This window comes from Anabas testudineus, chromosome 15 (assembly GCF_900324465.2).
Source record: "Anabas testudineus chromosome 15, fAnaTes1.2, whole genome shotgun sequence".
Taxonomy (NCBI): Eukaryota; Metazoa; Chordata; class Actinopteri; order Anabantiformes; family Anabantidae; genus Anabas; species Anabas testudineus.
Window position 1 is genome coordinate 20,000,323 of NC_046624.1, and position 131,972 is coordinate 20,132,294.

Genomic DNA, 131,972 nt, shown 5'->3' on the forward strand with positions numbered 1-131,972 from the left:
CATGTCCAGCACAACACACACGCCCTGGTTTTTTCGGCCCTTCCAGTACTGGCTTTCCCCGTGTATACCTGCATATTCCAAGCTCCTGGTGTCACATGCTGCCCAGATCTTTATTCCATATTTCCCTGGTTTGCTTGGACACCTTGAAGGAACAATGACCTCTGAAAGAAACCAGGCACTCATCATGAAACTATTGTAAAGACATAATATAGGCCGGCCAGACTCTGTATCCCACAGACTTTTTGTAGCCTCATTGTTTGAGCGATATACTCCTGCTCAAATCAACAGACCTATGTAGGCTTTGAGGTCTACCAGGTCCATTTCCCTCCAGATGTCCCCAAACACATGCTTCCCCTCCAGGTTTGTCATCTCCAGTATATGTCCCTCAATGGACAGTGGGAAAAAGTGTTGGAAGCTGGACTTGATGTCATCCACACGAGATGTCTCATACCGTGTTGGCCCTGGCATCATCTGTATGTTTTCCACTCTTGCTTTACTTCCTCTGTCCTGGGGGGACGAAGACCATTTCAAGTGTCCACTCTTGGACTGGAATTTCTCCTGTTCTTCAGGTGCCTCTCCCTCTCCATCTGTTGACTGGCCAGTCTCCTCAAAGTCTGGTTTAAAATCTGTGTTGTCTTCCACTTCCGAGACATCCTGCTCTATCTCTGGTTCAATTTCAGTGCCCTCTTCATCATGTCCAAAACCTGGACCAGAACCACTTAGACAGAGAACCCCCTGGTCAATTGCCTACTTATTGGGCTCAGATTGAAAGAAGTTCAAGGCAAACATGAAGCTATATATATGGGGTCTGTGTGAAGACGATGACTAACATTGATTAGTCTGAAAGATGTGGTTCACGTGGGGGATAGGCACATAAGCGCGGGAAAGAGACAGGTTCACATAACAGACACCTGTCCAGTCTGTGTGAAGATATGATACGTTGTTTCTTCATGAAGTTGGTTCACGTGGGAGGATCGGCACATAAGCGCGGGAAAGAGATGTGTACCCGCAAAAGACATTGTTCAGTCTGATGTGTGTGTTTGTGTGTGTGTGTGTGTGTGTGTGTTTGTTTGTGTAAGTGAGTTAGTAAGTTAGTGAGTGAGTTGGGGTGGTGTGTATGGGGATATTTTCTGTCTGATAAAGGAATATAATCTGGAAACCCATTCATTTCCTATGGCGGTCACTTTTGACCGGGAACACCACAGATGTAACAAGGTGGATTAAAACACTCAAAATTCAACGAAAGAGGTGATCATCAATTTTATATGTTATCTGAGTGACTCTGACTTTCTGTCGTGGTTAATAAAGATTTTCTTTATTTGAAGACTCAAGATTCTTTGTTGAACTTTGAAACATCTTCTCTTTCTTGTCTGTTTTACATTTAACTCTCAGCACAGTGTCTCCCAGTTACCTCCTGTATCTGACACCATCTGCCTGTTGTCAGCTTGTGCCCTGTGAGCAGAAATTAGAGGAGCAGAACAATAGAGGGCGCTCCAACTCCATCCCCTGTACCAGCTCTGGCTACAGCCTGCTTCCTACACCTGTTCTATTATTATTGGTTGTCTTTAAATAAACCTCTTAAAACGTTCTTCCTTTGGTGTCTGACAATAATTATGTCCAACTATTTACAAACCTGTTACACTGATTTTTATTAGAACTTGCTCTGCTGTCTTATAATTTTTTGTTCCTGAATGTTTTGTTGCAGCAGTTGTTGTGTTGCTGTGTGATTTTAGCCCATTTCAGTTTTGTAAAACATGGTTTCTCAGGCCTGAAGGTCACATTCAAAAATAGTTTCTGCCCTTGCCCTTCACACAGTTATTTCCCTGAAGTCCTATTTTAAAAATTTGTCCTGTGTGCTGTAGATGTTGAAAGAACATAATTCTTTCCAATCTTGTTTATTTTTTTAACTGACTTCTCTCATAAAGTGGAGGGTTCTCTGTGCTTTTTGTGTTATTTAATCTTTAGATCCTCACCTGTTACCAATAACTGTTAACTTTGGAATTATCCAGAATGATGTTGCTTAAATATTCTTAGAAGTCTTATTTTGTTGTTTATTCCAAAATTCTTCATAAAACCTCTGTGGTCCAATCTAAGTTAGCAAAACATGATGTCAAATATTGTGTTAACAGTGTTTTTAACAACTATTGGCTCATGTTCACTGTGTCTTTGTGCTAATTTGAACTGAACTGTTGGTCACATTAAGAGGGATCTGGAAGTTGTAGTTGTTTCCTCTTTAAACTTTGAAAATATTGATACAGGTAATGTTAAATTGTCATGCTATTACAATGTAATTTTATAAATGATTTTATAAATTACATATGGAATTGTCGTTAGATTAATAAGAGTAAAGCTGTAAAAACTCACAGTGAATGCTGGATGACCACAGTCTAAATGTTCTTCCTGTTCCTGTCTACAGCATTTATCTCTGCAAAGACACCTAACAGTAAAGAGGCAAGGAAGCAGGGAGGGGAAGTGTGGTTGTTCACACTTTATCGTTCATTCTAATAACTACTGAAGTAAAGACTGTAGTTGTGCAGATGACTTTTACATTTAGGTTAAATTCACTGAAGCTTTAAAAACATTGGCTCTATATAAAATGATATGAGGTTGAGTGATGCATGTTTATGTAGTTTTCAATATCTTATTAGCATCTTACACTTTCCTTAAAATTAATGACCAGGTCAAATAGAACTAATGTAAGCATTTGATTCATCTACATAATTTGCAGAACACTGAACTGAAATAAACTAAAGAATGAGGCTTAAACCGACCTCTCAGCCAGTTTGAGTTTATTATGTATCTGTAAGTTTAGAGCTGTGGTTAATAAAGACAAAATTTACAGGGTGAGAGGACATGGTGCGAACTTTTAGTACAAAACAGGAAGTACAGTTCTTTTTTATTTTATTTGCACATACATTTCTCATCACCCCTAAATCATCTGTTTGAACTCACAGTTTAATTCTACTGTATTAAAATCTCCACTAAAATACACACTAGACTAAAGTACTAAGAAAGTATTCTTTATTCTTTTACAATTATTATCACTGCTATTTCAGTTCACCATGAACTGGGTGGCTACGGCTCAATAGGTAGAGCAGTTGTCTACCTGGCTCCTTCTGTCACATGTCGAAGTGTCTTTGGGCAAGATACTGAACCCCAAGTTTCCCCAGGCGAGTCAGATTAGCTTAGCAGCTCTGCTCAGGTTTCCCTCAAATTTTAAAAACACGGTCAGCATGAAACAGACTGTGATGTGAGAGTCCTGAGGTTAAAACTGAGATTAAGTGATGTGCTGTGCACTTAATGTGATGTTATGCTACTTAAAACAGTGTTGGAACTGCTGAGAAGGGCTGTTGGTTCTTTTTCAGTGCAGCTTTTTCCATTAACAAAACTTTTTATTCAATGCCAATAGAACTGTCAACTGTTAGAAAACATGAGAGAATCAGAATGCATCAGTCACTTACAGTTAGAAGAGGGGAGGGCAAAAACGGAAGGTAAAAGACAAAATGTGGGCAGCTACACAGGTAAAGAGACGAGGGGCTGAATGAATGACTGAGGAAACAGGTGAATCCAATCAGGAAGTGATCACTGCAGAATGAACCAGGACTGAACCAAAACAGAGAGGAGTCAGGAACCAAAATGAAAAGATGATCATCATCCATCCATCCATTTTCTTAACCTCTTGTCCTCTGAAGGGTCGTGGGAATGCTGGAGCCTATCCCAGCTGTCATTGGACGAGAGGCCGGGTACACCCTGCAAGGGTCACCAGTCCATTGCAGGATGATAATTAGTTCCAAACCATAACCAGATCATGACAGAAACAGTTTATATGAACTTATGAAGTTTTCCTACAGGACGAAGGAGAAATTCTTCTGACATTCCTGCTTCACCCTCGACCATGGTGCATGGATGAGACGACACAAACTGAAAATCTAATCTCCAGAAACAGCTGCAGATTATCAAACAACTTTTATTAAACCAGCTTGTTTCATGAAGGTCAGTTAAAGAACCTAACTAAGAACAGTTAAATAGAATGGGAGTTAAAAATAAAACAAAGTCATATAGAGACACATGAACCAGTAAGGAGACCGGGCGGGCTGATGTGTCATCGTGTGGTTTTTAACCACCAAGCTTCTGAAACTAAAAGAGGAGGAAAAAAGTGTGTCTGGTGATTGACAGTATTCAAACCATTTATGGTCAACTTACACGTTGTGAGCTATTTGGGGAGGACAGACAGGTTTATTAAGGCTCTGTCTGTTGGAGTCTCAGCAAGAGTTGGTAAGAGGTGGTGAAGACTAAAACAAAACCCTTCCTCTGAGCTCTACATGACGTTTTAGAGAGACATGAAGCAAATGTCTGATTCCTAAACGGTACTGAAAATAAGCATATGACACACACACATTCAGTATGAATTAATAATCAAATACATTTCTACATATTTATTTAATGTTTAGTATTTTCAACAATGAAATCTACAAACTTTGAGATAAAATTTAAAGAAATAAAGAAAAAAGTTTTACAGCCAGGAAGTTCTTTAAGTTTGGATCCAGAGAAGTCAAAATGTAAGAAAATAAAGTTGACATGTCAAGAATAAAGAGAGAAGAATAAGGTGAAAAGTTTGAGAATGAGTTTTCATGCACGTTGCTTTCTGACTTCCTGCAGTGGTGAGAGTGCCACCATAAAAGAGAAAAGAACCACAGCTGCTCTACAGCACAAAGGGAATAAGTTGTTTCAATTTCTACGGTGAAGTCTTATTCCCTCATCTCGTTCACATTCTTACCCTGCATCTATCCTGTTGATCCTCACACTCTGGCTACCCGGTTCCTGTAATCAGACTCCTACCCATACATTCATAATCTATAATAAAGAGCTTCTTCAACCACAAATTCTGGTACTGGCATTTTAATTGGGTTCAACATCCCTCGCGGCGGGTGGTCTCACTCGCCGCTGACACACATATCTACAAGAATCAAAGACCACTAATTAATTATGATTCCATGAATAAATAATGTCTGTCGGGCGTCAGGTGACAAATAAATGAACGTCAGATATCAGACATCATGGATCAACATTTATTTCCTTGTTTCTCAGTCCACAGCTCCGTAGCGGAGCTACAGCTGTCACGTGACAAATGAACGAAAGAACGATCCATAATGATCCGTATGAACAACTCAATAAAGAACTGTAGTGCTGCTGACACAGAGCCTGAGCGGCCTGGCTGTCACATGACAAAAGAACGAGGACCTGAGTACAGACGCACAGTTGAGTGAGTCGTGAACGAATAATTTCTGCGTCCTGCAGTGGGTGAGACTCGTGGTCCAGCATGGATGTCAGTTTTGCCAGGATCCTTCACTCAGCCACCTCTCACACTGAGTCCAAGGGACAGCCCAGGACAGAGCTGGACTTCTTTATTACTTTGTCCACCTTCTTCCTCTCCCTCTCTGTGATGCTGCTATATATGTGTGTATGTATGTATATATATTCAATTCAATTCAATTCAATTCAATTCAATTCAATTTTATTTGTAGAGCACTTTTTACGATTGACATTGTCACAAAGCAGCTTTACACAACCAAAGAACAGTACATGAACAGTGAATGTGTATGAATCATGAAATCAGATTGTCCCTGATGAGCAAGCCGAGGGCGACGGTGGCAAGGAAAAACTCCCTGAGAAGGCAACAGGAAGAAACCTTGAGAGGAACCAGACTCAACAGGGAACCCATCCTCATATGGGTGATTACATGCTGTGTAGGCAGCAGTCCAGTATAACAGTTAATGTCTTTAAGTTAATGTGGAGTCCAGTTAGTTAATTGCAGGCAGATTTGTTCCATTCCTGGAGCGTTGAGTCGAGACCTCCGAGAAACAGCTGCCGGCATCCGCCGAGGCCAAGACCGACTTCATAGTAGTGTGTGACCAACTCCAGTCTCCAAACGCATCCCATAGGGCAAACGGTGGATCCGAGCGACGAGATCTCCAGCCAGAAGTTGGGCATCAGGACGAGTCAGACAGGTCCAGAGGGCAGAGGGTGGAATGACGTGTAGCTCGACAGAGAGACAGGAAGAGGGAAATAGAGAGGTAGAGAAAGAGAGAGATTGCAGTTAGAGGGAGAGGGAAAGAGAGAGAAGAGGAGAGATGGCAGTTAGTTGTATTCACAGTCAGATAAAGTTTGAGGTGAATGTATATTTAGTGTAGTGCAGCAGGGACTCCGGCAGGACTAACTACAGCCAGCATCCTCTGATCGAAGTAGGCATGGTGGATCATAAGACACTAACAGTTCACTTAGATACTGTGGCGCAAGACCATTTAATGCTTTAAATGTCAAAAGTATTATTTTAAAATCATTGGGATTTCACGGGGAGCCAATGAAGTGTAGATAAGATAGGTGTGATGTGCTCATATCTTCTGGTTCTAGTGAGGACTCTCGCTGCTGCATTCTGAACTAACTGAAGCTTGTTAATGCACCTGGTTGAACAGCCAGACAGTAAGGCATTACAGTAGTCCAACCTAGAAGTGATGAAAGCATGGACTAATTTTTCTGCATCATTTAGTGACAAAATATTCCTTATCTTGGCAATATTTCTGAGGTGAAAGAAAGCTGTCCTGGTGATATTATCTACATGAGCTTCAAATGAAAGACTGGAATCTAGAATCACACCAAGGTCTTTTACTGTTGCACTAGATGTAAGAGAAAGGTCATCTAGAGTTACGGCGTGATCTAAAATCTTGCTTCTAGCTGCAGGTGATCCTATAACTAGTACTTCTGTCTTATCAGGATTAAGCAGAAGGAAGTTAATTAGCATCCAGTCTTGTATATCCTTTACACATTGCTCAACTTTATTAAGCTGTTTGATCTAATCTGGTTTTGATGAAACATATAAATGTGTGTCATCAGCATAACATTGAAAGTTAATACCATGTTTACGGATAATGTTGCCCAGAGGAAACATGTAGAGGGAATAAAGCAGTGGGCCTAAAACTGAACCCTGTGGAACATCAAACTCCACTGGAGAGCATGTGGAGTAATCGCCATTTAGATCTACATACTGATAACGATCAGTCAAATAGGACCTAAGCCAGGAGAGGGCCGTTCCCTTAATTCCAACAACATTTTCTAGTCTGTGAAGGAGAATACTATGGTCAATGGTGTCAAAAGCTGCACTGAGGTCGAGTAGCACAAGCATAGAGACACTACCCTGATCAGAGGCCAATAGGAGGTCATTTACTACTTTAACAAGTGCCGTCTCTGTGCTGTGATGAGGCCTAAATCCTGACTGAGAGAGTTCATGTATGTTATTTCTATGAAGATACGAGGATAGCTGCCCAGCTACTATCTTTTCGAGAATCTTAGAGATAAAGGGGAGGTTTGATATCGGCCTGTAATTGGACAGCTGACAGGGGTCGAGATCAGGTTTCTTTTAAAACACTTTGGGACATACCCACAGCTGAGTGAGAAATTTATGATTGTCAGCAGGGGTTCTATTATTTCTGGCACTATCTGTTTTAGAAAGTGTGTCGGTATAGGGTCTAATGTACAGGTTGAAGATTTTGCAGAAGAGATGAGTGAAATTAGTTCATTCTCTTCAAGAGGAGTAAAGTAATCTAGGTACTGATCTGCTGAGGTTAGCTCGTCACCTGCGTCAACTAAATTGTCTGGTTTTAAAGCTTGAATTTTCTGCCTTATATTTACAATTTTGTTATTGAAAAAGTTCATGAAGTCCTCTCTACTGCACAACGTTGTTGTGGAGATATCTGCAGTAGGTCTTCTTTCAAGTATAAAGATGGCGGCGCGGCAGTAGCTCGCAGCGGCCTCTCCGGAGACCAACAATGGTGCTTTTCGTGGTTTTCCGCGTTTTTAGCACGACCACACACAATCATGAACACCAACAACAGTTGTGTTCGGGTTTACGATCGCCAGACGCTGCTTCGACTCAGGTATAATGCACCGACCAAGCTGCATGATGATCTGCAGGACGACCTCCGCGACCTCGGGTTACGACCTCGGCCACGAACACCAGGCCCCCAGTCTCCGGCACATCGGAAGCGGTGCTCGAGGAAGCGGAAACGCGGCAAACGGGCGGGTGTCCGGGCTAGGCTAAGTGCTAACCCTAGCCGGCCGGCTTTACCGTCCATGTTTTTAGCTAATGTCTGCTCCCTGGACAATAAACTGGACTACATCCGACTACAGCGAACTACGCGGCGTGAGTACAGAGACTGCTGCGTCTTTGTCTTCACAGAGACGTGGCTCAGCGAGAGAGTCCCGGACGCCGCCATCAAGCTACACGGCATATCCGCGTTTCGAGCCGACAGGAACCCAGCTCTGTGCGGTAAGAGTCGCGGCGGTGGTGTGTGTGTTTTTATTAACATGGACTGGTGTAAGGACTCTGTACTGGTTTCCAACTACTGTTCACCACTTGTGGAGTTTGTGACTGTTCGGTGCAGACCTTTTTATTTACCGAGGGAATTCACCACTGTTTTCATCTTTGGAGTTCACATCCCTCCTGGCGTTAATGCCAAAGAGGCGTTGGGTGAACTACATGGAGCTATCAGCGACCTGCAGAACGCCCAACCTGACGGCCTGGTCATCATTGCCGGAGATTTCAACCATGTAAATCTCAAGTTAGTGCTCCCTAAACTCCATCAGCATGTGGACTTTGCGACGAGGGGGGAGAACGCGCTGGATCGTGTTTACACTAACATCCCCGGGGCGTACCGAGCGGAGCCCCGCCCCCACCTCGGATACTCAGACCACATCTCTGTTATGCTAATTCCAGCATACAGACCACTTGTTCGACGCTCCCAACCGGTTCTGAAGCAGGTAAAGACCTGGCCAGTAGGAGCCATCTCTGCTCTTCAGGACTGCTTTGAGTGCACCGACTGGGACATGTTCAGGGAAGCTGCAACCACCGGTGATTACGTCAACTTGGAGGAGTACACATCATCAGTGACCAGCTACATCAGCAAGTGTGTTGATGATGTGACCATCTCCAAGACCGTCACTACACGCTCCAACCAGAAACCGTGGATGACTGCTAGGGTGCGTGCGCTGCTGAAGTCGAGGGACTCCGCCTTCAGAGCAGGAGACATGACGGCCTTAAGAACAGCAAGGGCTGAACTGTCCCGAGCCTATCATGAGAGGCGAAGCGCGCGCACGCCAGGAGGATCCACGGCCACTTTGAGGACAGCGGAGACAGCCGGCGCATGTGGCAGGGCATCCAGGCGATCACTAACTACAAGACAACTCCACCCGTCTGTGATAGCGATGCCTCCCTCCCAGATGTGCTGAACGACTTCTACGCCCGATTTGAGGTACAGGTAAAGAATAACACGGTAGCTAGGAAATCCACCCTTCCCTCAAATGATCAGGTACTCTGTCTCTCCACAGCCGACGTGAGGAAGACTCTACGCAGAATCAACCCACGGAAGGCTGCTGGTCCTGACAACGTTCCTGGCAGGGTCCTCAGGGAATGCGCAGATCAGCTCGTGGATGTCTTCACTGACATCTTCAACATCTCCCTGAGCAGCGCCGTTGTTCCTACATGCCTCAAGTCAACGACCATCGTGCCGGTGCCGAAGACGTCTACTGTCTCCTGCCTCAACGACTACCGCCCTGTTGCACTCACACCCATCATCATGAAGTGCTTCGAGAGGCTGGTCATGAGGCACATCAAGTCCCAGCTTCCACCCTCACTGGACCCTCTGCAGTTTGCATATCGTCCAAAACGTTCCACGGACGATGCCATCACCACTACTCTCCACCTGGCCCTCAGCCATCTGGACAACAAAGACACATATGTTCGAATGCTGTTCATAGACTTCAGCTCAGCATTCAACACCATCATTCCCCAGCAGCTGATTGGGAAGCTGAGCCGACTGGGTCTGAACACCTCCCTCTGCAACTGGATCCTGGACTTCCTGACTGGGAGAGCCCAGTCAGTCCGGATCGGGAACAGCATCTCCAGCACCACCATGCTGAGCACTGGGGCCCCACAGGGCTGTGCGCTCAGTCCACTGCTGTTCACTTTTCTGACTCACGACTGTGTAGCGATGCACAGCTCGAATCAGATCATCAAGTTCGTTGATGACACGACTGTGGTGGGTCTCATCAGCAAGAACGACGAGTCAGCGTACAGAGAGGAGGTACATCAGCTCTCAGCCTGGTGCAAGGCCAACAACCTGTCTCTGAACGTTGGGAAAACTAAAGAGATGGTTGTTGACTTTAGAAGAGCAAAGAGTGACCACTCTCCACTGAACATCGATGGAGCATCAGTGGAGATCGTCAAGAGCACCAAATTTCTTGGTGTCCATCTGGAGGAGAACCTCACCTGGTCACTCAACACCTGCTCCATCAGCAAAAAGGCCCAGCAGCGTCTCTACTTCCTGAGGAAGCTGAGGAAAGCCCGTCTGCCGCCCCCCATCTTGACTACATTTTACAGGGGAACCATTGAGAGCATCCTGAGCGGCTGCATCACTGCCTGGTTTGGGAACGGCACCGTTTCGGATCGCAAGGCCCTACAACGGATAGTGAGGACAGCTGAAAATATCATTGGAGTCTCTCTCCCCTCCATCACGGACATTTACACCACACGCTGCATCCGCAAGGCTACCTGCATTGTGGACGACCCCACCCACCCCTTACACCCAATCTTCACACTTCTGCCATCAGGGAAGAGGTTCCGGAGCATTCGGGCCCTCACAACCAGACTTTTGAACAGTTTCTTCCCCCAAGCCATCAGGCTCCTCAACACACACACACAACAAACTGAACCGAGCACACACACACTCGCTAGATTTGTCAGGTTTCCATCTTCAGTTGTAAATTGTATTCATTTCAGCTACTGGTCGCTGCTGTTTTGTGTTTTGTGTTCTGTTTTTGCACTGTCTTCTGACGTCTGTCTGCACTTTTTCTTTGTGTTCTTGCACTGTTTGCACTAGGTTGCACAGGATGCACTTTATGTGTTTTGCTAGGACAACTTAGCAGTCCTCAGCCCCATGTTTGTCTTGTTGCCGTTTTATGTAGCACCATGGTTCTGGAGAAACGTTGTCTCATTTCACTATGTACTGCTTCAGCTATATGTGGTTGGAATGACAATAAAGCTTCTTGACTTGACTTGACTTGACTGTTATCTCTCCTCTTCTCTCTCTTTCCCTATTCCTGTCTCTCTGTCGAGCCACATGTCGTTCCACCCTTTGCCCTCTGGACCTGTCTGACTTGTCCTGGTGCCCAACTTCTGGTCGGAGATCTCGTCGCTGGATCCCACGTGTGGTCTCTATTGGATGACTGGGGTTGGTTCCACTCTACTATGAAGTTGGTCTTGGCCTCGGCTGACATCAGCAGCTGTTTCTCTGAGGTCTCGTCTCAACGCTTGATAGTCCAGGACTGGAATTTCCTACAGTTCTTCCAGAGCCACCAATAACTAATTGGACTCCATATTAACTTATAGACCTTAACTGTTATACTGAACTGCCTGCTGCCTAACACAGCATGTAATCACCCATATGAGGATGGGTTCCCTGTTAAGCCTGGTTCCTCTCAGCGTTTCTTTCTGTTGCCTTCTCAGGGAGTTTTTCTTGCCACCGTCGCCCTCGGTTTGCTCATCAGGGACAATCTGATTATTATGATTCATACAGATTCACTGTTCATGTAAACTTCCATAGTTTCTTTGGTTGTATAAAGCTGCTTTGTGAAAATGACAGTTGTTAAAAACTTTATACAAATAAAATTTTTAAATTATATGGCTTTTTTGAAAACAAAAGCCATATAATATACACTATTATATCTATATTACAACTAAATGAACCACTGGTTAAGACTAAGAAAGTCGTTTTTTTTCTTTTACTATTATTATCACTGTTATTTCAGTTACTTATGAACTAATTGTTAACCAGTGGTTCATTATTACAGTGTCTCCAGGTGTGTTCTCACTGTGTGTCACTCAATCAGTTCACACTTGAGTCAGGGTCCAGGACGACAGATTTCTTTTACCAGTAAAGAAAAAATATCTGTGCTGATCATACGATATAAGGTGTCGTTGTCATTATCCACTTCCGGTTGTATTTTGAAACATTTCTCCACTTCTGGTCTGGTTCCTACCTTAATCCCACCCCTTTCCTGTCACTATTAATATCTAATCAGACTGATTGATTTCACCTATTCACCTTTCCACATTGTCTGCTCTCTTACCAGAAGAGAGTTAAAGCTCAACAAATGACTGACTCAGTAAATATACCTATGGTTAGTGGCCCCACCTCCACTAAGCAGCAGTTCACAGCTGCTTCCTGAAAGTGTGCAACTGATGTGATGCTACTTAAAATAGTGTTGGAACTGCTTTGAAGGGCTGTTGTTTCTTTTTCAGTGCAGCTTTTTCCATTAACACAGCAGAACAGCAGAAGGTTAAAGACAATTTGTGGGCAGCTACACAGGTAATAATGAATAAATAAGTGAGGAAACAGTTGAATCCAATCAGGAAGTGATCACTGCAGAATGAACCAAGACTGAACCAAAACAGAGAGGAGTCAGGAACCAAAATCAAAAGTTTTCCTATAGGTCAAAGCAGAAATTCCTGCTTCATTTTCGATGACACAAACAAAAAATCTTAACTCCAGCAACAGCTGCAGATTATCAAACAACTTTACTAAAAGGTTTCACTCATTGATTTCATGAAGGTCAGTTAAAGAACCTAACAAAGAACAATTAAAAAGAATGGGAGTTAAAATAATATGAAGTCATATAGAGACACATACACATGAACCAGTAAGGAGAACTTGTCTGAGTGGACTGATGTGTCATCGTGTGGTTTTTAACCAGTGAGAGGAAAGAAGTGTGTCTGATGATTGACAGTATTCAAATCATTTGTGGTCAACTTGCACGCTGTGAGCTATTTGGGGAGGACAGACAGGTTTATTAAGTTTACAGCCAGGAAGAAGTTTTTTAAGTTTGGATCCAGAGAAGTCAAAATGTAGAAAATAAAGTCAAGTATAAAAAGAGAAGACGTTCATGCACGCTGCTTTCTGACTTCCTGCAGTGGTCAGAGCGCAGGAGGAGAGAGATAAAGAGTCACAGCTGCTCTACAGAGCAAAGTGAATAAAAGAAGCTTATTTCAATTTCTACGGTTTTTCAATTTTCTGACTTTAGGACTTTAATTTAAAACATATTTAAAATATATATAACACATTTAAAAAAAAAAAAAAAAAAAAAAATATATATATATATATATATATACAGTACAGACCAAAAGTTTGGACACACCTTCTCATTCAAAGAGTTTCCTTTGTTTTCATGACTATGAAAATTGTTGATTCACACTGAAGGCATCAAAACTATGAATTAACACGTGGAATTGTATACATAACAAAAAAGTGTGAAACAACTGAAAAAATATGTCATATTCTAGGTTCTTCAAAGTACCCACCTTTTGCTCTGATTACTGCTTTGCACACTCTTGGCATTCTTTTTCTTTTTTTTTTCTTTTTTTTTTGTTTGTTTTTTTGCTTTGCCTCTGTAATAAGAATTAGAAAAATTATATATAAACAATTGTCTCAACATTGAAAAAGCACTCGTTTTATATATGTTTGCTGAAGCCATAATATGAACTTAGAGAACGTGCAGACAAACATTTTCAGCCTCCAGTATAATAATTCTCACACTTCCGGCCTCTGTCTCATCTGTCTTTATAATTTTCCTCTTCTCTTCCTACACAGAACTTTCTGCGTGCATGTTGTCGTCATCATTCACTGCTGATGAGCTCATATCATTACGTTCTTTTTTGCTACAACACAAAAAGTTTAAAGGTTTATCTACAGCCTCTTTTCTAAGGAAAAAATACAGGAGTGTGTCTGCAAGTGGACAGAGCATGGTTATATATATGTTAAACACATAAATGTAATGGTGATATCTCAGTTCATTTCCCAGTAAGAAAATAATAGTGGGCAACAAAAGCAGTGAGTAAATAAGCAGCACCAGAACCACACTTGCCACAATTCTGCATTTTTCACGAGGAGGGACACTGCTGGCTGTACACAGGGCTCTAAATGTTCCACACAGTAGGAAAATGAGCAGAGGATAGGGAAGTAGGAGAGAGATGGCAAAGATAAACATGCCTTGAAAATCATTGAGAGGATAGATGCGGATGACAATGCACAGAGGAACAAACCAGACCACAAAACAGACCACTCCAGAGATTTGAATTGTTTGTCTGATGCAGGAACACCGCAGACGGGTGATGACCAGATACCTGTGAAACAAGATCAGCACATATTGGAGAGTGTGAGACTTGTACAGCACACAGACACTGAAGGAGCTGCACTGATGTGTGTTTACAGACAACTACCTGTCCAAGGTGATGCACACCATGAAGCCAACACTGACCATCACACCAAAGATGTAGATAAATATGAATATTTCCCCGAACATTAACAGAGCAGTTAAGGAGTAAAGCTGAATGAGGTCAGATATGAGAAGGTTGATGAAGTAGATTCGAGCAGTATTATCCTTTGGCACCTGTAGGAAAACATTAGTAAAGATGAATACAGCAGCTGTTAACATGTTCAGAATGTTCTTTCACTTACATATATAATCAGATCCTTAATTCAGTACTTTGTAGATGTTCTTTTTACATTAATTACAGCTTCAGATCATCTTGGTTACGTCTTTACAAACTCAGTTAAGCAGTTTTTCCTTTTATTTACCCAGATAGATACCATAGAAGTTAGCTTCTTTTTCAAGGTACAGACAAACTTACAGGTTTATATATATATGTATATATACATATATACAAGCATGGAAATTATAACCACCATCTGGCAACAGGAGAAAACAACAGAAGCAGGAGAGTGGTGAGCACTCGAATAGATAACATGATGAAATGCAAAAACAATAAATAAATATTACTGAGCTGTAAAGCTACTCTAGCACAGTGAGAATGTGCCATTGAAAGAATGCTAAAGGGATGCTAACCATTCCACCACCACGCCCACTCCCCTTTACCCTTCACTAAACTTTATGTACACACCTGAGAACAGGTAGCATAGATGGCTGCTCCATTCAAAGGCAGAATGATACTGATGATTAACTGTGTCACCATGTTAAAAATGAATTCAGGCCTGTAAGGGTAGGATATGCGATGGGACTCATAGTGAACGCTGTTGATGTAATCAAAATTGTAGTCCATTGTCATGTTGTAACGGTCAAAATCTTCCATTCTTCAGCATAAAATCTGTTTTTTGAGAGATCAGATAAAAAAAAAAAATAAATCAAATAAAAGAGCTTTCTGTTCAGCTTTGTCTTTCCTTAATATGAGTTTCAGTATCTACTGGGAAATAAATAAATAATAAAATAAATAAATAAAAACATGATGGATGTTCCACGCATGTTGATTTAAGTGGTGCGCTTACATTTTGTGACAGAGATCTAAAAAAGGGTTAACACCTTTCACACTGTTACCAACCATCCCTCTTTTCCACAGCGAGGCCTGGTTTGATCTTGTTTGTAGTTTTACTTCACTTTTATTTTGACAGTTCTCTGTTCTGTGTCATGCTGCTTCTTGTCTATTGGCAGTTTTTGAATTCCAATAATCTGGTAAGTGAGAACAGCTGAGGTGACCCTTTAAGAGACCTGGTTAATCTCTTGGCCCTGTAAGTCCTCGATCTATGACCTCTGTTTGGCTCTGGACCTGTTATCTGAGTGACTCTGACTTTCTGTTGTGGTTAATAAAGATTTCCTTATTCAAAGACACAAGATTCTTTGTTGAACTTTAAAACATCTTCTCTTTCTTGTCTGTTTTACATTTAACTCTCAGCAGAAAGTTTGTGTACTAACCTGAAACCTGTGGACTCTGGTGAAGCTCAAGCACCAACTCACCCTCTGACCTGCCCCCTAATACTCACCTGCAGCCTCCAGCCCTCCAGTCAACATATCTAATACTGGAAATAAAGAAAGATAATCATACTTACCTGTTACCTGCTTAACCCTAAATACTCCTAAATACCTGGTTAGTTGGATGCTGTCTGTTCCACTGACCCATAGAGGGGGCACCAATTCTATCCCCAGTACCAGCTCTGGGTACAGCCTGCTTCCTGCACCTGTTCTATTATTATTATTGGTTGTCTTTTAAATAACCCTTATAAAACGTTCTTTTCTGACAATAATTATGTCCAACTATTTACAAACCTGTTACACAGATTTTTATGAAAACTTGCTCTGCTGTCTTATAATTTTTAGTCCCAGGATGTTTTGTTGCAGCAGTTGTTGTGCTGTTGTGTGATTTTAGGCCATTTCAGTTTTGTAAAACATGGTTTCTCAGGTTGAAGGTCACATTCAAAAATGGTTTCTGCCCTCAGCCTTTACACACTGTTATTTCCCTGAAGTCCTATTTTAAAATGTTCCTGTGTGCTGTAGATGTTGAAAGAACAAAATTCTTTCCAATCTTGTTTTTTGTTTACTGACTCACAATTCTCTCTAGAGGTTTGGCATAAAGTGGAGGGTTCTCTGTGCTTTTTGTGTTATTTAATCTTTAGATCCTCACCTGTTACCAATAACTGTTAAGTTTGGAATTATCCAGAATGATGTTGCTTAAATATTAAAAGTCTTATTTTAACTGATAATGTGTTGCAGGCATCAAACTTTAAATTTACACAATACAATTACTTTGGTCAATAAAAATGTAAAATTCTTCATATTGTGGTCCAATCGAAGTTAGTAAAATATGATGTAAAATCTTGTGTTAACAGTGTTTTTAACAACTATTGGCTCATGTTCACTGTGTCTTTGTGCTAATTTGAACTGAACTGTTTGTCACACTAAGAGGGATCTGGAAGTTGTAGTAGTTTCCTCTTTAAACTTTAAGAAAATATTAATACATATAATGTTAAAAGTTAGTTTGTTTTTTCTTTGTGTAACAATAAAATTTGTTTGATCTGAATCAAATTCTTTATCACAGCACTTAAAGATCCTCACTCACTGTCTCCCTTACACATTTACTGTCATGTTCACGCTATTCGAATGTCACAGGGCGCCAATGTAAAGTTAATTAAAGATGTGGTTAACTATTATTTACAGTTTCAGGTGTAAAATGGTCTCCATCCACTCAGTTGCACATTTTCAGGTCAATTGTTTCTTTTGTAAAATTTACTATATTAAATTAAATTCAACTGCTTGGACTAGAGCTTTTCACAGATTCTATAGTATTAAGTTATGTCTCAGTACATTTCAAGTTTTAATTGATTAATAATAATAATAATAACATACAGAATTGTCCTTTAGCTGTAAAAACTCACCGTGAATACTGGATGACCACAGTCTGAATGTTCTTCCTGTACCACAGTCTACAGCATTTATCTCTGCAAAGAGAACTAACAGTAAAGAGGCAAGGAAGCAGGGAGGGGGAAGTGTGGTTGTTCACACTTTACCATTCATTCTAATAACTATTAAAGTAAAGACTGTAGTTGTGCAGATGACTTTTACATTTAGGTTAAATTCACATAAGCTTTAAAAATGTTTACATAAACTTTCCTTAAAATTAATGACCAGGTCAAATAGAACTAATGTAAGCATTTGACTCATCTACATACTTTGTTTTCCTGGTCTTATTCTCTTTGACTATATTGCACCCATCATTCAGAACACTGAACTGAAATAAACTAAAGAATGAGGCTTAAACCGACCTGTCTCAGCCAGTCTAGGTTTATTATATATCTGTAAGTTTAGAGCTGTGGTTAATGAAGATAAGCTTTAAAGGGTGAGAGGACATGGTGCAAACTTTTAGTACAAAACAGGAAGTACAGTTCTTATTTTCACATACATTTCTCATCACTCCTATATCATCGGTTTAAACAGTCACATCTGTTTGAACTCACTTTAATTCTACTGTATCAAAGTGTCCACTAAAATACACACTAAATAAGATGTTATTGAGATTTATAAGGATCAAGTGTGCAAAACATCTCACACTCTTTCAGTGAGTCACGCCAACATTTTACAAAGCATGATCATATTAAACATACTGTAAACACTTTTAGGAATCCTCTTCTTCTATAAACAGGCTGCACAATGATATAATCTTTCTGTGTATCTTAAAGTAAAGTGGACCATTTCTCTGGTTTTGTACCAAGTAATCCCATGTTAATTACTCATTATCTTATCATTGCTTAATAATTGTACTCAGAGACAGCAGGAGTTTCATATTTCTTTCAGTCACCACATTTTGAGCACACACACAAAGGATTCACACACAAAGACCATATAAAATACACTTAAACCAAGGCAGATTAATAACTATATTAGAATTAAAGTACTAAGAAAGTATTCTTTATTCTTTTACTTTTATTATCACTGCTATTTCAGTTACTTATGAACTGGGTGGCTGTGGCTGAATAGGTAGAGCAGTTGTCTGGCTGACTCTTTATGTCACATGCATAAGTGTCTTTGGGAAAGGTACTGAACCCCAAGTTGCCCGATGCGAGTCATATCAGCTTAGCAGCTGTGCTCAGGTTTCCCTCAAATGTTAAAAACACGGTCAGCATGAAACAGACTGTGATGTGAGAGTCCTGAGGTTAAAACTGAGATTAAGTACTGTGCACTTAATGTGATGTTATGCTACTTAAAACAGTGTTGGAACTGCTGAGAAGGGCTGTTGGTTCTTTTTCAGTGCAGCTTTTTCCATTAACAAAACTTTTTATTCAATGCCAATAAAACTTTTCAAAAATCAGTCAACTATCAGAAAACAGGGGAGAATCAGAATGCATCAGTAAGTTACTGACAGTAACTTGACTGGACACTGACTCTCTGTCAGGGAATCAGGGAATGTTGAAACAATGACTTCCTGTACCTTTCCTTGTCTCTGACTGAAACTGCTCTGCTGTTTGACATGTAAGCTGTGGAGAGGATGTGCAGCATCCTCCTCTCCACCACCTGCTCTATAGGTTCCAGAGAAGCCCCCAGCACAGAGCCAGCCTGGAGAACCAAAACCTGAGTGACTCTGCTTTCACGGTCTGCAGTAATGTGACAAGTAGTGAAACACAGGAGCTCAAGATGCTTCTGACGAAGAGACGAAGTGGTTCAAAAGGTGACTGCAAAGAGGCGATTGGATAAATGTATTTGACCGTGTCACAAAAACATAAAAAGAAAAGTCACAAAAGCTATTTAGTTATTCCTGCTACATTCTGTTGATTTTTACTTCTATGTTTTAATACTTTGAATTAGACTAAAACTACTTTCTGTTGTTTTTCTGGTGTTTTATTTTTAGTTCGAGACAACCATACTGCCTAAGTGCTTCCATCACTGGCTGCAGACTGGTTCCTTTTTCTTAAAGATATTTTGCGCAATGTACTGAAACACAACTTCCTGTTTTTTCTGTGTTACTGTGTTTTTTTTGTTTTTCTTTTATTGTTGCATTTTTGTTGTCTCCAGTGCTACATATCAGAAATCTGGATGATATCTGAGTTGACTACAACTTCCCAGATTAATCTCTCTTTTTGTTCATATTTTACTGGAAATAAATCATTAAATCTGATGCTGCATATCTTTACCCCTTTTATATCAATCATTATATTGTCACACACAAAAGCAAAACACACTTACCAACCATAATCACAAACCATAAACGTATAAATTGATTAACAACAAGATTATTTAATGGAACAGTGTGAGAGGTACAATGTCACTGCTCTGACTACTACAGTTTACATATTTAGTTATATTTAGTACATAATTTAGTTACATTCCTAGTTAAGTAATACATTTAATGTTTTTATAAAATAGATCATCAATAGAACAACAGAAATAAACAAGTCTCACCTTTAAAACCTGGAGGAACTCAACCTACTGCGTTGTTCTGATCTCTGTTTCCAACTCAGCAAACACACAATCTGCAGTAATGGGACAAGTACTGACATCTTGTGTAACTGTAATATTTAAGATTAACCAATGATTAAGTTAATCAAACACAAAGTTGAATGCCACCATTGCATGTTATTAACTTTGTGTTTTCTCCTCCTCTCTGTTTCACTCTCCCTGTACTTTTCTGCAGGAAACAAAAATAAGGGGAAACATTTGTGAACTAAGTAATAAATTAAATTTTTCACAACATAATCACGACATTAAAATAATGTGAGAAGAATCGTGTGTGAGTGAAGTTGTGCTGCACAGATATCTGCCTTTACATTGCACATGTGAATGTTTTGTATGTGTGGATCCTCTTAGAAGCACGACAAGGTGGAGAAGGAACGACGCAGCAGAATGAAACCAAATCGTATCTTGATGACAGAAATCAGGGAATCTGAGTTTCAGTGCTTCTGTCATTATTATCTTAAAATATCTCTCAGGCTGTGACAGTTCTCCTCCTCCACCTGCTTAACCAGGAATTTTCCTTTTAGATTATTTCTCTGTGGAACAGAGAGCGGGGCATAATCCTGGTGTTTAATCTAATTTCTGAGCAAAGCATTGTGTTTAAGTTTTACCTGCGTCCAGCCAGGAGGATGGAATTGATCCTATACTCAGAAGGACATTAAGTCATTTACAGTATATTTGTGCTTGGCTGCCGTGCTTCTTAGAAAGAGAAGTGGTTTTCTGCACAGTTTGAGAATGTTAACCATGAAATGCTAAGTGTCATCATGCCTACAAGTGATGTCGGAAAGTTGTAGCAGAGTGGTCCAGAGGAAGAGCTTTCTAGATTCTTTCTTCCACACAGACTTAAAACTTAAAAGTTTTAATTTACTTCTTATGTTAAAATGTAAATGAGAAATTGTGTCTTCTTGTCTCACGCATATTTTATTCTCAGCTCTTTAAATGTTCCATATTTTTCTCTTTAGATGATTAAAAAGTCAGATTTTAAAATTTTAGTAGATTTAAATACTCAGAGTCACATCTCTATAAAAGCAATACTGTACTATACTGTATCAATTACGTTCAATACTTTCACTATGTCTCCTGAAAATAGCATTCCTGTGCTCCTCAAGTTTCTGTAACCTTATCATTACATTGTGATGAAACACATTTTTAATATATGAAGTTCTACATTTACTGAGGAAAAGAGAGTTGCAATGTTTTGTTTTTTCAGACTGAAACACGTCTCTATGAGAAATTAGATATACTGCTGCAAATATGAGACAAAATTCAACAAAAGACAAAAACAAAAATGGCTCAAACTATCAGCTCTCAGTACATTAACTGTTTAATGTGCCTCGTCTCTACTGGACACCAATGGCTGCTGCCTCATGCTTCAGCAGCAGATTTTTTATACAAGATACTAAACCATAACTTCCTCTTTTTTTGATGTTGTTGCACTTTAATCTTGCAGCTTTCCTAAAACAAATTGAGAACAGAAGTTTACAGTGTTTTCTAAGAAGAATGTTTTCCTTTAAGATTTTACATGGTAGTGTTTCCTAATCAACCTATGCTGACAAAATGCCATTGAATCCAACAGAGGTCAGCTGTAGTTGTTTTTCTTCCTCCTTTTACTGCCCTCAGTATTTTAAAGATGCAGATGTATTTTAACCTCTTAGGACCTGGCGTACACATACGTGTACAACACATTTTGGGTTCTTGTGTGTGCAAGCTGATCACAACTGTAAAGTAGTTTTTAATGCAAAATGTTGTTATATGTGTGTTATGTGTATATAAAAAAATGTGTTATAATTAGGTTAAAATGTAAGCATATGATGCCTTTTCTGAAAATGTTTGTGAAAGGTGATGCTTAGTTTTTATACTTATCGGGTTCCAATAAGCCCAAGGAGTAAAAAGAATTTAAATGCATATCAAATTAGAGCTCGGGTCTTAAGAGGTTAGAAGATTTACAACTGACACAAATTATCAGCATATCTGTTTTTCTTTTGCTCAGGATGTTATTTTAATTTGAAATTCACTGTTTATAATTGTAGGCTTTTGTTAACTCCACCAGCTGATGGTTAAATGATCTGAGTTAAGTTACATTTATGAATCAATCAAATATTGTCACAAGGGGGCGACTGTGGATCAGCTGCCACACACTGATATTTTTTACATTTATTTACATTTACATTTATTTATGTTATTATTTATTTTATGATCGTGTTTTTAGATTGAATCTTTTAGGAAGGTGATGATTCCAGTTTACATGTTTTGGCCACAAACAGTATTTACATAAACGTGGGAGGAAAAACATTAGATAAAATGTAAGATGAATTAAAATAAGTCATTTGTAATTAATAATTAAAAAATATTATAATATAACATATTTAATATATAATTAAATATGAGAAACTTCATTATATCAGCCAGTCCAGGACCAAGTCCTAACAGGTAAAAATCTGTGTCATCAGTGGACAGTACTGATATCAAATACTTCAAATAATGCAGTATTTATATCAGACAGTTTGTATTTTCATGAGATCTTATTTGCTTAATTATAAGAATTTAAAAAGTACATTAGGAGGCTGCTGTTGATGTTCAATGATCAACATTAATATAGAAACACCATTTAAATGAATTTCACTACTATGACATTTACTGTAGAGCCTCTATAACAGAGATCAGGGAATTGGAGCAGTGTCATAGTCCGTTATCTTAAAATCTCTCAGAAACATCCACATTTCTCCTTCTTCACTTCTACTCAACCTGGAATTTCACTTCCAAATTATTTCTACATGTAATAAGGTGAGTCATACTGTCATTAACTGTACTGGGAAATGATGTGATGCTTGGCTGCAGTGACTACATGAAGTTGAGAAATAACCATACTGACATCTACTGTAGGTCGACAGTCTTCACACACGCACTGTTACTCAACAGTTTTAATTTCATTATGACACAATGTTCTAGTTCCAGCCAGTGGTACAACGACACTTTATGAAACTGATGACGCTGTGAAAGGAAAGTATGTGAATAAAGATGGGTCAAAGATATTAGTGGGAATAAAGTAAGGTATAAAATCTTAATCTTAAAAATATTTCACATTTAATTTAATACTTATTTTCTTGCTATTCAAATTACAATAATTAATTAAAATTACATTTGTTCTAAATAGGATTACAACAATTATTAGTATTACAGATTTATTAGTAACAACACAATGGCTTCAGGGACTTTTATGAACCACCAGATGTCACAGCCTCAACGTTTATGCCCCCCCCCAAAAAAACAAACAAACAAACAAACAAAAAAAAAAAAAAAGGAAAACATATACATATTAAATATTTGTATGATCACTGTGAGTGTTTTCTGCACAGTTTTCTTTGCCTTATTTAATCTCAGATAAATCTTTCTTATCAGAAAATGTCTGGTGTAAAGTGATTTGTTATTTGTGGTAGGTGGTTGTGAACAGTAGTACAATGTCAACATTTCTCATCTATAGACGACTCAGTAGCAACTACAGTGGCCTCGTAGCTTTATTTGGGCTGCTAGAGGTAGAGAAACTGAGTTTAAGAGCTGCTGTCTCTATATAACGTCAGGGTTACTAACCCTAACCCTAACCCAAGAGCACAAATTAAACAGTCTGTGTGTAAAAAGTTCTTCATCTGTGTTCTCAAAATAGTAACATACAGCATATGGGCATACTTGTGTGTGTGTGTCTGTGTTTGTGACCACTTATCTCTCTTAACCTTATATTCTAAGGTTTGAGAATCTGGAAAGAAGGACGGTGTTCTCGTCCCTTCATGTATTTATAAAATGTATTAATGTACATAAATGTATTTTAAAAACAGAAAGAGACACAGTAAAATCTAATCAAACATATTCCCTAAAACAAAACAAACACACTGATATAAACAACACTTTAGTATTTGTAGATTAATTTATTTTATATTTTGAAAATATATTGTAGATACAAATCTATAGCTGCATTTAGAATAGGCACATTCAGCTGTCTCCTCTTTTCTTTCTTTCATTCTCTTCGCTGACTAGTTCTGTCCTTTCTGCAACAACACAGACAGGACAGAAACTTGTTTACAGCCCCTTTCCTCAGGAAAATATACAGAAATAAATCAGCCAAAGGACTGAGCTTAAATAAAGTAAAAGACACAGTACAAAGTTTAGCACTATAAACATTTTTTACCAACACCCGAATGATGCCAGGCAGGAATAACAGAGTGTAAATAAGCAGCACCAGAACCAGAAGTCCCACAATTTGACGTTTTTCATCAGCACGGACACTGATGGCAGCAGACAAGGCTTCAATGGTCCCAACCAGGAAGAATATAAGCAGGGGAAACGGAAGGAGGAAGAAGACACCAATGGCTCTGTATGAAAAAGAAATAAGATCAATTGAGATACAGAACAGGAGGATACCAACAAGAGGAGTAAATCAGGCCACAACACAGACCACCACAGAGATCTTGAGATCGTCTGTGACTGTACCACATAAGAGAGACACATACAGCAGATGATGGTCTTTGAGGTTTCTGCCGGTGATAAATGATCAGACACAGAAGGAGCTACACACACTCTAGGTATACAGACAGTTACCTTTCCAGGGAGATGCACACCATGAAGCAAACACTGGCCATCAAACCATGGTGGTATATTATCATAGATAATCCATGTTGGTCCATTATGTTAACAATCATGCAGCAGAGCTGAATGAGGTCAGAAATGAGAAGGTTGATGATGTAGATTGGAGCAACATGACTCGCTCGCACCTGCAGAAAATTTTTGTTTTGTTATTTCACATTGAGAAAGTAACAGGAGTAGTTTCATGAGGTTTATAAATTTCCTGTGTATAAATAATTTACTCACCATGGAAAACAAAGCATAGATGGCCACTAATGTCAGAGGAAGGCTGATTGCAATGATTGTGCCCGGTACCACATACCTGATGATGTAATATGTCTCTTCATTGCTGTAAATGATGCTGCAGAATAAGGTGCTGTAGTAGCTGGTGTTGTAGTTCATGTGGATGTAATCATTAGTGCTGTAGTCACTGTTGCTGTAGGTTTCATTCTGTGATGAGTTGTTCACATAGACATGTTTCATTCTTCAGAATTAAATCTGGAAAAAGAGACTGATTTAAAATGTTTATATATCTAGGTAACATTGTTCAATGAGTTAATTAAAGCTCTTTACACAATCACAGAACTCTACAGTAGAGTGAAAACATTTCTAATAGAAATACATGAAACAAATACATGGTAGAACATTCAGCATGTCTAACAGAACTAGAACATAAATTAAACACAAATATTCTCATTTTAATACATTATCACCACACACACTATGAGAAAAATATTCTTTTACATTTACCTTTAAAAGTTGAACGAGTTCCCAGCTTCAATTCAGATGTTTGATCATCTGTGTCCAGTCCAGATATGATAAGATATGATATGATAAGTTCCTCTAAACCTGCTCACAAGGAAGAAACACAAAATGTAAACATACATGAATATGTAAAATAAAAGAACATGAGTCACTATTAACAGGATTCTTTTGCATAGTACAGTTCAACTGTGTACTCACTGTGGAACCTTTAATCTTTCTGACTTCCCCAGAATGGAGGCAATTACATGGGTTATGAAGCAGTTGATGATGTACTGTTGCATATAAATATCTTTCTAAGGTACTGTATCAGTACTCCTGTTGTAATAATACACAAACCTGTTTTCACGTTTCAGCTGTCACTGGTTGAACTGTACTATATCATCAGACCACATCACAGTTTGCATATGTATTTGCATTTTTTTATTCCTTAATTTTTCTCAAATTTGTACATTTCGTGTTTGATGTATTAAATTATCCACTGAATTATGACATAAATACATTTGAAAGCTGGTGAACTATAATTTACTGGGTCATTATGAAACTTGTGAATGAGGTGACATTTGATAATTTCCTGTGACACTGAATTAATTTAAAGGATCTTTTGCATCACATATAGTCTTTATTTTGTTGACAAACAAAATGAAATGTCAAAAACACAAAAACACATATTTTTTTTATTATTTTTTGCTTTGCTTTTGTAATTAGAATTAGAAAAATAATATATAAAAATTTGTCTCAACATTGAAAAAGCACTTGTTCTATATATGTTTGCTGAAGCCATAATGTGAAACTAAAAAAAAGGTGCAGACAAACATTTCCAGTCTCTGGTATAATAATTTCCACATTTTTGTGAAGCACTTTGTAACATATGTTTAGAAAAGTGCTCTATAAATAAATTTATTATTATTATTATTAATTATCTTTTTCTTAATCATGTTACTGACAGCCTCTGTCTCATCTGTCTTTATAATTTTCCTCTTCTCTTCCTACACAGAACTTTCTGCGTGCATGTTGTCGTCATCATTCACTGCTGATGAGCTCATATCATTACGTTCTTTTTTGCAACAACACAAAAAGTTTAAAGGTTTATCTACAGCTTCTTTTCTAAGGAAAAAATACAGGAGTGTGTCTGCAAGTGGACTGAGCACAGGTATAATGTTAAAAACATGAATGTAATGGTGATATCTCAGACCATTTCCCAGTAAGAAAATAATATTGGGCAACAAAAGCAGTGAGTAAATAAGCAGCACCAGTACCACACTTGCGAGTTCCAGTATCTACTGGGAATTTATAAAAAAAACTAAACAAAAAAACAAACAAACAAACAAACAAATAAACAAACAAAACAATAAAACTGTTATGATGGATGTTCCATGCATGCTGCTTTAAGGGGTGCACCGCAATATTGTGATGGAGCTCTTAAAAAAGGGTTAACACCTTTCACACCAACCATCCCTCTTTTCCACAGCGAGACCTGGTTTGATCTTGTTTGTAGTTTTACTTATTTACTTTTATTTTGACCTCTGACCTGCCCACTCATACTCACCTGCAGCCTCCAGCCCTCCAGTCAACTTATCTAATACTGGAAATAAACAGATAATCATCTGATAATCATACTTACCTGTTACCTGCTTCATCCTAAATACTCACCTGGTTACTTAAATGATGTCTGTTCCACTGACCAATAGAGGGCGCTCCATCTCCATCCCCTGTACCAGCTCTGGCCTCAGCCTGCTTCCTACACCTGTTCTATTATTATTATTGGTTGTCTTTAAATAAACCTCTTTAAACGTTCATCCTTTGGTGTCTGACAATAATTATGTCCAACTATTTACAAACCTGTTACACTGATTTTTATTATTACTTGCTCTGCTGTCTTATAATTTTTAGTCCCAGGATGTTTTGTTGCAGCCGTTGTTGTGCTGTTGTGTGATTTTAGGCCATTTCAGTTTTGTAAAACATGGTTTCTCAGTTTGAAGGTCACATTCAAAAATGGTTTCCACCCTCGGCCTTTAAACACTGTTATTTCCCTAAAGTCCTATTTTAAAATGTTCCTGTGTGCTGTAGATGTTGAAAGAACAAATTTCTTTCCAATCTTGTTTTTTGTTTACTGACTCACAATTGTCTCTAGAGGTTTGGCATGAAGTGGAGGGTTATCTGTGCTTTTTGTGCTATTTAATCTTTAGATCCTCACCTGTTACCAATAAATGTTAAGTTTGGAATTATCCAGAATGATGTTGCTCAAATATTAAATGTCTTATTTTAACTGATAATGTGTTGCAGGCATCAACCTTTAAATTTACACAATACAATTACTTTGGTCAATAAAAATGTAAAATTCTTCATATTGTGGTCCAATCAAAGTTAGTAAAATATGATGTAAAATCTTGTGTTAACAGTGTTTTTAACAACTATTGGCTCATGTTCACTGTGTCTTTGTGCTGATTTGAACTGAACTGTTGGTCACACTAAGAGGGATCTGGAAGTTGTAGTAGTTTCCTCTTTAAACTTTAAGAAAATATTGATACATATAATGTTAAAAGTTAGTGTGTTTTTTCTTTGTGTAACATAGAAATTACTTTGATCTGAATCAGATTCTTTATCACAGCACTTTATAAAGATCCTCACTCACTGTCTCCCTTTCACATTTACTGTTATTTACTGTTCACGCTATTCGAATGTCACAGGGCACCAACGCAAAGTTAATTAAAGATGTGGCCTTATTTTTACAGCTGCATGTGTAAAATGGTCTCCATCCACTCAGTTGCACATTTTCAGGTCAATGGTTTCTTTTGTAAAATTTACTATATTAAATTAAATTCAACTGCTTGGACTAGAGATTTTCACAGATTCTATAGTATTAAGTTATGCGTCAGTACATTCCAAGTTTTTAATTAATGAATAATTTAGAGAATAAAGAATTGTCCTTAGAATAACAAGAGTAAACCTGTGAAAACTCACCTTGAATGCTGGATGACCACAGTCTGATTGTTCTTCCTGTACCACAGTCTACAGCATTTATCTCTACAAAGACAACTAACAGTAAAGAGGCAAGGAAAGCAGGAAGGGGACGTGTGGTTCTTCACACTTTATTAAGATAAGATAAGATAAGATAAGATATTCTTTATTGATCCCACATTGGGGAAATTCAATTGCTACAGCAGGTCAGTGCAAAAAGAACAACAGTAATGTGCAAAAAGAATGAAAGGGTGTGCAAGTACTCATTCTGTTAATTATAGTTTATTTTTGGAATAAACTGACCTGTCTCAGCCAGTTTATGTTTATGTCTTTAAGTTTAGAGCAGTAGTTAATGAAGATAAACTATACAAGGTGAGAGGACATGGTGCAAACCTTTAGCACAAAAGAGGAAGTACAGTTCTTAATTTTATTTTCACAGAATTTTCTCATCACCCCTAAATCACCGGTTTAAATACTCATATCTGAAAATTACTTTTGATGAGCTAATCTTCTTCTTCTTCTCTTTCAGCTTTTCCCATCAGGGGTCGCCACAGCGGTTCATCCTTTTCCACCTCACTCTATTATGAACATCTTCTACCCTAACACTAGCCAACCTCATGTCCTCTGTTATTCTGTCTAACCTGGTCACTCCTAAGGAGAACCTCAACATCTTCATCTCTGCTACCTCCATCTCAGCCTCTTGTCTCTTTCTCACTGCTACCGTCTCTAACCCATAGAGCAGAGCTGGTCTCACCACTGTCTTGTACACCTTTCCTTTGAGTCTTGCTGACACTCTTTTGTCACACAACACTCCTGACACTTTCCTCCACCCACTCCAACCTGCCTGCACTCTCCTCTTCACCTCTTTTCCACACTCCCCTTCACACTGAACTGTTGACCCCAAGTACTTAAACTCCTGCACCTTCTTCACCTCAGCCCCCTGTAACCTAACATTTCTACCTTGATCCCTCTCGTTCAGACACATGTATTCTGTCTTACTACGACTGACCTTCATGCCTCTTCTTTCCAGAGCAAACCTCCACCTCTCCAGCTGTTCCTCTACCTGCTCTCTACTCTCACTGCAAATCACAATGTCATCTGCAAACATCATTGTCCAGGGAGATTCCTGTCTGACCTCATCTGTCAGCCTGTCCATCAACATAGCAAACAAGAAGGGACTCAAAGCTGATCCTTGGTGTCGTCCCACTTCCACCTCCACCTTGAACTCCTCTGTCTGACCTACAGCACATCTCACCACCGTCATACTTCTCTCATACATGTCCTGAACTAGTCTGACGTACTTCTCTGCCACTCCCGACGACCTCATACAGTACCACAGCTCCTCCCTCGGCACCCTGTCATACGCCTTCTCTAAATCTACAAAGACACAATGCAGCTCCTTCTGACCATCTCTGTACTTTTCCATCAACATTCTCAAAGCAAAAATGGCGTCAGTGGTGCTCTTACGGGGCATGAAACCATACTGCTGCTCACAAATCTCCACCTTCTTCCTAAGCCTGGCTTCCACTACTCTTTCCCACAGCTTCATTGTGTGGCTCATCAACTTTATTCCTCTATAGTTGCTGCAGTTCTGCGTGTCACCCTTGTTCTTAAAGATCGGAACCAGAACGCTTCTCCTCCATTCCTCAGGCATCTTCTCACTCTCTAGAATCCTATTGAACAAACTGGTTAGAAACTCCACTGCTGTCTCTCCTAAGCACTTCCACACCTCCACAGGTACGTCATCAGGACCAACAGCCTTTCCACTCTTCATCCTTTTCAGAGCCTTCCTAACCTCATCCTTTCCAATCTCTGCTATTTCCTGCTCCACAACATCCACATCTTCCTCCCTTCTTTCCCTGTCATTTTCCTCATTCATCAGCTCCTCAAAATACTCCTTCCATCTTTTCTGCACACTCTCCTGGGTTGTTAGTACCTTTCCATCTCTGTCCTTAATCACCCTTACCTGTTGCACATCCTTCCCATCTCTATCTCTCTGTCTGGCTAGCCTGTACAAGTCCTTCTCTCCTTCCTTTGTGTCTAACCTGTCATACAGCTCATCGTAAGCTTTCTGTTTGGCCTTTGCCACCTCCCTCTTCACTCTACACTGCACTTCCTTGTACTCCTGTCTACTTTCCTCAGTCCTTTCTACATCCCACTTCCTTCTAGCTAACCTCTTCCTCTGGATGCATTCCTGTACTTCCTCATTCCACCACCAAGTGTCTTTACCTTCTTTCCTCTTCCCAGATGACACACCTAGCACCTTCCTACCTGTTTCCCTCATAACTTCTGCTGTAGTTTCCCAGTCATCCGGAAGCTCATCCTGACCACCCAGAACCTGTCTCAACTTCTGTCTGAATTCCTCACAAGTTTCTTCATTCTTTAGCTTCCACCACTTGGTCTTCTTTTCTGTCTTCCCTCTCTTCTTCTTCCTGACCTCCAGAGTCATCTTACACACCACCATGCGGTGCTGTCTGGCTACACTCTCTCCTACCACCACTATGCAGTCACTAACCTCTCTCAAATGACCTCGTCTACATATGATGTAGTCCACCTGCGTACTCCTACTTCCACTCTATGTTCCTCTCTCTTCTGGAAGTAGGTGTTGACTACAGTCATTTCCATCCTCTTAGCAAAGTCCACCACCATCTGTCCTTCCAGATTCCTTTCCTTCACACCAAACCTGCCCATCACCTCCTCATCACCTCTGTTGCCCTCACCAACATGCCTGTTGAAGTCTGCTCCAACAACAACTCTCTCTCCTCTGGGGATACTCTCTATGACCTCATCCAACTCACTCCAGAATCTCTCCTTCTCTTCTAACTCACAGCCAACCTGTGGCGCATACCCACTGACTACATTCACCATCACCCCTTCAATTTCTAGCTTTATGCTCATCACCCTGTCTGAGACTCTTTTCACCTCTAGAACATTGTTTACAAACTCCCCCTTCAGGATCACTCCTACCCCGTTTCTCTTCCTATCCACACCATGGTAGAACAGTTTGTATCCTCCTTCGATACTACGTGCCTTGCTTCCCTTCCACCTTGTCTCCTGCACACACAGAACATCTACCTTTCTTCTCTCCATCATGTCTGCCAGCTCTCTGCCTTTCCCTGTCATCGTGCCAACGTTAAGAGTCCCTATTCTCAAACCTATGCTCCTGCCTTTTCCCTTCTCTCTCTGACGACGAACCCTTCTGCCTCCCCTCTTTCTTCGACCAACAGTAGTCAAATTTCCACCGGCACCCTGTAGGTTAACAGCACCGGTGGCGGTCGTTGTTAACCCGGGCCTCGACCGATCCGGTATGAAAGTGTTATTGATGATTCGCATGGTTATTTTGGCAATTTTTACGCCGGATGCCCTTCCTGACGCAACCCTGTCTATTTATCCGGGCTTGGGACCGGCACAGAAGTAACTGGCTTGCAACCCCTGTGGCTAGATTTGATGAGCTAATAAACACTTTAATTCTACTGTATGACAATCTCCACTAAAATACACACATAATAAGACATGTTATTGACCTTTTTACAGATCATGTGTGCAAAACATCTTACTCTCCTTTAGTGAGTTAGGTTATGAATCACTGGAACATTTTACAAAGCATGATCATAGTAAACATTTTGCGAACACTTGGCTATTAGGAAACCTCTTCTGGTGTTGAATACAGGATAAACAGGCTGCATAATGTAAAGCAACATAATGAAATTAAATATTTCTGTGTACCTTGAAGTAAAGTAGAACATCTCTCTGATTATGTACCAAGTAGCTCCTCGCTAGTTATTATTTGTACTCAGAGACAGCAGCAGTCTCATATTTCTTTAAGTTATCACATTGTCTGAAACCAGACAGTTTAATTGATGCAGATGATAAACTGACCATATCAGATCAGAACCTAGAATACTTTACTTCACTAATTTCATTTATCTCTTCTGCAAATTCATCAACCTGTACATTAGATCCTCTCAAACAGAAATAACAGAACCTCTGTTTAAAACTACAGCTGGGGGCAGAGCTTTTTCTTACAAAGCCCCAAAGTTATGGAATAGCCTTCAAAATAGCGTTCGGGGCTCAGACACAGTCTCAGTATTTAAGTCGAGGCTAAAAACCTATTTATTTAGTCGAGCAGTTCTGTAATAGATTAGCCTTAGGGAAGGACTCGTGGACGTAGAGCATTATGATGAACTGGTATGTTTAGATGCTGTCTTCCCACTCTCACTGATCACTCAGGTTTTGTTGACGGTGAAGTGATTGGTTTCTTTAAAACCCAGAGAGCCCTCATGTCTGTGTTTCCTTCTGTCTCTCCTTTTTAATTAGGCTGTCATAGTTAGTCCCGCTGGAGTCCCTGCTGCACTCTACACTAAATATACATTCACCTCATACATTATCTGACTGTGATCATAACTAACTGTTATCTCTCATCTTCTCTCTTTTCCCTCTTCCTGTCTCTCTGTCGAGCTACACACGCTGTTCCACCCTTCCTTGGCTGATGTTGACAGCTGTTTCTCTGAGGTCTCGTCGTATCTGTGCTGATCATACGATATAAGGTGTCATTGTCATTATCCACTTACGGTTTTATTTTGAAACATTTCTCTACTTCTGGTCTGGTTCCTACCTTAATTCCACCCCTTTCCTGTCACTATTAGTATCTAATCAGACTGATTGATTTCACCTATTCACCTTTCCACATTGTCTGCCCTCTTACCAGAAGAGAGTTAAAGCTCAACAAATTACTGACTCAGTAAATATACCTATGGTTAGTTGTCCCACCTCCACTAAGCAGCAGTTCACAGTTGCTTCCTGAAAGTGTGCAACTGATGTGATGCTCTCTACAGCTCGACACGAGCCAACCTGAAGAGAGGCATCAGGAAGGCTAAACTGGATTACAAGAGGAAAATTGAAGGCTGCCTGGACAGCAAAAACAGGAGGGAGGTGTGGCAGGGAGTCCAGCATCTGACCAACTACAGGACGACCCTCTGTGCCGCCGAAGGCGACTCCTCGTTGGCGGAGGAGCTGAACCTTTTCTTCACTCGCTTCGAGATAGAGCAACCAGACGCACCCACACAACCACATCCTGCAGCCCACAGTAGCCTCAGCCTCACAGTGAAGGAGCACGAGGTGAGGGGAGTACTGAGGTCCGTCAACTCGAGGAAGGCTGCTGGTCCGGATGGTGTCTCTGGACGAGTACTGAAGGACTGTGCGGACCAGCTGGCTGGAGTGTTCACCAGGATTTTCAATCTGTCCCTGGCCCGGTCTACTGTCCCACCGCGCCTGAAGTCCTCCACCATAGTCCCCCTGCCCAAGAAAATGCACATCACCAGCCTCAATGACTACCGGCCAGTTGCACTCACCCCAGTGGTGATGAAGTGCTTCGAAAAACTGGTAAGGGGTCACATCACTTCACTACTCCCACCTTCCTTCGACCCACACCAGTTTGCGTACAGGGCGAATAGATCCACAGAGGATGCCATAGCCACTGCCCTCCACACGGCACTGTCCCACCTGGAGCAGCAGGGGAGCTACGTGCGGATGCGCTTTGTGGGTTATAGCTCTGCATTTAACACAATTCTTCCCCACAAACTAGTAAACAAACTGCTCCTTAACACCTCCAAGACAAAAGAGGTTGTCATTGACTTCTGGAGGACAAAAACTGAGGTCCCTCCACTGTACATTGGTGGGGACTGTGTTAAGAGGGTGTCAGACTTCCGCTTCTTGGGGGTCCACATAGAGGAGGATTTAACCTGGGGAGTACATACCTCTGAGCTGATAAGAAAGGCCCAGCAGAGACTGCACTTCCTAAGGGTACTTAGGAAGAACAACATCTCCCAGAGACTGCTGGTGTCCTTTTATCGATGCTCTATTGAAAGCATCCTTACATACTGTGTGTCTGTTTGGTTCAGCAGATGTACAGTGGCTCAGAGGAAAGCTCTCCAGAGAGTGATCAAAACAGCACAGAGGATCACCGGTTCCCCTCTCCTCCCTCTAGAAGAACTTCACAGTTCCCGCTGCCTCAAAAAAGCTCAAACCATTCTCAGGGACACTACACACCCTGGACACTCTCTCTTTGAACTGTTGCCATCAGGGAGAAGGTTCAGGTCCATCAAAACTAGGACTGACAGATTTAAGAAAAGCTTTTATCCAGTAGCAATAACTACATTAAACACTGTAAAGAACGGATTATAGAAACTAGTACTGTAATTGTGACAGTACGCTCACTTGTGGGAGTGAGAGCTGGTCCGGAGCACAATGTGATGTGATCTTCTTTGATTACATGAAGGGTTGTTTGTGTCTTATTTTGTCTTTTTTGTTTGTTTTTTTATTCCTTTCATTCTATACATATATATATGGCACAGACTGGTTGGCACCTTAATCTCGTTGTACGATGTTGCAATGACAATAAAGTTTATCTTTATCTTGAAATTAGTCTTGGAGCTGCTGTGAAGGGCTGTTGTTTCTTTTTCCTGCACTTATTATATTAACAAAACTTTTTATTCAATGTCAACTGTTAGAAAACAGGAGAGAATCAGAATGCATCAGTCACTTACAGTTAGATGAGGGGAGGGCAACAGTAGAAGGTTGAAGACAAAATGTGGGCAGCTACACAGGTAAAGAAACGAGGGGCTGAATAAATAAGTGAGGAAACAGGTGAATTTAATCAGGAAGTGATCACTGCAGAAGGAACCAGGACTGAACCAAAACAGAGAGGAGTCAGGAACCAAATTCAAAAGTTTTCCTACAGGTTAAAGCAGAAATTCCTGCTTCACCTTCGACCATGGATGAGACGACACAAATTAAAAATCTAAACTCCAGCAACAGCTGCAGATTATCAAACAACTTTATTAAAAGGTTTCACTCACTGACTTCATGAAGGTCAGTTAAAGAACCTAACAAAGAACAATTAAATAGAATGGGAGTTAAAATAAAATGAAGTCATATAGAGACACATACACATGAACCAGTAAAGAGAACTTGTATGTCTGAGTGGACTGATGTGTCATCGTGTGGTTTTTAACCAGTGAGAGGAAAGAAGTGTGTCTGGTGATTGACAGTATTCAAATCATTTATGGTCAACTTACACGCTGTGAGCTATTTGGGGAGGACAGACAGGTTTATTAAGGCTCTGTCTGTTGGAGTCTCAGTAAGTGATGAAGACTAGAACATGAAGCAAACGTCTGATTCCTAGACTGAACTGAAAATAAACATGTAACACACATTCAGTATAAATTAATGAACAAATACATTTCTACATATTTATTTAATGTATTGTAGTAGTTTAGTAGTAGTATTGTAGTAGTATTTGTAAAAAAAAAACACAAAGATGAAAATGTTTTACAGCCAGGAATAAATTTTTTAAGTTTGGATCCAGAGAAGTCAAAATGTAGAAAATAAAGTCAAGTATAAAGACAGAAGACTAAGGAGAAACATTTGAGAATGAGTTTTCATGCACGCTGCTTTCTGAATTCCTGCAGTGGTCAGAGCGCAGGAGGAGAGAGATAAAGAGTCACAGCTGCTCCACAGAGCAAAGTGAATAAAAGAAGCTTGTCTCGATTTCTACGGTGAACTCTTGGGTTTGTTTCATTGTCAGTCTGACTTTAGGACTTTAATTTAAAACCAACAATTACTATGAGATGAACTCATGAGCAGACTGCAGCAGCAGGAGACGGACACAAGACGCTGCAGTGAAGAAGTAAGAAGTAATACAACATAAACCTTATATCTTACAGCTGGAGGACCACAGACTGTGTTTCATCTGAGTCTGCATCCTGACAGTCTACAGTAATGAGACAGAGCTTTCATCGTCTTACTTTGTTTCTTATTGTGTTTTCTCCTCTTTTCTCTTTTGACTATAAAGAGGTGACTGTGTACGTGTTTCCATCATTCACACTGCTGTACGTCTGACTAGTTCTGTCCTTTCTGCAACAACATAGACAGGACAGAAACTTGTTTACAGCCCCTTTCCTCAGGAAAATATATAGAAATAAATCAGCCAGAGGACTGAGCTTAAAAAAAGTGAAAGACACAAAACCCAAGTCACGACTTCTGGCATTTTTGTCTGCCAGGAACCAGATGATGCCAGGCAGGAATAACAGAGTGTAAATGAGCAGCACCAGAACCAGAAGTCCCACAATTCGACGTTTTTCTTCAGCACGGACACTGATGGCAGCAGACAAGGCTTTAATGGTCCCAACCAGGAAGAATATAAGCAGGGGAAAGGGAAGGAGGAAGAAGACACCAAAGACAGTTTGAGTACTCTCCTTCTTGAAATAGAACAAGGGGAAACAGACAAGAGAAAAGGCCCACACCACAACACAGACGACCACAGAGATCTTGATTGTTCGTCTGTGACGGTACCACAGTGGCCAGGCGATGACTAAATACCTGCAACACAGACAGACACATACAGCAGATGATGGTCTTTGGGCAGAATTAGAATTATCCAAAAAATGCATCAGACACATTCTGGATTTACAGATAGTTACCTTTCCAGGGCGATGCACACCATGAAGCCAACACTGGCCATAAGACCAAAGAAGTAAATACAACGATTGATGAACCAAGCAGTTCCTGTCTCCCGAATGATCATACAGCAGAGCTGAATGAGGTCAGAAATGAGAAGGTTGATGACGTAGATCGGAGCAACATGATTCTTTCGCAACTGCAGGTAAAGGTCGGAATAAAAAAAAAATAAAGTAAATGTTAATATGCAGAATATTATTTTGCTCTGACAACAGTTTGTGAGTAATCACTGAGGGAGTTGTTTGACCTCCTGTCTTAATGCATTTCAGGAAGGACTGAGCTCATGTAGAATTAATTTAGAGTGTACAGGTGTAGCTAAAAAGACTAAACAGTCCCTTTAGAATCTTGAATCCTTTACACTGGTGAAAACCTACTCCTACTCAAATTCAAACTCAAAGATCCACCATTTTAAGACATTATCCCATTTCAAATTAGCATGTGGTGAAACACAGAACTTATATAATAAAACTGTGCTGAGCTTTTGAAATTTTAAATCTGAAACATACCAGAGAATGAACAGCAAAGATGGCCACTAGGGTCAAAGGAATTCCGACAGAAATAATGATCCATGTCACCACATGCCGAATTTCTTTAAACTGGTCAGTTCTGGTGTTGTTGGTAATTTCCTGTGATGTGTTGTTAACGTAGTTCTGTGTCATTCTGCAGGGTGAAACCTGGAAAGGGAGAAATTTGTTTTTCATCATCTAAAATTTTCCAGTTTGAAACAAAAAACTGTGAGCATCATTTTACTTATTTTTATTTGATGAATTTCTTTTACTGTGAAGGGAGGGATTGAAAATGAAAATCTCATGGTACGATTTAACTGTTTTAACTCAAACAGAAGCAAACATTATGTTAGCTGCAGTACCATGGTTTCCGAGGAAATAGAGGGTGTGTAAACCATTAAACTATAGAGTATTGTAAATATTTAATCCAAAAAGATTGACATCTGCACAAAAGGTTGTTCAAATTAAGATTTCAAAAGACAACCAAACTTGTTCAATGAACTAAGTTTACATAGCAGATAATATTAAGTCAAGATAACATTTAGTTATATTAGAAAAACAAATTGCATTTTAGAAACAAGTACATTTTTCCGGTGTAGTTCTCCCTCAAGAACACTTCACACTTTGTGTCTGCTTGTTTCTTATGGTATCTGTGAACTACATTTCTACAACTCCCCAACATGTAAGGGTCTAGATGGATGAACGTGTGCAAACCAAAGAAATCAATAGTGCCAGTGCAACGTAAATATACAAGAAAAGAAACAAGCAGCTTGTTTCATACAAGAGTATTTACCAATTAACCTCATGAGTAAATGCTAAATTTATTACACATCTATTTTTTTTCCACTTTTTCATGTTTACATCTTTTTTTGTGATGTTCATGTGCAGAATAGCTTCATACACATCATTCAACCTAACAGAAGGAATTTTTCTGCTATCTACTTTTCTACCATTGTTCAGTTTAGAGAATGTTCAAGAAAAACAATGAGGGACCATACAGAGAGTGAACTATTATGTTTCAGTAGCACTGAGAGCTGAATGGTCTATGTCAACCACAGAAGTCCCATTTCTGGTGTTTTTTAGTCAGCTACTATAGTATATTTAAGAAGGTAATATCTTCTTACTCCAGTGTGTCTAAAGATTTCTTATCTACAAGACAGAACAACATAAGTAATACAACACAAATCTTACCTTTAAAACCTGGAGGACCACAACCTGAGGGACTCTGCTTTCACAGTCTGCAGTAATGTGACAAGTAGTGAAACGCAGGAGCTCAAGATGCTTCAAGTGGTTCAAAAGGAGACTGTAAGGAGGTGGTTGGATAATTGTAGGCGACTGTGTCACAATAATATAAACAGAAAAATAAAAAAGTTATTTAGTCACATACCGCTACTTTCTCATGAATTTTATTTTTATGTTTTCTATGTTTTAATACTTTGAATTAGACTAAAACTAGTTTCTGTTGTTTTTTTGGCCTTTTATTACAAATTTGAGACAACTGTACTAAGTGCTTCCATCACTGGCTGAAGGCTGGTTCCTGCTTCTTAAAGATATTTTGCGCAATGTACTAAAACATAACTTCCTGTTTTTTGTGCGTGTATGTGTTTTTTTTTTTTTTTTTTTTTTTTTTTTTGATGTTGTTGCATTTTCGTTGTCTTCAGTGCTACATTTCATTAACTCTGCAATTAACAGGTAAATACATTCACATTACCATTGCAGCAATCTGGATGATATCTGAGTTGACTACAAATTCCCAGATGAATCTCTCTTTTTGTTCATATTGTAATGGAAATAAATCATTAAATCTGATGCTGCATATCTTTATTTCTTTTATATCAATCATTATACTGTGACACACAAAAGTAAAACACACTTAACTATAATCTAAAATCATAAACTCATAAATTGATTAATGGATTATTTAATGGAACAGTGTGAGAGAAACTGAAAGTAAATGTCACTGCTTTGACTACAGTCTATTAGTTCAACCACAGTCCTGAGCTGTCAGCTGCTCACAGTTTACATATTCAGTTACATTCCTAGTTGAATTCAGTAATACATTTAACGTTAATAGAAATATATTTACCAATTTTATAAATTAGATCATCCATAGAACAACAGAAATAAACAAGTCTCCCCTTTAAAACCTGGAGGAACTCAACCTACTGCGTTGTTCTGATCTCTGCTTTCACCTCAACAAACACACAGACCGCAGTAATGGGACAACATGCAGGAGACAAAGTGGTTCTATGGGTGACTGCCTTCCTCAGAAGGAACTCATGTAACTAAAGTGGAATTTATGAAGTTCTGCACTGAGCTGTCTGTTTAGTATTTGCACAACAGATGAGAACAACAGATCAGATTCAACAGAACTAATGAACAAATGACTTATGGATTGAACTATATGAAAAAGCTTGATTTGAGTCTATGAGGCACTAAATACTTGACATGACATCTTGTGTAACTGTTGTTACATTTAAGATTAACCGATGATTAAGTTAATCAAACACAAAGTTGAATGCCACCATTGCATGTTATTAACTTTGTGTTTTCTCCTCCTCTCTGTACTTTTCTGCAGGAAACTCTTGACTGAACAAAAATAAGAGAAACAAAACAAGTAATAAATACATAATCAAAACATTAAAAATATGTGAGAAGAATCGAGTGGGTGACTGAAGTCGTGCTGCACAGATATCACATTGCAGATGTTTCCTTTTTCAAAATTTTATTGTATTTTATTGCCTGATTGCTTTGTATGTGTGGATCCTCTTAGAAGCACGACAAGGTGGAGAAAGAACGACACAGCAGAATGAAACCGAATCGTATCTTGATGACAGAAATCAGGGAATCTGAGTTTTCAGTGCTTCTGTCTTTGTTACTCATCTTTAAAGGCTGTGACAGTTCTCCTCCTCCACCTGCTTAACCAGGAATTTTCTCTGTGGAACAGAGAGCGGGGCATAATCCTGATGTTTAATCTAATTTCTGAGCATAATATTGTGTTTAAATTTTACCTGCGTCCAGCCAGGAGGATGGAATTGATCCTATACTCAGAAGGACATTAAGTCATTTACAGTATATTTGTGCTTGGCTGCCGTGCTTCTTAGAAAGAGAAGTGGTTTTCTGCACAGTTTGAGAATGTTAACCATGAAATGCTAAGTTTCATCATGCCTACAAGTGATGTCAGGAAAGTTGTAGCAGAGTGGTCCAGAGGAGGAGCTTTCTAGATTCTTTCTTCCAGACAGACTTAAAACTTAAAAGTTTAAATTTATTTCTTATGTTAAAATGTAACTTGTGAGAAATTGTGTCTTCTTGTCTCACACTAATTTTATTCTCAGCTCTTTAAATGTTCCATATTTTTCTCTTGAGATGATTCAAAAGGCAGCTTTTAAACCTTTTAGTAGATTCAATTACTCTGAGTCAAATCTCTATTAAAACACAAAACACTCAGTAATATTCTTAATTTATTACTGTATACTGTGTAAATTACGTTCAATACTTTCACTATGTCTCCTGAAAATAGCATTCCTGTGTTCCTAAAGTGCAAACATGACTTTGTTTCTGTAACCTTATGATTACGTTGTGATGAAACACATTTACTGAGGGAAAGAGAGTTGTAATGTTTTGTTTTTTCAGACTGAAACAAGTTTCTATGAGGAATTAGAGATTCTATTGCAAATTCCAGACAAAATTCAAACAAAAACAAAAATGTCTCAAACCATCAGCTCACATTAACTGTTTAATGTGTCTCCGTCTCTACTGGACACCAACAGCTGCTGCCTCATGCTTCAGCAGCAGATTTTTTATACAAGATACTAAACCATAACTTCCTCTTTTTTTGTTGTTGTTGCACTTTAATCTTGCAGCTTTCCTAAAACAAATTAAGGACAGAAGTTTACAATGTTTTCTAAGAAGAAAGTTTTCCTTTAAGATTTTACATGGTAGTGCTTCTTAATCAACCTATGCTGACAAAATGCCAGTGAATCAAACAAAGGTCAGCTGTAGTTGTTTTTCTTTCTCCCTTTATTGCCTCAAAATGTCTGTTTTTATTTTGCTCAGGATATTATTTGAATTTGAAATTCACTGAAGTGAAGTGCATTTATGAATCAGTCATAACATTGTCACAGAGGGGGCAACTGTGGAACTGTGATAGTGTTTTTTAGGTTGAATCTTTTAGGAAGGTGATGATTCCACTACATGTTCATATTTGAAGTCAGAGTGCGGTGGAGTTGTATTTATATTCAGACGTGTCGACTGTTTTGGCCCCATATTACATAAATGTGTGAGGAAAAACATCAGACAAACTGTAAGATGAATAAAAATACAACATTAATATAGAATCACCATTTAAATGTTATGTGGAACTGAATTTCACAACTATGAAATTTACTGTAGAGCCTCTCAAACAGAGATCTGGGAATTGGAGCAGTGTCATAGTCTGTTATCTTAAAATCTCTCCTAAACATCCACATTTCTCCTTCTTCACTTCTACTCAACCTGGAATTTCACTTCCAAATAATTTCTACATGAAATAAAGTGAGTCATACTGTCATTGACTGTACTGGGAAATGATGTGATGCTTGGCTGCAGTGACTACATGAAGTTGAGAAATAACCATACTGACATCTACTGTAGGTCGACAGTCTTCACACACACTGTTACTCAACAGTTTTAATTTCATTATGACACATTGTTCTAGTTCCAGCCAGTGGTACAACGACACTTTATGAAACTTATGAAGCTGTGAAAGGAAAGTATGTGAATAAAGATGGGTCAACGATATTAGTGGGAGTTCTAAATGAATAAGGTATAAAACTTTAATCTTAAAAATATTTTTCATTGATTGTCATACAAATTACAATAATCAATTAAAATTACATTTGTTCTAAATAGTACAACAACTTAAAATGCTACAGACAATAATGATTTAACAATTTCTTTCATATACTGCAACACATAACCATGTATCAAACAACATCCCAACACTGAACACAGTTCTGTTTTTCTCAGCCCATAAAACACTGTCTCAAGCCTCACGACTTCACAGGATCATCAGTATACTGTAGATAAGAGATGGACGTGGCTGAGTACTTGTTTCACCACTTGCAGTTAAGGGTGTGAAGGTCTATGTATTGTTCTGGAGGGTTTCCGTACAGGTGCAGCTCAGCTGTGTCCCACATACAGTGTAAAATGTTTTTCCTCACACAAACAGGTTGTATTTAGTGACAGACCAGAGCACAGGAGCTCTGGAAGGAAATTCCTTCTCGTCCACGTCCCAGCGAGCAAATAAAAGATGCTGTTGTCCACGCCTTGTCCAAAGCATCTCCAAAACGAGGACATCCAGAGCTGCTTAACAGTGAGTAGACGTTACATCATGAGTGGACAAATGAAAAACTGAAACTGCTGATGTTTAGAAACATACAGCATGAAAAGCAACTAAAACCAACTGCCTGAAGAGTAAAAAGCTAAGCTAGTCAAAAAGGTCATCCTGTGGATCTACTGGTATCAGTGCTGACCATTCTGCAACAACACAGAGAGGCCAAGAGATTGTCCACAGCTCCTTTCCTGAGGAACACGTACATAAACAAATCTGCAAGAGGACTGAACTTAATAGTAACCAAAGACAGATAAGCTAATGTATTTCTAACTGTTCCGTGTAAGCACCAAATAGCAGTGGGAAGAAAAAGCACAGTGTAAATAAGAAGCACTAAGACCAAAAGGGCCACGATACGTCGTTTTTCTTCAGTGGAGACACTGCTGGTTACAGACAGAGCTTTCATGGTCCCACCCAGGGAGAACAGGAGCAGGGGATAAGGAAGAAGGACAAAGACGGCAAAGGTTGTTTCTGTGACCATTGGACCTCCCCAGTAAATGTCAGCGATGATAATGATAAGAGGAAGGGCCCACACCGTGACACAGACCACCAGAGAGATCTTGATTGTTCTTCTGAAGCGGTACCACAGAGGGCAGGCAAGGACACAATATCTGTATACAAGAGAGAAACACAGATGATTTTAAATGACATCAGAATGATAGTTTACAACTGTAAAGTGATCAGATGCAAGAACAGACAATAACTTTCAATAATAAAACTAATGTGATTACAGTGACATTTCAAAATGAATGTTTCCCGTTTGTGTCTTTAATCTTGACAAAAGATTAAAAAAAGATTGCACAAAAAGGTTTTAGAGGACTGTTGGGTAAGAAGGGGCATGAGTAAGGAGAGTTTTGAAAGAATGGGAGATGAAACAACAAGAGACATGAACGTCTTGAAGAGGGTTTTTGTCTGACTGTCATTTGGTCTATGATTCCACTAGAGAGGTTGAAGAGTCCAGTTGTAGGTTTGGGAGTACAGAGGAGTAAGAATGAAAAGGAAATTAGGGATTTAAAGAGTGGGTTTAATGAGGAGATACCCTGAATTTACTCATGTCTGTACAGGAGGATTTAGGATCCAAGATCTGACAGAACTTGTGCTGTAGTTACAGTGTCGAGTCATAAAACGGACATATTCAAAGAACATCAGATGATTTGAGTGTATATTCAGTGGAAATGCACTCAAATCAACTTTCCCACTTCTGTGTCTGTGGGGTGAATCTGGCCTGATCCTCTCTCCTGGTGTCCTCTCTCCTGTCCCTCCTTTCTGCACTGCATTTCTCTCAGGGGGTTCTACTCTCCATCATCGTCTCCTCCTCCGATTCGCTCCTTCAACTTCTTCTACCGTCGCTTCCTGGTCCAAGGTCAACTCATCGGGTCCAGTATGGTCAGTTAGAGAGATACAGAGAGAACCAGAGCTCACTCTGCTCCGGTCCTTAAATCTCCAAATACCTGTTCACTCTTCACACTATTGGTCGTTAATTATCCTCAGGTGTGTTCACTTTACTGAAGGAAGGAAGGAAGGAAGGAAGGAGGAGTTAATGCAGGTGAACAGGTCAAATCAATAAAACCACATGCACAACAGAAATAAACACAATAAGAGATGAAAACAGCTGATTCACTGCAGGATTCTGTCCACACAGGTTGTTCATTCATTTCTGTAACTGTGTGCAGGTGATTTATACTTTAGAACAATTACCACGAATGAAACATGCAACAGGTTCCTGATTCTTCTGAGGAAGAGAGACAACATTTAATCAGGGAGAGTCTCAGTCAGAAGGAACGACAGCTGATCTGAAGTTTCATTTATTTGGAGTTGGTCTGTGTTTTTTATTCTCTAAATCTTGTTTTTAATCTCAGTGAAGTCTTCGACTGAGCTTCATCTCAGCCACATGTGAAAATATATGTTTGTAATAAGGCTGCACATTTGTTCTATAAGGGTGTTTTACATTGTACAGAAAACATTTACTGAACAGACCTCTGTTTAAGGATCCACTCTCCTGATGACCTCTGCACAAGGTCACATAGATTCTGCATCATTCAGTTGTTACTTGATGATTTTCTTGATGATCATCAATACTTCTGTTACCACAGTACATGAAACTTATTTTCTTGTTGTCACTCTGAGGAAATATTATAAAAAAATCTACTATGATCCAGTTTTTCTGTTTGTTTCTATTCCTCCTCCTGTCTTTTTACATGTTTTTATATAAATTAGTCAGATACTTTATTTGTTTGAGTACTATTTGTATTTAAGGGAAAAGATAGAAAAACAGAAACCCAAGTTAGACTAGTTGAACTGTATTAAAATGTTACAGATGATCACAGTTTGCATATTATTTACGTTCTTTCCCCGTGGGTATTTACGGTATTAATATTCTACATTTACATTTTGATGTATTAAACAAACCTTACATTTAAAAGCTGGAGGAACCAGTGAATGATTTGACATTTGCTCATTTTCTGTGACACTGAATCAGTTTAAAGGAACTTTTAAGGGTGTTGCATGTATGTTATTGCTTTTATTTGTGGTGCATCATATAGTCCATTGCTTTAATATTTATTTCCAATATTTTGAATCCTAGGGACACATAATTAATATGACTGATATTTACAGTCCAGATAAAACCGATGTGTTTCCTTAAACAAACCAACTTTATTTTAACCTTTAAATATGTTACTATCACAAATCGCACAGGATTACATCAATTATTAGTATTACAGATTTATTGGTGACAACACAAAGGCTTCAGGGACTTTTATCACACATGATAATGAATCAAAGTCAGTGTCAGTAAAGTTCAGTCTTTTCAAGCTGCTTTAACTTTTATGAACCACAAGATGTTGCTGTATCTGCTTTGTTTGAAGCCTCAAAGTTTCAATGATGAATGAGGAAAATGACAGGGAAAGAAGGGAGGAAGATGTGGATGTTATGGAGCAGGAAATAGCAGAGATTGGAAAGGATGAGGTTAGGAAGGGTCTGAAAAGGATGAAGAGTGGAAAGGCTGTTGGTCGGTGTTTGCGGATGACATTGTGATTTGCAGTGATAGTAGAGAGCAGGTGGAGGAACAGCTGGAGAGGTTTGCTCTGGAAAGAAGAGGCATGAAGGTCAGTCGTAGTAAGACAGAATACATGTGTCTGAACGAGAGGGATCAAGGTAGAAGCGTTAGGTTACAGGGGGCTGAGGTGAAGAAGGTGCAGGAGTTTAAGTACTTGGGGTCAACAGTTCAGTGTGATGGAGAGTGTGGAAAAGAGGTGAAGAGGTGAATTATATTGGTAGAAGGATGTTGGAGATGGAGCTGCCAGGCAGGAGGACAAGAGGACGACCAAAGAGGAGATATATGGATGTTATAACAGAGGACATGAGGTTGGCTAGTGTTAGGGTAGAAGATGTTCATGATAGAGTGAGGTGAAAAAGGATGAACCGCTGTGGCGACCCCTGATGGGAAAAGCTGAAAGAGAATTAGTAGACTTAACTAGTAGACTTACTATTCCATTAAATATCCAGGTTAATGTATACTATTTACCACTGACCGAAAGAGTGGAGCTGATATATGTATTTGTATTCCTGGTTCCTATGGTGCAGCATGCATCAATACCTTAACATCTATTATTATTACTATCAAGATTGTCCTTAAAATGATGGACGTAATGCGACACCTTACCTTTAAAAGCTGGAGGATCACAATCTGAATGTTCATCCTGTCCAGAATCTTCTGCTTTTATAGCTGCAAAGCCTCAGTAACGTGAAACGTCAGCAGGAGAGGGAAGTTGTTTCTTTATAGTGTGAGTGGTATTCATGCAGTTAACTATGCAAGAGCAGGAGTTGTTCATGACTACTGAAGTTCTTCATCTGGGATTTTAATGAAAGTGCACATTACATTAATTTAACTTTGTGTTAAGAGAAAACTGTGAAACAGCTAATCATATTGTCACACTCTGTACTCATGCTATCATTGTTTTGGTTTATACACAGCCTTCACCCATAACACATAACTGACGGACCCCAGGACCGGAATAGCCCGGTTCACACACACACAGACATACACACACACACATCATCACACCCACTCACACTGTGTACATTCTTATATCACATGACCAAAAATAAAAGACCAAGGAACTCCCTCGGTGTACTCTCTCAGGGTGTTACACTGAGAAGGGTGCCCTTTGTACAAAGACTACGCTGTCTGTGTCTCATCTGTCTGATTGCAGGGTTTCTTAGCAAGGAGTGAAATCATCATAGGTGACAAACTCATCATAGGTGACAATCTCCTGACATTTCTCTGGTCCTTCGAGCCGGATCCGTGACTGTTTTGGCGACACTGAAGTTCTACACCGAAGTCTGTCGACAGCCAATCCACCTTAGAGGGGGTTGAAAGACCTGAGGCGTAAATTCGCCTCTGGCCGGTGGGTAGCGGATCGGAAGTGCCGCCACTACAGTGCATCGGATTCGGACCCGTGTTTGGGTGAACCTGGATCAGAAGGTGAGATACTACACGTAAAGACCGGTGTGAATGTGTTAAGAAAAAAGGTACCAGTGAAACGGCCAGTCAGAGCCGGTCTAAGGGATCAGTCAGAATCCCAGGAGGGCCAGTCAGAGTCCTATTGGATCCACAGAGGTGTGAATGTTATATGTGTGCGTGGAGTGATCAGGCCAGCATTTTGAAACCTTTAGGAGAGGTTTGCGCCCTGATTCGATTGTTATTTTACCTGTGAGAGACGAAGTACTGACGCTCAAAAGCATCAAGGTCGGACTCAGTCCATAAAAATAACACCGCACCATATTAGTTGGTGTAGAAGGGCGTGTTATTGTCCTGCTGGAGAGCTTGAATGTCAGAGAACTCTCTCACCGGACCCAGTAGTGGTAAATATTATCATACATCGTAAAATACAAAGATACCGGTGGAAAATACGTGAAATAAGTATTTCTCCAGATAAAATGAAAATAAATTAATAATATTTTTAAAAAATAAATTAAGTGAATAAGTACAGTAAAGTATAAATAAATAACAAGACTTGCATTAGTACGTAAAAGAGCGACATTTCTTATCACGAGTGCGACACCCAGACTAGAAATGGGGAAAACACAGAGCAAGGGAAAAGCTGTGTCCACATTGGAAGGTGATGAAAAGTACATGGAGACTCGATGTGTGGGGGCAGGACGAGTGAGTCAGAAGAAATGGAGGAAGAGACACGGTTTCAGTGGGAAGTTAAAAGTGGAAGATGTGTTGGAATTACAGTCAAAGTTGAAGTTGGAGATGATGAAAGTGAATGAAGAAAAGAGAAAGAAAAAACGAGCTGAGTATAAATTGTCAGACAAATGGTTAGAACAGAGCAAGGCGAGAGAAGTGAAAAGAAGAGAAAAGGAAAAGACGAAGAAAGAAAAAATGAGGCAAGCCCATATGGTGCAGGAGGAAGATGAAACACAAGTACGACACGAAGCAAAAACTCCAGTCCCCGGAAAGGCCGCCGGTGCAGAGACAGCGGAAGGAGGAGTAGAGAAGCCTAAAACGAAAAGCACAACAAAGACGAAAATGACCAGAGCAGGCAGCCGAAGAACTCCCCCTCGTCATCAACCTGACAGAAAAGCTAAAGTATCCCGTCAAAAAGAGTTGTACCCACAGACAATGGAATGAGATGTGTCCCAGTGACTGACGAGGCGGTTCTGCATGGGCCAGGCGAGCCACATTACTATTGGACACTAGACGTCGAGTGTGGGGGGGGCGACCCAGTTGCTGAAATTGATAACTCAATATCTATACTGATAGTCAGTATGCATTTGGAGCAGTACACCACTTTGCTAAAATATGGAAAAACAGAGGCTTAAAACCTCAGCAGGCAAGCTGCTGACACATGCACATATTTTAGAAGAATTGTTAGAAGCCGTTCAACTTCCAAACCAACTGGCACTGTGTAAGTGTGCAGCTCACCAGACTGATAACTCAGACATAACACATGGGAACAATTTCGCAGATAGCGCCGCCAAGTTGCGGCAAGGAAGGACATGCCAGCACAACAACAACTCCTGTACACAGCTGCGAACACTGTTGACATACTGAGAGAAGAACAACAAGCAGCAACTCTGGCAGAAGTCAAAACTTGGATAAAAACGGGGGGCAATGTTGAAAGACAATGTGTACATGATTAATAACAAACTGGTACTACCGAAATCCCTACACAGTGCAGCAGCATTAGTGAGCCATGGGTTGACCCATGTCTCAACAGGAGGGATGGTAACAGTAACATACCCATTTCTACACTACAAATTAAAATTAAAATTCTAAGAGGACACACAGTGAAAAGTCTAGGATACCCTTTGGGGCAGTCCACCGTCCTGTAGAGGTCATTAGGGCCCTACAGTGGGGACAACAGGAGGGACCTCCTGGCACCAAGGGCTAGTGAAGAAAACAACGTGGATAGGTTCAACAACCTAAAGACCCACCCTGTACGTACTCTGTAGGAGTCTGGCATCATGAGAACCGTCTGGACTGTTCTCTCTGTTGAGGTCAGGAAAGCGATTCCGCTCCCTAAGGCCAACACAGAGAGGCTGAGGAGGAGCTTCTTCCCACAAGCGATACGGACTCTCAACCAGCACACCACATTGCACTGACCCACTTCACTTCACACACTCATGTATCATGCTTCTTGCACTAGACATTTGGGACAATCATCGACCCTAGTGGTCACTGCACACCTTTCTTACTTACTATTTTTCCATTATGCACAAGCCACTTTAAGTATGAGCACTTTACAGCATACTTGCACACCCCCTGGACATTTCTAATTCTATTTATATTTATTATATTTATACTACACTCCTTCCCACACAAAACTCCAAATTCTATATTTTTATACATTGTTCACCTAGGTATACCCAAGTTTTATTATGTATTATTTTCTTATATTGTCTTCTCTATTCTATTTTTCTCATACTTTTCTGATATTGTACATTTGTACTGTAGAGTTATTGTTTTTATTCTTGTACAGATATTTTCTTAGTTAAAACTACCTCAACTTGTATTCTTGTACAGATATTTTGTTGTTTATTCTTAATCAGTTAAATCTACTTCTATTTCTTTAGTATATTTATCTCCTATAAACAGCCTTAAATGGTCTTATTTTTTTAAGGTCACGTGCAGTCGCCTAAGCATTTCACTGCATATCGTACTGTGTATGACTGTGTATGTGACAACTAAAATTTGAGTTTGAATGGTGAATAGAATGATAGCAATGCCTGTGCATACATACATGGCCTTGATGCAACAAGACCCAGAAGCAGAAGAGGACCAGGACCAGGAAAGAACCAGATGCTGAGGATCTGTGTTCCAACAGGGGTCATGTGCTAGTAACCTCTGACCCCATGACAAACTGAACTGGACTGCGATACTTTAATGAACACTCTGACGAATGACGATGTAATTGAAAATCTCATGAAGTGATTGCATTCTGATGATATAACAGAGTATGACAAACAGGAGGGAATGTTAAGAGAAAACTGTGAAACAGCTAATCATATTGTCACACTCTGTACTCATGCTATCATTGTTTTGGTTTATACACAGCCTTCACCCATAACACATAACTGACGGACCCCAGGACCGGAATAGCCCGGTTCACACACACACACAGACATACACACACACACATCATCACACCCACTCACACTGTGTACATTCTTATATCACATGACTATAAATAAAAGACCAAGGAACTCCCTCGGTGTACTCTCTCAGGGTGTTACACTGAGGAGGGTGCCCTTTGTACAAAGACTATGTTGTCTGTGTCTCATCTGCATGATGCTTTTTTGCAGCACCACTACTAATATTTTGCAGGTTTATAGATGACTGCTCCACCAACTGAGCTACATGCTATCAAAGATACTAAAATGATGGTACTACAACAAGAACTATTTATTTGGCTAGTATTGAAAGTAATTACCCAAGGAACAGGTACCTTAAACACAGAGGGATTCCTTGTTAAAATAGATCAATATTGTTGATTTGGGGCATCAAAACAAACTGTCTGCAACAATGTGGTAAAGAAGTAAAGAGGAAGAGGTAGTGTGGCAGTCATGCTATGAACCAATAGTGCACACTGTTTGTGTGGTTTCTGCATTTATGGCTTTTTCAGAATCATCAAACTAAATGTAGCTGCATGTAAATGTAAGTCTTCCATGGTGTAAAATACAGCCTGAAGGAAGACAACGAGTACATTCATGGGTCAGCTTCAAACAGAAAAAAAGAGGATGGAGCTTTCCATTAATTTCCATGTGGAGGAGAATAATAACAACAAAGACAAATAAATAAACAGTGTGTTACAGTAATGAAGGTGAGATGACATAAAGGCAAGAACAGTTTCCAGGTGTAAGGTGGACTGGAATGTCTTAATCTTTCAGATTGTTTAAGTTACTGGAAACAGGAGTTTATTTGACCAGTGAGTCTGAAGCTGCTTTAGAATAAAACAGAGAGACTTCTAAACTGCTGGGTGATGTGGTGGAATGATAACCTGGTGATATCATGCGCTCTAAAACCAAACTGAAGCCATTGAAATAAAACTTTTACTGCTGTTAATGAACTGTTCACACACTGTCTCAACCAGCAGGAATAAGGACATAAAACAGAGCAACAAGCAAACACATATCTAAATGTACAATCTTCTATCACACTTTTTCTCTGTATCTCTGTGTCAACACATCACTATTACACAACTGACTCTTATCACAGCAAACTCTGTTCACTTCATAGAAATACCTAAAAAAACAAACCAAAGTAATTCAACATTAACTCATTAACTTTAAAAAACCCAGTCTCCTTAACATTATAATAATCAGTCAGTGTGAAATCAATTCCACCTGTCGCAGGATGTTTAACATGTGGGTCAAGGTTGACAACTGCTCACTTACTTGTTAGTTCAGGTGAATCTGGTATGAATTGTGTTTTATAGTGATTGAATGGTCTTGCATAAATATGTTACATCATTTTAATTATCATATATTAAAAGGTTGATATATTGTTTAAGTTGCCTGTTTTTATTTTAAGAAAGAAAAATGACTCATGTAGTTGTAAAGACAGTTTAAATTAAGTCTGCGACAAATGCAACATGTGCTCCACGTGAGCTAAAGCCACAATAATACCCCCACAGTCAAGACACTCCTGAAACAAACTAATGTTCCTGTTTGTTGTGTCTGCTACTTGTACTATTGACATAAAAAAAAGCTAGTAGGGTTAAAATCCTCTATGTGAATAATTAACAAATGACTTAAGTGAACAACCTGCAAAGGGGGAGCACATCTCTAGAAGAGGAAGAGGAAGGAGGAGTGGTGCTACAGTCACACACTGGTGATAAGTAATATCTGATTAAGATAGAGTCAAATAGTCATGATCAACTTCTGACTAAAAGGTTAAACAAAATGATCTTTTATGAAGCAAAGATAAAACTTTACCTGGACAAACAAACTCAACAATGTAATTAAACTAATACTTCCTGTTATCTATTTTCGATCAGACAGTAGCTTGTCTCTGTCTTTTCTGACTGTTCTGTCTTCTCCTCTTTTCTCTTCTGACTACACTGAGGTGACTGTGTGAGTGTTTCCATCATTCTCACTGCTGGACGTCTGACTAGTTCTGTCCTTACTGAAACAACACAGACAGGAAAAAAAATTGTTTCCTCAGGAAAATATACATAAATAAATCAGCAAGAGGACTGAACCTAAAAGAAATGAAAGTCACACAACCCAACATAAGAACAATTTCATGTTCAATTAGGAACCAGATGATGCCAGGCAGGAATAGCACCATATAAATGAGCAGCACCAGAACCAGAAGTCCCACAATTTGACATTTTTCATTAGTGTGGATACTGATGGCAGCAGACAAGGCTTTAATGGTCCCAACCAGGAAGAATATAAGCAGGGGAAACGGAAGGAGGAGGAAGACACCAAAGACAGTAAGAGTAACCTTCCTTCTGAAAGAGAACAGGAGGAAACAGACAAGAGGAAAGGTCCAGGCCAGAACACAAACCACCAGAGAGGTGTTTATTGTATGTCTTTTATGGTACCACAGTGGACAAGCGATGACTAAATACCTGTAACACAGACAGACACATACAGAAGACGATGGTATTAGGGTCGCAACAGAGTTATCTAATAATAACATCATCAGACACAGAAGGAGCTCCACACAGTCTAGGTATACAGACAGTTACCTTTCCAGGGAGATGCACACCATGAAGCAAACACTGGCCATCAGACTATAGTAGTATATTATCATTGAGGATTCAGGGTGAGCCACCATTTGAACAATCATGCAGCAGAGCTGAATGAGGTCAGCAATGAGAAGGTTGATGACGTAGATCGGAGCAACATGATTCTTTTGTACCTGCAGGAAAATCATTGGTCAAAGTGAAGAAAGCAGTTGTAGACATGCTGTAATCTCCAAATCCTCCTAAATGTATCATCCTGTTCTGTTCAGCAAGTGTCTCAGAATGTGTCAAAAACTCCAACTTTAGAGTAGGAAATGAAAGTTATTGATGAAGTCTCTGCAGACCACAGAGGACCAGGTCCATCCATCCAGAAATGTGTCCCTCCCAGATAGAATCAGTGTTTTTATTCATATTATTGTCATTTATTTATCTGGTTGTTCTTTGTTACTAACATTAGGCTCATATTGTTAATAATAATATCGGCTTTACTTACTTTAATGTAGTATTTATTATTTTATTTCACATTGAGAATGTAACAAGTGCAGGTTCATAAGGTTTATACATTTCTTTCTATAAATCTCAGTGATAATTTACTCACCAGAGAAAACAAAGCATAGATGGCCATTAAGGTCAGAGGAAGGCAGACTGAGATGATTATGCTCGGTACCACATAGTTGATGAAGTGATATGTCTCTTTATTTTTGTAAATGATAAAGCAGAAGATGTTGTAGATCCTGTAGTCGCTGGTGTTGTAGTCGCTGGTGTTGTAGTCGTTGGTGCTGTACGTTTCATTTTGTGATGAGTTGTTACTATGGACATCTGCCATTCTTTAGAGTGAAATCTGGAAAGGGAGCATTATTTAAAATTTGTATATATCTAGGTAACATTGTGCAGTGAGATCATTACAGCTCTTTACACAATCACAGAACTCTACAGTAAAGTGTAAATTAATAGTTTAGTACATGAATCACACACATGGTAGAACATTCAGCATGTCTAACAGAACTAGAACATAAATTAAACACAAAGATTCTCATTTTAATACATTATCACCACACAGATTATGAGAAAAACATTCTTTTACATTTACCTTTAAAAGTTGAACGAGTTCCCAGCTTCAATTCAGATGTTTGATCGTCTGTGTCCAGTCCAGATATGATAAGATATGATATGATAAGTTCCTCTAAACCTGCTCACAAGGAAACAACACAAAATGTAAACATACATGAATATGTAAAATAGAAGAACATGAGTCACTATTAACAGGAAAGACGTGGTTTCTTTTGCATAGTACAGTTCAACTGTGTACTCACTGTGGAACCTTTAAACTTTCTGACTTCCCCAGAATGGAGGCAATTACATGGGTTATGAAGTAGTTGATTATACTGTATCAGTACCTTTTCACAGTTTACATATGTATTTGCATTTCTTTATTCCTTACTTTTTTCACATTTGTACATTTAGTGTTTGATGTATTAAATTATCCACTGAATTATAAAACAAATACATTTAAAAGCAGGTGAACTATAATTTATTGATTCATTATGAAGGTGACATTTGCTCATTTTCTGTGACACTGAATTAATTTAAAGGATCTTTTGCATCACATATAGTCTTTTTATTTTGTTGACTCTGTGTTTTTACACTGTAATAAATTGCTGGAAGACAACGGTCAAATTCACATACGGTTTCTCAGGACCTGAACCAGCTGAGTAGCTTCATCTAAAGATTAAAGGACAATGATGTTCACATATTGGAGATGTGAGGGAAGCTTTGCATGTATATTGAAGACAACAGTACAGGTTAAACAACTTCACAGAGATTTTGTACATTAGTCAGGGATGATTCAGAAATTGAGATGTCTTCATTTACATTTAGTCATTTGGCAGATGCTTTTATCCAAAGTGACGTACAAATGAGGAACAAGCAAAAATCTAAGTCAAGGAGAATTCATTCTTCATTTTGTTTATAAATACATTTTAAAAAGGATTTCCATGCAATGAACACACTCATAGAGAAATAAAATAAACATGAATAAAAACTTTGTCCAGTGCATATTTTTGAACAAACAAAAAAATGTAATCTACAGACACTGGTTATGACAAAGGGGGAAGTGACACAAAACAAAATGACATGACAAATTAAAACACACAACCAGTAAGTTTATTTGTTTTGCTTTTGTGAGAAAGTGCAGACAAACATTTCCAGCCTCCAGTATAATTCACACTTCATTTTAATCATCTTTTCAGAAATCATGTTACTGACGGCCTCTGTCTCATCTGTCTTTATAATTTTCCTCTTCTCTTCCTACACAGAACTTTCTGCGTGCATGTTGTCGTCATCATTCACTGCTGATGAGCTCATATCATTACGTTCTTTTTTGCAACAACACAAAAACTTTAAAGGTTTATCTGCAGCCCCTTTTCTAAAGAAAAAACACAGGAGTGTGTCTGCAAGTGGACTAAGCATAGGTACATTTTTAAATGCGCATAAATAACGGGGATATCTCAGATCATTTCCCAGTAAGAAAATAATAGTGGGCAACAAAAGCAGTGAGTAAATAAGCAGCACCAGTACCACACTTGCCGCAATGCTGCGTTTTTCACGAGGAGGGACACTGCTGGCTGTACACAGGGCTCTAAATGTTCCACACAGTAGGAAAATGAGCAGGGGATAGGGAAGTAGGAGGAAGATGGCAATAAGAGTTATGGCTGGGCCTGGAAAATCAATGACAGGATAGACGCGGGTGACAATGCACAGAGGAACAAACCAGACCACAAAACAGACCACTCCAGAAATTTGAATTGCTTTTCTGATGCAGGAACACCGCAGACAGGTGGGGACCAGATACCTGTGAAACAAGATCAGCACATATTGGAGAGTGTGAGACTTGTACAGCACACAGACACTGAAGGAGCTGCACTGATGTGTGTTTACAGACAACTACCTGTCCAAGGTGATGCACACCATGAAGCCAATACTGACCATCCCACCAAAGATGTAGATAAATATGAATATTCTACCGAACCTCTGGAACATTAACAGAGCAGTTAAGGAGTAAAGCTGAATGAGGTCAGATATGAGAAGGTTGATGAAGTAGATTCGAGCAGTATTATCCTTTGGCACCTGTAGGAAAACATTCGTAAAGATGAATACAGCAGCTGTTAACATGTTCAGAATGTTCTTTCACTTACATATATAATCAGATCCTTAATTCAGTACTTTGTAGATGTTCTTTTTACATTAATTACAGCTTCAGATCATCTTGGTTACGTCTCTACATACGTCCCACACTTTTAGCAGTTTCCAGGAAGTTACCATTCATTTTAGATTCATATCACAACAATTTAAGTTCAAGAGCTCATTTTCACCACTTTTAGTGCCTTTTATTTACCCAGACAGATCCCATAGATGTTAGCTTCTTTTTCCAGGTACAGACAACCTTACAGGTTTACTCAGTACAGTTACCAAATGTGCACAGTATACAACACTAACAGTAACACTAGCATTAAGTTGTATATGTGTATGAAGAATAGGGGGTTTGCAGAAGAGCAGCAGCAGTGTCAACAAGGCTGAGAAACATTTAACACATAGACAAGCAGAAAATAACATTAACAGGTGTGATAGTGTGGCCAAACTAAAATCCAAAGTTACTGATTTATTCGTTAAGGCTTCAGGCCCAAATACAAACACTAGTGAGGTACGTCAAAAGATTTAATACAAAAACAACAGAAAGAACACGAGAATAAAGGAGCAACATAAAAATGGATAAATAAATAAATAAAGTTATCAGGACAATGGAGCGTGAGGCACAGTTCAAACTAAACAGCAGACAATGATGATCTGAAGCATGGAAATTACAAACACCATCTAACAACTGGAGAGTGAAATTGAGGTGTTTATATGCAGCAGGAGAGTGCTGAGCACTCAAATAGACAACATGGAGAGAAAGGAAGAGCAGGAAAAAAATAATATTACTGAGCTGTAAAGCTACTCTAGCACAGTGAGAATGTGCCATTGAAAGAATGCTAAAGGGATGCTAACCATTCCACCACCACGCCCACTCCCCTTTACCCTTCACTAAACTTTATGTACACACCTGAGAACAGGTAGCATAGATGGCTGCTCCATTCAAAGGCAGGCTGATACTGATGATTAACTGTGTCACCCAATTCATCACAATGGATTCAAACCTTTCACAGTAGGAAACGTCCAAATCTTCCATTCTTCAGCATAAAACCTGTTTTTTGAGAGATCAGTTGCTAAAAATAGAAAATAATTAACATTGATCAGTTAAATCGCTGTAATACAGTGTAATCAAATAAAAGAGCTTTCCTTTTTAGCTTTGTCATTCCTGAATATGAGTTCCAGTATCTACTGGGAGTTTATACGTTTTCTATGTTGATTTAAGTGGCGCGCCCAAGTTTTTGTGATGGAGCTCTTAAAAAAGAGTTAACACCTTTCTCACTGTTGTCAACCATCCCTCTTTTCCACAGCGAGACCTGGTTTGATCTTGTTTGTAGTTTTACTTCACTTTTATTTTGACAGTTCTCTGTTCTGTGTCATGCTGCTTCTTGTCTATTGGCAGTTTTTGAATTCCAATAATCTGGTAAGTGAGAACAGCTGAGGTGACCCTTTAAGAGACCTGGTTAATCTCTTGGCTCTGTAAGTCCTCGATCTATGACCTCTGTTTGGCTCTGGACCTGTTATCTGAGTGACTCTGATAGGATTGTGGATTTAGATTTGTTGTTGAAACTCCAGATTGGGAAAAAGGAATCAAGAGAGACTTTTTGTTGTGGTTAATAAAGATTTCCTTATTCGAAGACTCAAGATTCTTTGTTGAACTTTGAAACATCTTCTCTTTCTTGTCTGTTTTACATTTACCTCTCAGCACAGTGTCTCCCAGTTACCTCTTGTATCTGACACCACCTGCCTGTTGTCAGCTTGTGCCCTGTGAGCAGAAAGTTTGTGTACTAACCTGAAACCTGTGGATTCTGGTGAAGCTCATTTACATTTACATTTACATTTAGTCATTTAGCAGACACTTTTATGCGGAAGAGTTCTGTTTTCAGCAGTGTTTTAAAGATTGCAAGTGAGTTGGCTGCATTTTGGATCATCTGGAGGGGTTTGGTCGTGGATGCCGGTAAACCCATCAGTAGTGCATTACAGTAGTCAAGACAAGATAAGATCAACACCTGTACAATGAGTTGGGTTGTGTACTCCGTCAGGTAGGGTCTCATCTTTCTGATATTGTGGAGGGCATTTCTACACGACCTAGAGACTGTGGCGATATGTTCTGTTAAGGTCAGCTGGTCATCAATGATGACCCCCAGGTTTCTGGCTGACTTAGTAGGGACAATCACCGCAGATCTAATGTTAATGCTAATGTTGAGTTGAGTTGAAGGTCTGGCAGGGAAGACTAGAAGTTCAGTTTTGGGAATGTTAAGTTGAAGGTGTCTTTTTCTCATCCAGGCAGAGATGCGAGACGAGACAGTTGAGTCATCCGGCGGAAAGGACAGGAAGAGCTGTGTGTCATCCGCATAGCAGTGATAAGAAAAGCCATGAGAATGGATGATAGAGCCTAGAGAAGAAGTATAGATTGAAAAAAGAAGAGGACCGAGGACTGAGCCCTGCGGTACACCGCTGGAGAGGTTATGAGGGTCTGAAACACGCCCCTGCCAGGATACCTTAAAGGTTCATTCGGACAAGTATGACCGAAGCCAGGCTAGAGCTAATCCAGAGATGCCCAAGTCTAAGAGTGCAGTCATGAGAATCTGATGGTTCACAGTGTCAAAGGCTGCAGATAGATCTAATAGAATAAGGATAGAAGAGTTACCTGCAGCTTTAGCCACCCGTAGGGATTCCACAACAGTCAGAAGTGCTGTTTCTGTGAAGTGACCACTCTTGAAGCCAGAAGCTCAAGCTCCACCTCACCCTCCGACCTGCTCACCAATACTCACCTGCAGCCTCCAGCCCTCCAGTCAACTTATCTAATACTGGAAATAAAGAAAGACAATCACACTTACCTGTTACCATCTTCCTCTTAAATACTCACCTGGTTACTTGAATGATATCAGTTCCACTGACCAATAGAGGGCGCTCCAACTCCATCCCCTGTACCAGCTCTGGCTATAGCCTGCTGCCTACACCTGTTCTATTATTATTATTGGTTGGCTTTTAATAAACCTCTTAAAACTTTCTTTCCTTGCTGTCTGAAAATAATTATGTCCAACTATTTACAAACCTGTTACACTGATTTTTATGAGAACTTGCACAGCTGTCTTGTAATTTTTAGATTGGAAAGTTTCAGGATGTTTTGTTGCAGCAGTTGTTGTGCTGTTGTGTGATTTTAGGCCATTTCAGTTTTGTAAAACATGGTTTCTCAGGTTTGAAGGTCACATTCAAAAGTGGTTTCCACCCTCGGCCTTTAAACACTGTTATTTCCCTGAAGTCCTATTTTAAAATGTTCCTGTGTGCTGTAGATGTTGAAAGAACAAATTTCTTTCCAAACTTGTTGCTTTTTTTTTAACTGACTCACAAGTCTCTCTAGAGGTTTGACATAAAGTGGAGGGTTATCTGTGCTTTTTGTGCTATTTAATCTTTAGATCCTCACCTGTTACCAATAACTGTTAACTTTGGAATTATCCAGAATGATGTTACTCAAATATTAAAAGTCTTATTTTGACTGATAATGTGTTGCAGGGATCAAACTTTAAATTTACAGTTTTACATTTTAAGTTGGTCAATAAAAATGGGAAATTGAAAATACTTCATAAAACCTCTGTGGTGCAATGTAAGTTAGCAAAATCTGATGTCAAATCTTGCGTTAACAGTGTTTTTAACAACTATTGGCTCATGTTCTCTGTGTCTCTGTGCTAATTTGAACTGAACTGTTGGTCACACTAAGAAGGATCTGGAAGTTGTAGTAGTTTCCTCTTTAAACTTTAAGAAAATATGGATACATATAATGTTAAAAGTCACACTATTAAAATGACATTTTATAAATGATTTCATAAATTTCATATAGAATTGTCCTTAGAATAATAAGAGTAAGTGGTAAAAACTCACCGTGAAAGCTGGATTAACACAGTCTGAATGTTCTTCCTGTACCACAGTCTATAGCATTTTTCTCTGCAAAGACACCTTACAGTAAAGAGGCAAGAAAGCAGGGAGGGGAAGTGTGGTTGTTCACACTTTATCATTCATTCTATTAACTATTGAAGTAAAGACTGTAGTTTTGCAGATGACTTTTACATTTAGGTCAATTTCACTGAAGCTTTAAAAACATTTACTCTACATAAAATGATATGAGGATGAGTGATGCATGTTTATGTAGTTTTCAACAACATGTTCTCATCATCTTACACTTTCCTTAAAATTAATGACCAGGTCAAATAGAACTAATGTAAGCATTTGATTCATCTACATACTTTGTTTTCCTAGTCTCATTCTCTTTGACTATACTACACCCATCATTCAGAACACTGAACTGAAATAAACTAAAGAATGAGGCTTAAACCGACCTGTCTCAGCCAGTTTGAGTTTATTATATATCTGTAAGTTTAGAGCTGTGGTTAATGAAGATAAGCTTTACAGGGTGAGAGGAGATGGTGCGAACTTTTAGTACAAAACAGGAAGTACAGTTCTTAATTTTATTTGCACACAAATTTCTCATCACCCCTAAATCATCAGTTTAAACAGTCACATGTGAACTTCTGATGAGCTTATAGACACTTTAATTCTACTGTATGAAAATCTCCACTAAAACACACACTAGACTAGACATGTTATTGACCTTTTTAAAGATCAAGTGTTCAAAACATCTCACACTCCTTCAGTGAGTCACTGGAACATTTTACAAAGCATGATCATATTAAACATATTACAAACACCTAGCTATTAGAAAACCTCTTCTGGTGTTAAATACAGTATAAACAGGCTGCATCTTTCTGTGTATCTCAAAGTAAAGTGGACCATTTCTCTGATTATGTACCAAGTAATCCCATGTTAATTACTCATTATCTTATCATTGCTTAATAATTGTACTCAGAGACAGCAGGAGTTTCATATTTCTTTCAGTCACCACATTTTGAGCACACACACAAAGAATTCACTCACAAAGACCATATAAAATACACTTAAACCAAGGCAGATTAATAACTATATTAGAATTAAAGTACTAAGAAAGTAGTCTTTATTCCTATACAATTATTATCACTGTTATTTCAGTTACTTATTAACTGGGTGGCTGTAGCTCAATAGGTAGAGCAGTTGTCTGGCTGACTCTTTATGTCACATGCATAAGTGTCTTTGGGAAAGGTACTGAACCCCAAGTTGCCCGATGCGAGTCATATCAGCTTAGCAGCTGTGCTCAGGTTTCCCTCAAATGTTAAAAACACGGTCAGCATGAAACAGACTGTGATGTGAGAGTCGTGAGGTTAAAACTGAGATTAAGTGATGTGCTGTGCACTTGATGTGATGTGATGTTACTTAAAATAGTGTTGGAACTGCTGTGAAGGGCTGTTGGTTCTTTTTCAGTGCAGCTTTTTCCATTAACAAAACTTTTTATTCAATGCCAATAGAACTGTCAACTGTTAGAAAACATGAGAGAATCAAAATGCATCAGTCACTTACAGTTAGAAGAGGGGAGGGCAAAAACGGAAGGTTAAAGACAAAATGTGGGCAGCTACACAGGTAAAGAGACGAGGGGCTGAATGAATGACTGAGGAAACAGGTGAATCCAATCAGGAAGTGATCACTGCAGAATATCTGAACCAAAAACAGAGAGGAGTCAGGAACCAAAATCAAAAGATGATCATCATCCATCCATTTTTTTAACCTCTTGTCCTCTGAAGGGTCGTGGGAACGCTGGAGCCTATCCCAGCTTACAAGAGGCGGGGTACACCCTGGACAGGTCGCCAGTCCATTGCAGGATGATAATCAGTTCCAAACCATAACCAGATGATGACAGAAACAGTTTATATGAACCTATGAAGTTTTCCTACAGGACGAAGCAGAAATTCGTGTTTTACCTTCGACCATGAATGAGATGACACAAACTGAAAAATCTACAACTTTATTAAAAGGTTTCACTCACTGACTTCATGAAGGTCAGTTAAAGAACCTAACAAAGAACAGTTAAATAGAATGGGATTTAAAAATAAAATGTCATATAGAGACACATACACATGAACCATTAAGGAGGACTTGTATGTATGAGTGGACTGATGTTTCAACGTGTGGTTTTTAACCAGTGAGCTTCTGAAACTGACAAAGAGGAAAGAAGTGTGTCTGATGATTGACAGTATTCAAATCATTTATGGTCAACTTGCACACTGTGAGCTATTTGGGGAGGACAGACAGTTTTATTAAGGCTCTGTCTGTTGGAGTCTCAGTAAGTGATGAAGACTAGAACATACTCCTTCCTCTGAACTTTACATGAGGTTTTAGAGAGGCATGAAGGAAATGTCTGATTCCTAGACTGTACTGAAAATAAGCATATGACACACACACATTCAGTATAAATTAATACATAAATACATTTCTACATATTTATTTAATGTACGCTGCTTCCTGACTTCCTGCAGTGGCGAGAGCGCAGGAGGAGAGAGAAAAAGAACCACACCTGCTCTACAGCACAAAGTGAATAAAGCTTATTTCAATTTCTACGCTACACTCCTGGCTGTGTTTCATTGTCAGCTTGACTTTAGGACTTTAATTTAAAACCGAGGCATCATTACTATGAGATGAACTCATGAGCAGACTGCAGCAGCAGGAGGCGGAAACAAGACACTACGGTGAAGAAGTAAGAAGTAAAACAACATAAACCTTATATCTTAGAGCTGGAGGACCACAGTTTCATATGAGTCTGCATCGTGACAGTCTACAGTAATGAGACAGAGCTTCCAAATAAACTACACTTCTTAAAAAGAGACACATGGTTCTTGTAGAATTAGCGTAGGTATTGATCGCCCGGACTGTTCTTCCCAGTCAGCTGAGTAGAGGAGGTGGCTGATGGTTGTGGCATTTCGTAGTCGGTATCCGTAGCCAGTCTTGGTGATGATCTGGCTGAGGGGGTTCAGGCCTATGCAGAACAGCAGTGGGGACAGAGCATCTCCTTGGCATATGCCGCACTTGATGTTGACTTGGGCAATCGGTTTGAACTTGGCCTCTAGGGTTGTTTTCCACTTTACCATTGAGTTCTGGATGAAGGTTCTTGGAGTCCTGTTGATCTTGTACATTGAGTCATAGGCTTTCTTAGGGAGTTGTGTTAGAAGAACAAGTAAATTTTACAGTGTAGTTCTCCCTCAAGACCACTTCACACTTCGTGTGTCTACTTGTTTCTTATGGTATCTGTGAAATACATTTCTACAACTCCCCAACATGTAAGGGTCTAGATGGATGAACATGTGCAAACCAAAGAACTCAAATCCACTTTTTTATGTTCACATCTTGTTTTGTGATGTTCATGTGTAGAATAGCTTCATACACATCATTCACCCCAACAGAAGGAATTTTTCTGCTATCTACTTTTCTACCATTGTTCAGTGTAGAGAATGTTCAAGAAAAACAATGAGGGACCATACAGAGAGTGAACTATTATGTTTCAGTAGCGCTGAGAGCTGAATGGTCTATGTCAACCACAGAAGTCCCATTTTTGGTGTTTTTTAGTCAGCTACTATAGTATATTTAAGAAGGTAATATCTTCTTACTCCAGTGTTTCTAAAGATTTCTTATCTACAAGACAGAACAACATAAGTAATACAACACAAATCTTACCTTTAAAACCTGGAGGACCACAACCTGAGGGACTCTGCTTTCACAGTCTGCAGTAATGTGACAAGTAGTGAAACGCAGGAGCTCAAGATGCTTCTGACGAAGAGGCGAAGTGGTTCAAAAGGAGACTGTAAGGAGGTGGTTGGATAAATGTAGGCGACTGTGTCACAAAAATATAAATAGAAAAATAAAAAAGTTATTTAGTCACATACCGCTACTTTCTCATGAATTTTATTTTTATGTTTTCATATTTTGAATTAGACTAAAACTAGTTTCTGTTGTTTTTCCTGGTGTTTTATTACAAATTTGAGACAACTGTTCTGCCTAAGTGCTTCCACCACTGGCTGCAGACTGGTTCCTGCTTCTTAAAGATGTTTTGCGCAATGTACTAAAACACAACTTCCTGTTTTTTGTGTGTGTATGTGTTTTTTTTTTTTTTTTTTTTTGTGGTTTATCTTTTATTTTTTTGCTGTTGTTGCATTTTTGTTGTCTTCAGTGCTACATTTCATCAACTCTGCAATTAACAGGTAAATACACTCACATTACCATTGCAGCAATCTGGATGATATCTAAGTTGACTACAAATTCCCAGATGAATCTCTCTTTTTGTTCATATTGTACTGGAAATAAATCATTAAATCTGATGCTGCATATCTTTATTTCTTTTATATCAATGAAACAGTGTGAGAGAAACTGAAAGTAAATGTCACTGCTCTGACCACAGTCTATTAGTTCAACCACAGTCCTGAGCTGTCAGCTGCTCACAGTTTACATATTCAGTTACATTCCTAGTTAAATTCAGTAATACATTTACCAATTTTATAAATTAGATCATCCATAGAACAACAGAAATAAACAAGTCTTACCTTTAAAGCCTGGAGGAACTCAACCTACTGCGTTGTTCTGATCTCTGCTTTCACCTCAACAAACACACAGACCGCAGTAATGGGACAACATGCAGGAGACAAAGTGGTTCTATGGGTGACTGCCTTCCTCAGAAGGAACTCGTGTAACTCAAGTGGAATTTATGGAGCTCTACACTATTTAGTATTTGCACAACCACAGATATCAGAAACCATATTACAAACTAATGAACTACTGACTTATAGATTGAACTATATGAAAAAGCTTGATTTAAGTTTATAAGCCACTAAATACTTGACATCTTGTGTAACTGTTGTTACATTTAAGATTAATCGATGATTTCGACCATTGCATGTAATTAACTTTGTGTTTTCTCCTCCTCTCTGTACTTTTCTGCAGGAAACTCTTGACTGGAACAAAAATAAGAGAAACAAAACAAGTAATAAATACATAATCAAAACATTAAAAATATGTGAGAAGAATCGAGTGGGTGACTGACGTCGTGCTGCACAGATATTACATTGCAGATGTTTCCTTTTTCAAAATGCTCAATTTTATTTTATTTTATTGCCTGAATGTTTTGTATGTGTGGATCCTCTTAGAAGCACGACAAGGTGGAGAAAGAACGACGCAGCAGAATGAAACCGAATCGTATCTTGATGACAGAAATCAGGGAATCTGAGTTTTCAGTGCTTTTGTCATTATTATCTTAAAATATCTCTCAGGCTGTGACAGTTCTCCTCCTCCACCTGCTTAACCAGGAATTTTCGTTTTAGATTATTTCTCTGTGGAACAGAGAGCGGGGCATAATCCTGATGTTTAATCTAATTTCTGAGCATAACATTGTGTTTAAGTTTTACCTGCGTCCAGCCAGGAGGATGGAATTGATCCTATACTCAGAAGGACATTAAGTCATTTACAGTATATTTGTGCTTGGCTGCCGTGCTTCTTAGAAAGAGAAGTGGTTTTCTGCACAGTTTGAGAATGTTAACCATGAAATGCTAAGTGTCATCATGCCTACAGGTGATGTCGGAAAGTTGTAGCAGAGTGGTCCAGAGGAGGAGCTTTCTAGATTCTTTCTCCCTCAAGGACAAGTTTTAATTTATTTCTTATGTTAAAATGTAACTTGTGAGAAATTGCATCTTCTTCTCTCACAAATTTTATTCTCAGCTCTTTAAATGTTCCATATTTTTCTCTTGAGATGATTCAAAATTCATCTTTTAAACTTTTAGTAGATTCATATACTTTAAGAGCCACATCTTTATTAAAAACACTGTTTACTGTATCAATTACACTTTTTACAACCATGTCTCCTGAAAATAGCATTCCTGTGCACCTAAAGTGCAAACATGATTATGTTTCTGTAACAAGCTTCATCATTATATTGTGATGAAACACATTTTTAGTGAATGAAGTTCTACATTTACTCAGGGAAAGTGCAATGTTTTGTTTTTACAGACTGAAAAAAGTTTTTATGACAAATTAGAGATTATATTGCAAATTTGAGACAAATTACAAACAAAAACAAAAATGGCTCACACCATCAACTCTCAGCACATTAACTGTTTAATGTGTCTCCCTCTCTACTGGACACCAACAGCTGCTGCTTCCTGTTTCAGCAGCGGATTTTTTGCACAAGGTGCTAAACCATAACTTCCGCTTTTTTTGATGTTGTTGCATTTTAATCTAGTAACTTTCCTTTACGGTTTTTTATGGTAGTGCTTCCTAATCAACCTATGCTGACAAAATACCAGTGAAACAAACAGACGTCAGCTGTAGTTGTTTTTCTCCCTTTACTGCCTTCAGTATTTTAAAGATGCACAGATGTGTTTTTGAAAGCTGCAAACATCAGAATGACACAGCTGACACAAATGATCAAAATGTCTGTTTTTCTTTTGCTCAGAATATTATTTTATTTTGAAATTCACTGTTTATCATTGTAGGCTTTTGTTGACGCCACCAGCTGATGGTTAAATGATCTGAGTTGAGTTGCATTTATGAATCAATCAAATATTGTCACAAGGGGGCGACTGTGGATCAGCTGCCAGAACAACCGCACACTGAATCTTTTAGGAAGGTGATGATTCCAGTATATGTTCATTATTGAGGTCAAAGAGTGCGGTGGAGTTGTATTTATATTTAGACATGTCGACTGTTTTGGCCACATATTTACATAAATGTGGGAGAAAAAACATCAGACAAACTGTAAGATGAATTAAAATAAGTCATTTGTAAATAACTTGTGCAATTAAGTATGAGAAACTTGATTATATGAGTCAGTCCAGGACCAAGTCCTAACACGTAAAAATCTGTTTCATCAGTGGACAGTACTGATATGAAATACTTAAAATAATGCAGTATTTATATCATGAAAGTTGTAATTTACAAGTGCAGACACTTTGTATTTTCATGAGATCTTATTTTCTTAATTATAATAATTTAAAACGTACATCAGGCGGCTGTTGTTGATGTCTAAAGATCATCATTAATATAGAATCACCATTTAAATGTTATGTGGAACTGAATTTCACAACTATGAAATATCTTACACTTATCTCTCATAAACATCCACATTTCTCCTTCTTCACTTCTACTCAACCTGGAATTTCACTTCCAAATTATTTCTACATGAAATAAAGTGAGTCATAATGTCATTGACTGTGCTGGGAAATGATTTGATGCTTGGCTGCAATGATTACATGAAATTGAGAAATAACCACACTGACATCTACTGTAGGTCGACAGTCTTTACACACACTGTTACTCAACAGTTTGAATTTCATTATGACACAATGTTCTAGTTCCAGCCAGTGGTACAACGACACTTTATGAAACTGATGACGCTGTGAAAGGAAAGTATGTGAATAAAGATGGGTCAACGATATTAATGGGAATTCTACATGAATTAGGTATAAAACCTTAATCTTAAAAATATTTTACATCTAATTAAATACTTATTTTGTCATTTAAATTACAAAAATGAATTAAAATTAAATTTGTTCTAAATAGTACAACAACTTAAAATGCCACAGACAATGATTTAATAATTTCTTTCATATACTGCAACACATAACCATGTATCAAACAACATCCCAACACTGAACACAGTTCTGTTTTTCTGAGCCCATAAAACACTGACTCAAGCCTCACGACTTCACAGGATCATCAGTATACTGTAGATAAGAGATGGACGTGGCTGAGTACTTGTTTCACCACTTGCAGTTAAGGGTGTGAAGGTCTATGTATTGTTGGGGAGGGTTTCAGTACAGGCGCAGCCCAGCTGTGTCCCACATACAGTGTAAAATGTTTTTCCTCACACAAACAGGTTGTATTTAGTGACAGACCAGAGCACAGGAGCTCTGGAAGGAAATTCCTTCTCGTCCACGTCCCAGCGAGCAAATAAAAGATGCTGTTGTCCACGCCTTGTCCAAAGCATCTCCAAAACGAGGACATCCAGAGCTGCTTAACAATGTGAGTAGACGTCACATCATGAGTGGACAAATGAAAACTGCTGATGTTTAGAAACATACAGTATGAAAAGCAACTAAAACCATCTTTTTACTCTTCCATCTGGAAGAGTAAAAAGCTAAGCTAGTCAAAAAGGTCATTCTATGGATCTACTGGTATCAGTGCGGACCATTCTGCAACAACACAGAGAGGCCAAGAGATTGTCCACAGCTCCTTTCCTGAGGAACACGTACATAAACAAATCTGCAAGAGGACTGAACTTAATAAGAAAAAGCACAGTGTAAATAAGAAGCACTAAGACCAAAAGGGCCACGATACGTCGTTTTTCTTCAGTGGAGACACTGCTGGTTACAGACAGAGCTTTCATGGTCCCACCCAGGGAGAACAGGAGCAGGGGATAAGGAAGAAGGACAAAGACGGCAAAGGTTGTTTCTGTGACCATTGGACCTCCCCAGTAAATGTCAGCGATGATAATGACAAGAGGAAGGGCACACACCGTGACACAGACCACCAGAGAGATCTTGATTGTTCTTCTGAAGCGGTACCACAGAGGGCAGGCAAGGACACAATATCAGGTTAAAGGTAAAGGCTTTAAAACCATGGGACTGTAGACAACCTCTTTGGATGTAGCCACAATAGATCCCACTGAGATACAGTTATGTTCAGAATAATAGCAGCACAATGTGACGAACCAGAATAATCCAGGTTTTTAGATTATTTTTTATTGCTACATGACAAGTTATCAGTAGGTGCAGTAGATTCTCAGAAAACAAATAAGACCCAGCATTCATGATATGCAGCTCTTAAGGCTGTGAAACCCAAAACAATGGGTAATAGCACAACACAATAAAAAATAAATATAATTTCAAAAACACAAGTAACAAGCTGGTTGTAGAAAGGTCCCCCAGCAAATCCAACTGTTCCACCAGTTCACTGTTTATAATGAAACATCACCAACATGTACGACTGCAGTTACAGAGAACTATGAATCTGTGTCATAATGTACTCACCAGAGAATAAACAGCATAGATGGACGTCAGGGTCAATGGAAGGCCAATAGAAATGATTACACACTGCAACACATAAAGGACCCGTACTGACTGATCTACATCTTCACTGGTGGTGTTGTTGTCCTGTTCAGTGGTATTAAAGAAATCTTCCATTCCTCAGAGTAAAACCTGAAAAGAGACAAGCTTCTGAACATCTGTATGACTTTGTGAGTGATATCAGTAAAACACAAATACAAACAGTATAAATCTTAGAGAAAATCTATGTTTTTACATCCAGTGTTAGAGAAAGTTAGAAATCAGTGTGTGGGCGTGATTCCAAACAGACGTGTGTTAAATTGACAGCATGTCTCCAAAATATAAATAAACCACAACATTCACGTCTCATGAATGGAAGATTTAGAAAACATTCAGGTGGAACTCCTGATTGTTCTCTGCACATTTCCTCAACCTGTTAGTCATATTTAGGATTAGAGACCATTATTAAACATGGACTGAGGAGAAAACAATCTGATTCAAAAATAAGAGACATTTACATTAAAAGTCATTAATTCACTGAATAATCTGTCAGAATTAATTTTCATTCAAGTAAAATTGATGCATGCGATTAATTTAGCTTAATAAATCATAGAGCATGCACTTGAATAGATCAATAATTTGAATTGCTAAACTGCCCTGACTGAAAGTAGTTTAATTGTTTGACTGTACTGTAGTAGTTCACCCACAGTCTGAAGCTAATTTCTGTTTGACTCATTGTATGTATAAATATAATCATCATGTTTTAATGGATTACCATCAGATTATCCATTAAATGAAATTATTAATGTAACACCTTACCTTTGCTGAAGGTGATTCACAATTTGAATGTTCCTCCTGTAACACAACCTCTTGCTTTTGTCTCTGCAGAGACGCAGCCTTCAATAATGTGTCAAGTAGACAGGAAGAGGAAAGGGAAGACTTCAGTTCTTTGATTTGCATTGATGCAATTATGGGGATTGGATCACTGCTATTTTTGATTATTGCATAAAAATATTATAGAATTGTAGTCATTGGAAATTCACAAAGGATAACAGGATAAGTAAAGGAAGATAACTACGCCAGCGGACTGTGCACAGGTGCAACTAAGACGTCCCCTGTAATTAGTGTGCTGGTGGAAATATAGGAAATGCCATTGTAAGGGACCAAGCAGCCAGGCAAGAGGAAATAAAGGTGGATTGTCAAAAAAAAAAAAAAAAAAAAAAAAAAAGGTTTACTTTATTTTAGGTTTATTTATCCCAAAAATGTGAAAGGAAAATTACACAAAATATTTAAGAACTCTTAGGGCCCATAAAAGAGGTCAACAAAAGAAACCACATATAACAAAGTAGACTAGACAAACATAACTTCAACTGACTAAACCAACTAACAAAAATCAACTGACCTCCCTAAAGGAACACACAAGGGGACATATATAATGGCTGATCAGACCATTCGACACACACACAGGGGGCAACTATAAACAAATGGTAACAAAACCCCAAACCCACTAAACATAACAGTAAGTCTTTTCAGTTGTACATAATTAAACAATTAATCAAAGTAACTCCCTCAACAAAAGACTAATATTAACATTGACCAACAAAGTACACAACATGCCAACCTAAATCCCCCTCCCAGGTGGTAGGCTATGTGTCAGTCCAATCAGCGTCTTCCTGTATAAAACAGGTCTGTACTCACTCAGGGCTGCGCCCTTTGCCCTCGGCCTGAGAAGAATTGTGAAACACAAGTAGGACAGTATAGAAGATAACTAAATGTGCGCGGTACAAATAGAAACTAATGTACTGGCAACAAAACTAAATAATGTATATTAAATAATCTTTGACTGTTGTCTTTATTTACCTGCTAACTGAATATGGTGGTTAAAGTATATAAATCTAAACCAATACCTGAAGTTACCCACAGTTCACTTGTGTGGCAGCCAGTGCGGCCATCACAGCCATTGTGCCTATGGAGAAAGCAGCTCTTAGTCAATAAGTTGCAAGGGCTATAGAGGTGACCATCCCACAGAAAAAAAGGTTTTAGAGGACTGTTGGGTAAGAAGGGGCATAAGTAAGAAGAGTTTTTAAAAAAGCCATGACGGCAGTAGACTCCTGCTGCGCCGCAGGAAGCCGGGTCCTCGAGTCCCGAGAGACGCGTCACAACCTCGGAACAGGAATATCTTCACAAGACGTTCATGAGAAATCAACTTTCCCACTTCTGTGTGGGGTGAATCTGGCCTGATCCTCCCTCCTGGTGTCCTCTCTCCTGTCCCTCCTTTCTGCACTGCATATCTCTCGGGGGGTTCCACCGTCCATCACCGTCTCTTCCTCCGAATCGCTCCTTCAACTTCTTCTACCGTCGCTTCCTGGTCCAAGGTCGACTCATCGGGTCCAGTATGGTCAGTTAGAGAGATACAGAGAGAACCAGAGCTCACTCTGCTCCGGTCCTTAAATCTCCAAATACCTGTTCACTCTTCACACTATTGGTCGTTCATTATCCTCAGGTGTGTTCACTTTACTGAAGGAAGGAAGGAAGGAAGGAAGGAAGGAGAGTTAATGCAGGTGAACAGGTCAAATCAATAAAACCACATGCACAACAGAAATAAACACAATAAGAGATAAGACATAAAAACAGCTGATTCACTGCAGGATTGTGTCCACACAGGTTGTTCATTCATTGCATCTTTAGAACACATAATAATTAACATGACTGATATTTACAGTCCAGATAAAACTGATGTGTTTCCTTCAACAACCCAACTTTATTTAAACCTTTAAATATGTTACTATCACAAATTGCCCAGGATTACAACAATTATTAGTATTACAGATTTATTGGTAACAACACAAAGTCTTCAGGGACTTTTATCACACATGATAATGAATTAAAGTCAGTGTCAGTAAAGTTCAGTCTTTTTAAGCTGCTTTGACTTTCATGAACCACCAGATGTCGCTGTATCTGCTTTGGTTGAAACCTCAAAGTTTTAAACTAATTAATTTTTGTGGCAAAAAAGAAACAAATTTGGCAAATATCTATAATTGCCTATATCCAGTGCTTTAACCTAACAAAGTACTCAAAGCTCTAAAATTTTATATGTATTTGTACATATTAAATTTTTGTATGATCACTGAGTGTTTTCTCCACAACAACTGTTTTTTTTTGCCTTATTTCATCCCAGATAAATCTTTCTTATCAGAAAATGTCTGTTTAAAATGATTTGTTATTTGTGGAAGGTGGTTGTGAGCAGAGATACTGAAGCACTCCTATGTCAAACTCTGTGTTTCTGATCACCTCAACATGTTCTCATCAACGTTTCTCGCCTACAGACTCCTCAGTAGCGACCTACTGTGGCCTCGTAGCTTTATTTGGGCTGCTAGGTGGAGAAACTGAGTTTAAGAGCTGCTGTCACTAAATCAAGAGCACAAATTAAGCAGTCTGTGTGCAAAAAGTTCTTCATCTGTGTTCTCAAAATAATAACATACAGCATATGGGCATACATTTGTGTGTGTGTGTGTGTCTGTGTTTGTGACCACTTATCTCTCTTAACCTTAAATTCTAAGGTTTGAGAATCTGGAAAGAAGGACGGTGTTCTCGTCCCTTCATGTATTTATAAAATGTATGGATGTACATAAATGTATTTTAAAAACCAAAAGAGACACAGTCAAATCAAATCAAACATATTCACTTCTTGTTAAAGGGAAAAACAAACACAGAGACATCGAACACACTGATATAAACGACACTTTAGTATTTAAAAACATCATTTTTACATTTATTTATTTTATATTTTAAAATCTTTTTTAGATACAAATCTATAGCTGCATTTAGAATTTGTACATTTAGAAATGTGTGTGTTGGTGTGTGTGCACTTTTCTACATGAATACATGACATTTGAGGGATATTGTACAAAACCAAGAGGGACTAAGTCCGGACTTTAGCCTCAACTTGCTCATACTAAAGCTGGTTAAATTACACTCAGTCTACGTCTCATGGAGATTTATTATGTGCAGACAAACTGGGACGTTCCAGTTATTCCAGCTGAATTTAGTCCTCAGTTATTTTAATAATATGTTAAATTGAGATGAATTTATTTATTATCAGATTAATTCTCTGCAGCTTGTCGTCTCTACAGCAGGCTAACAAACATGCTAAGATCAAACATAGTTATATAACTTTTAGTTCAGCTGCTGATCCTGATAAAAGTTCATGTGTTTTACAGTCATTCTCTGGTCATCTGTAAATATGTTGCATCACTTTAAATACTCTGCATTAAATACAGATACGTTGTCATTGATTAATTTTCCTGCTGTTATTTTATTAGTATGTTACATAGTTGGTGTTTATGAAGACGACTGTTCATGTTGCTGCCAAAGGTTTGATGAATGAACAACATGTGAAACAAACTAATCTCAGTTTGTACACATGTAAACAACAAACAGCATAAACCATTAGCATGCTCCACTTCTGACTCAAAGATTAAACAACAAAACTATAACTATATTACACTAAAACAAATCTTTACCTGGAAAAATCTATTTCCTAGCAACCTGTACTTTAACAACATTATCAACTACTTCCTGTTATCTGGTATTTGGATCAGACAACTTGTCTCTATTTTTTCTTACAACTTTCCTCATTCAGCTTTCTCCTCTTTTCTTTCTTTCATACACTTTGCTGACTAGTTCTGTCCTTCCTGCAACAACACAGCCAGGACAAAACCTTGTTTACAGCCCCTTTCCTGAGGAAAATGTACAGAAATATATCAGCCAGAGGACTGAACTTAAATAAAGTGAAAGACAAAAAACCCAAGTTACGACCTCTGGTATTTTTGTCTGCCAGGAACAAAATGATGCCAGGCAGGAATAACAGAGTGTAAATGAGCAGCACCAGAACCAGAAGTCCCACAATTCGACGTTTTTCATCAGCATGGACACTGGTGGCAGCAGACAAGGCTTTAATGGTCCCAACCAGGGAGAATATGAGCAGGGGAAATGGAAGGAGGAAGAAGACACCAAGGGCTCTGTATGAAAAAGAAATAAGATCAATTGAGAAATAGAATGGGAGGACACAAACAAGAGGAAAGGTCCAGACCACAACACAAACCACCACAGAGATCTTGACTGTATGTCTGCGATGGTACCACAGCGGCCAGGCGATGACCAAATACCTGCAACACAGACAGACACATACAGCAGATGATGGTCTTTGAGTTATCTGCCGGTAAATGATCAGACACAGAAGGAGCTACACACACTCTAGGTATACAGACAGTTACCTTTCCAGTGCGATGCACACCATGAAGCAAACACTGGCCATCAAACCATGGTGGTATATTATCATAGATAATCCACGTTGGTCCATCATGTCAACAATCATGAATGAGGTCAGAAATGAGAAGGTTGATGATGTAGATTGGAGCAACATGATCATTTCACACCTGCAGGAACATTTTTTTTTTTGTTATTTCACATTGAGAAAGTAACAAGTGTAGGTTCATGAGGTTTATAAATTTCCCGGTGTATAAATCTCAGTGATAATTTACTCACCATAGAAAACAAAGCATAGATGGCCACTAATGTCAGAGGAAGGCTGATGTATTCTGTTGTGAATTAACACCCTCAAATTTAAGGTGATAATATAGTTTTACTTTTTCTTGTTATTGCATCATTTCATCGCTCGTCTAATCTGCATTTTCTTTCATATCTAAACTGTTGAATTACAGTGGATGAGTTTGATCTTTGAGTGAGCATCATTTTATTCAAACCTGAAAACTAAAGTTCACATTTCTGACATTAAAACTGATTCTGTTGTGCTGCGTTACTTTTCTTACATCAATAATTCCATCTCAAATTTCAGATGTCATCACTTCAACAGGGTCGTTATCATTATCTCCACTATTCTTATTTTACATTATTTAAATATTGTGTTTTGCATGATTTTGCCTACCATCAAGTTATTTAAATGACATTGTTTGTCAGACACTTTTGTTCCTCATGCGTTAAAGTGTCGTAGAGAGTGGGAGGAGAAAACAGAAACTACATGTAACTGGTTGGCCTGTCGGATATTGTTCGTCCACTGTTTTATGTGCTCAGCTTGTCACAGTTTGTAAATTCATTTCCATTCCCAGTTCATTTGTTATTTACCCTATTGGCCATAAGTAATGCAACATAAACTTTATATGTTAGAGCTGGAAATGTCATGGATGGATGTCAATGGATCCAACTCCATTGCCAGAGATCACACAGGACAAGAGAAATGAGATAAGGAAGGGTTTATTGACAATAATAATGCAGTGGATGAAAGTCGGGAGCCTGCGGCCTAACAGAGCTGTCGTCAGGTGAGTCTGGTGGTCTTGGAGAGGAAACAGTTAAATTCTGGTTGGATCTTGGGTAATGTTAATCTTGGAGTACTCACTGAATTCCTGATGAGCTGTGGCTGAGAAACAGGGAGAAGTGAACCAGAGAGAAGACTGTGAGGAGTTGTAGATTCCAGAATATGGCGGAGATTCCAAAATGGCCGACAGTAGAATGAAGCATATGTTGACTGGGAGCAGAGGAAGAATGATATGGTGTGCAGAACAGGCCAAGTGGCAGAAGCACAATGGGTTAGTGAACACAAAAACAGTTGACAGGTTTGTGCAGAGTAAGAGACGAATCCAGGGTCATACACAAAAAGCTGTCCAAGCTCTAATGTCCATAAGGCAAGATCCGAGGTCCAAACAACTATCCAGGTCAATACTGAGAGGTAATATTGAAAACAGAGATCCCAAAAGACTGATAACGATGTCAGGGGACGGTCCAGGTCATACACAAGGGAATCCAATTCAGGGACAGAACAGGGACGGAGGCAGAGGGAAGCAGGAACAGGTCAGGCAGAAAACACTCACGTTACCGAAGAGCAGAGCAGAAGCAGGTCAGAACAGAAGGCAGGTCCGGTTAGGGGGGAGTCAGGCAGAGACAGGTTTCAGGTCAGGCAGGGTTCGTATCCAATAAGCAGTCCGAAGATAATACTGGATAGTACTGTTCTCAGCTCATAAAACTATCTGGCAAAGAGGAGACTGACAGACCTGCTAATAAAGGGACAGGGGAAGCACAGGTGCAGACAATTGGTAATTAGCAGGTCACCTGACAGAGGAGGGAGAAAACAAGAAAATCAGGGACAGACAGGCAGGAGGAGCTGGAATCCAACCACAGTATTTCAGAATGAATGATGTCTCCATGATCAGACACAAACTGTTCCCCCAAGAACTTGTTGACTAGTGACATTACTAATGTTTGATTCCTACACTAATGTAAGTCGCTTTTATTCACTTACAAGGTACAAGGCAAAGGTTAAGTGCAAGGAGTTCTTGCCTGAGGACCCCTACTGGAGGTAGCACACAATGTCACCACTACACTATGTGACCTGAGGATACTATGACGCAACTTCCAGATAAATTCAATAAATTATCTCCGTCAGATACTTTATTTGTTTGAGTACTATTTGTATTTAAGGAAAAAAACAGAAACCCAAGTTTAACAGGTTAAACTATATAAAATGTTACAGATGATCACAGTTTGCATATTCACTAGCATTTCTTTCCCCGTGGGTATTTACAGTGTTAATATTCTACATTTACATTTTTATGTATTAGAGAAGCTGTAGAAGTGACACTGAATCAGTTTAAAGGAACTTTTAAGGGTGTTGTATGTATATATGTATATTTTTTTTTATTTGTGGTGTATCATATATTCCTTTGCTTTAATATTTCTTCCCATATTTTGAATCTGTAGGAAACATAATAATTAATATGACTGATATTTACAGTCCAGTTAAAACTGATGTGTTTACTGTAACAACCCAACTTTATTTAAATCTTTAAATATGTTACTATCACAAAAATTGCACAGGATTACAACAATTATTAGTATTACAGATTTATTGGTGACAACACAAAGGCTTCAGGGGCTTTTATCACACATGGTAATGAATTAAAGTCAGTGTCAGTAAAGTTTAGTCTTTAAATTTAAAGTCTATAAATTTCCATTGTTATGCAGATGATACCCAGCTATACCTATCTATGAAACCAGGAGAAACTAATCAATTAGTCAAACGTCAAGCATGCTTAAAAGACATCAAGGCCTGGATGTCCTCCAATTTTCTTCTCCTAAATCCAGACAAGACAGAGGTTATACTGTTTGGGCCTAAAAATCTCAGAGACACTATGTCTAATCACATTCTCACCATTGATGACTTAGTATTGGCCTCAAGTAATACTGTAAGAAATCTCTGAGTTATCTTTGATCAGGATATCTCCTTCACTTCATACATCAAAGATATCTCTAGAACTGCCTTTTTTCACCTGAGAAACATTAAAGTTAAAATTAGGAGCATCCTGTCCCAAGGTGATGCTCAAAAACTAGTCCATGCATTTGTTACTTCCGGACTGGACTATTGTAATTCATTATTAATAGTTTGTCCCAATAACTCATTAAAAAGCCTCCAGTTAATCTAAAATGCTGCAGCCAGAGTTCTGACTGGAATTAGCAAGAGAGATCATATTTCTCCTACGTTAGCTTCTCTCCATTGGCTCCCTGTAAAATCCAGGAATTAATTTAAAATTCTTCTCCTCACTTTTAAATCCCTTAATAATCAGGTTCCATCTTATCTTAAAGACCTCATAGTTCCATATCTTCCCAGCAGAACTCTCCGTTCTCAGACTGCAGGTTTACTTGTGGTTCCTAGAGTTTCTAAATGTAGAATGGGAGGCAGAGCCTTTAGCTACCAAGCCCCTCTCCTGTGGAACCAGCTCCCAGTCCAGGTTCTGGAGGCAGACACCCTCTCCACATTTAAGGCTAGACTTAAAACTTCCCTTTTATATAAAGCTTATAGTTAGAGATGGATCAGGTGGTACTTTAATGTAGGATTTGTCTTTTTATTTTACACTGAGCATGAAACAAGTTCAAATGGTTTAAAAATCTCAGTGATAATTTACTTACCAGAGAAAACAAATCATAGATGGTCACTAAGGTCAGAGGAAGGCTGACTGAGATGATTATGCCCAATACCACATATATGATGAAGGGAGATGTTGCTTCATTGTTGGATTAAATGTTGTTGTAGTTGATGTAGCTGTAGGCTTCATTCTGTGATGAGTTGTTTATATAGACATGTGCCATTCTTGAATCTCCACTGAAATCTGGAAAGAGAACATGTAAAAAAAACATCAGCATGTCTAACAGAACTAGAACATAACTTAAAACACAAATGTTCTCATTTTAATACATTATCACCACACACACTATGAGAAAGACATTATCTTACATTTACCTTTAAAAGTTGTTCCCAGGTTCAATTCAGATGCTTGATCATCTGTGTCCAGTCCAGATATGATAAGATATGATATGATAAGTTCCTCTAAACCTGCTCACAAGGAAGAAACACAAAATGTAAACATACATGAATTTAAAGAAACTTTTTGCATCACATGTAGTCTTTTTATTTTGTTTACTTTGTGTATATACACTGTAATAAATTGCTGGAAGACAACGGTCGCATTCAAATACAGTTTCTCAGGACCTGAACCAGCTGAGTAGCTTCATCTAAAGGCTAAAGGACAATGATGTTCACATATTGGAGTTGTGAGGGAAACTTTGCATGTATATTGAAGACAACAGTACAGGTTTAACAACAGATTTTGTACATTAGTCAGGGATGATTCAGAGATTGAGATGTCTTCATTTACATTTAGTCATTTGGCAGATGCTTTTATCCAAAGCGACTTACAAGTGGGGAACAAGCAAAAATCTAAGTCAAGGAGAATTCGTTCAATGCATTTTGAAAAGGATTTTCATGTAATGAACACATTTATGGAGAAATAAAATAAACATAAATAAAAAACTTTTTCCAGTACATATTTTTGAAGAAACTATCTAAAAATACTATTTTAAATCTACAATCACTGGTTATGACAAAGGGGGGAGTGACACAAAATAAAATGACATGTCAACGAATAAAAACACACAACCAGTTTATTTAAAGTTTTTTTATTTTTATTTTGTGATTAAAGAATTATGATACACATGAATTAGAAAAATAATATATATAAACACTCAAGACTGACTGTTTGCTGAAGCCATAATAATAAACTGGAGAAAGTTCAGACAAACATTTTCAGCCTCCAGTATAATAATTCTCACACTTCCTTTTTTCCACAGTTAATCATCTTTTCAGAAATCATGTTAGTGACAGCCTCTGTCTCATCTGTCTTTTTATATTTCCTCTTTTTATATTTCCTCTTCTCTTCCTACACAGAACTTTCTGCGTGCATGTTGTCATCATCATTCACTGCTGATGAGCTCATATCATTACGTTCTTTTTTGCAACAACACAAAAAGTTTAAAGGTTTTCTAAGGAAAAAATACAGGAGTGTGTCTGCAAGTGGACTGAGGACAGGTAAAATTATAAACACAAAAATGTGATGGTGATATCTCAGACCATTTGCCAGTAAGAGAATAATATTGGGCAACAAAAGCAGTGAGTAAATAAGCAGCACCAGTACCACACATGCTACAATTCTGAATTTTTCACGAGGAGGGACACTGCTGGCTGTACACAGGGCTCTAAATGTTCCACACAGTAGGAAAATGAGCAGGGGATAGGGAAGTAAGAGAGAGATGGCAATAAGAGGCATATCTGGGCTTGCAAAATCAATGAGAAGATAGGCAGGGATGATAATGCATAGAGGAACAAACCAGACCACAAAACAGACCACTCCAGAGATTTGAATTGCTTTGTCTGATGCAGGAACACCGCAGACGGGTGATGACCAGATACCTGTGAAACAAGATCAGCACATATTGGAGAGTATGAGACTTGTATAGCACACAGACACTGAAGGAGCTGCACTGATGTGTGTTTACAGATAACTACCTGTCCAAGGTGATGCACACCATGAAGCCAACACTGACCATCACACCAAAGATGTAGATAAATATGAATATTATCCCAAACCTCTGGAACATTAACAGAGCAGTCATGGAGTAAAGCTGAATGAGGTCAGATATGAGAAGGTTGATGAAGTAGATTCGAGCAGTATTATCCTTTGGCACCTGTAGGAAAACATTAGTAAAGATGAATACAGCAGCTGTTAATTATTACTTTTTAGATTATCTTTTTACATTAATTACAGCTTCAGATCGTCTTTGTTACGTGTCTACAAACTTCCCACTTTAGCAGTTTCTTCCAAAGTAAGTTACCAGTCATTTTAGATTTATATCATGAATATATAACAATTTAAATTCAAGAGCTTATTTTCACCACTATTAGTGTCTTTTATTTACCCAGACAGATCCCATAGATGTTAGCTTCTTTTTCCAGGTACAGACAAACTTACAGGTTTACTCAGTACAGTCAGTAATCAAATGTGCACAGTATACAACATTAACAGTAACACTAGCATTAAGTTGTATATGTGTATAAAGAATAGGGGGTTTGCAGAAGAACAGCATCAGTGTCAACAAGGCTGAGAAACATTTAACAGGCGTGTTAGTGTGGCCAAACTGAGATCCAAAGTTACTGATTCATTCATTAAGACTTCAGGTCCAAATACAAACACTAATGAGGTACATCAAAAGATTTAATACAAAAACAATAGAAAGAATACGAGAATAAAGGAGCAATATAAAAACGGATAAATAAATAAGGTCATCAGGACAATGGAGTGTGAAGCACAGTCCAAACTAAACAGCAGACAATGATGATCTGAAGCATGGAAATTACAAACACAATCTAACAACTGGAGAGTGCTGAGCACTCAAATAGACAACATGGAGAGAAAGGAAATGCAGGAACTAATAATATTACTGAGCTGTAAAGCTGCTCTAGCACAGTGAGAATGTGCCATTGAAAGAATGCTAAAGGGATGCTAACCATTCCACCACCCCGCCCACTCCCCTTTACCCTTTACTAAACTTTATGTACACACCTGAGAACAGGTAGCATAGATGGCTGCTCCATTAAAAGCCAGGCTGATACTGATGATTAACTCTGTCACTATTGTAAAAATGTATTCAGTCCTGTCAGGGTAGGGGAAGCTATGGGACTCATAGTAACTGCCGTGGTCGTAGTTAGAAAAGTTGTCCATTGTCATGTTGTGATGGTTGAAATCTTCCATTCTTTAGCTTGATACCTGTTTTTTTAGAGATGAGTTGATGAAAAGTGAAAATAATTAACATTGATTAGTTAATAATAATAATACATTGCAGTTTACAATAATACAGTGAAAACAAATAAAAGAGCTTTCTTTTTACATTTCATTACATTTAGCAGACGTCTCGTGTTCTCGTCCAGGGTGTTGAAACTCTAAACTAAACACGGAGCTAACCAGACGTCAAATGAAGAGGATTCACTTCGTCAAAGTGCCGTTTATTTTTCTTCTCTTCACTTTAAAGTGCGTGAGTTTATATGGTCATTTGGTAAAAACTGTAAAAACACAATACAAAAGGAAACATTCAGTCTTTGAATGCTAGCACCGAAACTTATACAATCTCCATATATATCAAATTCAACATCGTATGCTTAATCGTTTTAACACAATACATATGCAAATACAACGTTTATAGTATGAACCATCAAAAATACAAACTTACGGCATTGCGTCTGTGGTATTTCTTAGCAGATGGAAACAGATTCACGACGGTCACACGTGTCTAGTTTCTCCCGAGTGTAAACAGGAAATTACCAACGTGATCCTCCGCAAAACCGGAAGTCACGTCACAGATATCGCGAGATTATATAAACTTCTCCAATTAGAGAAAGAAAACTTGAGAAAATATCTATAAATCATTAGAATAGGCACATTTAGAAAATTCTTTCTATATGAAAAGCTGACGTTTTCATGAAAACAAGATAAGGGATGAGGTCAGTATTTTCCAGTTATCCTGGCTTTAAATGCAAATATGTTAAATAATTTCAATCACTATTTATGAAGACTAATGTTCATGTTGCTGCCAGATGTTTGATAAATTAACTTTTTAATTCTACTTTTATGTAATAGCCCCATGATCAACAACATGTGAAATTAGCTCATTTCAATGTGTGATATATTCATGTAAACAACAAACAACATAAGCTATTTGCTCAAAAGGCAAATATAATACTTCCTGTTAGCCATTTAGATCAGACAAGCTAGCTTGTCTCTGACTTTTCTGACTGTTCCGTTTTCCTCCTCTTTTCTCTTCTGACTACATGGAGGTGACTGTGTGAGTGTTTCCATCATTCACACTGCTGGACGTCTGACTAGTTCTGTCCTTCCTGCAACAACACAGACAGGACAAACCCTTGTTTACAGCCCCTTTCCTCAGGAAAATATACATAAATAAATCAGCAGGAGGACTGAGCTTAAAAAGAGATAAAACCAAAGATAAGAACTTCGATGCCAGGCAGGAAAAGAAGCACATATATAAGCAGCACCAGAACCAGAAGTCTCACAATTCAATGTTTTTCATCAGCACGGACACTGATGGCAGGAGACAAGGCTTTAATGGTCCCAACCAGGAAGAATATAAGCAGGGAGATGAGAAAGGGAAACAAATTACTTGTTAATAAACAAAGCAGTTGTAGACATGCTGTAATCTCCAAATCCTCCTAAATGTATCATCCTGTTCTGTTCAGCAAGTGTCTCAGAATGTGTCAAAACTCCAACATTAGAGTAGGAAATCAAAGTTATTAATGAAGTCTCTGCAGATCACAGAGGACCAGGTCCATCCATCCAGAAATGTGTCCCTCCCAGATAGAATCAGTGTTATTATTCATATTACTGTCTTTTATTTATCTGGTTGTTCTTTGTTACTAACATTAGGCTCATATTGTTAATAATAATATCTGCTTTACTTACTTTAATGTAGTATTTATTATTTTATTTCACATTGAGAATGTAACAAGTGCAGGTTCATAAGGTTTATACATTTCTTTCTATAAATCTCAGTGATAATTTACTCACCAGAGAAAACAAAGCATAGATGGCCACTATAGTCAGAGGAAGGCAGACTGAGATGATTATGCCCAATACCACATAGTTGATGAAGTAATATGTCTCTTCATTGTTGTCATGAAAGTTGCTGCAGTTGATGTAGCTGTGGGTTTCATTTTGTGATGAGTTGTTACTATGGACATCTGCCATTCTTTAGAGTGAAATCTGGAAAGGGAGCATGATTTAAAATGTTTATATATCTAGGTAACATTGTTCAGTGAGATCATTAAAGCTCTTTACACAATCACAGAACTCTACAGTAAACTGTAAATTAATAGTTTAGCATGAAAACATTAATAATAAAAATACATGAAATAAATACATGGTAGAACATTCAGCATGTCTAACAGAACTAGAACATAACTTAAAACACAAATATTCTCATTTTAATACATTATCACCACACACACTTTGAGAAAAATATTATCTTACATTTACCTTTAAAAGTTGAATGAGTTCCCAGCATCAATTCAGATGTTTGATCATCTGTGTCCAGTCCAGATATGATAAGATATGATATGATAAGTTCCTCTAAACCTGCTCACAAGGAAACAACACAAAATGTAAACATACATGAATATGTAAAATAGAAGAACATGAGTCACTATTAACAGGAAAGACGTGGTTTCTTTTGCATAGTACAGTTCAACTGTGTACTCACTGTGTAACCTTTAATCTTTCTGACTTCCCCAGAATGGAGGAAATTACATGGATTATATAGTAGTTGATTATGTACTGTTGCATATAAATATCTTTTTAAAGTACTGTATCAGTACTCCTGCTGTAATAATACACAAAACCTGTTTTCACGTTTCAGCTTTCACTGGTTGAACTGTACTATATCATCAGACCACATCACAGTTTGCATATGTATTTGCATTTCTTTATTCCTTAATTTTTCTCACATTTGTACATTTAGAGTTTGATGTATTAAATTATCCACAGAATTATAACATAAATACATTTGAAAGCTGGTGAACTATAATTTTCTGGTCCATTAAGAAGCTTGTGGACGAGGTGACATTTGCTAATTTTAACTTTAATTAATTAGCTTATCATCTTTTTTTAAGTCAACTGTCAGGAAACAGGAGAGACTCAGAATGCAGTGTCAGTAAATTACAGTGAGACGAGGGGAGGGCAACAGCAGAAGGTTGAAGACAAAATGTGGGCAGCTACACAGGCAAAGAGACGAGGGGCTGAATAAATAAGTGAGGAAACAGGTGAATCCAATCAGGAAGTGATCACTGCAGAAGGAACCAGGACTGAACCAAAACAGAGAGGAGTCAGGAACCAAAATGAAAAGATGATCATCATCCATCCATTTTCTTAACCTCTTGTCCTCTGAAGGGTCGTGGGAATGCTGGAGCCTATCCCAGCTGTCATTGGACGAGAGGCGGGGTACACCCTGGACAGGTCGCCAGTCCATGGTAGGATAATAATCAGTTCCAAACCATAACCAGATCATGAAAGAAACAGTTTATATGAACTTGTGAAGTTTTCCTACAGGACGAAGGAGAAATTCCTTCTTCAGCTTCGACCATGGATGAGACGACACATAATCTCCAACGACAACTGCAGATTATCAAACAACTTTATTAAAAGTTTTCACTCATTGACTTCATGAAGGTCAGTTAAAGAACCTAACAAAGAACAATTAAATAGAATGGGATTTAAAAATAAAATGTCATATAGAGACACATACACATGAACCAGTAGAGAGAACTCGTTCAACGTGTGGTTTTTAACCTGTGAGCTTCTGAAACTGACAAAGAGGAAAGAAGTGTGTCTGGTGATTGACAGTATTCAAACCATTTATGGTCAACTTACACACTGTGAGCTATTTGGGGAGGACAGACGGGTTTATTAAGGCTCTGTCTGTTGGAGTCTTAGTGAAGACTAGAACAAACTCCTTCCTCTGAGCTTTATATAAGGTAGATGAGGTTATTGATCTTATTTTCTGAACTTATGCTAACACCTGACTCCAATTAGCTTTTCTGAGGTCATTATTCAAAGCGTTCACTTACTTTTTCTTACCACTGTATCTCAACTATCTACTCTATAATTCTGATATTAATAAATTACATCATTATTATAACATGCTGTCATCATTCACACTGTTGATCTACTGGTGTTTTTACTTTCCAACTTGTAAAAGCACAAAAAGGCCAAAAGCTTGTCTGCAGCCCCTTTCCTCAGGAAAACATACAGAAATGAGTCAGCAAGAGGACTGAACTTAATAAGAGTGAAAGACAGATCAGAAAAGGACGTGTTAATACCACTGTCTTGTGCCAGGGACCAAATAGCAGTTGGCAGAAATATCAGTGTGTAAATTAGCAGCACCAGGACCAACACGGCCACAATTCGACGTTTTTCTTCAGGGGGGACACTGACGGAAGGACGCAAAGCTTTGAGAGTCCCACCAAGGAAGAATACAAGCAGTGGATAGGGAAGGAGGAAGAAGACAGCCAAGATGGTTTCTACCACCTGAGGATCAGCACCGAAGGAAAGAGGGAGGATGTAGACAAGAGGAAGTGTCCACACCACGGCAGAGACCATCAAATAGATCTTGACTGTTCGTCTGAAGCGGTACCACACTGGCCAGGCAATAACCAAATACCTGTAACATAAGATATACACACACCGTAGACGATGGTCACTGAGCAGCATCCAAGTGATGTACAAATAAAATGGTCATTGAAGTAGAATCACTGGAGTGACAGATGGCTACCTTTCCATAGCAACACACACCATGAAGCCAACGCCGGATATCACACCAAAGTAGTAGATATGAAAAAAGACTGCAGACGGCAAACAAGGTGTCAGTTGAGCGATCATGCTGCTGAGCTGGACGAGGTCAGAAATGAGAACGTTGATAACGTAGATCTGAGTAACATGATCCTTTTGGACCTGCAGGAAGACATTGGTAAAGGTAAAGAAAGCAGATGTAAATAGAGTCTGAACTCCTCTCCTCCTCAAGGTGACCTCTGCCAAATTACAGTGTGTCACCTCGCTCTGCAGAGCAACTGTAGTCAGAGCCGAGTGTCAGTCAGAATAATCCAATGTGACATGTTGGCGTGTCGTGTTTCAAATAATAGTTTTATTACTTATTAATATTTCACATAACATGGTGTACTGTGTTTAGAGGGTGCCTCTCTTCTCATTGTACAAATAATAGAAGGGAACACATCAACAATGTAAATCAGGCTTCATTTAGTGAAGTAACTAATAGAAGGAGCCGATGTTCAGAAGCTGAAGACCAAATAAATGTGTAGCTATTCAATATTACAGATTAAACTGTAAATCTCAGTGATCAAATACACACCAGAGAACAGACAGAGTAGGCAGCCACTAGATTCAAGAGAAGGCTGAGGCCAACGATGATGCAGGTCACTATGAAGAGGAGGTTGATTGATGATTCAGTGTAACTGTTGGTGATGTTGCTGCTTTGTGAAGTATTGAATTCCTCCATTCTTCAGATTGAAACCTAAAAAAGAGAATTCTTAACATGTAAAAATAACTTGGTTCACTAATATCACTGAGCGAGGCACAAATACAAACACAGGTGGGAACATTCACTACGTCAAACACAATGTTGAGTGTTTATATATATATGATTTTTCTAATTCATGTGTATCATAATTCTTTAATCACAAAAGCAAAGCAAAAAAACGTATAAATAAGTTTACTGGTTGTTTTTATTCGTTGACATTTCATTTTATTTTGTGTCACTCATCATTTGTCATAACCAGTGATTGTAGAAATTTAAAAAAATAGTTTGTACAAAAATATGCACTGGATTAAGTTTTAATTCATGTTTATTTTAATTCTTTATAAATGTGTTCATTACATGAAAATCTCATTGAAAAGTTATTTCTAGCCAAAATGAAGAATGAATTGTCATTGACTTAGATTTTTCCTTGTTCCTCATCATCTCCTCCTCATCTTGTAAGTCACTTTGGATTAAAGTGTCTGTTAAATAACTAAATGTAAATGAAGACATCTCAATCTCTGAATCATTCCTGACTATTGTACAACAAAATCTCTGTAAAGTTGTTAAACCTGTACTGTTGTCTTCAATATACATGCAAAGCTTCCCTCACATCTCCAATATGTAAACATCATTGTCCTTTAGAAATGAAGGAATGAATCTGTGTTTTTCAGTTAACTGAAAAACACAGATTCATTCCTTCATTTCTTTCAACTTACCACGACTTAATGAACTCTGTTAACTCTGAATATTAAGTGTCGAACAGCTCTGTCTATGAGCTCTAATTCAAACATAAATATTTGGTTCAACTGTCTGAACCCGTCGACACAGTTTGCACATTTAAACATGAGTAAAAAGTTGTATCACCAATTTTACCTTTGAGGCCACAGCTGGTTGAGATCATACACCAGGTTTGATGTTGGATCCTCTGCATCCAGTCAGCAAGCGTCTAAATATCATAAATGACACAGCTCCTGAAAATATATACTTTCCTTTGCATTTGTTTAAAGGTTGAGAGGGAAAACGAAGTCATGCATGAATATGTAAAACACAGAAGAAGAACCGTCACAGTCAGCAGAGAAGACATGTCCATCTGTTTAGAGACAAACACACTGTCCTGACAAATCTGCAACAACTGTTTTTCTTTAATGTTGTTTTGTTGCTTCACATATTTCAACAGCTTTCATTAAGTTTGAGTTGTTGTTAGACTGTAGTTTAATCAGTCCCCAGGTTTGGCTGAACATTTCTTTTTATGCTTCTTGATATTTCTCCACTACATTTACTCAGATGTTTTCTGTTGTGAATTAACACCCTCAAATTTAAGGTGATAATATAGTTTTACGTTTTCTTTTATTGCATCATTTCATCACTCGTCTAATTTGGATTTTCTTTCATCTCTAAACTGCTGAATTACAGTGGATGAGGTTGATCTTTGATCTTTGATCATTTTATTCAAACCTGAAAAGTAAAGTTCACATTTCTGACATTAAAACTGATTCTGTTGTGCTGCGTTACTTTTCTTACATCAATAATTCCATCTCAAATTTCAGATGTCATCACTTCAACAGGGTCGTTATCATTATCTCCACTATTCTTTTTTTACATTATTTAAATATTGTGTTTTGCATGATTTTGCCTACCATCAAGTTATTTATATTACATTTGTTTGTCAGACACTTTTGTTCCTCATGCGTTAAAGTGTAGTAGAGAGTGGGAGGAGAAAACAGAAACTACACCTGTAACAGCAGGTGTATGGATCCAACTAAAAAGTAAATCCAACCACAGTATTTCAGAATGAATGATGTCTCCATGATCAGACACAAACTGTTCCTCCAAGAAGTTGTTGACTAGTGACATTACTAATGTTTGATTCCTACACTAATGTAAGTCGCTTTTATCCACTTACAAGGTACAAGGCAAAGGTGGGTTAAGTGTAAGGAGTTCTTGCCTAAGGACCCCTACTAGAGGTAGGACACAATCTGTCTCCCACATGGAGGGAAACAATGTCCTCACTACACGATGTGACCTGATGATCCAGATACCATGAATCAACTTCCAGATAAATTCAACTAATGACTGAGAATCTTCACCGACATCAAGGAGAAAGATCCTGTTTTTTTTCACATTTTTATATAAATTATCTCTATCGTCAGATACTTTATTTTTCTGAGTATCATTTGTATTTAAGGGAAAAAACAGAAATCCAGGTTAAACAGGTTAAATTATATTAAATGTTACAGATGATCACAGTTTGCATATTAATTTACAAATTTTCCCCGTGGGTATTTACAGTATTAATAATCTTCATTTACATTTTGATGTATCAGAGAAACTTTATATTTAAAATCTGGAGGAACCAGTGAATGATTTGACATTTGCTCATTTTCTGTGACACTGAATCAGTTTAAAGGAACTTTTAAGGGTGTTACATGTTTGTTATTGGGTTTATTTGTGGTGCATCATATAGTCCATTGCTTTAACATTTATTTATAGTAATTTGAATCAGTAGGCTAATAATAATTTATGTGACTGATATTTACAGTTCATTTAAAAGCAGCCGTTTCAGGTTGAACTGTACTATAAGATTAGACCTTTTTATAGTTTGCTAGTGTTTTCATTTCTATATTCCTTCATTTTTTTCTGGATATTTAGAGTTTGATGTATTAAATTAGCCATTACTATAATTAACTGGTTCATTATGAAGCTTGTGAATGAGGTGACATTTGCTAATTTCCAGTGACAATGAATTCATTTAAAGGATCTTTTGCATCACATATAGTCTTTTAATTTTGTTTACTTTGTGTTTATACACTGTAATAAATTGCTGGAAGACAATGGTCAAATTCACATACAGTTTCTCTGGACCTGAACCAGCTGTGTAGCTTCATCTAAAGGCTAAAGGACAATGATGTTCACATATTGGAGTTGTGAGGGAAACTTTGCATGTATATTGAAGACAACAGTACAGGTTTAACAACTTCACAGAGATTTAGTTGTACACTAGTCAGGAATGATTCAGAGATTGACATGTCTTCATTTACATTTAGTTATTTAACAGACACTTTTATCCAAAGTGACTTACAAGATGAGGAGGAGATGATGAGGAACAAGGAAAAATCTAAGTCAATGAGAATTCATTCTTCATTTTGGCTAGAAATAACTTTTCAATGAGATTTTCATGTAATGAACACATTTATAGAGAATTAAAATAAACATGAATTAAAACTTAATCCAGTGCATATTTTTGTACAAACTATTTTTTTAAATTTCTACAATCACTGGTTATGACAAATGATGAGTGACACAAAATAAAATGAAATGTCAACGAATAAAAACAACCAGTAAACTTATTTATACGTTTTTTTGCTTTGCTTTTGTGATTAAAGAATTATGATACACATGAATTAGAAAAATCATATATATATAAACACTCAACATTGAAAAAGCACTCGTTTTATATATATATGTTTGCTTAAACTATAATATGAAACTGGAGAAAGTGCAGACAAACATTTTCAGCCTCCAGTATAATAATTCTCACACTTCTTTTTTTCCACAGTTTATTATCTTTTTCTTAATCATGTTACTGACGGCCTCTGTCTCATCTGTCTTTATAATTTTCCTCTTCTCTTCCTACACAGAACTTTCTGCGTGCATGTTGTCGTCATCATTCACTGCTGATGAGCTCATATCATTACGTTCTTTTTTGCAACAACACAAAAAGTTTAAAGGTTTATCTACAGCTTCTTTTCTAAGGAAAAAATACAGGAGTGTGTCTGCAAGTGGACTGAGCATAGTTATATATATGTTAAACACATAAATGTAATGGTGATATCTCAGTTCATTTCCCAGTAAGAGAATAATAGTGGGCAACGAAAGCAGTGAGTAAATAAGCAGCACCAGTACCACATTTGCCACAATGCTGCGTTTTTCATAAGGAGGGACACTGCTGGCTGTACACAGGGCTCTAAATGTTAAACACAGCAGGAAAACAAGCAGGGGATAGGGAAGTAGGAGGAAGATGGCAATAAGAGACATGTCTGGGCCTGGAAAATCAATGAGAGGATAGATGCGGATGACAATGCACAGAGGAACAAACCAGACCACAAAACAGACCAGTCCAGAGATTTGAATTGTTTGTCTGATGCAGGAACACCGCAGACGGGAGAGGACCAGATACCTGTGAAACAAGATCAGCACATATTGGAGAGTGTGAGACTTGTACAGCACACAGACACTGAAGGAGCTGCACTGATGTGTGTTTACAGATAACTACCTGTCCAAGGTGATGCACACCATGAAGCCAACACTGACCATCACAGCAAAGATGTAGATAAATATGAATATTCCCTCAAACATTAACAGAGCAGTTAAGGAGTAAAGCTGAATGAGGTCAGATATGAGAAGGTTGATGAAGTAGATTCGAGCAGTATTATCCTTTGGCACCTGTAGGAAAACATTAGTAAAGATGAATACAGCAGTTGTTATCATGTTCTTTCATTTACATTTATAATCAGACCCTTAATTCAGTACTTAGTAAGGATGTAACCAAGATAATCTGAAGCTGTAATGAATGTAAAAAGAACATCTACAAACTTCGAAGTTTTTAAGCAGATTTAAGCAGTTTATAACAGTTCTCATGAAGTAATCTGTTGAAAAATAATATGGTGATGATGTACACACCTGAGAACAGGTAGCATAGATGGAACTCCTAAAGAAGAGTTAACACCTTTAACACTGTTACCACCCATCCCTCTTTGCCACATCGAGACCTGGTTTGAGCTTGTTTGTAGTTTTTTTACCTTCATTTTATTTTGACCTTCGACCTGCCCAACAATACTCACCAGCCCTCAAGTCAACTTATGTAATACTGGAAATAAAGAAAGATACTCATACTTACCTGTTACCTGCTTCCTCCTAAACACTCACCTGGTTACTTGAATGTAGTCTGTTCCACTAACCAGTGGAGGGCGCTCCAACTCCATCCCCAGTATCATCTCTGGTTATAGCCTGCTTCCTACACCTATACTATTATTATTGGTTGTCTTTTAATAAACCTTTTTTAAACGTTCTTTTCTTGCTGTCTGACAATAATTATGTCCAACTATTTACAAACCTGTTACACTGGTTTTTATTGGAACTTGCACTGTTGTCTTGTAACTTTTAGATTGGACAGTCCCAGGATGTTTTATAGCCGTTGCTGTGTTGCTGTGTGATTTTAGGTCATTTCAGTTTTGTAAAACATGGTTTCTCAGGCTCGAAGGTCACATTAAAAATGGTTTTTGCCCTCTGCCTTTACACACTGTTATCTCCCTGAAGTCCTATTTTAAAATTGTCCTGTACGTTGAAAAAACACATTTCTTTCCAATCTTATTGCTTTTTTTAAACTGACATAAAGTGAAGGGTTATCTGTGCTTTTTGTGCAATTTAATCATTAGATCCTCACCTGTTTCCAATAACTGTAAAGTTTGGAATTATCCAAAATGATGTTAAATATTAAAGTAATATCTAATAATGTGTTGCATGCATCAAAATCTAGCCACAGGGGTTGCAAGCCAGTAACTTCTGTGCTGGTCCCGAGCCCGGATAAATAGAGAGGGTTGTTTCAGGAAGGGCATCCGGCGTAAAAATTGCCAAAATAACCATGCGAATCATCAATAAGACTTACGGATCGGTCGAGGCCCGGGTTAACAACGACCGCCACCCATGCTGTTAACCTACAGGGTGCCGATGGAAATTTGACTACTGTTGGTCGAAGAAAGAGGGGAGGCAGAAGGGTTCGTGGTCAGAGAGAGAAGGGAAAAGGCAGGAGCATAGATCTGAGAATAGGGACTCTTAACGTTGACACAATTTCCTTTTGGTGTAAAGACAAGGAATCTGGAAGGACAGATGGTGGTGGACTTGCTAAGAGGATGGAGATGGCTGTAGTCAACACTTACTTCCAGAAGAGGGAGGTACACAGAGTGACATACAGAAGTGGAGGTAGGAGTACACAGGTGGACTACATCCTATGTAGACGAGGTCATTTGGGAGAGGTTAGTGACTGCAAAGTGGTGGTAGGAGAGAGTGTAGCCAGACAGCACCGCATGGTGGTGTGTAAGATGACTCTGGAGGTCAGGAAGAAGAAGAGAGGGAAGACAGAAAAGAAGACCAAGTGGTGGAAGCTAAAGAATGAAGAAACTTGTGAGGAATTCAGACAGAAGTTGAGACAGGTTCTGGGTGGTCAGGAAGAGCTTCCAGATGACTGGGAAACTACAGCAGAGGTTATCAGGGAAACAGGTAGGAAAGTGCTAGGTATGTCATCTGGAAAGAAGAAAGAAGGTAAATACACTTGGTGGTGGAATGAGTACAGGAATGCATCCAGAGGAAGAGGTTAGCTAGAAGGAAGTGGGATGTAGAAAAGACTGAGGAAAGTAGACAGGAGTACAAGGAAGTGCAGCGTTGAGTGAAGAGGGAGGTGGCAAAGGCCAAACAGAAAGCTTACGATGAGCTGTATGACAGGTTAGACACAAAAGAAGGAGAGAAGGACTTGTACAGGCTAGCCAGACAGAGAGATAGAGATGGGAAGGATGTGCAACAGGTAAGGGTGATTAAGGACAGAGATGGAGAGGTACTAACAACCCAGGAGAGTGTGCAGAAAAGATGGAAGGAGTATTTTGAGGAGCTGATGAACGAGGAAAATGACAGGGAAAGAAGGGAGGAAGATGTGGATGTTGTGGAGCAGGAAATAGCAGAGATTGGAAAGGATGAGGTTAGGAAGGCTCTGAAAAGGATGAAGAGTGGAAAGGCTGTTGGTCCGGATGACGTACCTGTGGAGGTGTTAAGAGAAAACTGTGAAACAGCTAATCATATTGTCACACTCTGTACTCATGCTATCATTGTTTTGGTTTATACACAGCCTTCACCCATAACACATAACCGAGAGGGCCGGAATAGCCCGGTTCACACACACAGACATACACACATTCACACCCACTCATACTGTGTACATTCTTATATCACATGACTATAAATAAAAGACCAAGGAACTCCCTCGGTGTACGCTCTCAGGGTGTTACACTGAGGAGGGTGCCCTTTGTACAAAGACTACGCTGTCTGTGTCTCATCTGTCTGATTGCAGGGTTTCTTAGCAAGGAGTGAAATCATCATAGGTGAAACTCATCATAGGTGACAATCTCCTGACAGGAGGTGTGGAAGTGCTTAGGAGAGACAGCAGTGGAGTTTTTAACCAGTTTGTTCAATAGGATTCTAGAGAGTGAGAAGATGACTGAGGAATGGAGGAGAAGTGTTCTAGTTCCAATCTTTAAGAACAAGGGTGACACGCAGAACTGCAGCAACTATAGAGGAATAACGTTGATGAGCCACACAATGAAGCTGTGGGAAAGAGTAGTGGAAGCCAGGCTTAGGAAGAAGGTGGAGATTTGTGAGCTGCAGTATGGTTTCATGCCCCGTAAGAGCACCACTGACGCCATTTTTGCTTTGAGAATGTTGATGGAAAAGTACAGAGATGGTCAGAAGGAGCTGCATTGTGTCTTTGTAGATTTAGAGAAGGCGTATGACAGGGTGCCGAGGGAGGAGCTGTGGTACTGTATGAGGTCGTCGGGAGTGGCAGAGAAGTACATCAGACTAGTTCAGGACATGTATGAGAGAAGTATGACGGTGGTGAGATGTGCTGTAGGTCAGACAGAGGAGTTCAAGGTGGAGGTGGGACTACACCAAGGATCAGCTTTGAGTCCCTTCTTGTTTGCTATGTTGATGGACAGGCTGACAGATGAGGTCAGACAGGAATCTCCCTGGACAATGATGTTTGCGGATGACATTGTGATTTGCAGTGAGAGTAGAGAGCAGGTAGAGGAACAGCTAGAGAGGTGGAGGTTTGCTCTGGAAAGAAGAGGCATGAAGGTCAGTCGTAGTAAGACAGAATTCATGTGTCTGAACGAGAGGGATCAAGGTAGAAGCGTTAGGTTACAGGGGGCGGAGGTGAAGAAGGTGCAGGAGTTTAAGTGTCAGCGTGTCAGCAAGACTCAAGGAAAGGTGTACAAGACAGTGGTGAGACCAGCTCTGCTCTATGGGTTAGAGACGGTAGCAGTGAGACAGAGACAAGAGGCTGAGATGGAGGTAGCAGAGATGAAGATGTTGAGGTTCTCCTGGAGTGACCAGGTTAGACAGAATAAGGAACGAGTACATCAGAGGGACGGCTCACGTTGCCTGTGTTAGCGACAAAGTCAGAGAGGCCAGACTGAGATGGTTTGGACATGTTCAGAGGAGGGATAGTGAATATATTGGTAGAAGGATGTTGGAGATGGAGCTGCCAGGCAGGAGGACAAGAGGATGACCAAGGAGGAGATATATGGATGTCTTAACAGAGGACATGAGGTTGGCTAGTGTTAGGGTAGAAGATGCCCATGATAGAGTTAGGTGGAAAAGGATGATTCGCTGTGGCGACCCCTGATGGGAAAAGCCGAAAGAAGAAGATGTGTTGCATGCATCAATCTTTAAATTTACACAATACAATTGAGTTAGTCAATAAAAATGGCAAATTGAAAATACTTCATAAAACCTCTGTGGTCCAATCTAAGTTAGCAAAACATGATGTAAAATCTTGTGTTAACAGTGTTTTTAACAACTATTGGCTCATGTTCACTGTGTCTTTGTGCTAATTTGAACTGAACTGTTGGTCACACTAAGAGGGATCTGGAAGTTGTAGTAGTTTCCTCTTTAAACTTTAAGAAAATATTGATACAGGTAATGTTAAAAGTTACACTATTAAATTGTAATTTTAAAGATCATTTAATTAATTATGTATAGGAGTGTCCTTAGAATAATAAGAGTAAGTGGTAAAAACTCACTGCTGGATGACCACAGTCTGAATGTTCTTCCTGTACCACAGTCTACAGCATTTTACTCTGCAAAGACAACTTAATAGTAAAGAGGCAAGAAAGCAGGGAGGGGGACGTGTGGTTGTTCACACTTCATCATTCATTCTATTAATTATAGTTTATTTTTGGAATAAACCGACCTGTCTCAGCCAGTTTAATTTATGTATTTAAGTTTAGACCTGTAGTTAATGAAGAGAAACTATACAAGGTGAGCGTGTCATGATCCTACAGGGCTTCCTGTCCTGCTTTTAGTTTGGTGGCTGACTTCCTGTTTTTCTTTCCTGTTGCTGGCAGCTTGATTCTAATTATCCAATCTCTTTCAGCTGTGCTCATTGATTTCACCTGGTGCCAGCTCCCTTTATATTCTGAATCTTCCCCTGAGAGAGCTGCCAGATTGTCCTGACCCTGTGTTTGACTTTCCAGCCTTTCTAGTTATCTTGTTTGCTTATGTGTTACAGACCGGACCGTATTCTCTACCCTGAGTTTTTGCCTGCTCCTTAGAAAGACCGTGTATTGATTCTCTTTGCCTTTTCTGGTTTTGGACCTGCTCTCCAGCTCTTGCCCCTGTCTAAAATACTGACTGAGGATGCCTGTTGTGAGTACCGGATCTCCCTCTTTTGTATATGGATTGTGGATGACTGTAGTGAGTACTGGACGTGTACCTTGCATATCTGTGGGATCTCTCTCTGGCCTTCTCTTGGATTGTCTGTATGTTGTGTGCACACGAAGAGGAGGACCTAATCCAACCAGCTACACCACACTGTGCCCGGCTAACCTCTTCGCTAACCCTGGGCCTCTACAGGCTACTCACCATTGCTCCCGACCCCTGCTTCATCATCAGCTCTCCCCTCTTTATCCATAGGTCAGTTCATGTCTTCTGCACATTATTTCCTCATTCTCGTTCACAATCTTACCCTGCTTCGCTCCTGCAGATCCTTGCACTCTGGCTACCCGGTTCCTGCAATCAGACTCCTACCCATACATTCATAATCTATAATAAAGAGCTTGTTCAACCACGAATTCTGGTACTGGCATTTTAATTGGGTTCAACATTCCTTGCGGCGGGTGGTCTCACTCGCCGCTGACAGAGGACATGGTTCAAACGTTTAGCACAAAAACAGGAAGTGCAGTTCTCAATTTTATTTTCACATTTCTTATCACCCCTAAATCACTGGTTCAAATACTCATATCTGAAAATTAATAGACTTTGATGAGCTTATAAACACTCTAATTCTACTGTATGAAAATCTCCACTAAAAAACACACTTAAGACATGTTATTGACCTTTTTAAAGATCATATGTTCAGTCCTTTAGAGAGTTAGATTATGAATCACTGGAACATTTTTCGAAGCATGATCATGGTAAACAGTTAGCTATTAGGAAACTTCTTCTGGTGTTAAATACAGTATAAACAGGCTGCACAATTATGCAATTATGTGTACCTTGAAGTAAAGTGGAACATTTCTGATTATGTACCAAGTAGCCCCTCTCTAGTTATCATTAGCTCTTTATCTTATCATTGCTTATTATTTGTACTCAGCAGGAGTCTCATATTTCTTTAAGTTATCACATTGTCTGAAACCAGACAGTTTAATTGATGCAGATGATAAACTGACCATATCAGATCAGAACCTAGAATACTTTACTTCACTAATTTCACTAATCTCTTCTGCAAATTCATCAACCTGTACATTAGATCATCTCAAACAGATGTTTCCTGAAATAACAGAACCCCAGTTGAAAACTACAGCTGGGGGCAGAGCTTTTTCTTACAAAGCCCCAAAGTTATGGAATAGTGTTCCAAATAGCGTTCGGGACTCAGACACAGTCTCATGACTTAAGTCGAAGCTAAAAACATAAAACATAGAGCATTGTGATGAACTGGTATGTTTAGATGCTGTCTTCCCACTCTCCCTGCTGCACTCTACAGTAAATATACATTCACCTCATACATCGTCTGACTGATCATAACTAACTGTTATCTCTCCTCTTCTCTCTCTTTCCCTCTTCCTGTCTCTCTGTCGAGCCACATGTCGTTCCACCCTTCGCCCTCTGGACCTGTCTGACTTGTCCTGGTGCCCAACTTCTGGTCGGAGATCTCGTCGCTGGATCCCACGTGTGGTCTCTATTGGATGACTGGGGTTGGTTCCACTCTACTATGAAGTTGGTCTTGGCCTCGGCTGACGTCGGCAGCTGTTTCTCTGAGGTCTCGTCTCAACGCTTGATAGTCCAGGACTGGAATTTCCTACAGTTCTTCCAGAGCCACCAATAACTAATTGGACTCCACATTAACTTATAGACCGTAACTGTTATACTGAACTGCCTGCTGCCTACACAGCATGTAATCACCCATATGAGGATGGGTTCCCTGTTGAGTCTGGTTCCTCTCAAGGTTTCTTCCTGTTGCCTTCTCAGGGAGTTTTTCTTGCCACCGTCGCCCTCGGTTTGCTCATCAGGGACAATCTGATTATTATGATTCATACAGATTCACTGTTCATGTAAACTTCCATAGTTTCTTTGGTTGTATAAAGCTGCTTTGTGAAAATGACAGTTGTTAAAAACTTTATTCAAATAAAATCTATTGAATTTAATTTTGAAAACAGACAAAAGGAATTCACACACAAACGACATAACATAGACTTTTATAGTCTTATACTATTATAATTAAATGAAACACTGGTTAAGAAAGTATTTTTTAAGTCTTTTACTATTATTATCACTGTTATTTCAGTTACTTATTAACTAATTGTTAACCAGTGGTTCATTATTACAGTGTCTCCAGGTGTGTTCTCACTGTGTCACTCAATCAGTTCACACTTGAGTCAGGGTCCAGGACGACAGATTTCTTTTACCAGTAAGGAAACATATCTGTGCTGATCATACGATATAAGGTGTCATTGTCATTATTCACTTCCGGTTATTTTGAAACATTTCTCTACTTCTGGTCTGGTTCCTACCTTAATTCCACCCCTTTCCTGTCACTATTAGTATCTAATCAGACTGATTGATTTCACCTATTCACCTTTCCACATTGTCTGCTCTCTTACCAGAAGAGAGTTAAAGCTCAACAAATGACTGACTCAGTAAATATACCTATGGTTAGTGGCCCCACCTCCACTTAGCAGCAGTTCACAGCTGCTTCCTGAAGGTGTGCAACTGATGTGATGCTACTTAAAATTGTGTTGGAACTGCTGTGAAGGGCTGTTGTTTCTTTTTCCTGCACTTATTGTATTAACAAAACTTTTTATTAAATGCCAATAAAACTTCATTTCTGGTCATCTGTTAGAAAACAGGAGAGAATCAGAATGCATCAGTCACTTACAGTTAGACGAGGGGAGGGCAACAGCGGAAGGTTAAAGACAAAATGTGGGCAGCTACACAGGTAAAGAAACGAGGGGCTGAATAAATAAGTGAGGAAACAGGTGAATTTAATCAGGAAGTGATCACTGCAGAAGGAACCAGGACTGAACCAAAACAGAGAGGAGTCAGGAACCAAATTGAAAAGTTTTCCTACAGGTTAAAGCAGAAATTCCTGCTTCACCTTCGACCATGGATGAGACGACACAAACTGAAAATCTTAACTCCAGCAACAGCTGCAGATTATCAAACAACTTTATTAAAAGGTTTCACTCACTGACTTCATGAAGGTCAGTTAAAGAACCTAACAAAGAACAATTAAATAGAATGGGAGTTAAAATAATATGAAGTCATATACAGACACATACACATGAACCAGTAGGAAGAACTTGTCTGAGTGGACTGATGTGTCATCATGTGGTTTTTAACCAGTGAGAGGAAAGAAGTGTGTCTGGTGATTGACAGTATTCAAATCATTTATGGTCAACTTGCACGCTGTGAGCTATTTGGGGAGGACAGACAGGTTTATTAAGGCTCTGTCTGTTGGAGTCTCAGTAAGTGATGAAGACTAGAACATGAAGCAAATGTCTGATTCCTAGACGGTAGTGAAAATAAGCATGTAACACACATTCAGTATAAATTAGTAAACAAATACATTTCTACATATTTATTTAATGTATGGTATTAAAAAAAAAAGTTTTCATGCACGCTGCTTTCTGACTTCCTGCAGTGGTCAGAGCGCAGGAGGAGAGAGATAAAGAGTCACAGCTGCTCCACAGAGCAAAGTGAATAAAAGAAGCTTGTCTCGATTTCTACAGTGAACTCTTGGGTTTGTTTCATTTTCAGTCTGACTTTAGGACTTTAATTTAAAACCAACAATTACTATGAGATGAACTCATGAGCAGACTGCAGCAGCAAGAGACGGAAACAGGACGCTGCAGTGAAGAAGTAAGAATTAATACAACTTAAACTTTACATCTTAGAGCTGGAGGACCACAGACAGTGTTTCATCTGAGTCTGCATCCTGACAATCTACAGTAATGAGACAGAGCTTTCATCGTCTTACTATGTTTCTTATTGTGTTTTCTCCTCTTTTCTCTTTTGACTATAAAGAGGTGACTGTGTACGTGTTTCCATCATTCACACTGCTGTACGTCTGACTAGTTCTGTCCTTTCTGCAACAACACAGACAGGACAGAACCTTGTTTACAGCCCCTTTCCTGAGGAAAATATACAGCAATACATCAGCCAGAGGACTGAGCTTAAGAAAAGTGAAAGACACAAAACCCAAGTTATGACCTCTGGCATTTTTGTCTGCCAGGAACCAGATGATGCCAGGCAGGAATAACAGAGTGTAAATGAGCAGCACCAGAACCAGAAGTCCCACAATTCGACGTTTTTCTTCAGCACGGACACTGATGGCAGCAGACAAGGCTTTAATGGTCCCAACCAGGAAGAATATAAGCAGGGGAAATGGAAGGAGGAGGAAGACACCAAAGACAGTACGAGTACTCTCCTTCCTGAAATAGAACAAGGGGATACAAACAAGAGAAAAGGTCCAGACCACAACACAGACGACCACAGAGATCTTGATTGTTCGTCTGTGACGGTACCACAGTGGCCAGGCGATGACTAAATACCTGCAACACAGAGAGACACATACAGCAGATGATGGTCTTTGGGCAGAATTAGAATTATCCATAAAATGAACAGACACATTCTGGATTTACAGATAGTTACCTTTCCAGGGCGATGCACACCATGAAGCCAACACTGGCCATCAGACTAGAGAAGTAGACACAACGAGTGATCAACTTAGTAGTTCCTGTCTCCCGAATGATCATACAGCAGAGTTGAATGAGGTCAGAAATGAGAAGGTTGATGACGTAGATCGGAGCAACATGATTCTTTCGCAACTGCAGGTAAAGGTTGGAATAAAAAACAAATAAAGTAGATGTTAATATGCAGCTTATCTTTCCTTAGACCTTTCCAGTCCAGGCGTCTCCTCCCAGCTGCAGCTGTTTACACATCAGCACCAAGCAGTCCACTCTGCCCTTCCTCCGACTGCAACAAAGGGACCCCCCCAACAACCCACAGCTCCAGACCTGCCACCGCCCACCCCCCTCTGCCTCACTCTGAACCAGGTTAGGAGGGAGTTAAGGAGGACAAAGGCCGGAAAGGCAACATGCCCTGACAACATCAGCCCCAGGCTCCTCAGGGAGTGTGCAGACCAGTTCTGTGAGGTGGTCCTGTCCATATTTACCATGAGCCTCAGCCTGGAGAAAGTACCAGTTCTCTGGAGGACTTCCTGTCTGGTTCCGGTTCCAAAAGTACCTCATCCTAAGGAGCCGAACCCCTTCAGACCCGTCGCCTTAACCTTCCACCTGATGAAGGCTATGGAGAGGAGCGTCCTCAGCCACCTCCACACCCAGGTGCGCTCAGCACTGGACCTGCTGAAATTTGCATATCGACCAGGCAGTGGAGTGGATGATGCCATCATCTACCCTCAGCATCGGGTATCCATCACTGCTGAGGAGGAAGCTGGAGGTGGCAGGCGTGGACCAACATCTGGCTGCTTGGACCATCAACTACCTCACAGACAGGCCACAGTTTGTGAGGCTGCGTGACTGTGTGTCTGATGTGGTAGTCTGCAACACAGGGGCACCTCAAGGGACTGTGCTCGCCCCTTTTCTGTTCACTCTGTACACATCGTACTTTAAATACAACTCCCACCACTGTCACCTACAGAAGTTCTCAGCTGAAAGTTCCAATTGTTGCCTGTGTATCCGGGGGGGGGACGAGCAGGAGTACAGGGGGTCATCTCTGACTTTGTGGGCTGGTGTGAAAATAACCACCTGATCATAAACACCAGCAAGACAAAAGAGCTGGTTCTTGACTTCAGGAGGTCCCCTCCATAACACACACCGGTGAACATCCAGGGCTCAGACATTGAGAATGTGGACACATTTAAATACCTGGGTTTTCACCTTAACAACAAACTGGACTGGGGGCGGAAGTAGCTCAGGGGGCAGATCAGTCACCTACAAACCCCAGGGTCAGTGGTTCGATTCCTGGTTCCTCCTGGCCACTAGCTGAGGTGTCCTTGGACAAGACACCAAGGCAGCTGTCCAAAACGAATTTCCCCAAGGGGATCAATAAAGTATACATTATTATTATTATTATTATTATTATTAAACAACACGGACGCTCTGTACTAGAAGGGCCAGAGTCGTCTTCACCTGCTGAGGAAACTGAGGTCTTTTGGTGGATGCAGACAGCTGCTAAGGACTTTTTATGACACTGTGGTGGCCTCAGTAGTCCTTTATGGAGTCGTGTGCGGGGCAGGGGGCAGTACAGGCAGAGACAGGAAGAGACTTAACAAACTGGTTAAGAAAGCCGGCTCTGTCCTGGGCTGCACACTGATCATCTCATCTCACTCATCGAGGAGGTGGCGGACAGGAGGATGTTGGCTAAACTAACATCCATCATGGATAACCCCTCCCACCCCCTGCACCAAACTGTAGAGGCTCTGACCAGCTCCTTCAGCACGAGACTGTTACACCCACAGTGCAAGAAGGAGCGCTACCGCAGGTCATTCCTCCCCACAGCCATCAGACTATACAATACAGTGACATACTATGTACCTACACGGTGTATTTCATTTGTTGTTGCTGTTGTTGTCTCTGTCGGTTTGTTCTTATACTGGTATCGTTGTTTGGTGTGTATTTTATTTTAATTTTAATTGTCGTGTAAGTTAAAGATGTTCCTCTGTTCTTCTATTCTTCTATACTTTCCCCATTGTAGGATAAATAAAGTCTTATCTTATCTTATCTTATCTTATCTTATCTTATCTTATCTTATCTTATCTTATCTTATCTTATCTTATCTTATCTTATCTTATCTTGCTCTGACAACAGTTTGTGAGCAATCTCTGAGGGAGTTGTTTGAGCTCCTGTCTTCGTGCATTTCAGGAAGGATGGTGAAAACCTACTTCTACTCAAATGAAGGCTAAGATGTACCATTTTAACACATTATCCCATTTCAAATTGCATGTGGTGAAACACAGAACTTGTATAAACTGTGCTGAGCTTCTGAAACTGTAAATCTCATAATATACATACCAGAGAATAAACAGCAAAGATGGCCACTAGGGTCAAAGGAAGTCCGACAGAAATAATGATCCATGTCACCACATGCCGAATTTCTTTAAACTGTTTAATGCTGCTGTTGTTGGTAATTTCCTGTGATGTGTTGTTAACGTAGTTCTGTGTCATTCTGCAGGGTGAAACCTGGAAAGGGAGAAATTTGTTTTTCATCATCTAAAATTTTCCAGTTTGAAATGAAAATCTGTGAGCATCATTTTACTTATTTTTATTTGATGAATTTCTTTTACTGTGAAGGGAGGGATTGAAAATGAAAATCTCATGGTACGATTTAACTCAAACAGAAGCAAACATTATGTTAGCTGCAGTACCATGGTTTCCGAGGAAATAGAGGGCGTGTAAACCATTAAACTATGAGTATTGTAAATATTTAATCCAAAAAGATTGACATCTGCACAAAAGGTTTTTCAAATGAAGGTAGATTTCAAAACACAACCAAACTTGTTCAATGAACTAAGTTTACACAGCAGATAATATTAAGTCAAGATAACATTTAGTTATATTAGAAAAACAAATTGCATTTTAGAAACAAGTACATTTTTCCGGTGTAGTTCTCCCTCAAGACCACTTCACACTTTCTGTGTCCGCTTGTTTCTTATGGTATCTGTGAACTACATTTCTACAACTCCCCAACATTTAAGGGTCTAGATGGATGAACGTGTGCAAACCAAAGAAATCAATAGTGCCAGTGCAACGTAAATATACAAGAAAAGAAACAAACAGCTTGTTTCATACAAGAGTATTTACCAATTAACCTCATGAGTGTTCTGATGAGTTGTTGCATCTATTCTTTTTTTATTCCCACTTTTTCATGTTTACATCTTGTTTTGTGATGTTCATGTGTAGAATAGCTTCATACACATTATTCACCCCAACAGAAGGAATTTTTCTGCTATCTACTTTTCTACCATTGTTCAGTGTAGAGAATGTTCAAGAAAAACAATGAGGGACCATACAGAGAGTGAACTATTATGTTTCAGTAGCGCTGAGAGCTGAATGGTCTATGTCAACCACAGAAGTCCCATTTTTGGTGTTTTTAGTCAGCTACTATAGTATATTTAAGAAGGTAATATCTTCTTACTCCAGTGTTTCTAAAGATTTCTTATCTACAAGACAGAACAACATAAGTAATACAACACAAATCTTACCTTTAAAACCTGGAGGACCACAACCTGAGGGACTCTGCTTTCACAGTCTGCAGTAATGTGACAAGTAGTGAAACGCAGGAGCTCAAGATGCTTCTGACGAAGAGACGAAGTGGTTCAAAAGGCAACTGTAAGGAGGTGGTTGGATGATTGTAGGCAAATTTGTCACAAAAATATAAATAGAAAAATAAAAAAAGTTATTTAGTCACATACCGCTACTTTCTCATGAATTTTATTTTTATGATTTCTATGTTTGAATTAGACTAAAACTAGTTTCTGTTGTTTTTCTGGTGTTTTATTTCATATCTGAGACAACTGTTCTGCCTAAGTGCTTCCACCACTGGCTGCAGACTGGTTCCTGCGTCTTAAAGATATTTTGCGCAATGTACTAAAACACAACTTCCTGTTTTTTGTGGTATTTTTCTTTTTTGATGTTGTTGCATTTTTCTTGTCTTCAGTGCTACTTTTCATCAACTCTGCAATTAACAGGTAAATACCCTCACATTACCATTGCGGAAATCTGGATGATATCTAAGTTGACTACAAATTCCCAGATTAATCTCTCTTTTTGTTCATATTCTACTGGAAATAAATCATTAAATCTGATGCTGCATATCTTTATTTCTTTTATATCAATCATTATACTGTCACACACAAAAGTAAAACACACTTAACTATAATCTAAAACCATACCAAAACTTATAAATTGATTAACAACCAGATCATTTATTGAAACAGTTTCACCCACAGCCCAATATGTAAACTGTGAGCTGTCAGCTGCTCACAGTTTACATATTCAGTTACATTCCTAGTTAAATTCACTAATACATTTAACGTTTTTATGAATTAGATCATCACATTGCAGATGTTTCCTTTTTCAAAATGCTCCATTTTATTTTATTTTATTGCCTGAATGTTTTGTATGTGATGATCCTCTTAGAAGCACGACAAGGTGGAGAAGGAACGACGCAGCAAAACGAAACTGAATCGCATCTTGATGACAGAAATCAGGGAATCTGAGTTTTCAGTGCTTGTGTCATTATTGTCTTGAAATATCTCTCAGGCTGTGACAGTTCTCCTCCTCCACCTGCTTAACCAGGAATTTTCCTTTCAGATTATTTCTCTGTGGAACAGAGAGCGGGGCATAATCCTGATGTTTAATCTAATTTCTGAGCATAACATTGTGTTTAAGTTTTACCTGCGTCCAGCCAGGAGGATGGAATTGATCCTATACTCAGAAGGACATTAAGTCATTTACAGTATATTTGTGCTTGGCTGCCGTGCTTCTTAGAAAGAGAAGTGGTTTTCTGCACAGTTTGAGAATGTTAACCATGAAATGCTAAGTTTCATCATGCCTACAAGTGATGTCAGGAAGTTGTAGCAGAGTGGTCCAGAGGAGGAGCTTTTTAGATTCTTTCTCACACACAGACAAGTTTTAATTTATTTCTTATGTTAAAACGTAACTTGTGAGAAATTGTGTCTTCTTGTCTCACACTAATTTTATTGTCAGCTCTTTAAATGTTCCATATTTTCTCTTGAGATGATTCAAAGGACAGCTTTTAAACTTTTAGTAGATTCAATTACTCTGAGAGTCAAATCTCTATTAAAGCTAAAAACACTCAGTAATATTCTTAATTTATTACTGTATAGTGTATAAATTATGTTCAATACTTTCACTATGTCTCCTGAAAATAGCATTCCTGTGTTCCTAAAGTGCAAACATGACTATGTTTCTGTAACAAGCTTCATCATTATATTGTGATAAAACACATTTTTCATGAATGAAGTTCTACATTTACTGAGGGAAAGAGAGTTGTAATGCTATGTTTTTTCAGACTGAAACAAGTTTCTATGAGGAATTAGAGATTCTATTGCAAATTCCAGACAAAATTCAAACAAAAACAAAAATGGCTCACACCATCAGCTCTCAGTACATTAACTGTTTAATGTGTCTCTGTCTCTACTGGACACCAACAGCTGCTGCCTCATGCTTCAGCAGCAGATATTTTTCACAAGATACTAAACCATAACTTCCTCTTTTTTTGATGTTGTTGCACTTTAATCTTGCAGCTTCCCTAAAACAAATTAAGGACAGAAGTTTACAGTGTTTTCTAAGAAGAAAGTTTTCCTTTAAGATTTTACATGCTAGTGTTTCCTAATTAACCTATGCTGACAAAATACCAGTGAATCAAACTGATGTCAGATGTAGTTGTTTTTCTTTCTCCCTTTATTGCTTCAAAATGTCTGTTTTTATTTTGCTCAGGATATTATTTTGATTTAAAATTCATTGTTTATCATTGTAGGCTTGTTGATGGTTAAATGATCTGAGGTGAGTTGCATTCATGAAACAGTCAAATATTGTCAAGGTGCCAGAGCAGCAAAGGGAGTTCTACATGTATACAAGGTATAAAAAATATTTTTCATTGATTGTAATTCAAATTACAATAATTAATTAAAATTACATTTGTTCTAAATAGTACAACAACTTATAATGCTACAGACAATAATGATTTAATGACAATTTCTTTCATATACTGCAACACATAACCATGTATCAAACAACATCCCAACACTGAACACAGTTCTGTTTTTCTGAGCCCATAAAACACTGACTCAAGCCTCATGACTTCACAGGATCATCAGTATACTGTAGATAAGAGATGGACGTGGCTGAGTACTTGTTTCACCACTTGCAGTTAAGGGTGTGAAGGTCTATTTATTGTTGGGGAGGGTTTCAGTACAGGCGCAGCCCAGCTGTGTACCACATACAGTGTAAAATGTTTTGAAACATACAGCATGAAAAGCAACTAAAACCAACTGCCTGAAGAGTTTAAAGCTAAGCTAGTCAAAAAGGTCATCCTGTGGATCTACTGGTATCAGTGCTGACCATTCGGCAACAACACAGAGAGGCCAAGAGATTGTCCACAGCTCCTTTCCTGAGGAACACGTACATAAACAAATCTGCAAGAGGACTGAACTTAATAGTAACCAAAGACAGATAAGCTAAAGCAGGTGAACAGGTCAAATCAATAAAACCACATGCACAACAGAAATAAACACAATAAGAGATGAGAGATCTAAGAAGAGACATGAAAACAGCTGATTCACTGCAGGATTGTGTCCACACAGGTTGTTCATTCATTGAACCTGTAGGACATATAATAATTAACATGACTGATATTTACAGTCCAGTTAAAACTGATGTGTTTCCTTCAACAAACCAACTTTATTTAAACCTTTAAATATGTTACTATCACAAATTGCCCAGGATTACAACAATTATTAGTATTACAGATTTATTGGTAACAACACAAAGTCTTCAGGGACTTTTATCACACATGGTAATGAATTAAAGTCAGTGTCAGTAAAGTTCAGTCTTTTTAAGCTGCTTTGACTTTCATGAACCACCAGATGTCGCTGTATCTGCTTTGTTTCAAACTAATGTTTGTGGCAAAAAAAAGAAACAAATTTGGAAAATATCTATAAATCTTTATATTCAGTGCTTTAACCTAACAAAGTAATCAAAGCCCTGAAACACTTTGTTATTTGTACATATTAAATATTTGTATGATCACTGAGTGTTTTCTCCACAGCGACTGTTTTTTTGCCTTATTTAATCCCAGATAAATCTTTCTTATCAGAAAATGTCTGTTTAAAATGACTTGTTATTTGTCGTAGGTGGTTGTGAGCAGAGATACTGAAGCACTCCTATGTCAAACTCTGTGTTTCTGATCACCTCAACATGTTCTCATCAACGTTTCTCGCCTACAGACTCCTCAGTAGCGACCTACAGTAGCCTTGTTGCTTTATTTGAGCTGCTACAGGTGGAGAAATTGAGTTTAAGAGCTGCTGTCACTAAATCAAGAGCACAAATTAAACAGTCTGTGTGCAAAAAGTTCTTCATCTGTGTTCTCAAAATAGTAACATACAGCATATGAGCATACATTTGTGTGTGTGTGTCTGTGTTTGTGACCACTTATCTCTCTTAACCTTAAATTCTAAGGTTTGAGAATCAAGAAAAAAGGACGGTGTTCTCGTCCCTTCATGTATTTATAAAATGTATGGATGTACATAAATGTATTTTAAAAACCAAAAGAGACACAGTAAAATCAAATCAAACATATTCACTTCCTGTTAAAGGAAAAAACAAACACAGAGACACCGAACACACTGAAATAAACAACACTTTTTTTAATTTAAAAAGCAGAATTTTTACATTTATTTATTTTATATTGAGAAAATCTATTGTAGATACAAATCTATAGCTGCATTCAGAATTGGTACATTTAGAAATGTGTGTGTAGGTGTGTGTGAACTTTTCTACATGAATAAATGACATGTGAGGGATATTGTACAAAACCAAGAGGGACTAAGTCAGGACTTGAGCATCATACAAAAGCATCATAGGTCAAAGTGAACAAAGCAGTTATAGACATGCTGTAATCTCCAAATCCTCCTAAATGTATCATCCTGTTCTGTTCAGCAAGTGCAGTGAGAGCCAGTTATGTATTTTTTACTAAAGTCTCATTGCTGCTGTCAGAAACATAAAGGTCTGTTTAAAAAGGAATTAAAAACTCCAACATTAGAGTAGGAAATCAAAGTTATTAATGAAGTCTCTGCAGACCACAGAGGGCCAGGTCCACCCATCCAGAAATGTGTCCCTCCCAGATAGAATCAGTGTTATTATTCATATTATTGTCATTTATTTATCTGGTTGTTCCTTGTTACTAACATTAGGTTCATATTGTTAATAAAAATGTTGTTTTATTCTAAAGGTTCTGGCTCCATGGACGGTGGATAATGACGTGGTCATTCAGGAGGTGCAGCCACACTAGCTGAATCTCCTTCACTTACTTTAATGTAGGATTTATTATTTTATTTCACATTGAGAATGTAACAAGTGGAGGTTCATAAGGTTTATACATTTCTTTCTATAAATCTCAGTGATAATTTACTCACCAGAGAAAACAAAGCATAGATGGCCACTAAGGTCAGAGGAAGGCTGATTGTTATGATTATGTCCGGTGCCACATACTTGATGATGGAATATGTCTCTTCATTGTTGTTGGAAATGTTGCTGTAGTCACTGGTTTCATTTTGTGATGAGTTGATCATATGGACATCTGCCATTCTTCAGAGTGAAATCTGGAAAGGGAGCATGATTTAAAATGTTTATATACATGCCACATCCCAGAATCCTCACTGACTTCAGACCAGTGGCTCTGACATCACACATTATGAAGGCTTTTGAGAGGCTGATCCTGGAGTCCCTCCGACCTCTGGTCAAACTCTCACTTGATCCCCTCCAATTTGCTTATCAACCCCATATTGGAGTGGATGACGTCATCATATATCTGCTCTATCGCACCTACACCTGGACAAGCCTGGGGGCTTAGTGAGGATCATGTTTTTTGATTTCTCCAGTGCATTCAACACCATCCGGCCTGCACTGCTGGGAGAGAAATTAAAAACATGCAGGTCAACACTACCCTGATTTCCTGGATCATGGACTACCTCACCAACCGCCCACAGTACGTCCGCCTGCTGAACTGTGTGTCTGACACTGTGGTCTGTAGCACAGGTGCTCCACAGGGGACAGTTCTGTCTCCATTCCTCTTCACCCTGTACACCTCAGACTTCAGGTACAACTCAGAGTCCTGTCATCTTCAGAAGTTCTCTGATGACTCTGCAGTTGTAGGATGTATTAAGGGTGGAGATGTCACAGAGTACCGTGGAGTGGTGGACAGTTTTGTGGACTGGTGTGGACTCAACCATCTGCAACTCAACATCAATACAACAAAGAAGCTGGTGATGGACTTAAGGAAATCTGGGAGTCCTGTCATCCCTCTCTCTATACAGGGGGAGGAGGTGGAGGTCGTGTCCGAGTACAAATACCTGAGAGTGTACTTGGACAACAAACTGGACTGGACTAAGAACTCAGCAGCATTCAACGTCTGCAGCACCATGCTGCGGATGTTTTATGAGTCTGTGGTTCCAGTGTCATCTTTTATGCTGTGGTCTGCTGGGGCAGCAACATGAAGGTGGAGACACTAACAGACTAAACAAACTGATCAGGAGGGCTGGCTCTGTTCTGGGGGTGGAGCTGGACCCTCTACATGTTGTGACTGAGAGGAGGATGCTGTCTAAACTCCTCTCCATCCTGGACAATCCCTCCCACCCACTGCACAGTGTGTTGGTTGGACAGAGGAGCACATTCAGCCAAAGACTGAACATTAAATGCTTCCACAGAGCGCCACAGAAGATCCTTTCTACCTGTGACCATCAATCTGTACAATTCCTCCCACCTCTGTAAGGGACGGGGGAAGTGATGGTGTCATATACTTGCATAGATAGATAGTTATAAATATTGACCCAATTTCATTCATCTATTTTACATGTTCTCTATATATATTGAGTTTTCCTCTATTGCTGTTATTGTGTATTTATGTTGGTGTTGGATCTTTCCTGGTTGTGGTTCCTTTTCTTTCTGTCTGTTTTGAGAACAATGGCAATGATGCAAAACAATTTCCCTCTGAGATTAATAAAGTTTTTTTGAATCTTGGATCTTGAATCTTGATATATGTAGGTAACTTTGTTCATTACAGCATTACAGTTCATTACAACCACACACATTTAGCATGTTCAACAGGACTAGAACATACATTAAAACACAAATATTCTCATTTTAATACAACATTATCACCACACACATTATGAAAGAAAGAAAGCCTTTAATCATCATATGTCACATTTACATGTTACAATGAAATTTGTCCTCTGCATTTAACCCATCCCCTGGGGGACTAGTGGGCAGCTACATACGGCGCCCGGGGAGCTAGCGTGGAGTGTCTCGCTCAAGGACACACCTGGTGTCTGTGGCGGGGTTTGGACCTTCTGCATCCAAAGCAGATGATCTACCCACTGAGCCGCCAGGCCGCCTGAGAAAAATATTCTTTTACATTTACCTTTAAAAGTTGAACGAGTTCCCAGCATTCTATTCAGATGTTTCATCGTCTGTGTCCAGTACAGATATGATAAGATATGATTTGATAAGTTCCTCTAAACCTGATCACAAGGAAGAAACACAAAATGTAAACATACATCAATATGTAAAATAAAAGAACATGAGTCACTATTAACAGGATTCTTTTGCATAGTACAGTTCAACTGTGTACTCACTGTGGAACCTTTAATCTATCTGACTTCCCCAGAATGGAGGCAATTACATGGGTTATGAAGTAGTTGATTATGTACTGTTGCATATAAATATGTTTTTAAAGTACTGTATCAGTACTCCTGTTGTAATAATACTCAAAACCTGTTTTCACGTTTCAGCTGTCAATGGTTGAACTGTACTATATCATCAGACCATATCACAGTTTGCATATGTATTTGCATTTTTTTATTCCTTAATTTTTCTCACATTTGTACATTTAGAGTTTGATGTATTAAATTATCCTATACTATAATTTACTGATTCATTATGAAGCTTGTGAATGAGGTGACATTTGATAATTTTCTGTGACACTGAATTAATTTAAAGAAACTTTTGCATCACATATAGTCTTTTAATTTTGTTTGCTTTGTGAAAATACACGATAATAAATTGCTGGAAAACAACGGTCAAATTCACATACGGTTTCTCTGGACCTGAACCAGCTGTGTAGCTTCATCTAAAGATTAAAGGACAATGATGTTCACATATTGGAGTTGTGAGGGAAACTTTGCATGTATATTGAAGACAACAGTACAGGTTAAACAACTTCACAGAGATTTTGTACATTAGTCAGGATTGATTCAGAGATTGAGATGTCTTCATTTACATTTAGTTATTTGGCAGATTCTTTTATCCAAAGCGACTTACAAGTGAGTGACATGTTAACATGTCAATGAAAAAAAAACAACCAGTAAGTTTTATTTAAAGTTTTTATTTCTTTGCTTTTTTGATTAAAGAATTATGATACACATGAATTAGAAAAAAAATATATATATATAAACACTCAAAACTGAATAAGCACTCGTTTTATATATGTTTGCTGAAGCTATAATATGAAACTGGAGAAAGTGCAGACAAACATTTCCAGCCTCCAGTATAATAATTTTCACACTTTTTTTAATCATCTTTTCCTTAATCATGTTAGTGACAGCCTCTGTCTCATCTGTCTTTATAATTTTCCTCTTCTCTTCCTACACAGAACTTTCTGCGTGCATGTTGTCGTCATCATTCACTGCTGATGAGCTCATATCATTACGTTCTTTTTTGCAACAACACAAAAAGTTTAAAGGTTTATCTACAGCTTCTTTTCTAAGGAAAAAATAAAGGAGCGTGTGTGCAAGCGGACTGAGCACAGGTATAATTTTAAACACATATATGTAATAGTGATGACTCAGACCATTTGCCAGTAAGAAAATAATAGTGGGCAACAAAAGCAGTGAGTAAATAAGCAGCACCAGTACTACACATGCTACAATTCTGCGTTTTTCACGAGGAGGGACACTGCTGGCTGTACACAGGGCTATAAATGTTCCACACAGTAGGAAAATGAGCAGGGGATAGGGAAGTAAGAGGAAGATGGCAAAGGGAATATGTATGTCTCGCCCCAGAAAATAAATGAGAGTATAGAAGCGGATGACAATGCACAGAGGAACAAACCAGACCAAAAAATAGACCAGTCCAGAGATTTGAATTGTTTGTCTGATGCAGGAACACCGCAGACAGGTGATGACCAGATACCTGTGAAACAAGATCAGCACATATTGGAAAGTGTGAGACTTGTATAGCACTCAGACACTGAAGGAGCTGCACTGATGTGTGTTTACAGATAACTACCTGTCCAAGGTGATGCACACCATGAAGCCAACACTGACCATCACACCAAAGATGTAGATAAATATAAATATTCCCTCAAACATTAACAGAGCAGTTAAGGAGTAAAGCTGAATGAGGTCAGATATGAGAAGGTTGATGAAGTAGATTCGAGCAGTATTATCCTTTGGCACCTGTAGGAAAACATTAGTAAAGATGATTACAGCAGCTGTTAACATGTTCAGAATGTTCTTTCACTTACATATATAATCAGATCCTTAATTCAGTACTTTGTAGATGTTCTTTTTACATTAATTACAGCTTCAGATCATCTTGGTTACGTCTCTACAAACTTCCCACACTTAGATTTAAGCAGTTTCTTACAAAGGAAGTTTCCATTCATTTTAGATTTATATCACAACAATTTAAGTTCAAGAGCTCATTTTCACCACTTTTAGTGTCTTTTAATTACCCAGATAGATCCCATAGAATTTAGCAACCTCTATTTCCAGGTACAGTCAGTACCTGAGTCAGTAATCAAATGTGCACAGTATACAACACTAACAGTAAAACTAGCATTAAGTTGTATATGTGTATGAAGAATAGGGGGTTTACAGAAGAGCAGCAGCAGTGTCAACAAGGCTGAGAAACATTTAACAAATACACAAGCAGAAAATAGCATTAACGGGTGTGTTAGTGTGGCCAAACTGAGATCCAAAGTTACTGATTCATTCATTAAGACTTCAGGTCCAAATGCAAACACATCAAAAGATTTAATACAAAAACTATAGAAAGAACACGAGAATAAAGGAGCAACATAAAAATGGATAAATAAGTAGTCATCAGGAAAATGGAGTGTGAGGCACAGTAGAAATTAAACAGCAGACAATGATGATCTGAAGCACGGAAATTACATTTACATTTACATTTAGTAATTTAGCAGACGCTTACAAGTGATTACAAACACAATCTGGCAACAGGAAGGGGAAATTGAGGTGTTTATATGCAGCAGGAGAGTGATGAGCACTCGAATAGACAACATGATGAAATACAAAGAAACTAAACAAATATCACTGAGCTGTAAAGCTACTCTAGCACAGTGAGAATGTACCATTGAAAGAATGCTAAAGGGATGCTAACCATTCCACCACCACGCCCACTCCCCTTTACCCTTCACTAAACTTTATGTACACACCTGAGAACAGGTAGCATAGATGGCTGCTCCATTCAAAGCCAGGCTGATACTGATGATTAACTGTATCACCCAATCCATCACAAGGATTTCAAACCTTTCACAGTAGGAACTGTCCAAATCTTCCAGTCTTCAGCATAAAATCTGTTTTTTGACAGATAAGGTGATAAAAATAGAAAACAATTAAAATTAATTAGTTAAATCGCTGGAATACAGTGCAATCAAATAAAAGAGCTTTCTGTTCAGCTTTGTCATTTCTGAATATGAGTTCCAGTATCTACTGGCAATTCATAAAAAAAACAAAACAATAAAACTGTTCTGATTGATGTTCCATTGCATGTTGATTTAAGTGGTGCGCTTAAATTTTGTGACGGAGATCTTAAAAAAGGGTTAACACCTTTCACACTGTTACCAACCATCCCTCTTTTCCACAGCGAGGCCTGGTTTGATCTTGTTTGTAGTTTTACTTCACTTTTATTTTGACAGTTCTCTGTTCATTGTCATGCTGCTTCTTGTCTATTGGTAGTTTTTGAATTCCAATAATCTGGTAAGTGAGAACAGCTGAGGTGACCCTTTAAGAGACCTGGTTAATCTCTTGGCTCTGTAAATCCCCGATCTATGACCTCTGTTTGGTTCTGGACCTGTTATCTGAGTGACTCTGACTTTCGGTCATGGTTTATAAAGATTTCCTTATTTGAAGACTCAAGATTCTTTGTTGAACTTTAAAACATCTTCTCTTTCTTGTCTGTTTTACATTTAACTCTCAGCAGAAAGTTAGTGTACTAACCTGGAACCTGTGGACTCTGGTGAAGCTCAAGCACCAACTCACCCTCTGACCTGCCCACTAATACTCACCTGCAGCCTCCAGCCAACTTATGTAATACTGGAAATAAAGAAAGATAATCATACTTACCTGTTACCTGCTTCATCCTAAATACTCACCTGGTTAATTGGATGCTGTCTGTTCCACTGACCAATAGAGGGCGCTCCATCCCCTGTACCAGCTCTGGCCTTAGCCTGCTTCCTGCACCTATACTATTATTATTATTGGTTGTCTTTCAATAAACCTCTTAAAACGTTCTTCCCTTGGTGTCTGACAATAATTATGTCCAACTATTTACCAACCTGTTACACTGATTTTTATTAGAACTACTGTCTTGTAATTTTTAGTTTCTTTAGATCCTCTCCTGTTACCAATAAATGTTAAGTTTGGAATTATCCAGAATGATGTTACTCAAATATTAAAAGTCTTATTTTAACTGATAATGTGTTGCAGGCATCAAACTTTAAATTTACACAATTAAGTTACATTTGTAAAATACTTCATAAAACCTCTGTGGTCCAATCTAAGTTAGCAAAACATGATGTAAAATCTTGTGTTAACAGTGTTTTTAACAACTATTGGCTCACGTTCACTGTGTCTTTGTGCTAATTTGAACTGAACTGTTGGTCACACTAAGAGGGATCTGGAAGTTGTAGTAGTTTCCTCTTTAAACTTTAAGAAAATATTGATAGTGTGTTTTTTCTTTATGTAACAATAAAATTGTTTTGATCTGAATCAAATTCTTTATCACAGCACTTTATAAAGATCATCACTCACTGTCTCTCTTTCACATTTACTGTTATTTACTGTTCACGCTATTCGAATGTCACAGGGCGCCAATGTAAAGTTAATTAAAGATGTGGTTAACTATTATTTACAGTTTCAGGTGTAAAATGGTCTCCATCCACTCAGTTGCACATTTTCAGGTCAAATCTTTCTTATGTAAAATTTACTATATTATATAAAATTCAACTGCTTGGACTAGAGATTTTCACAGATTCTATACTAGCTTGCAACATGTTTCTTAAGTTATGTCTCAGTACATTTCAAGTTTTTATTAATTAATAATAATAATAACATGTAGAATTGAATTGAATTTAATTGAATTGTCCTTAGAATAACAAGAGTAAAGTTGTAAAAACTCACCTTGAATGCTGGATGACCACAGTCTGAATGTTCTTCCTGTACCACAGTCTACAGCATTTATCTCTGCAAAGACAACTAATAGTAAAGAGGCAAGAAAGCAGGGAGGTGAAGTGTGGTTGTTCACACTTTATCATTCCTTCTATTAATTACAGTTTATTTTTGGAATAAACTGACCTGTCTCAGCCAGTCTAGGTTCATTTTATGTCTCTAAGTTTAGAGCTGTGAATGAGAAACTATACAAGGTGAGAGGACATGGTGCAAACCTTTAGCACAAAAGAGGAAGTACAGTTCCTAATTTTATTTTCACAGAATTTTCTCATGACCCCTAAATCACCGGTTAAAATAGTAATATCTAAAAATTAATAGACTTTTGATGAGCTTATAAACACTTTAACTCTACTGTATGAAAATCTCCACTAAAATACAAACTTAATAACACATGTACTTATTGACCTTTTTACAGATCATGTGTTCAAAACAGTTTACACTGCTTCAGTTAGTTAGGTTATGAATCACTGGAACATTTTACAAAGCATGATTACAGTAAACATATTGCAAACACTTAGCTATTAGGAAACCTCTTCTGGTGTTAAATACAGTATAAACAGGCTGCATAATGTAAAGCAACATAATGAAATGAAATATTTCTGTGAACCTTGAAGTAAAGTGGAACATTTCTCTGAATATGTACCAAGTAGCCCCTCGCTAGTTACTTATTACCTTATCACTGCTTATTATTTGTACTCAGAAACAGCAGGAGTCTCATGTTTCTTTAAGTTATCACACAGACAATGTTGCAATTCCTGCAAAATTGATGCAGATGATAAACTGACTTTATCATATCCGAACCTAGAATACTTTACTTCCCTTGAAGAGAATGAACTAATTTCACTTATCTCTTCTGCAAAATCATCAACCTGTACATTAGACCCTATACCAACACTTTTTCTAAAACAGATAGTGCCAGAAATAATAGAACCCGTGTTGAAAATAATTAATTCTTCACTCAGCAGTGGGTATGTTCCAAAATCTTTTAAATTAGCAGTTATTAAACCGCTAATTAAGAAACCTGACATCGACCCCTGTCAGCTGTCCAATTACAGGCCAATATCAAACCTCCCCTTTATCTCTAAGATTCTCGAAAAGATAGTAGCGGGGTAGCTATGCTCTTATTTACATTTACATTTACATTTAGTCATTTAGCAGACGCTTTTATCCAAAGTGACTTGCAAGTGAGGAACAAGTCAAGCAAACAAAATCTAAAGTCAAGGAGAAACAACATCAAAGCAAAGTGCTATCGAAAAAGTGTTTCTGTTTCAAGAGATGTAAGAACAAAAGAGTAGAAAAGTTTTTTTTTTGTTTGTTTTTTGTGCAAAGGAAGATGATGAAGTTTTTTAAAGATTGTAAGTGAGGTGGCTGAGCGTGCAGAGTTCTGCAGCTCATTCCACCATCGTGGGATCACTGAGCTGAACAGTTTTCTTTGGTGTCGACTGTGTGGTGGTGGTACCACCAGACGTCGTTCACCGGTCGAGCGCAGTGGACGGGACAGGATGTAAACCTGAATGATTGAATTGAGATAAGTTGGAGCTGTGGAGTTAACCACTCTGTAGGCAAGAGACAGAGCTTTAAACTTGATCCTTACAGCCAGGAAGCCAGTGCAAAGATCTGAAGAGCGGTGTGACATGAGACCTTTTTGGTTGATTAAAAATGAGGCGTGCTAGCTGCATTTTGGATCATCTGGAGGGGTTTGGTCGTGGATGCCGGTAAACCCATCAGTAGTGCATTGCAGTAATCCAGGCGAGATAAGATCAATGCCTGTACAATTAGTTGGGTTGTGATTGCCGTCAGATAGGGTCTGATCTTTCTGATATTGTGGAGGGCATATCTACACGACCAAGCGACTGTGGCGATGTGTTCCGTGAAGGTCAGCTGATCATCAATGATGACCCCCAGGTTTCTGGCTGACTTAGTAGGGACAATCACCGCAGATCCAATGTTAATGCTGATGTTGTGTTGAGTTGAAGGTCTGGCAGGGAAGACTAGAAGTTCAGTTTTGGGTATGTTGAGTTGAAGGTGTCTTTTTCTCATCCAGGCAGAGATGTCAGAGAGACAGGCAGAGATGCAAGATGAGACAGTAGAGTCATCCGGCGGAAAAGACAGGAAGAGCTGTGTGTCATCCGCATAGCAGTGATAAGAAAAGCCATGAGAATGGATGATAGAACCTAGAGAAGAAGTATAGATTGAAAAAAGAAGAGGACCGAGGACTGAGCCCTGCGGTACACCGCTGGAGAGGTTATGAGAGTCAGAGACACGCCCCTGCCAGGATACCTTGAAGGTTCGTTCGGACAAGTATGACCAAAGCCAGGCTAGAGCTGATCCAGAGATGCCCAAGTCTGAGAGTGCAGTCATGAGAATCTGATGGTTCACAGTGTCAAAGGCTGCAGATAGGTCTAATAGAATAAGGACAGAAGAGTTACCTGCAGCTTTAGCCACCCGTAGGGATTCCACCACAGTCAGAAGTGCTGTTTCTGTGGAGTGACCACTCTTGAAGCCAGACTGATTGGCATCGAGGAGATTGTTCAGGGAAAGAAAGTCAGAGAGTTGATTGAAGGCTGCACGTTCCAGAGTCTTGGCCAGGAATGAAAGAAGAGAGACCGGTCTGTAGTTCTCCACAAGGGAGGGCTCGAGAGAAGGCTTCTTCAACAGTGGAGTAATCTGGGCCTGCTTGAACGAGGTGGGAAAGGTGCCTGTTGTGAAAGAGGTGTTGATGATCTGTGTAATGGCTGATATAAGTGTTGGTGCGATAGCTTGAAGAAGAGTAGAGGGGATCGAATCCAGAGAGCAGGTGGTCGGGCGATTGGAGAGGAGGAGGGTAGATACATCGTCCTCTGACAGTGTTGAAAAAGTGAAGTGAGATGCATCGTCAGGTTTAGTAAGCAGAATGTCATTATCAGTAGGAGTGAACTGGGAGCTGACACCTTGTTGGTAAAAAAGGAGGTAAAGTCGTCAGCTGTGAGACAGGTGGGTGGTGGAGGTGGGGGTGGATAGAGTAGAGATTTGAAAGTTGAGAACTGCTTTCTGGTGTCTGTGGTGTTGCTGAGCTTGTCCTGGTAATATTCAGTCTTCGCCCTGGTGACACTGTAAGAGAAAGATTGAAGCAAATCCTGATAATCAGTTAGAGCAGGTTGAGACCTGGATTTGCGCCACTTCCTCTCAGCACTCCTGAGCACAGTGCGTTGTTCACGGATCTGGTCAGTGAGCCACGAGTTGGAAGCTGAAGGACGAGCAGGTCTAGTAGATGTCGGGCACAGACTATCCAGGCAGAACGAAAGAGTATCGCAGAGCATGTCCGTGGCTCCGTCGGTGTCGTAGGTGGATAAAACCTGCGATGAGGGCAGCGCTGCAGAAACCAGGGAAGAAAACTGCTCCGGGTCTTGCCGTGTCCTTGCTCGGTGGACTCGCACAGGTAGACTCGCAGGTCTTTACCCAAATCGGTGTTCGCCCAAAGAGGGTTGAACACAAGGGCTGACGCTCCAGCAAAACAGGTGCCTTAAATATGATCTGAATTGGCTACAGCTGAAACCATCCCCTGGTAGGAACCAAACTAATTTGTGTGCCTTTGTTAGGTCAAAGGTGTGAATACTCAGTGATTACTAAGCTGAAACTACCACCAACAATAGACCAAAACTCTCTAACTACAGTTCTTAACACTTATTGAAACAGACTGACAAACAGGCTAAATCAGCAGACTAGAGACAAATGACAGAAACTCTGCTACCTCTGAAACTAACAAACAAATTTCAAACAACCCTTACTTATTCAGTAGATCTCCTGTCCTAGTTTGGTGCTTGTCCTATTTACATAGAAATAACACACAAACTCTATCAGTCAGGATTTAGGCCTCATCACAGCACACAGACGGCACTTGTTAAAGTAGTAAATGACCTCCTATTGGCCTCTGATCAGGGTAGCATCATTATGCTTGTGTTACTCAACCTCAGTGCAGCTTTTGACACCATTGATCACAGTATTCTTCTTCACAGATTAGAAAATGTTGTAGGAATTAAGGGAACGGCCCTCTCCTGGCTTAGATCCTATAGATTTAAATGGTTAGTACTTTGCATGTTCTCTAGTGGACTTTGGAGTCCCGTAGGCTTTGGTTTTAGGCCCACGGCTTTTTTCCCTCTACATGCTTCCTCTGGGCATCATAATCAGTAAGCATGGTATTAGCTTTCATTTCTGTGCTGACGACACACGGTTATATATTTCATCAAAACCAGATGAGAAAAAACAACTTAATAAACTAAGCCTTGGGTAAAGACTCATGGGCGTAGAGCATTATGGTGAACTGGTATGTTTAGATGCTGTCTTCCTAACTCTCATTGATCACTCAGGTTTGTTGACAGTGAAGTGATTGGTTGGACTTTAGTCCAGGACTGGAACTCCTGAACTAAAGTCTACTTGCGCCTCCAATAACTAACTGGACTCCACATTAACTTAAAGACATTAACTGTTATACTGGACTACCTGCCGCCTAACACATAGTATGTAATCACCCATATGAGGATGGGTTCCCTGTTGAGTCTGTTCCTCTTTGTTCATGTAAACTTCCATAGTTTCTTTGCTTGTATAAAGCTGCTTTGTGACAATGACAGTTGTTAAAAACTTTATACAAATCAAATTTAATTGAATTGAATTTTGAACACAGATGAAAGGAATTCACACACAAAAGCCATATAATATACACTATTATACCTATATTACAATTAAATGAACCTCTGGTTAAGACTAAGAAAGTAGTTTTTAGTCTTTTACTATTATAATCACTGTTAGTTCAGTTACTTATGAACTAATCATTAACCAGTGGTTCATATTACAGTGTCTCAACCAGTTCACACTTGAGTCAGGGTCCAGGACGACAGATTTCTTTTACCAGTAAAGAAAAAATATCTGTGCTGATCATACGATATAAGGTGTCGTTGTCATTATCCACTTCCGGTTGTATTTTGAAACATTTCTCCACTTCTGGTCTGGTTCATTCCTTAATTCCACCCCTTTCCTGTCACTATTAATATCTAATCAGACTGATTGATTTCACCTATTCACCTTTCCACATTGTCTGCTCTCTTACCAGAAGAGAGTTAAAGCTCAACAAATGACTGACTCAGTAAATATACCTATGGTTAGACACATGAACCAGTAAGGAGAACTTGTATGGGTGGGCTCATGTTTCATTGTGTGGTTTTTGACCAGTGAGCTAACAGAGGAAAAAAGTGTGTCTGGTGATTGACAGTATTCAAACCATTTATGGTCAACTTGCACACTGTGAGCTATTTGGGGAGGACAGACAGGTTTATTAAGGCTCTGTCCACTGGAGTCTCAGTAAGAGTTTTGGTGAAGACTAGAACAAACTCCTTCCTCTGAGCTCTACATGAAGTTTTAGAGAGACATGAAGCAAATGTCTGATTCCTAGATTGAACTGAAAATAAACATGTAACACACATTCAGTATAAATTAATAAACAGAATTTTTTTTAAATACAGAAAGATGAAAAATCTTACAGAAGCTTTTTTAAGTTTGGATCCAAAGAAGTCAAAATGTAGAAAATAAAGTCAAGTATAAAGACAGAAGACTAAGCAGAAACATTTGAGTATGAGTTTTCATGCTCACTGCTTTCTGAATTCCTGCAGTGGTCAGAGCGCAGGAGGAGAGAGATAAAGAGTCACAGCTGCTCTACAGAGCAAAGTGAATAAAAGAAGCTTGTCTCGATTTCTACAGTGAACTCTTTGGTTTGTTTCATTTTCAGTCTGACTTTAGGACTTTAATTTAAAACAAACAATTACTATGAGATGAACTCATGAGCAGACTGCAGCAGCAGGAGATGGAAACAAGACGCTGCAGTAAAGAAGTAAGAATTAACACAACATAAACCTTATATCTTACAGCTGGAGGACCACGGACTGTGTTTCATCTGAGTCTGCATCCTGACAATCTACAGTAATGAGACAGAGCTTCCAGATAAACTACACTTCTGAAGAAGAGACACGTGGTTTTCTGTAGAATTAGACATTGTTGAGAGTTACCTCTGCAGATACATGCTCATACTGTTGTTGTCTGAGTAAACTTATGATGCATATTTGATCATATTAAGGGGAAGAATGTTGCAACAGGAGTTGGCTAAGTAAACTGAATACCACCACCACAATACTGCATTTAGCATGAATGAAAAAGAGCTGTAAACATGTTCTGTAACATCTATATAAATGTAGTGTACTCCTCGATTATTTTTAATGAAATACCTAAATATTGCTGCACAGATTGGTCTGATAACTGAGTAGTTTCACTTTGTTGTTAACTAATATTAACCTCAACAGTCTGAGAGAAGTCTGCAGTCCTACAGTTCGTTTATGGTCCAATCAACTTCAGCAGACTTTTGACTGCCATGGGGACACGTACTGTAACTGTGAATTATAAATTTCATTTTCTGCCCGTTTGCCAGATTAAGATCCATTACAGACAGACTGTAAAACAGGTACATGAATACTTGATGACAAACTGGTTAGAAACTCCACTGCTGTCTCTCCTAAGCACTTCCACACCTCCACAGGTACGTCATCAGGATCAACAGCCTTTCCACTCTTCATCCTTTTCAGAGCCTTCCTAACCTCATCCTTTCCAATCTCTGCTATTTCCTGCTCCACAACATCCACATCTTCCTCCCTTCTTTCCCTGTCATTTTCCTCATTCATCAGCTCCTCAAAATATTCCTTCCATCTTTTCTGCACACTCTCCTGGGTTGTTAGTACCTTTCCATCTCTGTCCTTAATCACCCTTACCTGTTGCACATCCTTCCCATCTCTATCTCTCTGTCTGGCTAGCCTGTACAAGTCCTTCTCTCCTTCCTTTGTGTCTAACCTGTCATACAGCTCATCGTAAGCTTTCTGTTTGGCCTTTGCCACCTCCCTCTTCACTCTACGCTGCACTTCCTTGTACTCCTGTCTACTTTCCTCAGTCCTTTCTACATCCCACTTCCTTCTAGCTAACCTCTTCCTCTGGATGCATTCCTGTACTTCCTCATTCCACCACCAAGTGTCTTTAACTTCTTTCCTCTTTCCAGATGACACACCTAGCACCTTCCTACCTGTTTCCCTGATAACTTCTGCTGTGGTTTCCCAGTCATCTGGAAGCTCATCCTGATCACCAAGAACCTGTCTCAACTTCTGTCTGAATTCCTCACAAGTTACTTCATTCTTTAGCTTCCACCACTTGGTCTTCTTTTCTGTCTTCCCTCTCTTCTTCTTCCTGACCTCCAGAGTCATCTTACACACCACCATGCGGTGCTGTCTGGCTACACTCTCTCCTTCCACCACTTTGCAGTCACTAACCTCTCTCAAATGACCTCGTCTACATAGGATGTAGTCCACCTGAGTACTCCTACCTCCACTCTTGTATGCCACTCTGTGTTCCTCTCTCTTCTGGAAGTAAGTGTTGACTACAGCCATTTCCATCCTCTTAGCAAAGTCCACCACCATCTGTCCTTCCAGATTCCTTTCCTTCACACCAAACCTGCCCATCACCTCCTCATCACCTCTGTTGCCCTCACCAACATGCCCATTGAAGTCTGCTCCAACAACAACTCTCTCTCCTCTGGGGATACTCTCTATGACCTCATCAAACTCACTCCAGAATCTCTCCTTCTCTTCTAACTCACAGCCAACCTGTGGAGCATACCCACTGACTACATTCACCATCACCCCTTCAATTTCTAGCTTTAGGCTCATCACCCTGTCTGAGACTCTTTTCACCTCTAGGACATTGTTCACAAACTCCCCCTTCAGGATCACTCCTACCCCATTTTTCTTCCTATCCACACCATGGTAGAACAGTTTGTATCCTCCTCCAATACTACAGGCCTTGCTGCCCTTTAACCTCATCTCCTGCACACACAGAACATCTACCTTCCTTCTCTCCATCATGTCTGCCAGCTCTCTGCCTTTCCCTTGTTAAGAGACCCTATTCTCAAGGCTCCTGCCTTTTCCCTTCCCTCTCTGACGACGAACCCTTCTGCCTCCCCTCTTTCTTCGACAAACAGTATTCAAATTTCCACCGGCACCTTGTAGGTTAACAGCATCGTTGGAGGTCGTTGTTAACCCGGGGCTCGACCGATCCGGTATGAAAGTCTTATTGGTGATTCGCATGGTTATTTTGGCAATTTTTACGCCCGATGCCGTTCCTGACGCAACCCTCTATTTATCCAGGCTTGGGACCAGCACAGAAGTCACTGGCTTGCAACCAAGTCGAGCAACTTCAGTATGAAAGATGATAGGAGATACCAGGCAGGACAAGGGTTCACAGATAGGACATGGGTAGGAGATGGAGTTCTAGGTCACAAGGTCACAAGTGAAAAACATAGACCTGTAGTGGGAATTTATGGTATAAACAGTCAGCCTATGTGTAGAAAAAAAATTATGTTTTCCTTATGGTACACATATACCTAGTTCCTTAGGAATGTTATGTGGAGGGGGCCCTGTGAAGTAGTGAAGTATGAGGGTTAGAGAGAGTTAGAGCAGAAGACATTTACATGATTGTGGTGTTTTCTCCATGCCGGCATATACGTATTAAACTGAGATGGTTCATCACACTGAGTCCTTCTTTGAAGTCTACTAAGATTTAACAACATTTAGAGGAAGAAAAATTACTACTACAGAATCTCTTCAAAATGGGAAAATAAAAGTTTAAAGAGTGTGAGTACATTCATGAATTACTATATTTCAGTTGAACTATTAGATTTCTGATTCCTCACTAACAACTGATAGAAGTTAGAAGACTACAACTCTCACAAATGTACAAACATATTTCTTAATTTTATTTAACATTGTTGTGTAGACAATTGCAGCATTTGAGGGGACTTTGTGATCCATTATTCAAAAATCATATTAAAGTCATTTTGCTTAATAAGTAATTTTTACATATTACAGCTGTACAGTATTTGAAAGAAGAGAGAAGGAAAACAACTGAAATTGCATGTAACTATCTCATGTTACAGAGAACAGTACAGTTATCACTGTATCAAGTTTACCCATAGAATAAGAAACGTAATGCAACACGTACCTTATCTTTGAACGCTGGAAAACCACCTTCTCAGTGTGTTTCCTGTACAAGAGACTGCTGTTTTCTAATGTGGCACATTACACATGGCAGTTTCTACATACAGTGTTTCTAAGAAAAAAAGTTTTTTTCTTCAGTAGTGACCTGAATACAACTTGTTATTACAGCTTCTAATAACCGGAACTCTGAGTGAGGGATCATATCATAAAGCTTTTCTGATGCAGAGTGGAGTCATGTGGTGACAGAGGTATTAATGGTCATTCAAATTAGGTTTTGTCAGATGGTTTATTTGGTCTACAATGTGGGCTTTATAGATAATGAGTACCTTTGAGGGCAAACCTGGCCTGTTAGGGCGGGACGGTGTCCATCCCACTCGGGAAGGTGCTGCTCTCATTTCTTGTAGTATAGCTCATAGTCTAAGATCAGGCCTAGCTAGTCGCTGACTACCCAGAGTCCAGGCCAGGGAGCAGACAAACAGGCTAAACCAAGCGTCTGCTAGCTGCACAGAGTCGTCACTCAGGGTTCAACATATTGAGACTGTGTCTGTTCCTCGAGCTAAACAAAAAGCTAGAAAAACCCAGAAAGTCTGTTCTAATAATTTAATTAACATACAGACCTCAAATTCAGAGCACACTGATTGTGCAGCCAGCACCTCTGATCTGAAGTTAGGATTGTTAAATTTTAGATCTCTTACATCTAAAGCTCTTACTGTTAATGAAACTATCACAGATCAGGAGTTTGATATACTCTGTTTAACAGAAACCTGGATTAAACAGGACGAGTATGTAGCTTTAAATGAAGCAACTCCTCCTGGATTCAGCTACATTCACCAGCCTCGTCTGACTGGTAGAGGAGGAGGTGTCGCAGTTATTTACAATGATAAACTGACTATTGTACAAAAGCATGTACACAAATTTAAAGCTTTTGAATGTCTTTATAGTAACATAACAAGTGTAGATACAAATATAAAGTCTGCTCTGCCGATCCCGCTAATTATCATTTACAGACAGGCCCTACTCTGAATTTCTTTGTGAATTTGCAGATTTCCTTTCTAATCTAGTTGTTTCTGTAGACAAAGCGTTAATTGCTGGAGATTTTAATATTCACTTTGAGAATCCAGAAGACCCTCTGAGAACAGCATTTATGTCCATATTGGACTCGCTAGGAGTAGATCAGTGTGTAGTAGGACCCACTCATAAAGCGGGTCACACCTTAGATTTAATAATATCATTCGGTTTAAGTATAAGAAATTTCCTTACGCTCCCACTGTCTGAAGTTATCTCAGACCACTATCTTGTCTCAACTAAAGTGTGTCATATTAATAATGTATACTCAGTGCCGTGCTACCGCATTAAACGTACATTTACATCAACTACCGCGCAGAGCTTTGTTAGTAATCTCCCAGAGTTATCAACTTTGATTGGATCACCGTCTGACACCACAGAACTAGACCAGGCGACTGATTTAGAGTCGTCACTCTGTTATACCTTAGATAATGTAGCTCCAGTTAAAAGAAAAGTCATCAGAGATAAGAAACTCGCTCCCTGGTACATCCAACACACTTTCTAAAACAGATAGTGCCAGAAATAATAGAACCCCTGCTGACAATCATAAATTCCTCACTCAGCGGTGGGTATGTCCCAAAGTGTTTTAAATTAGCAGTTATTAAACCGCTAATCAAGAAACGTGATCTCAACCCCTGTCAGCTGTCCAATTACAGGCCGATATCAAACCTCCCCTTTATCTCAAAGATTCTCGAAAAGATAGTAGCTGGACAGCTATCCTCGTATCTTCATAGAAATAACATACATGAACTCTATCAGTCAGGATTTAGGCCTCATCACAGCACAGAGACGGCACTTGTAGTAGCAAATGACCTCCTATTGGCCTCTGATCAGGGTAGTGTTTCTATGCTTGTGCTACTCGACCTCAGTGCAGCTTTTGACACCATTGACCATAGTATTCTCCTTCACAGACTAGAAAATGTTGTTGGAATTGAGGGAACGGCCCTCTCCTGGCTTAGGTCCTATTTGCCTGATCGTTATCAGTATGTAGATCTGAATGGTGATTACTCCACATGCTCTCCAGTGGAGTTTGGTGTTCCACAGGGTTCAGTTTTAGGCCCACTGCTTTTTTCCCTCTACATGCTTCCTCTGGGCAACATTATCTGTAAGCATGGTATTAACTTTCATTGTTATGCTGATGACACACATTTATATGTTTCATCAAAACCAGATGAGATCAAACTGCTTAATAAAGTTGAGCAATGTGTAAAGGATATACGAGACTGGATGCTAATTAACTTCCTTCTGCTAAATCCTGATAAGACAGAAGTACTAGTTATAGGATCATCTGCAGCCAGAAGCAAGATGTTAGACCACACCGTAACTCTAGATGGCCTTTCTGTTACATCGAGTGCAACAGTGAAAGACCTTGGTGTGATTCTAGATTCCAGTCTTTCATTTGAAGCTCATGTATATAATATCACCAGGACAGCTTTCTTTCACCTCAGAAATATTGCCAAGATAAGGAATATTTTGTCACTAAATCATGCAGAAAAATTAGTCCATGCTGAACTGATAGTGTCTTATGATCCACCACGCCTACTTCGATCAGAGGATGCTGGCTGCCTGTCAGTACCTCGTATCATAAAAACTACAGCTGGGGGCAGAGCTTTTTCTTACAAAGCCCCAAAGTTATGGAATAGCCTTCCAAACAACGTTCGGGACTCAGACACAGTCTAACTATTTAAGTCTAGGCTAAAAACCAATTTATTTAGTAAAGCATTTTGTAAATAGATTTGGGAAGGACTCATGGACGTAGAGCATTATGGTGAACTGGTATGTTTAGATGCTGTCTTCCCCACTCTTGCTGATCACCCAGGTTTGTTGATGGTGAAGTGATTGGTTGCTCTACATCCCAGTGAGCCCTCATTTATGTGTTTCCTTCTGGCTCACCCTTTTAGTTAGGCTGTCATAATTAGTCCTGCCGGAGTCCCTGCTGCACTGTTCTAAGTTACCTTCACCTCAAACTTTATCTGACTGTGAATACAACTAACTGCCATCTCTCCTCTTCTCTTTCTCTCCCTCTCTCTTTTCCCTCTTCCTGTCTCTGTCAAGCTACACTGGCTCATACTGATGCCCAACTTCTGGCTGGAGATCTCTTCGCCTAGATCCACCGTTTGCCCTATGGGATGCGTGTGGAGACTGGAGTTGGTCACGTGCTACTATGAAGTCGGTCCCGGCCTCGGCGGACGTCGGAAGCCGTTTCTCGGAGGTCTCGACTCAACGCTCGATAGTCCAGGAATGGAACAAGTCTGCCTCCAATAACTAACTGGACTCCACATTAACTTAAAGACATTAACTGTTATACTGGACTGCCTGCTGCCTACACAGCATGTAATCACCCATATGAGGATGGGTTCCCTGTTGAGTCTGGTTCCTCTCAAGGTTTCTTCCTGTTGCCTTCTCAGGGAGTTTTTCTTGCCACCGTCGCCCTCGGCTTGTTCATCAGGGACAATCTGATTTCATGATTCAGACACATTCACTGTTCATGTACTGTTCTTTGGTTGTGTAAAGCTGCTTTGTGACAATGTCATTTGTAAAAAGCGCTCTACAAATAAAATTGTATTGAATTGAAAACTGTGCTGAGCTTTTGAAATTTTAAATCTGAAACATACCAGAGAATGAACAGCAAAGATGGCCACTAGGGTCAAAGGAAGTCCGACAGAAATAATTATCCATGTCACCACATGGTTAATTTCTTTAAACTGTTCAATGCTGCTGTTGTTGGTAATTTCCTGTGATGTGTTGTTAACGTAGTTCTGTGTCATTCTGCAGAGTGAAACCTGGAAAGGGAGAAATTTGTTTTTCATCATCTAAAATTTTTTAGTGATTTTGCTGAAGTACAGTTCAGCCAATAAAACAAAAACATTTTTCAGTGAACTGAGTGAGAGGTTTAAAAAAAAAACAAAAAAAAAACTAAGCATTACTTTACTTATTTTTCCTTTATGAATTTCTATTACTGTGAAGGGAGTGATTGAAAATAAAAATCTCATTGTACGTTTTAACTCAAACAGAAGCAAACATTATGTTAGCTGCAGTACCATGGTTGCCGAGAAAATTGAGGGTGTGTAAACCATTAAACTATAGAGTATTGTAAATATTTAATCCAAAAAGATTGACATCTGCACAAAAGGTTTTTCAAATGAAAGTAGATTTCAAAAGACAACCAAACTTTTTCAAACGAATAGCTCTGAATCAAAAAAAAACTAAGACGTAAGTTTACACAGCATTTAATATTAAGTCAAGTTAACATTTAGTTGTGTTAGAAAAACAAATTGCATTTTAGAAACAAGTACATTTTTCCGGTGTAGTTCTCCCTCAAGAACACTTCACACTTTCTGTGTCTGCTTGTTTCTTATGGTATCTGTGAACTACATTTCTACAACTCCCCAACATGTAAGGGTCTAGATGGATGAACATGTGCAAACCAAAGAAATCAATAGTGCCAGTGCAACGTAAATATACAAGAAAAGAAACAAACAGCTTGTTTCATACAAGAGTATTTACCAATTAACCTCATGAGTCTTATTATGAATTTTCCCAACGGAAGGAATTTGTCTGCTATCTACTTTTCTACCATTGTTCAGTGTAGAAAATGTGCGAGTAAACATGAGGGACCATACAGAGAGTGAACTATTATGTTTCAGTAGCGCTGAGAGCTCAATGGTCTATGTCAACCACAGAAGTCCCATTTTTGGTGTTTTTTAGTCAGCTACTATAGTATATTTAAGAAGGTAATATCTTCTTACTCCAGTGTTTCTAAAGATTTCTTATCTACAAGACAGAACAACATAAGTAACAACAACAAGTAATACAACACAAATCTTACCTTTAAAACCTGGAGGACCACAACCTGAGTGACTCTGCTTTCACAGTCTGCAGTAATGTGACAAGTAGTGAAACGCAGGAGCTCAAGATGCTTCTGACGAAGAGGCGAAGTGGTTCAAAAGGTGACTGCAAAGAGGTGGTTGGATAAATGTAGGCGACTGTGTCACAATAATATAAAAAGAAAAATCACAAAAGTTATTTAGTCACATACCGCTACATTCTGCTGATTTTTATTTTCGTCATGAGCCTAGGATCCGACTCCACTGTCAGAGACCACACAACACAACAGGAGTAAGATAAGGAAGGTTTATTAACAATAATAATAATGCAGTGGATGAATGTCAGGAACCAGAGGCCGAAGAGAGCTGCCGTCAGGTGAGTATGGTGGTGAAGAAGAGGAGACAGAGTTAGATCGAGTCTGGCTGGAACTTGGTTAATGTTTATACAGGAATACTCACTAAAGTCTTGGTGAGCTGTGGTCAAGAGGCAGGGAGGAGTGAACCAGAGGAGACTGTGGGGAGTGGTGAACCGGAAGTGGTGGTGGCTTGTAGACTGGTGAATATGGTGGAGCTCTTTCCAGAAATTTGAGGTGCAGGGTGAGAAACAAATCCAGGGTCATACACAGAAGAGCCTGTAAATATCTGTAAAGCTAAATCCGAGGTCTAAACAACAATCCAGGTCAACACAGATAGGCAATACTGAGAACAGAAATCCAAAAGGCTGATAGCAATGTCAAGAGACGGTCCAGGTCATACACAGGGACAGAACAGGGAAGGAGGCAGAGGGGAGCAGAAACAGGTCAGGCAGAAAACACTCACGGTACCAAAGGGCAGAGCAGACGCAGGTTCGATCACAAAAAGTCAGTCCAAATGAATGCTGGATAGTTTCATTCCTCAGGTTGATGTGAGACTATCTGACAGAGTGTAGAGGCACATGGAGCTGCTTAAATAGAGAAGTGAGGGAGTGGCACAGGTGTGGATAATGAAAAATCAGAGTCAGTGTTGTCTTCAGTGCTACATTTCATCAACTCTGCAATTACCAGGTAAATACACTCACATTACCATTCCAGCAAAGTGGATGTAAGTTGACTACATATTCCCAGATTAATCTCTCTTTTTGTTCACATTCTAATGGAAATTAATCATTAAATCTGATGCTGCATATCTTTATTTCTTTTATATCAATCATTATACTGTCAAACACAAAAGCAAAACACACTTAACTATAATCTAAAACCATAAACTCATAAATTGATTAACAACCAGATCATTTAATGAAACAGTGTGAGAGAAACTGAAAGTAAATGTCACTGCTTTGACTACAGTCTATTAGTTCAACCACAGTCCTGAGCTGTCAGCTGCTCACACTTTACATATTGAGTTACATTCCTAGTTTAATTCAGTAATACATTTACCAATTTGATGAATTAGATCATCCATAGAACAACAGAAATAAACAAGTCTTACCTTTAAAACCTGGAGGAACTCAACCTACTGCGTTGTTCTGATCTCTGCTTTCACCTCAACAAACACACAGACCGCAGTAATGGGACAACATGCAGGAGACAAAGTGGTTCTATGGGTGACTGCCTTCCTCAGAAGGAACTCATGTAACTCAAGTGGAATTTATGGAGCTCTGCACTGAGCTGTCTGTTTAGTATTTGCAAAACAGATGAGAACAACAGATCAGATTCAACAGAACTAATGAACAAATGACTTATGGATTGAACTATATGAAAAAGCTTGATTTGAGTCTATGAGGCACTAAATACTTGACATGACATCTTGTGTAACTCTTGTTATTTAAGATTAACTGATGATTAAGTTAATCAAACATAAAGTTGAATGCCACCATTGCATGTTATTAACTTTGTGTTTTCACCTCCTCTCTGTACTTTTCTGCAGGAAACTCTTGACTGAACAAAAATAAGAGAAACAAAACAATATATACATAATCAAAACATTAAAAATATGTGAGAAGAATCGAGTGGGTGACTGAAGTCGTGCTGCACAGATATCACATTGCAGATGTTTTCTTTTTCAAAATGCTCCATTTT

General features: G+C 38.9%; 8 protein-coding genes, 1 long non-coding RNA gene and 2 pseudogenes across 12 annotated transcripts; all 11 read right to left on the minus strand.

Annotated features, from left to right (window-relative positions):
- Window positions 1-13,432: 13,432 nt before the first annotated feature.
- LOC117152957 lies at window positions 13,433-37,274 on the minus strand (the record flags this gene model as incomplete). Its single annotated transcript, XM_033326366.1, has 7 exons — window positions 13,433-13,650; window positions 26,166-26,495; window positions 33,028-33,471; window positions 33,576-33,678; window positions 36,043-36,555; window positions 36,657-36,832; window positions 37,200-37,274. Coding segments are annotated over 6 exons (1,602 nt in total), but the record flags the coding sequence as incomplete, so codon positions are not given.
- On the minus strand, window positions 13,646-15,090 carry LOC113159655 (G-protein coupled receptor 4-like). Its single transcript, XM_026356472.2, has 3 exons — window positions 15,008-15,090; window positions 14,327-14,496; window positions 13,646-14,230 (listed from the first exon to the last, which is right to left on the minus strand). The coding sequence occupies exons 1-3, from the start codon at window positions 15,077-15,079 to the stop codon at window positions 13,690-13,692; spliced, it is 783 nt and encodes a 260-aa protein (XP_026212257.1). The 5' UTR covers window positions 15,080-15,090; the 3' UTR covers window positions 13,646-13,689.
- Window positions 23,849-24,936, minus strand: LOC117152956 (annotated as a pseudogene).
- A 4,961-nt stretch (window positions 37,275-42,235) lies between the features above and the next one.
- Window positions 42,236-48,261, minus strand: LOC113158435 (mas-related G-protein coupled receptor member A4-like). The gene is made up of 4 exons (XM_033326367.1): window positions 48,191-48,261; window positions 48,006-48,077; window positions 46,934-47,044; window positions 42,236-43,181 (listed from the first exon to the last, which is right to left on the minus strand). The coding sequence occupies exons 1-4, from the start codon at window positions 48,259-48,261 to the stop codon at window positions 42,680-42,682; spliced, it is 756 nt and encodes a 251-aa protein (XP_033182258.1). The 3' UTR covers window positions 42,236-42,679.
- A 3,873-nt stretch (window positions 48,262-52,134) lies between these two features.
- LOC113158436 (G-protein coupled receptor 4-like) lies at window positions 52,135-53,598 on the minus strand. The gene is made up of 4 exons (XM_026354344.1): window positions 53,371-53,598; window positions 52,776-52,948; window positions 52,311-52,655; window positions 52,135-52,204 (listed from the first exon to the last, which is right to left on the minus strand). The coding sequence occupies exons 1-4, from the start codon at window positions 53,596-53,598 to the stop codon at window positions 52,135-52,137; spliced, it is 816 nt and encodes a 271-aa protein (XP_026210129.1).
- Window positions 53,599-55,031: 1,433 nt separating this feature from the next.
- LOC113158437 (G-protein coupled receptor 4-like) lies at window positions 55,032-56,997 on the minus strand. Its single transcript, XM_026354345.1, has 3 exons — window positions 56,872-56,997; window positions 55,720-55,898; window positions 55,032-55,623 (listed from the first exon to the last, which is right to left on the minus strand). Exons 1-3 carry the CDS (start codon window positions 56,995-56,997, stop codon window positions 55,080-55,082), a joined length of 849 nt encoding a protein of 282 aa, XP_026210130.1. The 3' UTR covers window positions 55,032-55,079.
- Window positions 56,998-73,568: 16,571 nt separating this feature from the next.
- Window positions 73,569-79,453, minus strand: LOC113158439 (annotated as a pseudogene).
- Window positions 79,454-79,461: 8 nt separating this feature from the next.
- Window positions 79,462-81,620, minus strand: LOC113158128 (G-protein coupled receptor 4-like). 4 transcript variants are annotated; one of them, XM_026353837.1, is made up of 5 exons: window positions 81,532-81,620; window positions 81,207-81,368; window positions 80,872-81,075; window positions 79,818-79,996; window positions 79,462-79,721 (listed from the first exon to the last, which is right to left on the minus strand). In XM_026353837.1, the coding sequence occupies exons 3-5, from the start codon at window positions 81,058-81,060 to the stop codon at window positions 79,595-79,597; spliced, it is 495 nt and encodes a 164-aa protein (XP_026209622.1). In that variant the 5' UTR covers window positions 81,061-81,075; window positions 81,207-81,368; window positions 81,532-81,620; the 3' UTR covers window positions 79,462-79,594. The 4 variants fall into 4 exon arrangements, with proteins under 4 accessions (XP_026209622.1, XP_026209623.1, XP_026209624.1 ...); XM_026353838.1 differs by having other exon boundaries at window positions 81,536-81,604; XM_026353839.1 differs by lacking the exon at window positions 81,207-81,368 and having other exon boundaries at window positions 81,532-81,610.
- A 3,406-nt stretch (window positions 81,621-85,026) lies between these two features.
- Window positions 85,027-86,386, minus strand: LOC113158440 (G-protein coupled receptor 4-like). Its single transcript, XM_026354346.1, has 3 exons — window positions 86,240-86,386; window positions 85,646-85,824; window positions 85,027-85,534 (listed from the first exon to the last, which is right to left on the minus strand). The coding sequence occupies exons 1-3, from the start codon at window positions 86,384-86,386 to the stop codon at window positions 85,027-85,029; spliced, it is 834 nt and encodes a 277-aa protein (XP_026210131.1).
- Window positions 86,387-90,448: 4,062 nt separating this feature from the next.
- Window positions 90,449-91,109, minus strand: LOC113158243. The gene is made up of 3 exons (XR_003298564.1): window positions 91,088-91,109; window positions 90,681-90,850; window positions 90,449-90,584 (listed from the first exon to the last, which is right to left on the minus strand). It is a non-coding gene; the product is annotated as an uncharacterized LOC113158243 (long non-coding RNA).
- An 8,524-nt stretch (window positions 91,110-99,633) lies between these two features.
- On the minus strand, window positions 99,634-114,059 carry LOC113158442 (G-protein coupled receptor 4-like). Its single transcript, XM_033326368.1, has 7 exons — window positions 113,951-114,059; window positions 112,780-112,949; window positions 112,584-112,683; window positions 103,953-104,045; window positions 102,763-102,930; window positions 100,382-100,557; window positions 99,634-100,281 (listed from the first exon to the last, which is right to left on the minus strand). The coding sequence occupies exons 1-7, from the start codon at window positions 114,026-114,028 to the stop codon at window positions 99,747-99,749; spliced, it is 1,320 nt and encodes a 439-aa protein (XP_033182259.1). The 5' UTR covers window positions 114,029-114,059; the 3' UTR covers window positions 99,634-99,746.
- Window positions 114,060-131,972: the final 17,913 nt, after the last annotated feature.

Bases quoted from the DNA above. Each gene is read 5' to 3' on its own strand.
- LOC113158437 (XM_026354345.1), bottom strand. From the start codon at position 56,997: ATGGAAGATTTGGACGTTTCCTACTGTGAAAGGTTTGAATCCATTGTG. The intron at 55,899-56,871 runs GTGTGTACATAA...GTTTTCCTACAG, and splicing joins TCTATGCTACCTGTTCTCAG to GTGCCAAAGGATAATACTGC. The intron at 55,624-55,719 runs GTAGTTGTCTGT...CTTGTTTCACAG, and splicing joins GTGTGCATCACCTTGGACAG to GTATCTGGTCCCCACCTGTC.
- LOC113158436 (XM_026354344.1), bottom strand. From the start codon at position 53,598: ATGGCAGATGTCCATAGTAACAACTCATCACAAAATGAAACGTACAGC. The intron at 52,656-52,775 runs GTAACTGTCTGT...TCTGTGTTACAG, and splicing joins GTGTGCATCTCCCTGGAAAG to GTATTTAGTCATCGCTTGTC. The intron at 52,205-52,310 runs GTTGGGTTGTGT...GTGTTGTTTCAG, and splicing joins GAACATGAAATTGTTCTTAT to TAAGGACAGAACTAGTCAGA.
- LOC113158440 (XM_026354346.1), bottom strand. From the start codon at position 86,386: ATGGAGGAATTCAATACTTCACAAAGCAGCAACATCACCAACAGTTAC. The intron at 85,825-86,239 runs GTGTGTATTTGA...GTCTTCCTGCAG, and splicing joins CCTACTCTGTCTGTTCTCTG to GTCCAAAAGGATCATGTTAC. The intron at 85,535-85,645 runs GTAGCCATCTGT...CTTATGTTACAG, and splicing joins GTGTGTGTTGCTATGGAAAG to GTATTTGGTTATTGCCTGGC.
- LOC113159655 (XM_026356472.2), bottom strand. From the start codon at position 15,079: ATGGTGACACAGTTAATCATCAGTATCATTCTGCCTTTGAATGGAGCA. The intron at 14,497-15,007 runs GTGTGTACATAA...GTTTTCCTACAG, and splicing joins TCTATGCTACCTGTTCTCAG to GTGCCAAAGGATAATACTGC. The intron at 14,231-14,326 runs GTAGTTGTCTGT...CTTGTTTCACAG, and splicing joins GTGTGCATCACCTTGGACAG to GTATCTGGTCATCACCCGTC.
- LOC113158128 (XM_026353837.1), bottom strand. From the start codon at position 81,060: ATGGAAGATTTCAACCATCACAACATGACAATGGACAACTTTTCTAAC. The intron at 79,997-80,871 runs GTGTGTACATAA...GTTTTCCTACAG, and splicing joins TCTATGCTACCTGTTCTCAG to GTGCCAAAGGATAATACTGC. The intron at 79,722-79,817 runs GTAGTTATCTGT...CTTGTTTCACAG, and splicing joins GTGTGCATCACCTTGGACAG to GTATCTGGTCATCACCCGTC.
- LOC113158442 (XM_033326368.1), bottom strand. From the start codon at position 114,028: ATGGATTGGGTGATACAGTTAATCATCAGTATCAGCCTGGCTTTGAAT. The intron at 112,950-113,950 runs GTGTGTACATAA...GTTTTCCTACAG, and splicing joins TCTATGCTACCTGTTCTCAG to GTGCCAAAGGATAATACTGC. The intron at 100,282-100,381 runs GTAACTATCTGT...TCTGTGTTGCAG, and splicing joins GTGTGCATCGCCCTGGAAAG to GTATTTAGTCATCGCCTGGC.
- LOC113158435 (XM_033326367.1), bottom strand. From the start codon at position 48,261: ATGTGGCTCGCCTGGCCCATGCAGAACCGCCTCGTCAGTCACTGGGAC. The intron at 47,045-48,005 runs GTACTTGTGTTT...CTTCTGATCCAG, and splicing joins TGGAGTTTTTGCTTCGTGTC to GTTCACCCAAACACGGGTCC. The intron at 43,182-46,933 runs GTGGATTGGCTG...TCTTGTATACAG, and splicing joins GTCTTTCAACCCCCTCTAAG to ATATTGTGTCCTTGCCTGCC.